The 144,179-nt window shown below is 37.8% G+C and overlaps 1 protein-coding gene and 3 pseudogenes across 4 annotated transcripts; 2 read left to right on the top strand and 2 right to left on the bottom strand.

Moving 5' to 3' along the window:
- Gm19190 (predicted gene, 19190) lies at positions 11,064–12,483 on the bottom strand (annotated as a pseudogene).
- On the top strand, positions 13,225–13,797 carry Gm5135 (predicted pseudogene 5135; annotated as a pseudogene).
- Positions 19,271–19,852, bottom strand: Gm19069 (predicted gene, 19069; annotated as a pseudogene).
- Thoc2 (THO complex 2) lies at positions 25,115–142,060 on the top strand. Of its 4 annotated transcripts, none has more exons than XR_001782751.2 (39): positions 25,115–25,251; positions 39,202–39,260; positions 55,052–55,143; positions 57,115–57,166; positions 63,100–63,170; positions 64,366–64,487; positions 64,629–64,762; positions 72,857–73,023; positions 76,835–76,927; positions 78,098–78,253; positions 78,816–78,988; positions 80,123–80,318; positions 92,247–92,288; positions 92,697–92,827; positions 92,924–93,025; positions 97,418–97,502; positions 98,375–98,468; positions 98,857–98,937; positions 100,455–100,551; positions 101,837–101,954; positions 103,564–103,743; positions 106,195–106,359; positions 109,594–109,869; positions 110,891–111,032; positions 111,459–111,616; positions 112,834–112,962; positions 113,287–113,418; positions 113,506–113,690; positions 114,181–114,359; positions 114,582–114,684; positions 122,424–122,854; positions 123,044–123,822; positions 124,558–124,593; positions 129,881–130,018; positions 130,338–130,407; positions 130,490–130,650; positions 133,520–133,596; positions 134,060–134,105; positions 139,273–142,060. XR_001782751.2 is itself a non-coding variant. In XM_006541503.4 (39 exons), exons 1-38 carry the CDS (start codon positions 25,181–25,183, stop codon positions 134,085–134,087), a joined length of 4,866 nt encoding a protein of 1,621 aa, XP_006541566.1. In that variant the 5' UTR covers positions 25,115–25,180; the 3' UTR covers positions 134,088–134,105; positions 139,273–142,060. The 4 variants fall into 4 exon arrangements, 2 of the variants coding, with proteins under 2 accessions (XP_006541566.1, NP_001028594.1); XM_006541503.4 differs by having other exon boundaries at positions 123,044–123,102; positions 124,477–124,593; NM_001033422.1 differs by having other exon boundaries at positions 25,151–25,251; positions 123,044–123,102; positions 139,273–142,058.
- The last annotated feature ends 2,119 nt before the right edge of the window (positions 142,061–144,179 follow it).

Here is a 144,179-nt window from a genome sequence, read left to right as displayed (position 1 = left end):
TTAGGAACTGAACTTGGGGCTTCTAGAAGAGCAGCCAAAGCTTTTTACCACTGTGCATCCTCCCCAGTTCCCCTTGTTTAAGTCTTTTAAATCAGGCTAATATGACTTTTTATCCTGCCTGTATCTAGAATATATGGGTCCAAGATTCAAGAGGGTAGAATGATCCTTTTCTAAAACAACTTAGGTTTTTTAGGTTCTGTATCTGTTTGGCTGTCCATCTGTGTGTCTGTATACGTGAGCCCTTGTACCCTGGAGGCCAGAAGAGGGTGTCATGTATCCTAGAACTGGAGTTGCAGAGATCTGTGAGCCACTGAACTTGGATCTTCTGCCAGAGCAATACCTGCTTATAACCACTGAGCCATCTCTTCAGCCCTTCAGTTGATCCTTCTCAGTAATATTTGCTTTCCATCTTTACAGCTAGGAATCAGTGAATCAGAAAGTTCTAGCAACAAAGAGAAAGATGCTTCTGCTTGGGAAACACTAGGAATGTAAGTATTTTCGGCACTGGCCTTTTATACTTCTCATGATGTTGCATTAACAGGCAGGCCTAAGTCACAGTACTGAGTTAGGATGTTTACAATGATTGTTGTTGTTGTTGTTGTTGTGGCAAGGTCTTATGTAGCTCAGGCTGGCCTAGAAGTCACCATGTAGTAGAGGATGAGTTTGAAATCCTGATCCTTCTTCATGACACAGGACAACAACAGGAAAACTGGGAGGAGTCTCAGTGTAGATCCAATATTGACCAATGACTAGTTGCCATGAACGTTTGCAAGTGAATGTGTGGACAGAGGGGATAGACTGTTGGGTACACTGTGACATACTATGACTTCCACAACAAGATGATTTTCTATGATTTTTTTTGCTTTGTTTTTTTTTTGTGTGTGTGTATATGTTTTTTATTTGGTGGTGGAAGGCTGCAAGAGCGAAGAGCAGATATGAGGGGGTGGGAAAATGAGTGGCACTGGGGTGCATGATGTGAAACTCACAAAATATGAATAGAAAGTTAAACAGACAGATAGGCAGAGAGAGAGAGAGAGAGAGAGAGAGAGAGAGAGAGAGAGAGAGAAATCCTGAGCTTTGGTTTCTACCTCCATGAGTACTAGAATCAGTCATACACGATATGCAACCATGCACAGTCTGAGCATTTTTAGAGACCGAATCTAGGGCCCTTTGGAAGCTAGGCATTCATTCTATAAACTGAACTACATCCTTAACCCTGGACCAACTATATATAAGTCACAGCAATTCTCTTTGAGAATCCTAAGATCTAGGATGACATCATGTTAGACTTTTGTGTTCGGGAACTTTGTAAGATGGATGCTTAGTTTTTCATTTCCAATCTCATTTTTCTTTAATAACAGTAATAACATTTAAACACAGTTTTATTTTCAAATCCCACTTTAGCTTTGAGGTTTTCATTAGTTATTGAGGTATAATATTTTCAGTAGTTCTGGTGTTATGTTTTTCTGTAGTATGTGTTTTTGTTGAGCTGTGGTTTATCACAAAGTTTGTTTTTGAAGTTGCCAAAGATGATCATTTTATTTATCATTTTATTGCTGGTTCCCAATTTAGTCATATCAATGTGTGAAGACTGTGATCTGAATGAGAGTGATTTTTTTGCAATGTGCTCACATGTGCTTTCTTGTGCCTAGTTTATGGTTTTACAATGTTTCCTGTGGTAGGTCAAAAACAGATGACACATTCCCTCTGTATATATTAGGAAAATGAGCTCTGCTTTTCAGGTAGATGAAGTACCACGCTTTATAGGTGATTTGGCAAGTAGAACACACCATCAGTGTGGCCCAATTGGTTCCTTTGGTTTGTTACTTTCACAAATGAATACATGTGACCTTATTCATGTGTTTTGCAAAGCATGTTTATTTTCTAGTTGCTAGGTATAGTGATATATATATATATATATATATATATATATATACTTACAATATAATATGTAATAATATATAACAGATACTGTGTTGTTTAATATGTTAATATATAAATAAATATAAACACAGAATATATAAATATTAAGTAAATATAAATATATAAGTATATATATATATACACAAATTCTTGTTCTATTTTTCTTTTTCTTTTTTAAAAAATATTTATTTATTTATTATATGTAAGTACACTGTAGCTGTCTTCAGACACCCTAGAAGAGGGCATCAGATCTCATTATGGATGGTTATGAGCCACCATGTGGTTGCTGGGATTTGAACTCACGACCTTCAGAAGAGCAGTCGGCGCTCTTAACTAACTGCTGAGCCATCTCTCCAGCCCTTGTTCTATTTTTCTACATCATCACTATTTTGTCTACTTTTATCTATCAATTTCTGAAAAAGTCTCTTAATATAGAAGTAGGTTTATCTATTTCTCCTTGTAGTACTGTTAGTTTTCTTCTTCACATGTTTCAGAGTTGTAACTGAGCACATTTAAGATTTGAATTATTTAAAAATTGAAATTTTTTGAGAGCAACTATTTTGTCAGAGGAATGTGAATTCTTATAGGACTTCTATTTTTTTTTTCTGGGTGCGGTGGTGCACACCTTTAAGCCCACTGCTTTGAGGCAGGGGGTGGGGGGAAATGCAGCGGTGGCAGAGGAACACAGATCCAGTTCGAGATCATCCTGATCTATGTAGTGAGTTTCAGGCTACTGAGGCTGAATAGAGAGACCCTGTCTCAAACAGCAACAACAGCAGCAGCAACAATAACAGAGTTTTACAGCACACAGCATTTATACTTCAAGTTCTTTTTATAACATGTGTGGGCCATTTGTGAAGAAATAGTATCAAGTTCATGATCTAAACTACCACTTAGAGTTTAAATAATATATATCAAAGCATGTTGGATGTCAAGATTTATCTAGACATAAAACAAACAAACAAACAAACAAACACGTTACATTTCAGCCAGGCGTGGTAGCGCAAGCCTTTAATCCCAGCACTTGGGAGGCAGAGGCAGGCCAGTCTCTGAGTTTGAGGCCAGCCTGGTCTACAGAGTGAGTTCCAGGACAGTCAGGACTACACAGAGAAACCCTGTCTCAAAAAAACAAACTAAAGCAAACCCAAACAATGCTATACTTAGAAAACTGCTAATTTTCAGTGGCTTGTCACTGATGGTCTCGTTGTGGCCTGTTTTTGTATAGAGTCATGTTTTAATGGGTTGTTTTAAAAACAACTAAGCAACAACAAAAAGAAAAATATGTGACAGAGACACATATGTGTTAAAATTATGTATCATCTGGTTTTATAGAGAAAATGGTTGTTGACCCCTATTCTGTAGGAAATCAGTTAGAAGAGAAAACCGCTGGCATATTAAAATAGAAACTGTGACAGTGGGCTGGGCCAGCAGGATGACTTACGCCTCAAAGGAGGCACTGTTGTTTGAATATGTACATTTCCAAAACAGTTTCATCTGGCAAAGCTGCACTGCTCCTTAACTCTACTGCCTGGTAATTAGGCCCCCATGTGAGACTTGTGTGAAGCAGCAGAGTGGTTTGCATGTCAGTAGTTAGTGGTTTGAGCCCACTGAAATGTTAAGAAGATCTGCACTATAGATGCTGTTGATAGGTGACATCAATGCATTATTTAAACACCATCTATAAAGGCATATATGAAGAACCTGATTTTTTTATTTGCAGAAGCCAGAATAACTAGTGTACTTTGTAGAGACTTATTGTAAACATGGGAAATTGAATATAACATGAATGCAGTAGGGGGACCATTTGGAGGGAGGAAAAGAGGCTTAGGGGTAGGAAGGGAACCAGTGGGGATAGATATTTGAAGGTAATGAGCAAATATGAGCAAAGTATGATGAGACATATATATGAAAATATCACAAAGAAATTCATTTTGTATGCTTATGAAAATTGATTTTTTAAAAAATAAAATGGATAAAAAGGAAAACAAAATTGAAAACTGTACTTTGAACCCTATGGAATGCAAAGACTAGGATCTCTCAATCATTGCTCCCTAGCTGGCCTGGGCTTCTATATTACTCCACAGTGACTTCAGAGGGAATCGTGTAGCTTGCCAGAAAGGCTTTTTAATAAATAGTGAGTAACAGGCCCTTGAACAAGTGCATTCAAAGTAAAATCAGCTCAGAGTTTTTCAACATACATGGTTTCAGTGTGTTGATTAGATAGCTCCTGGCCAGTGTGCACTATATTCACAGAAAAGTGTGGTTTCCTCTCTCTAAACCAAGATGGCTACAGTTCAAATTACATCCTTAGATTTTTGGATCTTTTGTCTAGCACGAGTAGGTATGTAGGAATGTGTGCGAGCAAGTGTGCTTGTGTATAAGCCTAGGGGCCAGAGATTGATAATCAGATAGTTTCCTCAATTACTCTCTACCATATTATTTGAGAGTGTCTCTCTTACTGATTCTAGAGTCCACCAAATAGGCTCTCTGGCCAGCAAGTCCCAAGGATCCATTTGTCTCTACCTTCATGGTGCTGGCAAGTATTGCCATACCTAGCTTTTTATGTGGGTGTCTGAATCCAAATTTAGGTTCTCAGGCTTGCATAGCAAGGTCTTTACTATGAATATGCATTTTAGAGTCTCAGTAAATGCTGAAGTTGTAGCCGCCTGCGGCCACATGAACTGGATTTCTGAGTGGGAGGCCGGAGCTGTAAAGGAGGGAACAGCGAGAGAAGAAAGGAGACCAGGACCAACTGCTGATCAAGGCCCAATGCTTACTAGCAGTCTGTGCTTATAAAGGGGGAAGGTCCATCTCCTGCCAATCCTTTTTTTGTTTGTTTGTTTGTGTTTTGTTTTTTGTTTTTTTTTTTTTCGAGACAGGGTTTCTCTGTTTAGTCCTGGCTGACCTGGAACTCACTTTGTAGACCAGGCTGGCCTTGAACTCAAAAATCTGCCTGCCTTTGCCTCCTGAGTGCTGGGATTAAAGGCGTGCTCCACCACTCCCGGCTCCACCGATCCACTCTTGATGCCTGTCTGCCAGCCTGCAAGCAATTAGGCTGACAGCACTACTTTGGCAGTAAGGTGTCAGTCGCCACTTTCTGGCTGTCTCAGGAATTTCTCAGGAAGGCAGGTTCAGCCTCTCAGCAGGCGGAGAAAAGCAGCAGCAGGTGACAGAACAATAAAGCCATCTAGGTCAGAAGGCTCCACCCCAGATGGTCTCATTCACAGTGGCAGCAAGGTCTGAATCAGCCTGCTCAAGGCTGGCGGAGGCTACACTGAGGTTTTGGATTTTTCTTAAAAAAAAAACTTCTAAAAATGTATACCTTTATTGTATGTATACTGTTGTATGTCTGGGTGAGACTGTCAGATCTTGCAGTTAGAGACAGTTGTGAACTGCCATGTAGGTGCTGGGATTTGAACTCAGGTCTTCTGAAAGAACAGTCAGTGCCTTTAACCAGTGAGCAATCTCTCCAGCTCCTCCCCTCTTTTAAGGAGGTTTTTTTTTTTTAATTTTTTTTTATGTGCAGTGGTGTTTTGCCTGCATGTATGTGTGAAGGTGTCAAATCTTGGAGTTACATGTAGGCATGTATGTATGTTGCCACATGGCAGTTGGGAGCTGCCATGTGGGTATTGAGATTTAAACTTTTTTATGAGATATTTTCTTTATTTACATTTCAAATGTTATCCTCTTTCCTAGTTTCCCCTCTGAAAATCCCCAATTCCCTCCTACCTCCCCCTGCTCCCCAACCCACCCACTCCCATTCATGTTCCTGGCATTCCCCTATACTTAGGCATAGAACCTTAACAGGACCTAGGGCCTCTCCTCCCATTGATGACCAACTAGGCCATCCTCTGCTACATATATAGCTAGAGCCACAAGTTCCACCATGTGTTTTCTTTGGTTGGTGGTTTCGTCCTAGGGAGCTCTGGGAGTACTGGTTAGTTCATATTGTTGTTCTTCCTATAGGGTTGCAGACCACTTCAGCTCCTTGGGTACTTTCTCTAGCTCCTCCATTGGGGGCCCTGTGTTCCATCCAATAGATGACTGTGAGCATCCACTTCTGTACTTGTCAGGTACTGGCAGAGTCTCTCAGGAGACAGCTATATCAGGCTCCTGTCAGCAAGCTCTTGTTGGCATCTGCCATAGTGTCTGGGTTTGGTGGTGGTTTATGGGATGGATCCCCGAGTGGAGCAGTCTCTGGGTGATCGTTCCTTCAGTCTCTGCTTCAAACTTTTTCTTTGTAACTCTTTCCATGGGTACTTTGTTCCCCCTTCGAGTCAGTGCTCTTAACTACTGAGCCATCTCTTCCAGTCTAGGATTTTCTTTTTTTTAAAAGGCTGTTGACAATCCCTAAATGTCAGATGTTTTGTTTGTGCACATGATGTTCAATTCAAAATGCCACTGTTATTTTCTTTTTGGCCCTCTTTTACATTTGAAGTCAGCATACAAAGTAATGAGTTTCAACATCCATTGTGGTATGTGTGCGTGTGTGCGTGCGTGTATATGATTATACTTTATTTTCATTCATTTCTCTTCTCTCTTGTCCTTTCCAGCGATCCATCTCACTCCAGCTATTCCTCCACTGCTGTTTTCTTTTTTAAATTGTATATAATTTATTTTTAAAATTTTTATTGGTTATTTTATTTATTTACATTTCGAATGTTATCTCCCTTCCCGGTTTCCCCTCTGCAATTCCCCTATACCATCCCCCCTCCCTGCTTCTATGAGGGTGCTTCCCCACCCGCCCACCCACTCCTGCCTCACAGCCCTAGCATTCCCCTATACTGGGGCATAGAACTTCCATAGGACCAAGGGCTTCTCCTCCCATTGATGACTGACAAGGCCATCCTCTGCTACATATGCAACTAGAGCCAAGGGTTCCTCCATGTGTACTCTTCTGTTTGTGGTTTAGTTCCTGGGAGCTCTGGTAGGTCTTATCACATCCATTCAATTACACTCTCTCATTTCCCAACTGTTGTGTGACAAAACTTTTCCTGGGGAGACACAACACACATCTACTCACCCAAGTTAGGGAAACCATGCCAGACCAAAGTATGCATACCACCACCAAAGTCTAATTTGGCGAACCAATAAGCTTTGGGGGGTTACGGGCAGGAGCAGAAATGACTCAATACAGCTGTATTGCCAAAGTCCACCCCGCAGGCATGCATAACAACTCAAAGCTCAGAACCTGGAGCTTACTGCCTGTAGGCAGCCCAACAAGTTACAGAGTGTCCTGTCCAGGTGTCTCATTTGATCTGAATCTCTTCCAGGAAGTTCAACTGTTTGCTGCTTTTTCCAGTCAGCTAGTCTGGTCTCAGAGATTTCTTTGCAATGCAGCTTGTCTTGAGTCTTTTTGGCAGTTTGGTTCTGAGGCATCTGAGGACGGAACTCTCAGCTTTTATTGCTTCCTCTGTCACAAGGGAGCTTAGAGAATCTGGTCAGTTTCAGGACTTCCTGAAGCTCTTTTTTTTACATTGTTTACCTTGCTGCTTAAAAGGTTTCCCTATAGAGTGGAATGTTTCAATTTTGAGAAAATGCTGCTGTCCTGGAACCCACTCTGTAGACCAGGCTGGTCTTGTGAGACCCCGACTTAGAGCGTTTCTCCCTGGAAGGTAAAGCCCCTGGATGTTCCCCAAGCTTGTTTTCCCTGATCTCTAAAGATACAGCCAGAAAGAAGCTCTTTGTTCTCTATAGCCAGCAAAAAGCCTTTTTGTTTCTATACTGTACAACCAGAGATGCCTGCCTTCCTGTGCCAAGGACACGGAGATAAAAATTCAGAAAGAACTCACTCCCCACTCCTGCCTTGTCAATTTCACCAAGGACACCCGGAAGAGAAGAACTCTCCTCCCAACTCCTCCCACCTCCTCCCAACTCTTCCCAACTCCTTCCAACTTTCCTCTCAACTCCTCCCAATTCCTCAGCTAGCTGTTAAAAGCCCCCTACTCTCACCTCTCGGGGTCAAACTCCCCTTCCCTCAACTAGGTGATAGTAAAACCTCTTGCAGTTTGCATCACGTGTGGTTTTCTCTCGGGTCATTGGGGTGCTGGCCAGCTCATCCCGGGACTTGAGCGGAGGCCCAGCTTCCGGGTCTTACAGTCTCAAACTCACAGAAATCCAGCAGCTTCTGCCTCCTGAGTGCTAGGATGAAAGGTGTGAGTCAACACCACACAGCCATCAGAACGAATAATTTAAAAAAAATTACAGCTGGTTATGGTGGCACATGCCTTTAAACAGAAGCAGGCAGATTTCTGTGAGTTCAGGGCTGGCCTGGTCTCCAGAGTGAATTGCAGTTCAACCCCGTCTGCAGAGTGAAATCTTGTATGTTTCTAGAAGCCATGTGTCTAAGTTAGGGTTTCATTGCTGTAAACAGACAACATGATCAAGACAACTCTTATAAGGACATTTATTTAGGGGTAGCTTACATGTCCAGTACATTATCATCAAGGCAGGAACATGGCAGTATCCAGGCAGGCATGGTTCAGGAGGAGCTGAGAGTTCGACATCTTTATCTGAAGGCTGCTAGGAGCAGACTGGCTTCCAGGCAGCTAGGACTTAAAGCACATGTCCACGGTGACACACCTACTCCAGCAAGGCCACATCTCCTAATAGTGCCACTGCCTGGACCTAGCATATACAACCCATCACACCATGAAATATCATTTAGCTGAGTTGTATTAGCTGGAAGCAGTTTTGAGCAATTTTTTAACATGTGCTCCAGAGTTGTCCAAACTAAGGCATGTCACGAATTCTGGTAGCCAGTGTTTAGATTTTCTGTCAGATGGATAGCAGCTTGGTTTGTATCAATTTCATTAAAGACGTGTGTCCTAGATAGTTTTGTATTAACTTGACTCAAGCTAGATTCATCTGGAAAGAGTGGCTTTAATTGTGAAACTGCCTCCATGAGATTTGCCCATAGAGCTTAGTGTGGTGGCACACATCCTGCTATCAGGTATGTGACTCTCAGGTGGCATAATTAGAGACACCTTTCTATTGATACACCCCAGCCTGCCACACTTTGGGTATTACTTTCTTTTTTTTTTTTTAGGTTTTATTTATTATTATTATATGTAAGTACCCTGTAGCTGTCTTCAGACACACCAGAGGAGGGCGTCAAATCTCATTATGGATGGTTGTGAGCCACCATGTGGTTGCTGGGATTTGAACTCAGGACCTTCTCCAGCCCCTGGGTCTTACTTTCTAATTTCAATTGGGCTTTGATTTCCAAAACCAATCGTAGATTCTGATCCTGGTTAGTGCTCATGTACCTTTTTTTCTGTTGTTTAATTTAATTTAATTTAATTTTTATGTACATTGGTGTTTTGCCTACATGTCTCTATGAGGGAGTCAGATCCACTGGAACTGGAGTTACAGACAGCTATGAGCTGCCATGTGGGTGCTGGGACCTGAACTCAGGTCCTCTGGAAGAGCAGCCTATGCGCTTAACTGCTGAGCCATCTCTGCAGCCCCCCCGCCCCCCCCCCCCCGTGCCCACACACTTATTTTTCCCTGCTAGGGATGCTAGCTTCTGTTACCTTTGAGAAGCTGCAACATTGCCTGAGTTTTGTGAACTGGTTTATCCAGTAGGGCCTCTAAGTTGTCATTTGCTTTGTCTGTCAGTAAGTCACGAATTTGTTTTTGTTTTTTTTTTTTGTTTTTTTTTTTTTTTTGACTTTAGTATCTTGTAAATTCACCAGGAATGACCTCCGGATAGCCTGACCTGTGTAGACTGTAACCCTTTAACCTGATTCCTCCATGTTTCAATTTCAAGTCCAAGTTGCCAAGAGACTCAATCATCTTTCAGAAGGAGTTAAACATTTACCTCGGGGGGAGGGGGGCTCACCTCCTCTGGGACTCTCCCGGATCACCTTAACACCACATCTCTTGACCTTTTTAAAGTGTTTTTCTCTGAGAACATCCTGAAAAGAGATTTTTGCCTCCAGAAGAACAGTGAAAAGGCTGACCAATGTTTTAAAACAAGGTTTCTGAGTTGTAGAATTTAGTTTTGGTGGCTCCCTGAACCCACCTCTACTGCTCTGTGGAGTTTGAACTCTTCATCATCTAGCTATACTTTGCAATGTAAACTGAAAATCCATAGTGGCTGCATTCATTCCACCGTAGACTTCGTGGCATGCAGCTCACCTCTTATTGGCAGAATCTTGCTAGATCACTGGGCTGACATAGAAGACAACTTCAGTTCTTTTTTTTGACTATTTGTGAAAAGCTGAAATAAGGGAAGACCTCGCCTTTGGAGTTACATAGTTAGTCTGGTTTGGGAGCTGAGTTTACTTTATGCAGTTCATGAAAATCTTCTTGCTCCAAGTCAAACCCACAGTGAACCAAGAATCAGCATATTCTTGCTTATGATAAGAAACACTAGAGCGGGGCATGGTGGTGCACGCCTTTAATCCCAGCACTTGTGAGGCAGAGGCAGGCGGATTTCTGAGTTTGAGGCCAGCCTGGTCTACAGAGTGAGTTCCAGGACAGCCAGGGCTACACAGAGAAACCCTGTCTCGAAAAACCAAAACAAAAAAGCAAAAAAAACCCAAAACAAACAAAAAGAAACACTATTTCTTCCTGAAACTGCCAAGTCTGTCTAATACCCATATTTCTAATAGCCCTGCCTCCTGAGATATAGGTGACTCCCTCCACTGCTACCAGAGTAATCACTACCATCCCAGATTTTCACAAACTTTATTTCACGAATCTTTTTAAAAAAGATTTGATTAATTAATTATTTTTATTTGTTTGCTTGTTTGTTTTTTGAGATAGAGTTTCTCGATATAGTCCTGGTAGTCTTCAGACTTACTATGTAGCTCAGGTTGGCTTGAAACTCACAGAAATCCTCTTACCTCTGCCTCCCGAGTGCTGTGATTAAAGGAGTTCAGCAATGAGCCCAGCTTATTTACTTCTTTTAAAATTTTTATGATTTTCTGGGTATGAGTGTTTTGCCTACATGGGTATGTGTGCACCAGGTGCATGCCTAGTGCTTACAGAAGCCAGAAGAAGGTGTCAGTCCCTGGTGTCACAGACAGTTGTAAGCTACATCATATGGGTACTTGGATTCCACAACTTGACTTCTCTGGAATAGCGGAGTCAGTTCTCCAGGTAATCTAGAAGTCCTGATAAACATTGGCCCAGTTTGGTATAGGTCATATCAAATACACCTGGCTTTGGAGTGACTAGAGAAATCATCTGGCCAAATGTCTTTCCCAAACACGACATATTCATTTAGGTAAATACATGTCTGTGACAGTGGTTAGATATGATGGGTGTGACCTTTGATAGCAGAGGAACTGAAAGTAGGCAAGTGGCTTAAATTTGGAAAAACAGGCTGGCATGTGTTACTGTTGCCACTCCAGGATCATCAACATTCATCCCAAATGGAATTTGCGTATAGGTGACAGTGAATATATCCTGGTGCGTATTTTAATGGATCACAGGGACTATCTCTATTCTTTATTATCTCCAAAGTGGATGGGAGAAATGATTTCCTCCTGTAACACATAAGTGGAACAATCAATTCTCTGTCAATGATGGTCCTTTTCTTCTCTGTTTATGCAGTATGCAGTTCTTAGGAATCCTTGGAGTTATTCCATTTATAAAGGCCACAGTGTCCTCTGACTGAATACAGCTACATCATTTTTGTTTTATTTTATTTTATTTTATTTTATTTTTTTACATTTATTCATTTAGTTGTGTGGGTGTGGGTACATATGCCCTGGCAGGTGTGTGGACGTCATGGGTCAGAGGTCAGAGGACAGTTTGCAGGAGTTGATTCTCTGATTTCATCATGTGGGGTCTTGGGATGCAGCTATGCTTGTTAGGCCTGGAGGTAGGCACTTTACCCGCTGAGCCAAAAGGAAAACCCCAGTTTTGTTTCAGAAAAAAAAAAAAAAGACTTTCTGGCAATTTTCCTTTCAATTGATTTGTTCCTGGTGGGCTGCTGAAAATATATCCAGGTAAATCAAATCTCCCATTAGCACTAACCTGGGGACTTCTTTCTTTGATATCAACTGAACTCCTCTGAACTGTCTGTCTTTACCTTTCAACAGTCCAGTGTGGGCATCTGCACCATCCTTGGTACTGCTGAAAAGAACAGAAACAATACGTGTCTGTCAGGATGCAAGGAAAAAAAAATAGGTGTCAGGTCCTTCGGGCTGTTTTGGCCGGCAAGGGTGTGTCCAGGACAAGCACTGGCAGCTTCATGTATTGCGTCAGCAGACATTCCAAGGGCTCCTTAACTCTTGGCTGGTTCTGTTATGTGTCTCACAAGCATTTCTCTCACTGCCTTCTGTTTCTCTGAACTGCTGAAGGAAAGTGTATGAGCTGAGTTGTTCACCAAGGTTGAAAACTAGTCAATTGGCTTGGCCAGACGGAGCCAATCCTAAAAGGGATTCCCAGCACATTATCTTTATAGGAACTAAATAAAACCTTCCAGGGCTACCTCTTGGAACAGGAATGTGGAAACTATGGTTATAATGATGCCCATAAAACAGAGGTAGTGTCCATGCCTGTGAGACAGAAAGATATAGATCTATGTAGTAGCTTGAGCAGCAGCATGGCCCAGTACCACTGCAGGAAGAATGAATGATGCGGATGGGCTATGTGTGGTTCTCGGAATTCCCAAGCCATGGGTGCACTGGAGGCTACAACACAGGCCAGCTCCAGGGCTGCTGGGCTCTCTGGTTGTTGGGGCAGAAGAGGTGGGAAAAGGTGCTGCTTCAAGTTTCTCAGTCTTCTAGTTATTTTCTCTTCTGTGTGTATGTGAGTGTGTATGTGTGTGTGTTTGTGTGTGTGTGGTGTGTTGTTCTGGGGATTGAAGTTAGGGCTTAACACTAGTTAGTTACCCTCTAGCCTCTAGTCTTTAATTTTTTTCTTTTTCCAATTTTTTATTAGGTATTTTCTTCATTTACATTTCAAATGCTATCCCGAAAGTTCCCTATACCCTCCCCTGACCCCTCTCCCCTACCCACTCACTCCCACTTCTTGGCCCTAGTGTTCCCCTGTACTGGGGTATATAAAGTTTGCAAGACCAAGGGGCCTCTCTTTCCACTGATGGCCGACTAGGCCATCTTCTGCTACATATGCAGCTAGAGACACGAGCTCTGGGGGTACTGGTTAGTTCATATTGTTGTTCCACCTATAGGGTTGCAGTCTTTAATTTAAAACCAATCTTTCGTTGGTCTTAGTATCTGACTGATGTATTTCCTCATTATTGTATTTTCAAACTTTTTGTGTCCTTGTGCTATAAAGCTTTCTCCTGCACTTTCTAAGCGGGCACTCTGTAAGGACGAAGCCATGTTTAGCTCGACCGCCAAGATTGTGAAGCCCAATGGCGAGAAGCCGGAGGAGTTCGAGTCTGACATCTCTCAGGCACTGCTCGAGCTGGAGATGAACTCAGATCTCAAGGTGCAGCTGGCAGAACTCAGCATCACTGCAGCCAAAGAAATTGAAGTTGGTGGTGGTCGGAAAGGTATCATAATTTTTGTACCAGGTCCTCCTTTCCAGAAAATCCAAGTCCGGGTAGTTCGTGAATTGGAGAAAAAGTTCAGGGGGAAGCATGAAGTCTTCATTGCTCAGAGGAGGATTCTGCCCCAGCCAATCCGGAAAAGCCAGATGAAAAATAAGCAAAAGCGCCCCAGAAGCCGTATCCTGACAGTGCATGGCGCCATCCTTGAAGACTTGGTTTTCTCAAGTGAACTTGTGGGTAAGAGGATCCGTGTGAAACTGGATGTCAGCCGGCTCATAGAAGCTTATTCAGACAAAGCACAGCAGAATAATGAGGAGAACAACATGGTCGGAACTTTTTCTGGTGTGTACAAGAAGCTCACAGGCAAGGATGTTAATTGGGAATTCCCAGAGTTTTATTTGTTAAGAAAATGACTGAATAAAGTGACATTCATAGTAAATAAATAAATAACGCTGTCTCTTAACATTTAGTATATTTACATTTCAAGAAATTACTGGGGGCTAGAGAGATGGCTCACTGACTGCTCTTCCAGAGGTCCCGAGTTCAATTCCTAGCAACCACATGGTGACTCACAGCCATCTGTAATGGGATCTGATGCCTTCTTCTGGTGTGTCACTGTCATCAGACCCCTTCAGCTCCTTGGGTACTTTCTCTAGCTCCTCCATTGGGGGCCCTGTGTTCCATCCAATAGCTGACTGTGAGCATCCACTTCTGTGTTTGCCAGGCACTGGCATAGCCTCACAAGAGACAACTATATCCCACTATAGTTTGAATTAATATCACTGGGACAGGAGATTTCAAGATAGCCTAGTATTGACTATGTTATGTGGTTGGTAGAAGTCACACTTCATGCAGAACAAAGAACATGAAAAGAAGCAAGATGAAGAAAGAGAAACACTAAATATACATTTTGAGGAGAACTGGAACACCAGGAACTATAATGGAACTAAGTCCAGTGCTGAAGAAGATTAAAAAAAAAACGATGAAAGAAAAGCCTGATGCAAAATGGAATAAAGTGAGCAGTGACCTCAGGGCAAGACCCCACCCAGCCGAGCTTCCAGCTTGTGAAAAGGAATCAAAGAAAAGTTTAAGCAGCAAGGAAACTATCAGCAACAGGAAGCAGATACAAATGTAACCCAATGGCAGGGCCAAGTTCCAGCCTTACCAAGCAGTAGAACTTGGCAGCTTCCCCCAAGGGCTTCTGGCTTTGTAGAATCAAAGCTACATGAATGAGAGTTGTGGAATCTTCCTTCCAGGCTCAGAAAAACCTGCTGAAGCCAGGAGTGTGTAGGGGTGTCCCTGCATGAAGGCCCAGGGAGATCATTGTCTGAAGCTGCGAAGGTGAAGCCTGAGCTGTACTGGAGGCCACAAGATTTCAGGGATGCCAGAGCCATGGGATGCCAACCAAGGAAAGCTGCAGACCTAGTGTGGAATCAACCCAAGAGAGAGACGTGTGTTGCAGTCAACAAAGCTGAAAGGAGCTGAAGATTTGAAGAGCTCTTTGACATCAGACATTAATTTGGAGTTTTCCCTGCTTTTTTAATTTTTTTTTTTGGTGGTCTTGCTTTGGTGTAGGCTTTCCTCACTATGCCCCCTTTCTCCATTTTGGAATGGTAACGTGTAGTCTGTGCCGTTGTGTATTGGGAGTATGTGATCTGCCTTTTTTACTTTTGCTTTTACTTGGAGTTACAGTTAAGCGATTGCCTTGAGTCTGAAAAGAAACTTTGGACTTGAACCAGTATAGAGACTGAAAGACTATGGGGACTTCAGAAGTTGGACTAAATGCATTTTGCATTATGACATGGCTACATGCCCATGGGGGCCAGGGTGTGGAATTGGCTCTTCACAGCAATAGAATAGTGCCTAAGACAAGGAGTGTGAGCCATTTGGCCCCTTCCAGTCCCAATAGATACTTTTAGCCTTAGTTGATAAAGCAAGATACAGAGTCAGAGAGAAAAAAGTATCTGGCCAAGTCTATGATGCCAAGTAGTGAAAAGTGAGTCCATATTCCAATGTTAAGACTAGGGGTTGGGGCTTAGCAAAGGAACACTCATTTGCCTAACATGTATGAGATTTCCTGGTTCCATGTGCACCATCACCAAAAAACCAAACCTAAACAGAACAACAACAAACCGACAAACAACAAGAAAACTGAAACAAATGGTCTTTCCTCTGAGTAATCTACAATGAAGAAGGTGGGCTCTGTTACCTGACTGAGTTGCAACAAAGTAGAGGAAAATTACATTGAAGGGAGACCAGCAATAAAATATTGACAGGAGACGAGACTGTAGTCTGGGTTCTGATAATGCCTGTGAGATACTGAGAGACACGGTAAAGGCAGTTATCACACTGCTTGTTTGACACTGCTGGAAAGTTGAGAACTTTCTCTTTTAGGATTCTGGGCCAACCTTTGCCCTGCTGTTTCTTCCTTCTCTGCCTCACCTGTGGGACTCCAGTTTCAAACTGGTGTTTTTTTTTTTTTTTTCTAACAGACAATGTAAAGATCTTTTTCACACCAAAGAAACAGCTTGGATAGGATGGAGCTAAGGAGACCAGCCTGGCATAAACAGCTCTAGCCTAAAATATGGAGGTTGTAAGGAACTTCATTTTGTTTGGTCTTAATGTGATTTTTTTCTTTGATTCTTGCTCCTAAACTCTCATATGCTGTCAAGATTGTTTGACTTTACAATTGCCTACAATCTACCTATCACTCCATGTATGAGGTTGTCCACATAGTAAGCACCCAGTTATAGTGTGTCTTCACAACTTTGTTGGTACCCATGAGTTGTTGATATCATCAAGGAACAATACAATCCACTGGGACAACAGCCAGATGTTGGTGGCAAAGAGCAAGCCATGATAGCTTTGCAGTCTTGGAGGGCAAGAAGCCAATTAGCTCTGAGAAGTTCCTAAGGGAGTCATCGTATCATATAAAAATAGTTCTGCTGGCTTGATGAAAAGGGAAAAACCAAGGCCCCAAAGGACATCATTGCACTTTAGTCATACTGCACTTGTGACACCCTGAGTTTGAGAGGACACATCACCACAATGTGTGGCAAGGTAAGTAATAATGTAGCAGAAGGGAACAATTTTGCCTTCTAGATGACACTGCTGTGTGTGTGTGTGTGTGTGTGTGTGTGTGTGTGTGTGTGTGTGTGTTTTACTGGTATCTAGTAGACTGAACCTACAGATGTTCAGCATCCTACAGTGCATAGGACCCACCTCCAACACACACACACACACACACACACACACACAGAATGATAGCACCTAAAATGTAGATGAAGCCCAAAGTTGGAAAGATCTCTAAGTTGGAGAGGAGAACCCTATAACAGACTATATAGAGAAATAACCATAAAAAAATTTAGTGCTTCCTGTCACATACAAACTACTCCATAATAATGACTTCAAAAATTAACAAGGAGAATAATGATACACGAAGATTCACAACCTCACAATCTTTTTAACTTTGTGTATATTTAGGTTTTTTTTTTCATGAAAATGAAATCTGAAGAGAGCCAAGGGTATTCATACTTGGACTCTCTTTGAAACATAGAAATTTTTCCTTCTAATGAGCCCAAGTTATGAAATTCAATGCTATATAGCTTGCTATTGAGCAGCTTTCCAACTTTTGAGTCAGATAAGACATTAAGAGATTAGTTACAGGTATAATCTAAAACTAGATAATAGTCTGAAATCTTTCCTCTTCTGTTAAAGTTCACTGCTCTCTAAAAAGATACAGCTAGTGGAAAAGAATATACATATTTTGATTTTCTTCAGACACCCTTTGAATGTAGACTGTTCTTCAGCTTATTAGCACTAATAAACATGGATCACTTAATAAAACCTGCTAAATTTAGAAGAAACAACTAGTTATAAATTTCCTATGTCAGAGGCTGGTGATATAGCACAGCAGTCAAGAAGTTAAGCCTTGGGGGCTGGTGAGATGGCTCAGTGGGTAAGAGCACCCGACTGCTCTTCCGAAGGTCAGGAGTTCAAATCCTACCAACCACATGGTGGCTCACAACCATCCGATCACGAGATCTGACTCCCTCTTCTGGAGTGTCTGAAGACAGCTACAGTGTACTTATATATAATAAATAAATAAATAACTCTTTAAAAAAAAAAGAAAAAAAAAAGAAGTTAAGCCTGGGGGGCTGATTGCAATCTGCAGGAGCCATGTGGTGGTTGGAGGGAACTGAACACATTGTTCTCTGACTTCCACATATGCACCCATGTACACACAATAAAACTATGTATAAAATAAAGTCCAGCTATTAATATGTCTAGTAAAATTTATTTTCTTCTGTGTATTAATAATCTTTCTGTCAAATGTGTGCTTTTTTTAACATCTTTATTTATGAACAGGTTATCAGTCTACCTCCCTGATCCCAAATATGTGTTTTTAAAACCCTCTATATTTTAAAAAGTTTCACAAACAGAAAGGTATCTCTGTATGTTTTTTTTTTTATCTTGAATAAGATGACTATCCTGTTCCTAATTGAACTGATAAAATCAAATTCAATGATTCAACTAAGTATGATCTGGAACCTTATATGCCCTCTTTATAAATTATTATTACTATTCGAACTGGGGCTATGCCCCTCCCCCACACCCCGAAGCCATGTAAAAAGCCAGCTGTGGTAGTATACCTTTGTAACCCAACTGCTGATGAAGTGAAGACAGGTGGCTTCAAGGGCTGCTGGTGAGCCAGTCTAAGTAATGGGTTTGGTGAGAGACCAGTTTTTAAAAATGAAGTGATGGGGGAATGGGATGAGGAAGTGTGGGAGGCGGGGTGGGGGGAAAGAATGGCTAAAAGGTAAATAACTAAAATAATTAATAAGAGAGGAAGTAGAAGAGGATAGTGACAGCTACTCAGTACCTACCTCTGATCTTTACCCCTAGCATGCGCGCGCGCACACACACACACACACACACACACACACACACACGCACACACACCCTCATTGGACAGGCAAGATGGCTCAGTAGGTAAAACCCTTGCCTTGCAAGTCTGAAAACCTAAAGGGGGTGGTGGAGAACAGACTCCCTGAAGTTGCCCTCTGACTTCTACATGCCTGAATTCACACTCACAGGTCAAACACAGGCTAAAGATTTTTTTTTTTTTGAGACACGGTTCCTCCACGTAGCCCTGGGTCTCCTGGAGCTCCCTATGTAGACCAGGCTGGCCTTGAAGTCACAGAGATTCACATGCCTTCTGTTTCCCAAATGCTAAAATGAATGGCATGTGCTACCACACCTGGTTAAATTTCTCATTTTGATTAATGTTTTAGCATATAAAAGAATGTTTCCTTGTGGCATTTTCATAATATACACATTGTAGTTTGGTAAGATTTACTCTCATTAGTGTCCCTGATATACCCTATTCCTACAGTCTCCTTTCTGCTTTCATGCTAAATATACATATGTGTGTGCATATAGATTCTCAGTGAGAGGAAAAACATACAAGATCTGTCTTGTTTTTTCTTTTTTACGTCTTATGTTTATTCATGTATTTGTCAACTGAAATCACAATGCTATTCTTCTCAGATAACGCCTAATGAGTCTGATGACGAGAATGGAGAAGTCTGTGATTTGCTCCTGATTATCGAGAAGATGAGCACCATTGGAGCCATTACTGTTTTAATTCTGAAATGTGCATTTGGTCGGATAGAAGGAGGCGTGAGAGCTTTGAGTGATGCAGCAGAGGCTAGGCTGCATTCTCAGGTAGAACATATACTTTTAGACATGTTATTTTTGTCCGTCGCTTTGTTGATTATTTACATCCATTTCTGCAAAACTCTGAGGCAGGTCATTCATTTTCTGTAATTTTCCTTGTCTGTGTCCCGTGTTCCTTCACACCATTAGTGATTCACATCCTTTGCGTGGTTTACTTGAGCCTTTCTCTGACTGGTATTTCATCAGTACTTTGTGAGACTTTTCCCATACATTTGGCCCTTTTCCTACAGTGACATTTTCCAGGACCGATTTTCTTTGCTTCTTTGCCTTGAATAAGTTTTTTTTTTTTTTTTCGTACATAGTGAGATCAGAAAATGAATACTTTCAGCCAGGACCAAAGTGTTTGACGCTATTATGAACGGGCTAATGGAGATAGCAGAGAGGGGGTAATATCTGTGTGCTATCTTCAGCAATGTGAAGGAAGTAGGCACTAACTTTGGCGTTGAGCTCAGACTCCTGCCTCTCACTTGTGTAGTGGCAATAGAGGAGCCCAATTAGGTCCTGCACCATGGCTGGCACTCATCATAGTTGTCATGGTTTTTGGCAGGCTGTTCCGGCTCAAATGTAGTGGGTAGATGTCTATTTTCTTGCTCGCAGGTGTTCTCAGTAACCCTTGCCATTAAATTTAGAATACCCATTAAACACATTATTCGGCTACAGAGGGCACTGCTCCTGGCATACAGATAATATAGACTGCTTTTGAGAACTCTCTTGAAGGTTCCCCCTCCCCCTTTAAGCATGCTTAATAAACTTAGTTTTTCTTATGTGAATAGCCTGTATGGCAACTCCAGATAAAGCCTGGATTCCCTGCACAGGGAATCTGATGGTTAAAGACTTCCTGATAGGGAGATTTGATGAATTTGGTTTCTTTCCTGAGGTCAAGGGTCAGATTGCTGTAGGTCTTGGAGATGGCCTTGGTGAAATTGTCTAGGGTAGCAGTGAAGCCATGGTGACATGTGGAAGTCATAAATACTAGCCATGAGCAGTAGTTTCTTGGGCACTGGAGCAGAGACAATGCTAGTGTGTCTAGGGGTAGACATGAGACTCACCAGCACAGAGCCATTACAGCCTGTCACCTTACATGGAATAGTGTGGGGCTTGCCAATCTTGTTTTCTCTGTAGCCTCTCTGCACAGGGACAATGATGAGCTTGGCCAATGATGATGGCCCCTGGAATGCCAGTGGCAACCTTCTTGGGGCTGTTAATACTCAGACAAACATGACATTGTAGTCCCCAGTGTTAACAAAACTCTTGAATCTGATTTGCTGGCTAGCCTGAGTCTGCTTCTGCACTGGCATGACCAATCTTTCGACCCTCATCCTTAAGGGATTTGTCCAGAAAAAAAGTTAATAATCTCAACTCTTTGATGGGCAGGGAGAATAGGTAGATCTCATTCGTGGACTTGATTCTTATGTCCTTGACTAGGCTGCCCAGCTTTAATGACAGAAATCCACTTCTCTCTGGCTTTGTCTCCATGAGCACTGTGGCCTTAGCCTGATCCTAGAAGAAAGTCCTTGGCTTCCCCAGCCTGGGTTACACAGGTCCTGAACTGGCATCACCCACTATTTGGTGTTTTCCTTGAGAAGCAAGGGAATTTAAACAAACACCCTACCCCCAAACCAGGGTCTTGTTGTAGCTCTAGCTAGCTTCGAACCCTGTGTTTTGTGCTGAGAATTGCAGGTATGTGACTCCATACTCATCACAACTGGTTCTATTCCTCATCCTCATAAATTGATTTGTTTTAAATTCCTGAGTTGATAACTTGTTATTCATTCCACTGAATACTTTCTGTTTTAAATCTGGCTTTGTCCGTTTTTTTTTTTTTTTTTTTTTTTTTAGAGTTGTTGCCTACCAACTTCTCAAGTTGATGTGATAGCAACTGGGTGTGTATATAGTTCTGAGTCTCATGACTGCATCCCTGAATTTCTAACCCACTGTCTTCAGGCCTGTGAGGAGGTTAGTCTTCTCTAGGTTAACATCATGATCATTGAGAGCCATCTTGCACATTTTCCTATCAGTTTTGGTTACTTGGGACTATTAAATATGACCCAGAAAGATAGGTTCTTGGATTATCCAAAGAAGGTCATCTTTTCTGGTGGCCAGTTGCCTTAAAGGGCTCATTTCTATTAGTCAAATGATTTCTCCACATCATCATCTTGAAGTTGCTTCTACATCATGCACCTGGGTGGCCAGGGGACAGATCTTTTAAATAGTGGTATGGGCCGCTTCATACACCCAGGTCCCTGCCTCTAACTACTCTCTTGGATTCTAAGGAACCAGTGTTCCTCTTGTCCAGATCCACTTAGTTTTCTTTTCCCAGACTCACCCTTGTACTCATTCCTGGCTGCTCTCTGCCTTTTGCTTTGTGACCTATAAGCAGATAAACCTGGTAAAGGCACCCAGGTGTACTGGAAGTCCCCTGCTGGGAAGGTGCCATTTTATCTACCTGCTGTATCGCCCTCATTCTTTTGTCTCCTCCTGTTCTATACAACTAGAAACCCTCACACAGTTTCCCATCTATTTTCATGTTATCTATCTATCTATCTATCTATCTATCTATCTATCTATCTATGTATCTATCTATGTATCCCTCTGTGTTTACACATGTACATAAATGTTTGACTAAAGCTTCTTCTTCTATGATAATAGAGGTATGTATTTTTGTTGTTGGCTTTACTAGGTTAATGAGTTTTCCATGCAGATGATCCTTGCCAATTGAACAATTGACAGTTTTTTTTTCAGCCAGGGTTATTCAAAGAGGGCTCCTCTCTGTTATAATTTCTCAAGCAGGGATAGTCCCCAGGGCCTGTAAACCCAGTGCTCAGGAGACCGAGGCAGGCTACTCATTGATGGTCTAGCTATTATGAAGTAACCTGAATATTAAAAGTATGATATCTTGCCGGGCAGTGGTGGTGCACACCTTTAATCCCAGCACTTGGGAGGCAGAGGCAGGCAGATTTCTGAGTTCAAGGCCAGCCTGGTCTACAGAGTGAGTTCCAGGACAGCCAGGGCTACACAGAGAAACCCTGTCTCAAAAACAAACAAATAAACAAAAGTACATATCTTAGGGGTAATATTTTCTAAATGCCTTCAATTAACATTCCTAAAGTGATGACTTTACATTTGCTTAGTCAAATTGAAATCCCCTTTAACCCCCTTCCCTCCAAGAAACATGTTTGAGAATAAGTTGAAAAATGTGTTATTATTTCAGAGAGATTTTTTGGGGGGGGAGGTTGGTTGCAGTTTTCTAGTAACTTTGGTCAAAGAAGAAACTACAGGGAAGAAATTAGATTTCAGTAATGTCTTTCTTCTTTTTCTTCCTCCCTTATTGTCTTAGTTAGGGTTTTACTGCTGTGAACAGACACCATGACCAAGGCAAGTCTTATAAAAAAACAACATTTAATTGGGGCTAGCTTACAGGTTCAGAGGTTCAGTCCATTGTCATCAAGGTGGGAGCACGGCAGCATCCAGGCTGTCATGGCGCAGGCAGAACTGAGAGTTCTATGTCTTCATCCAAAGGCTGCTAGTGGAAGACTGACTTCCAGGCAACTAGGGTGAGGATCTTATACCCACACCCACAGTGGCACACCCATTCCAACCAGGTCACACCTATTCCAACAAGGCCACACCTCCAGATGGTGCCACTCCCTGGTCCAAGGATATACAAACCATCACACCTATTTACTGTTAGGGTGAAAGGGGGGTGGTAAAGGATGGGAAAAATGAGAACCCACAAAGTTGCAAAGACCAGCTATGTATAGCCCTAAGATGGCTTCAGTTTGAGGAGCCTTCTGGCCTCGCCTCAGAGTACTGGAATTACAGGCTTCTGCCACCATGCTAGGCTGAGTCTTCTTTTTCATTATTTTAAATGTTTTTTAAATGTCTCCCTTCCATGAAGCCCCCACTCCATCCCCCTCTCCTTTGCTTCTAAAAGGGTGCTCCCCTACCCACCCACTCCCACCTCACCCCTCTAGCATTAATAGATGGAAGTAGAAAATATCATCCTGAGTGAGGTCTTGTTTCTTTTAAAAGATTTCTTTTTTTTTTTAAACATTTCTGTGTGTGTGTGTGTATGGATGCTTCATCCGCATGTATGTCTTATACAATATATGTGCACTGCCATCAGGGGTCAGAAGAGGGTATCAGATCCTTTGGGGTTGGAGTTACACATTGTTTCAAATCACCACTTGGCTGCTGGAATCCAACCTGTGTCCTCTGGAAGAGCAACCAATTCTTGTAACTGCTGAGTCATTGCTCCAGCCAAGTCTTGTTTCTTAAAACAGAATTGTATACATATTTCTGTAATAAGTAAGAACTCAGGAATATTGGAGGGGGGTGTGTTATGCACGTGGAGGTTTAGAAGTGACCCAACCATTGAGCTGTAAGGCCATATTAAAATAGGAGGCTTCACTTGTGTGTGAACCCAGAACATTGGGGGTTTGGGACGGGGTGGGTAGCAAGTGGTGCTGCTGCTACCACTGGGACGATTTGAGTAGAGTTATTTGGATTCAGTAACATGATACAATATTATTATTTAATTACAGATACCCCAATGAAGTCAATTGTGCCAGTAATGCCCTTTATAGCAAAAGAAAAATATGATTTTTGGAGGGGAGAAAATCCCTTGTATTTCTTGTTTCCATTAATCTTTTTAAAAAAGTCTGTATGTAATCATTTGGCAGGCTTGGAGCTTGCTATGTAGATAATACTGGCCTGTGACTCACAGAGATCCTTCTGCCTCTGCCTCCAGTCTTCAAAAATCTGGAAGAATTACTATCTTCTAAGAGCTTGGCAACTTTGAAAAGTACAGGGTAGTAATTTTGTAGATTCTCTCTCAATAATGGTTATGACTGCTGCCCTACAATATTGAATTAATATATAAAATTTGGGTATTAACAATTTTTAAAATTTGAGTAGTGTTTCTTCTAGCACTTCACAGGCATTTCACGGGCAGTCCCATGGTGTCCGTCTTTTCACTTGCTTGTCTACCTTGCATTAATTACATTCAGGCCAATGGGAAGTTGCTATGTTCCTGCCTCAGGTTCCCAAGTGTTGGAATTATATCTGTGGAACCCTGTGCCTGGTTCACTTGCTCTGTTTCTGAGATAATTTAGCTTTTTCCCCCCAGTAGTGAAGTACCAAAGCAGAGCCTGGTTCAAGGTAAGCAAGTGCTCTAGACCACAGCTACAGGGTTTTTTTTTTTTTTTTTTTTGTTTTTTTGTTTTTTTGTTTTTGGTTTTGGTTTTTCGAGACAGGGTTTCTCTGTGTAGCCCTGGCTGTCCTGGAACTCAAGCTGTAGACCAAGCTGGCCCGGAACTCAGAAATCTGCCTGCCTCTGCCTCCCCAGTGCTGGGATTAAAGGCGTGAGCCACCACTGAAGGTATAGCTCTAACCCTGGTGGAATTTATTTTCACCAACACAGGGAGATATCTTCCATATTTTCCTACAGTAACGTTTTCTCTTTGTAATAAGAAATATTTTTTGTAGAGAGATTATAACACCTTAAACATCGTTTCTCGGCATAGTAATACTCCCTAGTTTGACAGCTCAAGTAAGGAGTTAGGATTTGGCGGAGCATGCGGTTCCCAGCTTTTGTCCATTATGTGTGCCCTGTCCGTATTAATTTTCTATTTAGTCGTTAGTTGAGATATTTCTTATCTCATGTTCCTTTTTTTCCAGAAGCTCATGTCATGGCTTACAGTTCCAGCATCCACCAATGCCTAACAGACCGAGTGATTGAAAAATTACGAGTTTGAATTAGTGGCTTGGGGTAGAGATTACGGGAGATCATAAAGGCCACAGCGGCCTGGCGTTTTTGTTTTTTGTTTAATGTGTATATGTTCTAAAGGGAAGTAGGGGTGAGAGCTGTGGCACCCGCCACCTCTTTGTCGGCCTGGCCCAGGACTTCCGTTTGGTGGGGAAGTAGGTGGGGCGGGAAATCTAAACCCGAGTTCGCAGCTTCCGTCACTCCCCGTGGGCGGCGCTCCCCTTTGACCCCGCGCTCGGGAGCTACACATCCGGGCCACTGTTACTAGCGAGGGGAAGATGGCGGCCGCGGCTGTGGTGGTTCCCGCAGAGTGGATAAAGAACTGGGAGAAATCAGGGAGAGGCGAATTGTGAGTGTTTCTGACCGAGGGAAGGCGCCGGGCCGCCCTGAGGTCGGGGCGCTGGGCGCAGTCGGAAGTGGGGTACAGGGGCCGGGGGGCAGCGGCGCCCCCTCCCCCACCCGCACCCGGGCGGCGGATGAGGATGGTTGGTTGGTCCGGAGTTTCCACTTGGCTGAGGAGCGGAGCCGGGAGCCGCCACTATCGCCGCCGCCGCCGCTGAGCGTCTTGCCTTCCCTCCGACCTCCCCGAAAGCCCCGTGGTCCCCGGGAGCCCCGCTTCCTTTAGGTCTCTCCGCAGAACTTCCGTCTCGTCCCCTCAGGTCCCCCTGGGCTCCTGCCCTGTCGCTTTTTTGTCTGTCTGGCTCATCGTCTTAACTCAGCTCGCTGGGCTCGGCTCCTTTTCTCTCCGTGGCTTCGCAGCCGGAGCTGTGTGGGTCCGCCACTTGCCATGTCTCTCACTGTCCCGTTTTATCTTCTTATTTTTATTTGTCCCCCCCCCCCCCGGGATCTAAGACGACTCCCGCACTTTGGTTCCCGGCCTCTCCTGTGCCCGAAGTCTTAGGAGGGCGAACTGTCCCGAACTCTCTGCTCCTCGCCGCTGGTGGCAGAGGAGCCCGGGGCGTCGGGGACAGCCAGGCATGGCACCTCTGCTTTCTCAGGGAGCGGCAGCTTGCGCTGCCCTGGCCCTGCGGTACTCGGGAAAGTGTGGCAGGGATTGCCGCTTCTTTTTGCCAAGTCCCTGCCGGCGTGTCACCTCGCCGTGGTTTCGGGATGGGATTCAACTTTTCCTGGTAGAAGGTTTAGGGAACTCCATTTTGGCCTGGGACTGCAGCGAGTGCTCGCCCTCCTCGAGGCTTTTCTAGTACTTTAGGATGATCTCTGTGTCCTTTAAGTCATAAACTTACTTTGTACCGTCACCGGTAATTTCCTACAGTAGCGGCTTTCGCGCCTCCCAGTAGCCACCCCACCCCCGACTCCCCGTTTAAGTTGACAGAATTAATCACTGATTAAAAAAAAAAAAGTTGTAATTTCTTCTTCTGAGTCGCTCTGGAAGCTTAGCAGTCAATCCTATGTGAGATTAACTCTCTTTAGCTGCTTGAGTTGTCTCCCTCCACACTCCCACACTCATCCAGTATCAGGTTCCCAGTTGCTCACGGGAAGATAGGAATCTTTAAAACTTTGTTACTTCAAAGAAACCCGGTACACCAAGCTCTTGTGACTTGACTTACTCCCACATCCCTTTGCTGTTCTGTGAAACGTTAACAGCGTGAGTCCTAGAATTGGATTGTCTGAGTAAGTGGCTAGCTTAGCCCACTTAACCAGCTGAGTGACCTTGGATAAATTCGTAACCATTTGGGGCCGTTTCCCCTTGAGTAAATTGGGAATAAGAAGCGTTCTACTCGAAGGATTGTTGAGAAGAGTTAATGTCTATAAAGCACTTGGGTTATAGTAAGTGCGCAAGTGATAGCTATTAAAAGTAATATTATTCCAGCTTTTAGAAATTTAAAGTTCTCGGGACAGCTCTTTGCTTGGCGATTAGTTGGCCTCTGACATCCTGCATATTTACTTTTGTATGCTAATGAGTTGAGAGGCCCTTGGAGAACGGGGATGTCATCTCATTTTTTTTTTTTTTTTTGGTAGGACATGTCCTCCAGTATATACTTAGAGTTCCTTCGAGTTTTGTTAACTCAGAGGTCTGTCTCACATCTAAAAGAAGCATTCATGTTTACTTTTTATGTGCTGTTTAACCAGCTACCTGTTTGTCGAGTGCTGAGAAGGCAGGATGGGAAGCAGCTCGAGGGAACAGGGCCAGATTGGAGGGAGAGCCTCCGCAGACAGTTCAGTCCGTCCTTATTTAGCATCTAAAGCGGATTCATTTGTGAACTGTCGTGTTTGTGGGTTTCTCAGCTTCCTTCTTCTGGATGGATTTCACTGTGTGTATGGAGGGTAGCATGTGCTCCATCAGTGAGCTACATCCACAGGCCTAGCTGCTTTTGTTTTTGTTTTGTTTTGTTTTTTTTTAACAGTTTAATGTTTTTACTTCCACTTTAGAATAGGAGGAGGAGCCCTGCCTAACTTCTGACTGGCAATAGGTGGAGAAAAACTAAGTGGTGTATGAAGCCAAGAATATAAAGTGGGATTTTGAGTTTATATGTGTTTACATGATCCATGCTACCTAGTGTTAAAAGAGCTACTTAAAAACTGTACTTAGGATTTTCATGTATTTATTGTATAGCTTGTGGACTGTGGGTTTGAAGTACAGTAGATTCAAATTAGTGTGACAGTTTAATGATTATATAAATATAATTTCTGTAAGAGAACTTATCTTAAAAAAAAAAAGCCAGGAGGCAGAGGCAGGGGGATTTCTGAGTTCGAGGCCAGCCTGGTCTACAAAGTGAGTTCCAGGACAGCCAGGGCTATACAGAGAAACCCTGTCTTGAAAAACCAAAAAAAAAAAAAAAAAAAAAAAAAAAGAGAGAGAGAGAGAGAGAGAGAGAGAACGTATCTTTTTTTTGAGACAATTACCTTGTAGCTCATACTGAGAGAGAGAGAGAGAGAGAGAGAGAGAGAGAGAACGTATCTTTTTTTTGAGACAATTACCTTGTAGCTCATACTGACCTTGAATTTATTATCATCTTACGCATGTCCCACTACATTAGCTGAGAATTTAAAGTTGGATGGCACAGCTTGATGTGGTGTCTCACACTTGTAATCCTAGCACTTGGGAGGATAAGGAAGGAGTCCCGGGAGTTTGAGGTCAGCAGAGGCTACACAGTTAACTTTGTTGGAAACAAAACAATAAAAGGCAAAAGAAACAAGGCTTGAGAGCTGTCTGGGGTAAGGAGTTAGGAACCTTTACTTACTTCAGTTCTTAGGACCCACATCTGATGGCTTATGGTCTCCTGTAACTCTAGTTCCAAGGGATAAAACCTCTGGTCTCACAGGCACCTGTACACACACACACACACACACACACACACACACACACACACACCAAACACATACATACACACAGCTATACAACTAAAACATATCTAAATAACCAAAAAACTGAAGCTGTTTAATCTAACGAAATATTCTAAGGTTTGCCTTACTGGTGAATGAATCTAGAGGCTTTGTACATATTAAGCAACTACTACTACGAAACTATATCTTCAGCCCTTTACAAAATTATTATATTAGCATACAGAGTAATACATTTTATTATGGCATTTTCATACATGTGTCATAGTTTTAGTTTGCTGGTTTCCTCCCTACTGCTTTCCTCTGCCCACTTCTTGCTGGCCCTTTTTTCCTAACTAGACCTGCCATTTTCTTTTCGTCTTTTCTCTTTTTTTGTCTTCTCTTCTTCTTGTCTTGTCTCTTCTTTGACTCTGTAGCCATGGCTGGCCTGGGACTCACTTTGTAGAGCAGACTGGAAAATGCTGGGATTAAAGGCATACATACATACATACACCACCATGGCTGACCTTCATTACCTACTCTTTGTTAATTAATTAATTTATTTGGTTTTTCGAGACAGGAATTTTCTGTGTAGCCCTGGCTGCCCTGGAACTCACTCTAGACCAGGTTGGCCTCAAACTCAGAAATCCGCCTGCCTCTGCCTCCCAAGTGCTGGGATTAAAGGCGTGTGCCACCATTGCCACCTATTTTTAATCTACTCTTTTCTTTCACTTGAATTCTCTCCTCCTCTCTCATTGTACCTTTCTATTTTCATGACTTACACATACGTATATGTACACTTAGAAATGTGGTTTTTGGCATGCTTAAAATAATAATTTCCTGTTGTATCTGTAAATATATTGATTTTATTTTCCTTTATGCCTGGTCCATTTTGCTGTCACCTTCTTTTCTTCCTTGTCTTCTTCTTCCTCCTCCTCCTCTTCCTTCCCCTCCTTCCCCTCTTCTTTTATTCTTTTGGGTTTTCAAGTCAGGGTTGTCTCTGTGTAGCTCTAGCTGTCCTGGTCTGCCTCCCAAGTGCTGGGATTAAAGGTATGTCCCCACCACAGGCAGGCTTCCTTTTTTAAAGACGGTGTCTCTTGTATCCTAAGCTGGCTTTGAACTGTTGTATAACTGAGAATGACCTTAAATTTGTGATCTTCCCTCTATTTCCCAAGTGCTGGAAAGTTCTAGGAAGGCGAACCACACCCGGTTTATTCACTCCCGGGGATTGAACCCAGGGCATAAGATATGCTAAGGCAAGCACTGTACCAACTTTTTATTCAGTCCGGGGGATTGAACCCAGGGCATAAGATATGCTAAGGCAAGCACTGTTCCAACAGAATTACATCCTCAGACCTTTAATTTTCTGTTTTGAGATAGGGTCTTGTTCAGTTGTCTAGGCCAGCATTGAACATGAAACCATCCCATCCCCATTCCATTCTCTCAAGTTGCTGGGATTGCAGGACTGCACTGTCAGGTCCTGTCATAATGAACTATTTTAAACAATCACTATTTAGATATTGTAAACACATCATCATCCTCTACTCTGTTTTTATTCATTTGTCTTCTTTTCCTTATGTACAAACTTTGTTTAATAGAGCTTAATTTTAGAGGTTTTAAAAATCATGTTACATACATTAGCATTTTCATCTTGTTAAAACAAATAATATTGTTATTTGGAAAAAATGTCTTGAATATGAACTAGCAACTGGAAATGCTAAAATGAGGGGTAGAGTGAATACATTTGGTTTTTCGAGTATGCCATATGTAAAGTTATTTCTTAGGATTTTTTCCTTTTCATTTAATAATTTTAAATGTTTTTGGTTTTTAGAGATAAGGTCTTATGTAGCCCACCCAGGCTGATCTGGAACTTGCTCTGTACTCCAGGGTGACCTTGAATTCATTATCTTCCTGCTTTAGCCTCCTCACTATTGGGATCTCAGTGGCTAGCTGATTATTTCTTTATAAAACAGCAACAAGTGCTTTCCAGCCCTGAATTTTTTTAAGTATGTGTTGTGTTCCATGAGATTCCCAAGTTTGTATTGTTTGTAGCATCGTAGCAGTATATAGCTATTGTGAGAGTTACAGGGTCTGTAGTGATAGAGAAGCAACATGATGGTGAGAATAAGCTCAGTGATAAAGCAGTTTGCATAGTGTAGCTGGTCTTTGCTATTTTCTGGCTTCTTCTTTTTCTTACCCTTTAACCCCATGGTTTCACCCCCTAACACTAGTTAGTCGAGAATCAAGGAGAGATGGGAAGGGAAAGAGAAGGAGGAAGAGGAGGTGGAAGAGGAGATGGAAGAGGAGGTGGAAGAGGAGGAGGAGGAGGAGAAAGAGATCCCTGAATCCAGTTTCTTTCCGTTGTTTCTTTGACCAAACCCCATCGAACTTCTGGGTGGGGGTGTCCCTTGAATTTATGTACCCTTTGTAAAGTTCCCAGAATTCCAAATGTCACACAATGGCAGAAATTATCTGCAGCTGCCAAAGCTGTGTTTCTTCTAGAGCACAAGGCAAATATTGGTCACCTGCTGCAGACAGTCTGAAGCAGCCCCACATCCCTTCATGTGGGGTTAAGCCAAAAGCACATTCCTATAAAAAGAAACCAAAAGTCCAGAATTCTCAAAAATGTCACTATAGCATGCTCTGAGTTCCCCGTCTTCAGCACTTAAAAAAAAGAAAGAAAAGACAAGAAACAGAAAAAGAAAAAATGAAAGACAAAAACCACAAACTGTATAGGGCATTTTATAATTTTCAAGCAAGTAATTTTTTTTTTAGTGAAATATTCCTTAATTTTTTTATTCCTGGTACTACTACCACAATTTTCAGGGCAGTATATCTGATGTAATGAAAAGACAGTGCTAAGGCAGAGACATTAGGAATAAACATCTAATTAACATTCTACTGCATTAATCAATATTAATCAACAGTTTCTTTCCCCCCCTAAACTGTGCCTCTGGCAGTCTAAGCAAGAAAGGTTTCCTATTTAAGCTGCTACTAGGAACTTTTGGCTATAGATTATCATTGCTTCTGTCTCAGACTTTTACTTCCTGTCTCAAAGTAACCTGCAGTTCCCCTGACAACTCCTCATCAGTTAATAATTGTAGGCCTTTTCCTAGTGTCTTTAAAAAGAACAAAACAAAAGAAAAATAACCCCCCAAAACCTTCTTTTACTGTGTCCACCACAACAAGGACTTTAAAAATATGTTTCTTTTATTTTTTGAAATTATAATATTACATCATTATCCTTTCCCTTTTTCCCTTCAAACCCTTCCATATATCCTCTTGCCTTCTTTTAAATTTATGACTAACAGAGCTTTTAATGACAACTATGTACTGTGCTCCATGAAAACCAGTTGTCTATTATCAGATCATCTTAACTTTGAGGAATAAGCTTTGTTAGGTAATATTTCACCTATCAAAACAGTCCATCCCTCATATACCTCTACACTATTGGTTTCTAGAGTATATGTATAAATGTCACTTATGTTTTTAACATTTAAATGTGTGTGTGTACTTATGAATGCTAGGACGAAGGACAGAAGACAGTTCTTGATAATTGTTATCTTTTTTTTTTCCTTCCACCATGTGAGACCAGGGGATTGAATTTAGGTCATCAGGCCCAATTGGCAGCAAGCATCTTTACCCACTAATACACTTCTCTGGCCCACCAAATATATTTTTAGATGATAAATTATGTAATTGATAGGGCTGGAGAAATGGCTCAGGGTAAGAACATGTACTGCTTTTCCTTAGGAACAGAGTTTTATTCCCATTGTCTATGTTGGGGTGACTCCTAACCAGTTACAAAAAGTAATTCTTAACTGCCCAGGAATCCATCCCCTCTGGCATCCCCAGACACCTATACATGACATGTACACACTCAAAGACACACAAACACATAATTAAAGCTAATCAAAGTCAATCTTTAGGTGCTGGAGAGCTAGCTTAGCAGTTAAGAACACGTGCTGCTCTTAGACCTGGGTTTAACTGCCCCAAACTAGGTCTAGGAGATATGTCTCCCACCCTCTTTTAATTTTGTGTTCACATGGTGCATATACATACACTTTAAACACACATACATATACCAAAAAATTGAACAAATCTTTAAAAGGTTGTAAAACTTGTATCATGAGTTTTTTCCACAAGAGGTATAAAAACAGTAGAGGGCTCCTGAAGGTTTTAATTGTTTTATTGATTTATTCAGTAATTTGTAAGTATTGTTCAAGCTGGCCTAGAATGTCTGGTAATTCTCCTACTTCAGTGTGCTTGGTCTCCAGCCCCTGAACCTTGTTTTTTTGTTTTTTTTGTTTTTTTTTTTTGAGACAGGATGTCCAAGCTGGTCTTGAACTGGCTGTGTAGCTGAGGATGATCTTGAATTTCTAATCTCACGCCTTCACTTCTCAAGGACAAGGCTTCCATACAGACTGATGATATCACACCTAGTTTATGTGCCACTGGGGATTAAACATAAGGCACAGAATACATTGGCAAGCACTCTACCCACTGAACTACATCTCTGGTCCTGAAGCCTTGCCTAATTTGATTTCATATTTTAAGTTGTATTCATGAATTAAGTGCAAATCTTGGTCTGTTTTTCTGTTAAAAGAAATTCATTCTTCAGAACATGTTGATGCAATGTTAGGAAGTTATTAAGTTACTACTTTGTTTGCTAAGTTATTTTATAATGCCGAAATAGAGACTTTGCCATTAATGAAACTGCTTTTTCCTACTTAACAAGGGTAAAGCTTTTGTTATTTTGTTTTTTTGTGACCTTTCTTGTTTTCTTCATAAGTTCATGTTTCTACAAGATAAAATGGTTTTGTCCTCGTATTTATTTATTTATTTACTTATTCTTTTTGGTTTTCTGAGACAAGGTTTCTCTATGTATCCCTGGCTGTCCTGGAACTCACTGTAGACCAGGCTGGCCTCGAACTCAGAGATCTGCCTGTCGCTGCCTCCCGAGTGCTGGGATTAAAGGTGTGCGCCACCACGCCCGGCTCCCTCGTATTTATTTTTAAGGGTAGTATTTTTGTTATAACATTGAGAAAAGAGACAAGTAAGTACTTTGCTTAAACTATTTAACCTTTCTTGCTATTTTGTTTTTAAAGACAAGTAGAAGCACAGGTGAGTATCAGTCTTTTATATGTGAAACAAGCTTGCAGCTGTGAGCACAACTACTTAGGTCTTGTTTGTGTTTCCTTTTTGCTGAAAATAGGGATAAGTAAGATGGAAAGCTAAATATTCATGTTAAAAAGACTCATAACATCCTTCTGAAATCATTAAAAGAACATAACTCATTCATTCACATTTTCACAGATCTTTGATACTGGATTTCTGTGTTCTCAGGGAGTTGAGGCAGCATTTCCATAATAGCACAAAACTATTTGACAAGAGGAAAAACTGGTCAACTTAAATATTGAGGGAATAAATTAATACTGATGTTTGTGCTGAGACAGAATATTTAAATATTTTTAAGGCCATATTACAATGGGCAAGTATTTGAGGTCCTTTTGTCTGTTATCTTTCTGTAATGTAGGTTAGTTTATCAGAAGTGTTTGACAGATTGGATAGTGACCAATTACTTTTAAGGATACTTGTGGGCCTACTATTTGTGGACATAGTTAAACTGATACTTAAAAACAAAACAAAACAAAACAACTTTTTGAGACAGGGTACTCCTATATCCAGGTCTGCCTTAATATTTCCATCTTCCTGCCTCAGGTTGTAAGTGTTTATTTTTGTTTTAAGTACAAATATCTATTATGCAAGTGACTTGTCTGAATATGATAACCCATTAATGATTTTGTACACAATTTTAGCAAATCTTTGAGATGATGACAATATTTATTATCTGCAGGCTAATAAATGTGCTTATGGCTTAGTGACTCACAATATAAACTGACATTTCAGTTATTTCTTTTTTTTCTTTTTTTTAAAGATTTATTTATTATTATATGTAAGTACACTGTAGTTGTCTTCAGACACACCAGAAGAGGGAGTCAGATCTCATTACAGATGGTTGTGAGCCACCATGTGGTTGCTGGGATTTGAACTCAGGACCTTTGGAAGAGCAGTCTGGTGCTCTTACCTGCTGAGCCATCTCACCAGCCCCCCAGTTATTTCTTAGTTATGTAATGATGACTACCATAGGTAGGAGTTCAGAACACTGACACAGCCTCTCTTCAGTCATTGGAAGGCTTATTGAAAAAGACATGTGTTACCATTGCTGAAAGTAGTGGAAGATGAAGCTGGCAGAAATGCAAGGGAACAAAGGCATTTGTAATAATGAAGAATAAAAAGAAAATTCTACACTCTCTCCCTTTGAGACAGGATTTTATTCTGTATTCCATGTTGGTTTAGAACTTGTGGTAACCCTGCCTTAGTATTTCAAGAGTTTGGGATTTCAATTGCATGAATTTCGACAGTTCCTTCCAATTCCATTCTTTTTCTCCCTCCCTGCTACCCATCCTTCAAGGTATCATACATCCCAGGTACAAAGCTTGATATAGTTCAGGTTGATCTTGATTTCTGATCTTTCTGCTACTGTATCCCAAGCTTTGGAATTACAGTGTATGCCACCATATCAGGTTTGTGTGCTCCTAGGAATCAAATCCAAGGCTTATGTATGCTCGGTGATCACTGAGCCATATCCTGAACCCACAGTGAGTATTTAGTACATGTATACAAAGCTAAGTATACCCAATATGTGGAAGGTGGAGGCAGCAGGATCAGGAGTTCAGTGCCAGTTTGAACTGCATAGTGAGTTTGAGGTCATCTTTGGTTATGTGAACTTTGCTTCAAAAACCAAAACCTCAAACCCCTCCAACAATAATACATGTATACAGTGTGTAATCACTAGACCAGGGTAATTGCCATATCTATTACCTCACATTAGCCATGCGCAACCTTTCTAATGCTGTGACCCTTTAATGCAGTTCCTCTTGTTGTGGTGACCCCTAGCCATAACATTGTTTCATTACTATTTCATAACTAATTTTCCTGTTGTTATGAATTATAATATAAGTATCTGATATGCAGGATATCTAATATACTACCCCCAAAGGGGTTTCAGCCCACAGGTTAAGAATTGCTGCATCAAATATTTATCTTTTGTGCTGAGAATACTTGAAAATCTCTCTACTGGCAACTTTTTTGAGACAGGTCTTTTTCTACTGAACCATCTTGCTCGCCCTGTCTAGTAGAATACATTGTTTAATAGGTGGTGGGTGTTTAATAGTTTATAATGGAGATTTTCAATTTTTATATAGATTTAGTAACTGTTTTTACATTGGCCTTTTATTCTTAATTTGGAACATAATTGTGTAACTTGGTTAGGTGTAACTTGAGATAGTTTGTGGTTTGCCTGGGCTACAGAGTGAGTTCAAGGCTAGATTGAACTTGTCTAGACTGTCCAAAGGAAAACAATAGAAGAGGGATAAGGGTCTATCTTATTGATAGAGTGCTTGCCTAGCTTGTGCAAGGCTGTGGGTTCAACTGCAGGAGCAAAACAGCAAAGAAAATAATAATTTATAAATGAATTATGGACCAGAAGATGTTTATTATTTTTTTTGCCAACAAATGGAGTATCAAAATATGATACCGAGGCAAGGTGTAGGGATGTGGGTAACCTATAGCATAGATACTCTCTGTTAGTGATGATCTTGTGGCATCATATTAGCATAAGATAGAATAGAGAAACAAAATCTATAAGCTTTTTTCCCCCAGTGCTGAGGATTGAACTCTAGGCTTTGCATGTTCAACCCACTCAAAAGTTGGACAGGAGTGAAAGGTGCTGACAGGAGTTGGAGGTGAGAAAGGGTAGAGTGGAATTGATGTAAATTCAGTACTCATGAAATTGTCACCACGCCCAGCTTTTTTTTTTAATTGTTATTTTGGTTTTATGATTTTTTTGTTTTTTGTTTGTTTGCTTTTTGTTTTTGTTTTTTTTTTCGAGACAGGGTTTCTCTGTATAGCCCTGGCTGTCCTCCCGAGTGCTGGGATTAAAGGCGTGCACCACCACGCCCAGCTTCCACAGTTGTTTTACAACATATAGTGGCCATTTAGAAAAAGTCTTTCACTGAATTATGCAACTCTTCCAAATATTGAAAAACTTCATTGTATGGTATCAGATACACTTTCCTTAGTGTCTCCACCAAAGATGATCAGGGAAACCTCTATGACAGTAGTCATCCCCATAGTGGCAGAAACGAATTTTTCAAAATGATTTTATCAAATACTGTTTTCCTTGAAGTGACAAACTTGGTTCATTGTAGTCATAACTTGTTAGTTGTTTCTCAAGTGGAAAAATGGTGTTCTATAAAAGCAAGATAGTTAAGTCTACAGTTAAAAAACACTGTTATAGGCTTGTTGGTGACTACCTATAATCCCAGTACTTTGGGTGGTTGAGGTAAGAGAATTACATTGAATTAGAGGCTAGTCAAAGCTACAGAGTATATCCCAACCATAAATAAGAAGACCCTGTTTAAAAAATACAGATTTACAGGTAGTTTTCATGTAGGCAACTGTTAATAATTAAATATTGGGTAGGGATTGTTTATTCAAATTTCTCATTTTATGGGGCATTAAAATGACATTTTAAAAAAATGACAGCACTGGATATGGTGTTGCATACTTGGAATCTCAGTGCTTGTGGCACCGAGGTAGGAGGATCAAGTGTGCCAGGCTAGCCTGGGCTGCACAGAAAGATTCTGTGTCTGCCAAACCAAAAAGCCAGGCCAGTACTCTGGAGGCAAAATCTCTGGGATGTATAGTAAGACTGTCTCAAAAAGCCAAACCGAACCAAACCAAACCAAATGACAACAAAACCCCCAACCAACTAACCCCCCCCTCAACCCCAAATATTTCAGAGCTCAGACATTTTTTTTTTTTTTGGTTCTGGAGATTGAACCCAGAGCCTTATGCATGCTAAGAAGTGGATTACCACTAGGCTATACCCCAGCCCTGTGCTCTGGATTTACATATATTAATAATTAATACATTTTTTGGTGCTAGGGATTTTATTCATAAACAACATTTTTTAGACTCTGTTGCAGATGTGCTGAAAGATGATAACCTAGATATTAAGGTTGATTTTTTTTTTTTGTCTCACATGGCTACTAAGGATCTGAGTGAGAAAATCCAGTAGCAGTTATAAATACATTTGGTGTACAGGTAAAATTGGAGGTAGATAGACTTAGAAGTGGGTAAGATCACCCAGTGTGTGTGGGAATAAAGTGGTGCTGCTAAGAGCAAAAGCAATCACATATGAGGACAAATGCACTTGCAAGCATAAGAGATGATTCCACTGAAAAGGAAAGGGAGGGAGAGAAGAGGATTTGGACATCCCTAAGCTGAAACTGGAAATGCTCCAATGTCTGAAACTTCTTGAGTACTGAGATACCACTAGTAGAAACTTCCATTACTGACAGGCTGAAAGAACACAGCTTAGGAACATGGTTTATTTAGTGTGTCCAACGAAAACAAGGTCCTGTTAGTCCCTTTAAGCTACAATAACACTTTTTCTGAGCATGTCCAGGTTCTCACTTGCAAGTCTGCTTTCTAAGTAATAGAATGTATTGTCACTGTACAGTAAACTGTTGAGTGCATAAAGTTAAAAATATATAAGATTATTGGTAGGGGGTTGTAGAAATGGCTCAGCAGTTGATAGCACTTAACTGCTCTTTCAGAGGATCTGAGTTCAGGTCCTGGGACCTATGTTGGGCAGCTCACAGCTGCCTGCCTGTAAATCCAGCTCGAGGGAATCTGAAACCTTGTGCCCTCCACAGACACCTGAACATGGTATACACTAATACAAATATACACATATACATGAAAACAAATCTTATTATGTGTAAGGTATATGTGAAACAAAATACATTTTGTGTTATGTTTTAGTCCTCAGACATTTTAGGTACATACAAATATTTTGAACAGAAATACGAAAAAATTAAATTCTGGAGTAGTTTTCATTGTAAGCATTGTAGATAAGGGACATTCCTCCCTACAGTGTATTAATTTGCATCCTGTGGGCTGCCCCTTTTGGTATTTTGATTGTTTTGTTTTTATTTTGGGTTGCACAAACATTTTCTAGTTTGCAGTTTAGTAGTCACCAATTCTTTACCAATCTTGTTTCAACTATAGTTCCCTTTAATTATTTTATTGTTTTATATTACTTTGTAGCAGGTAGCATGTTATCTATAGTGTTATATTGAAGATGAGAATGTAGTATTTCTTTGACATTCTGATTTTATTTTCTCTGGGTGGTGTATTATTTCATCTGTAGCTGGGACATAATGCTTTTAGTCTGCTACCATGGTGTGAAAAGCCACTGACAGATGGTGGATTTTTTTTTATTAGGTATCTTAAAATGAAGATGTTCTAATTCTGTCATTTTATTGGCATATATTATTGTACAAAATAATGGGTCTCATTATGATCTTTTCATTTCTGTGTACAATTTACTGTGGTCATATCCAATCCTATTCATTCCCTCTTCTCTCTGCCTGCCCATCGCGGTGCTCCGTTTATGTTTTAGCCATTGTCAAAAAAAGAAAAAAAGAAAAAAAAGAGAAATCTAGATTTTTCATTCACCATTCCCTCTGTTGGCTGAAATAGTTCAAAATGGAGACATTTGATTTTATAGAGGGTATCAAATTCCTATGGTAGCAGAGGCTGCTGATTCTCCTTTCCTTACCTCTTAAGTCCTAGGATTACAGTCATTCACCACTATGTCAAGTAGTGATGAATTTCTTACTTACTTATTTCTTACTTACTATTGAGTTACTCAGTGTTTATAATGAGAGGCAGAAACATTTTATGTAAGAGATGAATCGCCAATATTTAGAAAGATGGGTCGATTGATCTCGTTCTGATGTGTTAGAAGGTTTTGTGTCATGATCATAGGTATTTAAATACATCTGGGGCATTTCTATATACTTTTTAGGAGATAAAACTTGTTCCTTAGGAATCAACTGTTTTTATGATTGAAAATTGATAGTGTTTTTGTTTTAAATTCTAGTTTACATTTATGCCGGATTCTCAGTGAAAATAAAAGCCATGACAGTTCGACCTACAGAGGTATGATTTTTTTTTTTAAAAAGTATCATAGCTATCATTTTTGGTTTGTTTAAAGTTATAAATCTTGATTTGATTTTATATAAGAGTGCATGTAATTAAGACCTTATAGTCAGTAGTAAAACTGTAGTTACAGTAAGACATCTTGGATATACACATTTTGTCTGTTTGACTTTTATAATAGTTGTATATTTGTTTAAATTTCTGTAGTTAGCTGTACCAATCATAAATGAGAGAGAAAGCTATCCTGGAAAAAAACCTATTTTGGTCATAGTTGCACTAGAAAATTTCCACCAACCAAGTTCAGTGTTTTTGCTCAAGCTGGTTGTGTTCAGGTGGTATCTGGGGAGCTTGTTAAAGGCAGTTGTCATGGAAAATATAAGCAAAGGAGTGTTTGCTGAATTCACAGATAGGATATACTAAGTAAAAATGCTCCATAATTAAGAAGGATGTAGATTTTACTTTTATAGGATTTTACCATTTAGCTTTCATTAATTTAAAACTAGGAACATGGATTTGGCAAAAGACAGGCCAGAAAGCAATTGTGTCTTTATTTATAATGTTTTTACTTATAGCTTTCATTGGAGATAATATTGTACGTTTTGGTATGAAATCAGTATTTTTATAATTAATAGTTTATTTTAACAAAATAAATATATAACAATTATTGTAGAGACATGGCATTGTGAATAGATGATTAAGAACAGTGTTTTTCCAGCCAGGCGTGGTGCCACACGCCTTTAATCCCGGCACTTGGGAGGCAGAGACAGGCGGATTTCTGAGTTCGAGGCCAGCCTGGTCTACAGAGTGAGTTCCAGGACAGCCAGAGAAACCCTGTCTTGAAAAACCAAAAAAAAAAAAAAAAAAAAAAAAAAAAAAAAAAGAAAAAGAAAAAGAAAAAGAAAAAAAAGTGTTTTTCCTATAGAAAAACTTATTTTGGTTTTACCAAAAGTTGAGTATTACCTTAATTTAAGAGAATATATTTATTAGATGGAACATTTGGAGGGTTAAGGGGAAAGTATTTTTAACAAATGAAATACCAAGTTTTGGTTTCTGTTATTTTAGGAAGCTCTGTTTTAAGACTTCACATCTCAGCTGGGTTTGGTGGCACATTCCTGTAATCCTAGAACTTTGGATGCTGAGATGAGGATTGTGATTTCAAAGCCAGCCTGGGCTATGAAGCGAGTTCTAGGCCAATCTGAGCTGTATAGTAGAACCCTGTCTCAAAAACAACCAATCAAATAGCAAACAGAAAATCAAAATGTCTTTTAATAGGTCTATCATGACACCCACAAATACTAGATTTTTACCTTGTTTATAAAGTAATATAATTGGGCTGTATAAATGTATAGCTCAGCAGTAGAGCACTGGCCAGGCAAATTGGAAGCCCTGTTTTTTGTTTCTAGTATTCTAGTAAAATCTGTATGGTCACTCATAATGACTTTCAAGTGTGTGTGTGTGTGTGTGTGTGTGTGTGTGTGTGTGTGTCACAAACACATATTTGTTTTGTTTTGCCTAAGTATAGTTGACTGCTGGAAATTTAGGAAAGTATAAAAGTGTATATGTGTATAAAATTCTTCTCTCATATTGTTAAGTTCCTCTGCCTCCGTTCCTCCCAATTCACCCTCCTACCTTCCCTCTCCCCGAGATCTACTCCTCCTCTGTCTCCTTTCAAGGAAAAATCAAAACAAAACAAAACTATCAGATTCCCAGGGATATCTACTGAACATGAACATGGCCTAACAAGTTACAGTAGGACTGTGTATAATGTATAAACCTTCATATCATAGTTGGAAGTGGCAGTCCAGTAGGAGGAAAAGGATCCTAAGCACAGGCAAAAGAGTCAGAGACATATTCTACTCCCACTGTTGGGAGTCCCATAAGAATACCAAGATACATAACCATAATGTATATGCAGCGGACCTAGCTCATCAGACCCATATAGGGTCTGTGTTGTTGCTTCAGTCTTTCTGTGAGCCCCTTATGAGCCCTGCTTAGGTGATTCTGTGGGTTGTGTTCTTGTATCCTCATTCCCTCTGGTTCCTACAATCCTTCTTCTGCAGGATTTCCTGAGCTCTGCCTAATATTTGTCTGGGGGTCTTTGTTTCTGTTCCCATGAGTTGCTGGATGACAGTTGGGCTAGGCATCAATCTATGAGTATAGCAAAATACCATTAGGAATCATTTCATTGATTTTTCTTTTTCTGTTTCTTCCAAGTTGTGCCAGTATCCCTGTCTAGTTGCTATCCTTAAAACTGCTTTTCCTAAAATGTTAGCACTAATGTGAAGTATTTACTAAAATTTTTTCATGTATGAGGGTTGAATGTTTCCCTGCACATTGTGAATGTAAGTGTAAAGTTTTCCGACTCTAGCTGGCTTGGTAGTTTTAAAGCATCATTTTCTTAGGGTTTCTGTTGCTGTAACAAAACTCCATGACTAAAAGTAATTTGGGGAGGAAAAGATTTATTTCATTTTATAGCTTGCAGTCTATCATTGATGGAAGTCAGAACAGGAACTCCAGACAGGAAGATGGAAGCAGAAGCTGATGTTGAAGTCGTGTAGGAGTGCTGCTTAGCTAGGCCTACCCCTCCCTCCCTGCATACCTGGGATCACCAGCTCAAGGGTCACAGTGCCCACAGCGAACTGGGCCCTTCTATAGCAGCCATCAAAAATCAGTCATGAAACTGTACCACAGGCTTGCCCACAGGCCAGTCTGTTAGGGGACTTTTTCTCAGTTGAGGTTTGGTCTTCACAAGTGATTCTAGTTCTTGTCAAATTAGCATAAAACTAGCTAGCACAATTGACCCCTTGTCAGGTTGACACACAAATGTTAGACCCTAACATTTCTTTTTGTTCATCCTCCTATTAATGTTAATATTACAATATAAAATATTCCAACTTTAAAAGTCTCAGTCTTTAAAGATTCAAACACTTTAAAAGTTCAGTCTCTTTAAAACAGCTAAAGTCTCAGAGTTTAAGCATCTGTAAAATATTCAAATTCTCCAAAATATCCAGTCTCCAAAATATCAAGTCCTTCTAAAAATTCCAGTCACTTTAAAAATTCAGTCTCTCAACTATGTGTTCCTGGTAAAACAAAAAAGTTCCATAGTTTTTGACTCCAAGAGGAAATAACCAGGGCACAGTCAAAGCAAGCAAAAGCAAAGTTCAGCAGTGGACAGTGTTCAGTGGTTGATGTCTGGGACCTACTCTTTATCATCTGGGCATCAAAGGGCTAGAATTAGCACTCCTTGCTCTGCCAGCCACAGCTAGTTTCCTAGGCTCTGGATGGCTCCACTCCATAGCTTCGCTGTCCTTGGCATTCATCTGGCTTCTCCAAAATGCTGGGGTCTCCTGCTATAACTAGGTTGCATCTTCACCACTGTCCTTTCTTGAGTTCTCTTCAGGGACTCTGATTCTGCCACAAGGCATGAAGCCTTCTTGTTTCCATGACTGCTTCATTCCTGGGGCTTCTGTTTCAGTTGAGGCTATACATTCACCCATGGCCTGTCTTGGTCTCGAATAATGTCAAGCCTCAGCTGCTCTCCATGTCCTCTTCAGTCCTGGGATTTACACTGCTGCGGAGGCCAGACTTTTACCAATGGCTTCTCCTGGCCTCTGAGTGTTGCTCTTCATAATTCTCTAATGCAGCGCTTCTCAAGCTGTGGGTCACCACCTCTTGGTGGCTCAAACAACCCTTTCACAGGGGTCACATATCAGGTATCCTACATATCAGATATTTTACATTATGATTCATAATAGTAGCAAAACTACAGTTATGAAGTAGCAATAAAAATAATGTTCTGATTGGGTCATCACAACATGAAGAACTGTTTTAAGGGGACTTAGTCTTAGCATTAGGAAGGTTGAGAACCACTACTCTAATGCCTATAAAATCATTAGTAAACTCTTCAAAATTACTTAGTTCTGCCAGCATGAGGTATAATCTTGACCCTTCCTGGACCACAGCTTTTGTTTGCTAACTCCAAGGAAATATTTCCCAGATTTTGCCTCACTGATGCTAGTCTCTTCCTCCTCTTCTTCCTCCTCTTCTTTTGAGGCTGCAACATTTTTTCCATTTTTTGTTAATTTTTAAAAATTATTTGTTTCACTTTTATTTTATGTGCATTGGTGTTTGAATATGTGTGAAGGTGTCAGATCTTCTGGAACTGGAAGTATAGACAGTTGTGAACTGTCGTGTGAGTGCTGGGATTGAATCCGGGGCCTTTTTGCCCTTTCTCACTTCTCCAGCTGCTGTGACAGTTTTCATTGAGAGCAATCAGGCTTTTTTATACCTTTATCAGAAAGAGAATATAATGGCAGTTGCCAGGATCAATACAGTTGTAGTTGCCAGGATATAATGTGTGCAAGCTATTCAGAGTACACAAGATTGTCTAAGACCAAGTCAAGCTTACATACTTCCTTGACTTCTGAGGGAATATACAGAGAACCATAAAGTGGCCTGAACCCTTCACTGTCTGAGGGAGTGTATTAGTCTTTCAGGAACTGCACAACATATTGTGCTCCATGAGCCATGGACTCTAACCTGAAAACCTGTGAGGCATATGCCTCAGGGCAGCTAGGCCAGTCAAAGTCTATGGTTTCCCTCCCTGCAAGTCAGCCCAATTAGAGTGGATAATAGTGGATCTTTGCTTTATTAAAGGAGTTGCAAAAAAGAAAAATGTCCATGGCTCCCACATCCCACTTGAAACCACTCAAGCCAGACTGTATTGTGTGCAGGAAGAAAGGGAGTCTCATGTCTCACATATTCTTAGCTTCAAGAGTATTTGATAGTATGAAAATAGTAGGCATCATAGAATTCTTAGATGTGGGTACTTATTTTTCTGTTGAAAGAGGAAATATATAAGAAGATAGGTGTATTAGTCAGGGTTCTCTAGAGTCACAGAACTTATGGATAATTTCTAAATAGTAAAGGAATTTATTGATGACTTACAGTCGGCAGCCCAATTCCCAACAATGGTTCAGTCGCAGCTGTGAATGGAAGTCCAAGGATCTAGCAGTTACTCAGTCTCACGCAGCAAGCAGGCGAAGGAGCAAGAGCAAGAGCTAGACTCCCTTCTTCCAATGTCCTTATATTGTCTCCAGCAGAAGGTGGAGCCCAGATTAAAGGTGTGTTCCACCACACCTTTAATCCCAGATGAAAGGCGTAGCCCAGATTAAGGGTGTGTTCCTTAAACTCGGAGATTCAATCTTCTGGAATCCATAGCCACTATGGCTCAAGATCTTCAAACCAAGATCCAGATAAGGATCTCCAAGCCTCCAGATAAGGGTCACTGGTGAGCCTTCCAATTCCGGATTGTAGTTCATTCCAAATATTGTCAAGTTGACAACCAGGAATAGCCACTACAATCCACCCCTTGTCAACTTGACACAAATAATATCTCATGTTCACATGAAACAATAACAAGGTTGTAAATATGCCTAACATGATATAACTATCCCTCGTACAATCGCTAACGCATTAGTAAATTTACAATGGGCATTCATATTACTTTATAATCCTCGTTTCTGCAACTGGTTACGTGGCCTTAATTGGTATTTATAACTACCTTCCTCTACTACCCATTCTGTATTTCCTTCTCCTTCAGCCAGCACCTCAGCAGGTCTTGGCTCTTTTCCTGGAGGATTGACCCATACCTTCATTCCTGATGGGTCTGCGTCCTTTGTCATCCTGCTTGGATTAGGCTGTTGTAGTTTCCCATTGACTTTAATCACAGGACATGGTAGTACTAAGAGACGCCCTAAGGGATCTCCTACACTCCAGACATAATCTTGCTTACCACCATTGTGAAGAGGTAATCCAATTTCCCCATGGTAATCTGGATCTATCACCCCTCCTAACACTGTTATTCCTTTTTTAGCCTGTTGGTTTAAGGGCATTAGAAGCCCAAAATGACCAGGGGGAAGTCTGAGCTTCCAGTTCAATGGAATGTTTGTTGTAGCTCCTGGTAGGAGCACTCCCTTCTCTGGAGCCAAAACTTCTAGGCCAGCAGAACCTAGAGTTATGGGGACAGGAAGCAAAAATTTTCCTAGAGGGTCACTAGGAGTGATAGTAAGTGGAACTATTCCGTTTTCCACCCCTTGATTCCTGGACCCATGAATCCTGGCTATGGGTGAAACTGTACCATATATCGAGCGCTGATTCAAAGCATATACTGCCTTCTGAAGAACTCTGCCCCAGCCTTCCAAGCTGTTACCACCTAATTGGCGCTGTAACTGCATCTTCAAAAGGCCATTCCATCTTTCTATCAGCCCAGCTGCTTCAGGATGGTGGGGAACGTGGTAAGACCAGTGAATTCCATGATCGTGGGCCCACTGTCGTACTTCTCTGGCTGTGAAATGAGTTCCTTGGTCAGAAGCAATACTGTGTGGAATACCATGACGATAGATAAGGCATTCTGTCAATCCATGAATGGTGGTTTTAGCAGAGGCATTACGTGCAGGAAAAGCAAATCCATAACCAGAATAAGTATCTACTCCAGTAAGAACAAAACGCTGTCCTTTCCATGAAGGAAGTGGTCCAATGTAGTCAACCTGCCACCAGGTTGCTGGCTGGTCACCTCGAGGAATGGTGCCATATCTGGGACTTAGTGTTGGTTTCTGCTGTTGGCAGATCTGGCAATCAGCAGCAGCTGTAGCCAGGTCAGCTTTGGTGAGTGGAAGCCCGTGTTGCTGAGCCCAAGCATAACCTCCATCTCGACCACCATGGCCACTTTGTTCATGTGCCCATTGAGCAATGACAGGGATGGCTGGGGAGAGAGGCTGACTGTCCACAGAACGGGTCATCTTATCCACTTGATTATTGAACTCCTCCTCGGCTGAAGTCACCTTTTGGTGAGCATTTACATGGGACACAAATATCTTCACATCCTTTGCCCATTTGGAGAGATCTATCCACATACTTCTTCCCCAGATGTCTTTCTCACCAATTTTCCAATTGTGATCTTTCCAAGTGCCTGACCATCCAGCCAATCCATTGGCTACAGCCCATGAGTCAGTGAATAATCGTACATCTGGCCATTTCTTCTTGCAAACAAACTGTAATACCATGTGTACTGCCCGAAGTTCTGCCCACTGTGAAGATTTCCCTTCACCTGTGTCTTTCAGGGTTGTCCCAGAAAGGGGTTGTAATGCTGCAGCTGTCCACTTCTGGGTGGTGCCTGCATAACGTGCAGAGCCATCAGTAAACCAGGCTCTAGTCTTCTCCTCTTCGGTCAGTTGATCATAGGGAACACCCCATGAGGCTATAGGTGCATGCTTGGCAGCAGATGGCATTGTAACAGGAGTAGAAACCATAGGCATTTGAGCAACTTCTTCATGTAACTTGCTTGTGCCTTCAGGACCTGCTCTGGCCCGATCACGTATATACCACTTCCATTTGATAATAGACTGCTGCTGTGCACGTCCCACTTTATGACTTGCAGGGTCTGATAGTACCCAGCTCATGATGGGTAGTTCAGGTCGCATAGTGACTTGGTGTCCTATTGTCAGACGTTCAGTTTCCACTAAGGCCCAATAGCAGGCCAAGAGCTGTTTTTCAAAGGGAGAATAGTTGTCTGCAGATGATGGTAGAGCTTTGCTCCAAAATCCCAAAGGCCTTTTCTGTGATTCACCTACAGGGGCCTGCCAGAGGCTCCAAACAGCATCTCTATCAGCCACAGACACCTCAAGTACCATCGGATCTGCTGGGTCATATGGTCCAAGTGGTAGAGCAGCCTGCACAGCAGCCTGGACCTGTTGAAGGGCCTTCTCCTGTTCCAGGCCCCACACAAAGCTAGCAGCTTTCCGAGTCACTTGGTAAATAGGCCTAAGTAACACACCCAAGTGAGGGATGTGTTGTCTCCAGAATCCAAATAGACCCACTAAACGTTGTGCTTCTTTCTTGGTTGTAGGAGGGGCCAGGTGCAATAACTTATCTTTCACCTTAGAAGGAATATCTCTGCATGCCCCACACCACTGGACTCCTAAGAATTTCACTGAGGTAGATGGTCCTTGAATTTTGGTTGGATTTATTTCCCATCCTCTGATACGCATATGTGTTACCAATGAGTCCAAAGTGGTTGCTACTTCCTGCTCACTTGGTCCAATCAGCATAATGTCATCAATATAGTGCACCAATGTGATATTTTGTGGAAGATCCAAACGATCAAGATCCCTTCTAACTAAATTATGACACAGGGCAGGAGAGTTAATATATCCTTGAGGCAAAACTGTGAAGGTATACTGTTGGCCTTGCCAACTGAAAGCAAATTGCTTCTGGTGGTCCTTATGGACAGGTACTGAGAAGAAGGCATTTGCCAGATCAATAGCCGCATACCAGGTGCCAGGAGATGTGTTAATTTGCTCAAGTAACGAAACTACATCTGGTACAGCAGCTGCAATTGGAGTTACTACCTGATTTAGTTTTCGATAATCAACTGTCATTCTCCATGATCCATCTGTTTTCTGCACTGGCCAGATAGGAGAGTTAAATGGAGATGTGGTGGGAACCACCACCCCTGCATCTTTCAAGTCCTTGATAGTGGCAGTAATTTCTGCAATTCCTCCAGGAATACGATACTGTTTTTGATTCACTATTTTCTTTGGCAGAGGCAACTCTAAAGGCTTCCATTTGGCCTTTCCCACCATAATAGCCCTCACTCTACAGTTCAGGGAACCAATATGAGAATTCTGCCAATTTCTGAGTATATCTATCCCAATTATACATTCTGGAACTGGGGAAATCACCACAGGATGTGTCCGGGGACCTACTGGACCTACTGTGAGTCGGACATCAGTCAAAACTCCATTAATCACCTGCCCTCCATAAGCCCCTACTTTAACTGGAGGGCCACAATGTTTCTTGGGATCCCCTGGGATCAGTGTCAACTCAGAACCAGTATCCAGCAGACCCCGAAAAGTCTGATTATTTCCTTTTCCCCAGTGTACAGTTACCCTTGTAAAAGGCCGTAGGTCCCTCTGGGGAAGAACTGGAGAAAGGGTAACAGCAAAACCTTTGAGTGTCTTATCAAGATCCTTCCTCAGAGGAACCTGGCCACCCCTTCATTCAAGGGGTTCCGGATCTGCAAACTGTCTCAAGTCTGGAAATTGATTCACTGGCCGAGATTGCTGTTTACCACGATCTAATGTAGCCTTTCTTTCATTTGTTTGAGAATTTTTCTGCTTATACAGATCAAACAAATATGCAGTAGGCTTCCTATGTATTTCATTCCTGGAAACACCATGATTGGTTAGCCAGTACCAAAGGTCCAACCGAGTCATGCCATTATAAATTTCACCTCTCCTGTGCTGACCATTACTGGGTATGTTATTATAAACATTCTTTTGTCTACGCTGTCCATTATAATAACTAGGATCACCTTGTCTCTGGCGATTCAATGCTGCCACCTGGCCCTTGTTACCTCGGGATCCAACTAAACCCAGTGAATTTAATTCATCTAATTGAGCAGAAGCATCTCCAATGCTAAGATCTGGCACAAGGAAAAGGGAAAGAACAAAACCCTTCAAATGTGCTGGTGCCCCTCTCACCAATTTGCGTCTTATAGAGCTGGTGAAAGGCATATCTTCTGGACCTTCCCATTGTGGACAATTATGCTTTACACAATATATCCACTCTAGCATTGCAATTTCCCTAAGTCTTAAAATCCCTTCATCAACACTAAGCCACGGAATATCAGGCATCTCCAAGTCATTTCCAGTAGGCCATCTTTTGATAAACACCTCAGCCAACCATTCAAACAAACTTTTGACACCTTTTTTAACTATGCGAGCTTCCGTATTAAACCTAGAATCTCTACTCAGAGGACCCATGTCAATAAACTCAGCCTGCTCTAGTTTTATGTTCCTTCCACCCTTATCCCACACCCTTAAAATCCATTCCCACACATATTCACCAGGTTTCTGCTTGAATGAATTAGCAAACTCATTAAGCTCCTTAGTAGTGTAGCGAATTTCCTCATGGACTATACTTTCTACCTCCCCTCTAGGAGCCTGTTTTGCTTTGAGTCTGGTTACAGGTCTAGAAGAAACTATTGGTGGGCCATGAGCAGACTCTGCAAAATTAATTTCCTCATGTGGGGAAGGCATTATTTCAAGAGGTGGGGCTGAGGGTACTACTTCCTCAGGTGGGGCAAACCCTTGAGAATCTGAGGATTCAAAATTCTCAGCTTCAACATGGTCTTCCCACACATCCCCGTCCCATGTTGTAGGATCCCATTCTTTGCCAATTAGAGCCCTTACTTTAACTGTCGACACACTCTGAGGCTGAGACTTGAATTTTCTCTGTAGTTCAGCCAACCTTACAATGAGAGTTTCTGTTTGATTTTCTGCAACTTGAGCTCTATTGCTACAAGAGAGAAGATTCTCCTCAAGGACACACTTAGCAACTTTTAGATCGTTTACTTGTGTCTGGAGCCTTTCGATTTTATCACACAACTCCTTCCTTTCATTCATCATTTTTTCCACAGATACTAAGAGCAGCCAGCCAGTAAAATCATTTTTCGATTTTTTCCCCATCTTGTAGAAAGCTTTGTGCACTGAATCACCTAATTCATTAAGAAAATCAAGGGCATTAGCTTCTTTAAGTTCGGAATATAGTTTCAACCATGGGTCTTCAAAATTCTCTGAGCTCCCAGGAGGGAGAGAATCTGGAGAGGTTTCAATATTTGAAAGTGCTGGTGGATCAACAAGCCAATTCCAGTATTTTAAAAGATTCATCCTTGTACTTCTGTTACTCTAGAACCACTCCTGGTACCAACTTCTGTATTAGTCAGGGTTCTCTAGAGTCACAGAACTTATGGATAATTTCTAAATAGTAAAGGAATTTATTGATGACTTACAGTCGGCAGCCCAATTCCCAACAATGGTTCAGTCGCAGCTGTGAATGGAAGTCCAAGGATCTAGCAGTTACTCAGTCTCACGCAGCAAGCAGGCGAAGGAGCAAGAGCAAGAGCTAGACTCCCTTCTTCCAATGTCCTTATATTGTCTCCAGCAGAAGGTGGAGCCCAGATTAAAGGTGTGTTCCACCACACCTTTAATCCCAGATGAAAGGCGTAGCCCAGATTAAGGGTGTGTTCCTTAAACTCGGAGATTCAATCTTCTGGAATCCATAGCCACTATGGCTCAAGATCTTCAAACCAAGATCCAGATAAGGATCTCCAAGCCTCCAGATAAGGGTCACTGGTGAGCCTTCCAATTCCGGATTGTAGTTCATTCCAAATATTGTCAAGTTGACAACCAGGAATAGCCACTACAATAGGGCTAACTAATTTCAACACTTAGCCCACAACAATCAATAAATCCATTTTTTTGTTTGAATTCCATTCATGTCTCTGTTCCTTACTTTTACTTTGCCTTTCTTACATTTAAAAAAAACTATTGATTCTTTGTGAATGACACATTGTATACCCTAATCCTATTCTCCCAGTCCCTCCATAGCTGGCCTCTACCCTTGCAACCTCCCCTCCAAAACAAAGCAAAAACTAAAAAATAAAAATTAAACGAACAAACTCCCAACATCTTAGTGTGAAAGGTGTGGTATGTCACACTGTGTCACACAGTATACCTTTTTGCCCAAACAGCTTTACTTGTAAACGTTCTTTGCAATGATTCATTCGTCTGGTTCAAGGCCTCTGGCTTCTGCTACCCCATCAATACTGGATTCTCACCAGGATTGTTGCCCTGAGTCATGGAGATTTTGTAGCTTTGCTTCTGTAGGACGGGCTCCTTCACATACTCCAGCAGCTCATAGATGGGATAGATGGTGGGCTGGGCCAACTCAAGGCTCTGGATCTGGGTCTGGCTGGTAGCTGAGTTGGTCAGCCCACTAGCTCTCATGTCCAAGCCACTAGGCCAGCTCTCCCGTGTTTGCCTAGATGAGGGGTGGAACTAGCTCTCCTGAGTGCCAGAGCTTGGTGAGGGGCAGAACTAGCTTTCCTATACTGGTCTCTTCTTCCTTCTCCTCCTCCTCCCCTTCCTCCTCCTCCTCCTCCTCCTCCTCCTCCTCCTCCTCCTCCTCCTCCTCCTCCTCCTCCTCCTCTTCTTCTTCTTCTTCTTCTTCTTCTTCTTCTTCTTCTTCTTCTTCTTTTGTGGTTTTTCGAGATAGGGTTTCTCTGTGTATCCCTGGCTGTCCTGGAACTCACTTTGTAGACCAGGCTGGCCTCGAACTCAGAAATCCACCTGCTTCTGTCTCCAGAGTGCTGGGATTAAAGGCGTGTGCCACCACTGCCCAGCTTACTGGTCTCTTTTTAATCACCACATATTTCTCTGCTCTAGCCAACAAGCATCAATTGCCATGGGCTCTGGGCTCTTGTTAATCACCAGTTATCTCTTCCACTCTAGCTGACCTACAGATGATTAACACAAAATATTACACAAATGGCCCTGGTCGAGTCTTTGCTTCCCTTTGAAACATCAAACACCCAACCACTATTATCTGCATTGCTTTCAGCATTCTTATCATCTAAGCTCCCTGATCTCTGAACTCTAAGTGTCTTTTTCAGCTCAGATTGTAAATGTCGAAACACATGGTCAAGTCTGTCATAGCAATACCTCATGATCTGATAACAATTTCTGTCTATTTCTGTCTTTAGGGTTTCTATTAATAAAATACCATGAAACCAAAGCAACTTGTGTTTACCATTTCCTTAAATATAATAGAGGTTCATGATCATTTATAAATATTTACTCAGAAAAGCTGCAAATTAGAATCTTTCTTGGCTACTCGGTGGTCTATAATTTGGCTCATTTTATATTTCATTTGTTCAACAAAATGACCTGGGTCACTTTTCTCTATTTTAATCTTTTGTGGTTAAGATTAGAATCCACAGAGTTCCAGTGAACAGTATATAACATACTCCAAGACCACAATTAATGAAAACCAGCTGTTTTGTTCTTGTAAGTGATTGCTTAAAAAAGTCATGTGGATAATTTAAAATAAATAATATTGTGTATTTTGTAAGAAATTTTGTTAACGTAAGTGAAAAATAAAATTGACCTCATTTCTATTGTAGCAACAAATGTTTTTCTTTGTTTATATGGCTTATTTACTTTTAAACACAGTGAGGGCATAGCAGAATACTTAAAATAATAAGTTCTTCATGAAGAATTGATGTCATATTTGTTTAGAAAATGAATTTATGGACACATTTATTTCACTGCTAAATAATATCTTTATTGTTTAAAAGAAGATAGACAGTATATTTTGATTTTATTTTGTTTCTGCTTTATGATTAGTACTTACATCGGGATTTTTTTTTTCTTTTTCCAATTTTTTTTATTAGATATTTTTTCATTTACATTTCAAATGCTATCCCAAAAGTCCCCTATACCCTCCCCCCCACCCTGCTTCCTCTACCCACCCACTCCCACTTCTTGGCCCTGGCTTTCCCCTGTACTGGGACATATAAAATTTGCTAGACCAAGGGGCCTCTCTTCCCAATGATGGCCGACTAGGCCATCCTAGAGACACGAGTTCTAGGGGTACTGATTAGTTCATATTGTTGTTCCACCTATAGGGTTGCAGACCCCTTCAGCTCTTGGGTACTTTCTCTAGCTCCTACATCGGGGGGCCCTGTGTTCCATCCTATAGATGACTGTGAGAATCCACTTCTGTGTTTGCCTGGCAAAAACACTGGCAAAGCCTCACAGGATGTTCCAACTGGTAATAAGGACACATGATCCACTATGTTCATAGGAGCCCTATTTATAATAGCCAGAAGCTGGAAAGAACCCAGATGTCCCTCAACAGAGGAATGGATACAGAAAATGTGGTACATTTACACAATGGAGTACTACTCAGCTATTACAAACAGTGAATTTATGAAATTCTTGGGCAAATGGATGTATCTGGAGGATATCATCCTGAGTGAGGTAACCTAGTCACAATAGAAGTCACTTGATATGCACTCACTGATAAGTGGACATTAGCCCAGAAACCTAGAATACCCAAGATACAACTTCTAAAACACAAGAGAATCAAGAAGGAAGACCAACGCTTGGATACTTCATTCCTCCCTAGAATAGGGAATAAAATATCCATGGAAGGAGTTGCAGAGACAAAGTTTAGAGCTAAGATGAAAGGATGGACCATTCAGAGACTGCTCCACCCGGGGGTCCATGTCATAATGAGCCACCAAACGCAGACACTATTGCATATGACAGCAAGATTTTGCTGAAAGGAACCTGATATAGCTGTTTCCAGTGAGGATTTTTTTTTTAATTTTATTTTCCATAAAAGGGGATTATAACTAGGCTTTATTTTAGTTTCTTTGAGGGTGAAATGGTGTGGGGCAGGATCTCATGTAGTCAGGTTGGCCTGCAATTTGCTGTGTAGATGAGATGGCTTTAAACTCCTGCTCTTCCTGCCCCTGCTTTCTGAATTCGTGCTGGGACTATGGACTGGCTGTACACCACCATACGTGGTATTTCTATGTTTTAGAGGAAGTTTCCTTTGAGTACTTTTCTATTTCGTCATCCTGGGGATTGAACTCAGGATCTCAGCAATGCTAGGGAATCACTCTATGTTGAGCTACATTTCTCTAGCTCCTAGGCTTTATTTTATATTTGTGTTTTAGGTTTTTTTTGAGAATGTGTCATGTAGCCCATGCTGATCTGGAACTTGATATCTGGAATTTGAGATTGACTGCAGATCTGTCTACCTCTATCTCCTAAGTGCTTGGTTTACAGGCTACTATGCCCAGTTTTATGTCATGTAGGAAATAGAATACAGAGCTTTTTGCATGGTAGGCAAGACCTTGACAAACTGATTCATGTCAGTAACCCTCTATTAATGGTTTTTAGCACTCCTTGTTTTTCAACTTTAGTGATTGGAAGGAGAAAAATTATTATACAGAAATAAAAAATGACTCGAAGGTGTTCAGTCAACTTCTAACTCCCCAGTCAATAAAAGACTTTTTGTTGAGGAAATGAGGCGGTGATAATAGCATGGTTACTTGTAGTTGACAATTCTTATAAAATAGCAATTTTTGTTTGTACATATATATATTTATATATATCTTTATTTTTTTGAATTCTGATATAAATTGAAGAGAAAAAGAAGTTTAGATTTTGGGAGAAATTTCCTACCATATTTAACTCTACTCCTTAGGTCTTATTGTAGCCTCAGGATTGAATTGAGTGTACTCTGAATACATTTAGGCAAATCTGTGAAGGTGGCTAGTGGGGAGATGGTTAATTTTGTTTATATCTTGTTGGGGTACAGTGTACTCATTTAAAATATTTCTGAAAAGACACTGGCAAAATGCCCTAAAATGTGTTAGTGGGTCAGGTGTGCTAGTACATGTCCTGTAAATTCAGTACCTGGGATCTTGAGGCAGGATTGTCCTTCACAAGTTAATGAGACATTGTCTAACATTAAAAGTGGCTGGTGATGTAGCTTATTGATAGAGCACTTGCTTAGCACACATTAAGCTCCAGCACTACCAGAAGAAAAGGAAGTATTGAAGAGGAATAAAAAATATTAAATGATGTCCATAGTAAATGTGTGAATATGTGAAATTTGTAGCCATGGAAAAAAGAGAAGGGAATGCTTAACCTCTAGTTGTATTACAGTGGAGAACGAATGGTTAACTTTTCCCAAACCCATTAATGTTGTTTTTTGTAGAAGTAAAAAGATATGCTCCTACAGTAAACTTATATTAGATATATATATCTTGTTACCGATGTTTTGTAATTATGAGAAATAAAGAATAGATTTTTCAGAGTTTGCCTTTCTTGTTAAAGATACTATCTTTACACTGTGTCTTTTATGTTCAACAGATTTTCAACAAGCTCTGTATGAGTTGTCATACCATGTCATTAAAGGGAATTTAAAGCACGAACAGGCATCTAGTGTTCTTAATGACATTAGCGTAAGTATATCTATTTCAAACAGTAATTGTTTCGTATCTCCTCATTTTTGCTACAAAGCTCTTTGACGTGTATAACATGTACTTTGTCAAAATAATAGTTTTAAAGGTAATATTGGTAAGCCATTTTTGCTCTACAAAAATCGACATTTTAGTCTTTCCTTCTGTTTGTAAGGAAGAAAAGGTTATAAAAACTGGCTTGAGCAAAACAAAAGTACTGGAATGACGTCAAAGCCTTAACTAATATTTTGACTCTAGAAATAAAGTATTTTCTTCAAATAATGATACTTTTTGGTAATTATGACTATAATTTTATTTTATGAATTAAATTATTTTAAATTGCAGTTGCATAATCCTGACATTAATTTGTTTGTATCTACTTCCTACTTACTTTTAGAAAATAACAGCTAGATTTTTTTTTTAAACCTTCAAGTGGCCAGTTTGGTTTTACTTACATTTATTGGAGGATTTAGGCTAGATTCAGAGCAAATACTTTCGAATGTAGATTCAATGTAGATTGCTAATGACTCAGGCTGTTTGATAATTTGAACTGGAAGAGGGACTGTTAATTGTTAGGGTGTTTATTGTAAACTCATAATTTCAAGTGGTGTGCTAGTCTGTTGTGAGACTGGTCTTTAGATTTGTGTAAATTATTTGTCCAACTTTTCTAATAACTATTGAGATGGTATTCGGGAACTTATGTGAATTTTCTGTATGTTTATGTTTCTGTAGTTCTTTCCTGTGGGAGTTTGGAATGTGCTTCATATGATTTTTGTGCTTTTCTTGGGTAGTTTTAATGGAAGTTTTAAGTTTAGCTGTTGTGATACTCCACCCCTCCCGAAGTACATTTGAGCAGGACGAATTTTAATATATATTTCTCTTCCTTCCTGAAACTGTCTCCAGTTAACATAAAGTGGTATATTTCTTTGGAAAAAACCCTTGCATCTTTCTACTTCTGTTCTTTAATTAATCTGAGTATTTGCATTCATAACCCTTGAACAACTGAGAGCCACTAAGATAATTTCATTCTGTAAATTGAGAGTTGATATAATTTTAGTCTGTATGCAGAATTGACTACAATTATTTTTCCATTTATGAAAATAGTCTAAATAAACATTATCTATACTGTGTTTTTAGAAGTTAGTGTGTCCTATATTTTGAATACTTTATTATATGTATATACTTCTACCCTGCATTGCCTTTGTCATGGCTTTTCCATACTAATATATATTTGTCCAGTATCTTAATCACACATATGGATTTATATGACTCCTAGCAGCTGCCAGCTTTTTTTCTTTGAATTTCTTTCTTATAGTCTCTGAAAATAGATGAATTTTAGGGTTGCTATAGTACCAGAAAACTACTAATTACAGTAACTGAACTGTGATCCTTACTAATGGGAAATGGCTCTAAAATTGATCATGGAAGTAGCAAGCCAAGAAATAATTGTGGACTAATGCTGGTGCTTTCATCCAGAAACAAGATTTTGGGTCAGCCCCCCCCCCAAAACTATAAACAAAGAGTGAATAAACAAAATAAAAAGAAAAATTGATAATTATGTCATCTTCACAGAATCTTGAATTATAGAATAATTGCTTTTAATTGATATAAATTTTAGATTTCTGATCTTCTGACATATGATTTTTTTTTTGAGATAGGGTCTTACTATGTATATGTAGCCCTGGCTAACAAGGGGTTTGCAGACATACTGACATACTGCAGACATGACTGACAGAAGCCTGCTTGCCTGCCTGCCTCTGCCTGTCTGTACTGGGATTAAAGGCCTGTACACATGCAGCCCAAGTCCTTTCTTCTAACTGATCGACATTCTTATACTTATGAACCTTACCTTGGAGAATTCTAATGTAGACATGCTGGACTTTAGTTGACTTCTACTTGATTGATGAGAATTGTTTTGAAATAATAACACTTTTTCCGTGCTATTCTGGAACTGATTGTAAATCTTTAATGTAGGAATTCCGTGAGGATATGCCTTCTATCCTTGCTGACGTGTTCTGCATATTAGGTAGGTGGGAAATGTTTATTTTGCATGTAACAATTTTGTGATAAGATCAGGTTAAATGCTTTTTTTTTTTTACAAACGTGCAGATTTTCTGCAAATCTTCAATCATTTTTAACTTTACACAGAATATAGTTTTGTAAATCAAATATAATTACTTTATAAATTTTATAATTTAATTTAACAGTATACTTTTTTGATTGATAATGTATATTTATGTAAGTTTGAGCTAAATGGGCTAATTTCAAGTAAAAAAAAAGTCAAGTTTTCTCACATTTGCCTGCATTTCTGCAATTATAGTAACTACATCATGTCATTCAATGAGATTTCTCTGAATCTCAAACGTTCCCTTTTAAGTCTTAATTTTAAAATGAGTAAGATTAGTCAAAGTCATTAAAAGTACATTGGTTTTGAGGATAAAAAGTTTGTGTTGTATTTATCCAGAATTCATATAAGAATTCATATAAGACTTTTTTCTCAAAAAGGAATAATTCTTTGATTTCCAATTAAAGGTAGTGTCTCTGAGGAAAACATGGATTTACAAATAATATGTTTTGAAAATTTATTTGTCTAATCTTAGCTATTGATTAAATAACTGAGCATGGCTTCCCCATCAGTTTTGTTCTTTCTGTAATTTTGAGTCCAAACATATAACATTGCTAGACATATATTACCTTTAAAGCAAGCCTTATCTTCAAGGGTTTGCCAAGTTGGAGTTACTTCAGTTTATTACTTTTAATTCCCAGGATTTGGTGAGTTAATTAAATGGCTCACTGAGTATTTAGAGTTTGTTCTTAGCTAATATGAATTCCTTTGGTTTTTGAGAATGTTTCAAGTTTCAGAACAGTGGCAATTTTAGGAACAGGTTAAAATATATTTGAGCGAGTGATAAATGTGAAAGAAAGGTCACTAATGAGTCAGCCATGTGTCCTGTTTTTTCCCCCTCCTGGAAAAATCATTAATAGGTAAATAAAATTAATAATGAAATAAATAAATAAATAAAATCAGTAATAATTTTTTACACCCAACTGTCCTGGTTTGAATGATAAAGTACATCTTCACTGTATTTAACTGATTGGTTTATACAAAATGAAAAAAGATACTTAATATTTGAAAATGATGCTAACAAATATTTAATACACAACAAATTCCAATGTAAACACAATTGTCTTTTTCCACAAATTATATATTTAGGAAACCAATTTCTAGGAGCTATTTTTTTATTTTATTTTTATTAGGTATTTTCCTCATTTACATTTCCAGTGCTATCCCAAAAGTCCCCCATACCCCCTCCCCCACTCCCACTTTTTGGCCCTGGCGTTAGGAGCTATTTTTGAAAGATGTTGTCCTTAGTAGTGTTGTCTTTCTTTAGTACTCATCAGTTACTAGCCTTTTCGCTCTCTTCGATTCTTCAAATCTAGTAGTTTTTAAAAAGTTGACTTATTTTATTAAAATAATACCTTTCCTTCATTTTTTTAGCCAAGTGACTCTTTCTACAGGTCATTGCATATTATTGTAACATAGATTCATGATGGTGATATATAGTTACTTTGGGGGAAATTTATTCCATACTACCCAACCCATTTTTACAGGCATGATTTGAATCCCATACTTGATTAAGAATATCCTTCATCTGCCCCCTCGTGCACACTCACTCTAGGCAGGAAAAAATGATACAAGGATGACTCCAGAACAAGTAGAGAAATTAGGATTAAGAATGTGATCTAGGGCTCTAGAGATGGCCTAGAGCTTAAAAGAGTAGATAGAGGCTGCTCTTTCAGAGGTCTAAGTTCAAATTCCCAGCAACCAAAGGGTGGCTTGCAATCATCTACAATGAGATCTGATGCCCTCTTCTGATGTGCAGGCATCCCTCCAGACAGAACACTGTAGACATACTAAAAAAATAAATCCTAAAAAAACAAAAAGGAATGTGATCTAGCTGGCTGGGAAGGCTCAGTAGTTAGTAACACTTGTTGCTCTTACAGAGAACAGAGATTTAGTTCCCAGCACCCACATGGCAGCTCCTCATCCTTAGGTCCAGTTGTAGAGGATCTTAACCTCCATAGGTACCATGCTTAACTGTGTATTTGTACATATACATACACACAGTTAAAACTCGTGCATATAACGTTTGCAAGACCAGTGGGCCTCTCTTCCCAATGATGGCTGACTAGGCCATCTTTTGATACATATGCAGCTAGAGACACAAGCTCTGGGGGGTACTGGTTAGTTCATATTGTTGTTTCACCTATAGGGTTGCAGACCCCTTCAGCTCCTTGAGTGCTTTCTCTAGCTTTTCCATTGAGTGCCCTGTGTTCCATCCTATAGATGATGGTGAGCATCCACTCCTGTATTTGCCAGGCACTGGCATAGCCTCACACGGGACAGCTATATCAGGGTCCCTTCAGCAAAATCTTGCTGGCATATGCAATAGTGTCTGCGTTTGGTGGCTGATTATGGGATGGATCCCTGAGTGGGGCAGTCTCTGGATGGTCCATCCTTTTGTCTCAGCTCGAAACTTTGTCTCTGCAACTCCTTCCATAGGTGTTTTGTTCCCAATTCTAAGAAGGGGCAAAGTGTCCACACTTTGGTCTTCATTCTTCTTGAGTTTCATGTGTTTTGCAAATTATATCTTGTATCTTGGGTATTCTAAGTTTCTGGGCTAATGTCCACTTATCAGTGAGTACATATCAAAGGGGAACGCCAGGGCCAAGAAGTGGGAGTGGGTGGGTAGGGGAGTGGGGGGGAGGGTATGGGGGACTTTTGGAATAGCATTGGAAATGTAAATGAAGAAAATACCTAATTAAAAAAATTGAATCTATAAAAAAACTCATGCACATAAAATTAATCTTTAAAAAGAATGAGAGTTATGTGTAATAATGATGATGATACTAATAATAATATGGCATAGGTGCTATTTTTGGAACACCTTTCATATTTTAGGCATCATGTTAAAGTTTTTCATCTTATAACATCTTATATCTTAATCTTATAACAACTATATGGTAGGTATGCAGATAGGCAAAATGAGGTTTAGTGAGAGGGAGCCTGAGTAACTTGAGAGGCTGATTCTGAAGTAACATGATGCACTGATGAGACCTTGGAGGTGGGCCAGTTGGCTGATGATGTAGAAGACAGGAGGAGGAGGAAGCTGAGGGCTTTTTAGATAATCATAGGGGAAATTAAAAAAGAACGTACTAAGTGCTAATTAAGGATACTGGACGGAATAAGGTATGATGAAACATTTATTTGAATGCTGTTTTGAGTAAGAAGGAAAATAATAATGAAAATAGAGGAAGTATAATTGGGATAACTACTAAACTGTGTGTTGAGACAGGTTAACTAACAGATTTCCTGAGGTCCTGTTCAGTATTACTACCATAATCACAAGCTGAGAGAATAGTACCTTAATCAGGTCAGGTAGCTACGAGGACTTGAGCACCATGTGCCTGAACTTAAGGACCTTAGTGATGTCATCTTAACAACTAACTCAGAGATAACTGGGAACCCCTGGAAAAATTAATGAGATCAGTTAAGTCTTTGAGAAAACACCGCTAAACGTAGAGATTAACTGGGCTTGGGGGTATATGCTTCTAGTCCCAGCACTCTGGAGGCAGATGTAGGTAGATCTTTATGAGCTTGAGGTCATCGGCCTGGTCCACATAGCAAGGTCCAGACTTGCCAGGGATGCATTATGAAGCCCCATGCCAGGAAAAAAAAAAGTTGAGATTGTATTGTAAGTTACATTGCATAAATCATACCCTAAATTTTCTGTTTAAGTCTTTCCTGTGTGCTGTAGTGTATAGAACCCATGATCTCACAGATTCTAAGCAAGTACTTGTACCACTAAGCCACACCCTTATCCCCTAAAATTTTCTTAATGTACTTGTGCTAACTTTGTGCTACAGTTGCTAGGATATGGGTAAATGGCAGTTGTCAAGAAGGAATAGTGAAGGGTCAGGAAAACATTTGATGTTATAAATTTCCTTCTCTTTTGATTTTTCATGTTGACAGTAGAATGTAAACTAAAGTAAAACTATGGTAAAGTTGCATTATTTCGGAAGATCTACTTAGAGGTACTAGTTATTACTTCAATAAGACTAATGACATTTATTGTACAGTCTAAATTACCAGTTGACTTTAAAAATAAGTAATTCTAAGCACTTGGTAGGTAGAAGCAAGAGGATCAGAAATTTAAGGTCATCTTGGCTATTTAGTGATTTGACTGCAAGAGACTCTGTCTCAGGGAAAAAAATCAGTTAAAGCAACAATCTGAGGTCAACCTTTGTGTAATTCTGCTTATCTTATTTGAAAATTTTGATGTTTGGCATTTTGCATTAATTGTTTTATTTTATCCACACCTCAGATCTAAGCTTGGATACGTTTTCTGAACAATTTTTAAAACGGAGGGAAGTCTGTATTTTTACACATTTCAGTAGAAATAAAATGCCAGTGTTGAGTATTTTTATTTAGTGACTAGAATTAGTCAAAACAGGATTTTAAATATACCTTTTAATACTGACTTTTCATAGACTTGGTGACATTAGACTTCTCAACTTCATTGATAAGTGACTCTTAAGGTTAGGAAACATTTTTTTTTTGGTGCCAGCCCTGGGGAAACTGAGAAAAGAGAATTGCTGTTGATTTAAAGGTCAGCCTGAAGTTCATTGCAGGTTGAAGACAAGCCTGTGCTACATAATGAGACCGTTTTGTTAAAAACAACAACAACAACAACAACCCTCCCCAACAACAACAACAACAATACCCCCCTCCCCAAGACAGAGAGCTGACTTAGTGGATAAAGCCTTTTGCTAAGGCATGAGGATCAGAGTTTGAATCCTCAGCACACACAAGAAAGCAGGGTAAGGGCCATGTGGCTGTACACATACAGCTCTAGTCCCAGCACTAGGGAGGTAGAGGCAGGTGGATCTTTGAGTTAGAGGTCATTTGTATTACGTAGTGAGACTTTGTCTTAAAAGGGGGAAGGGGTCACTATGGTGGCTTGCCTGTGTGAGAAACGGACATAATCTTTGGCAAGCTGGCTAGTTATGTTAGCTAAATTGGCAAACTTTGAGTTCAGTGAGAGAGACTCTTCCTCAATAAAGTGGAGAACAATTGAGGTAGACACTCGACATCAATCATCCTATGGCCTCCATACACGCCAATGTTAACACCACACTCCTGAGTATGCACAGAGCACATATATACCCACTCAAAAAGGGGTTGGGAGACAAAACAACCAACCATCAGAATGGCCCTTTTTGCTGTTGTTGTTACAATACAGAATCTTCCTATTTAGTCCAGGCTGGTCTTGAACTCATGATCCTTCTGCTTCAGCCTTCTGAGGGCTGTGATTACATTTGTGTACCACAAAGCCCAACTAATGTGGAAGAGGTTTTTTCTTGTTTCCTAGTTCAACTTGGCCATTATGGAATGAGTCTCTATTTGGCACCTCTGACGAGTGGTCATTTAAACTTTGTTAGAATTTTTTCCTTTTTGAAAATAGTATTTTTATTTCTGAAATTGTTTTCAGTGTTTCTTGTGATACAAACTTATTTATGGATGCATGCTATAGGCTACAGGGTCAGTCATCAGTATTAAGAGAAATTAAGGTTTTATGAGTGTATGAAAGATATATTATTACAGTTTATATTTTTTCCAGATTCAGTAAGAGTTATTTTTAATCAATTATATTTATTTTTGAGACAAGGTATTTCTTTGTTCCTGGTCTGACCTGGAGCTCATACTGTAGACTAGGTTGGTCTGTAGCTTCGGAGCCTTACGCCCCCTGCTCCTGGGTGCTGAGACTGCTTACAGGTGTGTACTACCGTACCTGACACAGAAAGCGGCATTTTTAACTAAGTTTTAAAGAAGACGAATCTTTTAGTAGGGGAGAGTATAGAAAAATGAAATTTGTATCTCTTTCCTTCCCATTCTAGATATTGAAACAAATTGTTTAGAAGAAAAAAGCAAGAGAGACTATTTTACACAGTTGGTATTAGCATGTTTGGTAAGTTTTCAGATGTATTTCCCCTTCTCAAATTTGCATTGAATAAGTATAATCATAGTTGATAATTTTAAATGAAGGATGATACTGACATTCATTTGACTTAATGATAAGGTGAGATTTAGATCTTGAAATGGAATGTTTTGTGAAATTAGGTATTCAATTTCTGTAAAATAATCATAATTTTAAATTATTTAATCTATTACCTATAAAAACCCTTAGTGATATTTCTGACCCAGTCAGTTCCTAATGTAGAAATTTTAAGCAACTATGAACTAAGTAGAATTTGTTGTAGTTTGTTCTTAAACTGATTTTTTTGTAAACTTTATTTGTTAGGGATAAAATGATGGAGGCAGTTTAAGAAGAATAACTATAAGTTGTGCTGTGGATGCGGTTTAGTTGATAAACTTGCATACACGAAACCCTGGTTCTACCCCTAGTACCCTATAAACCCGGCATGGGGACACTTGCTTGTAGTTGGAGGTGGAAACAGGATCAGAAGTTCAAGATCATTCTTAACTACAATGAGTTCAAAGACAGCCTGGGGTTCATGAGACACTGTCTTTAAACAAACAGCAACAACCCTTCCCCATAAAAATAGAAGTCACAATTGTCTAGTAAGCCACTTCATGTTCGTAAAATTAGAGCCAAGGAAAAGTACCATTACTAGGATGTAGAAGAACGTCCTTGTCTTTGTTATATTACAGTTTGGTTTACTGTAGAAAATGTAGAATGCTGAAGTACTTTGTTAAGTGAAAACTGAGTTAAGATAGGCTCAATGTAAGGAAATTTTTTTTTCTCGAGGCAGGGTTTCTCTGTGTAGCCCTGGCTGTGCTGAAACTCAACTCACTCTGTAGATCAGGCTGGCCTCAAACTCAGAAATCCACCTGCCTCTGCCTCCCAAGTGCTGGGATTAAAGGCGTGTGCCACCACTGCGCTCAATGTAAGGAAATTTAATCTGTAGTTTTACTCTAAGCTGTGTATAGCAAACATGTAATTTTAAAGTAATTTTTGAAAGAGCTATATAATTTACTTTTCAGTATTTGGAGGGTCATTTTGTTGAATTGAAATTTTAGGCTTATAAAGAGACACAGTTTTATATTCTTACATTGGAAAGATTATTTTGAATATATTTAAGAGTGTGTGTACATAGTTGGAATGCTAAAGAATAAATGGTCTTTAATATTTTTTAATGCAGTATTTAGTTTCAGACACAGTTTTGAAGGAACGATTGGATCCAGAAACTTTGGAATCATTAGGGCTTATCAAACAGTCACAGCAGTTCAACCAAAAGTCAGTTAAAATCAAGACAAAACTCTTGTAAGTATATGTGGCTTATGTTACAGATCAAGTAGCTGAATGTATAGTTCTCATTTTAAATCATAGCAGTTTCTAAAGGCTCCTTGAAGGTTTTTTTTTTTGAAATTAACTTTATCCTTTTAATGATATTTCTGATTTCAGTTATAAGCAGCAAAAATTCAATTTATTAAGAGAAGAAAATGAAGGTTATGCCAAGCTGATTGCTGAACTGGGACAAGATTTATCTGGAAATATTACTAGTGATTTAATATTAGAAAATATCAAATCTTTAATCGGTAAGCCATACCTGTGTCTATATAATATGTGTTATTAAGACAAGCTTTAATTTTAACTTTTAGAAGATATCCATAAAGAAAAAATAAATCACCCTCAGTTGTATGGTGAGTTTGTGGACAACAGGAAAAAAACCAAAGAACTCTACACCTGGGATTATATAACTTTTAATTTGAGTATTTTATAAATATTTATAAAATTTATCATGATCTTTATGAAAAATGGTTTTGTCATTGTTGCCTGTATGATTATTCTAATGTTCTCTCTAATTCTTCTGTCTGTAAATTTTAACTATATCTCAGACATTTTCATAGAGGGTAAAAATAAAACTTTAATAAATGTTTACAGAAACTTGATAAATAGTTTTTTTGAACTTGATTTTATAAATACAGTTTGTGACTTTGATAACACATTTTACCTTTATTTCTGAAAGTAGCAGAAGTTGCAAAAATATAGCAGAAAATATTTTCTCTTTAGTTTTAAAATAGCATTTCTGTCACATTACTTTTGTCTTGAGCATTTGAAGAGAGTAGCTGACAATGGACAGGAGGAATGAATAGGGCAAGCCTGGTTTTCTAAGATTGGCAAGAATTCCTGGTATTATATAGTAGGTAGTGTTCTAATGAGGGAATATTTTGGAGTTGTGTAAAGTCATAGTTTTTGTGATTTCCAGGAGAAATATTATTTCCTACCTCATTGATTACAATGTAGCTGCCATTTACCCTCAATTGCTTCTTGTTGTTGTTTTTCTTTCTTAATCATTCCATTTGTTTACATCTCAAATGATATCAGGGGATATCCCTTCCTGGTTGCTTTATTTGAATGCCTACACAAAGCATTAGGAGAAGGGAATAAGGAACATAAGTTTGGCTGAATCCTTATTCCCTTCTCCTAATGCTTTGTGTAGGCATTCAAATAAAGCTGGGTTTACTTCATTCTTCCTTATTTGGCTTGGCATTTGGTGACTGCAAGTGCACAAGCTAAGGCTACATTCAGTTTAAATTTACCTTTTTCTTTGAAGTCAGGTTTTGGTAGCTGATCTAGTTTCTTTTGTACTTTTGTCCTATGGTGATTGAACATCAGGTGAGTGAGCCTCTAGCCCTGAAGGAGTCTTGCTGTCTTCTATGGCCTTGACTATGTCAGTGACCTGTTTTTAAAACTCCTCTAGTACAGATTTCTTTTCTTTCCAGAACAGGCTGTGCATTTTTCCCTGCAGATTTTACCCTCTTTTATCTAGCTTGTGAAGCTTGTCAGTACTGTCATACTGTACTGTTTTTTCTTCCTTGTACTGTGTCATGTCCTTACTTAAGATAGTGTTCTCTCGCTCTTGAGATCTCATGTTATGGAGAGCCTCCCAGCATTTGCTTTCATTTTGTCTCCTTTTATGTGCACAACTCCTTTTTCTCTTTTTCTTTTCTTCTTCTTCTTTTTTTTTTTAATTCCTTTCTGGATTCTTACCTTTTTTATGCCTTTGTTATTTTAGGAGCATTACAAAGACTTTTCTTAAAGGTATGCTTTGATGTAACAGGAAATTGTATACTCCTCTCTCCTTCAACTTTGCTCTCCTAGAAAAGTTTATTATCTCTGTTGACCAACGTGATGGCATCTTCACTTTAGGCTCATGATCCACGTGGATGATCTATAATTAAAACAACTTGATTTCTTGGTCTGCGTTTATTTTAACCCATCTGGCATCCTGTAAAGTGTGGTAGACCAGATAGACTCAGATTGCATCTTCTTAAGGCTTTCCTGGCTATCATTTTCAGCACTCCTTAGTTTTCTCAGGTTATTTTTCTTGTTAACACTTAATGCTGTATTGAGTATAGTTGATTCTCTGTTTCTACAAGGTTGAAAATATTCATGGAAGAATCTGTTATGAGTATGTTGTATTAGTTATAATAACTAATCTTTCTGTGTTATGAAGTATGCAAGATCATATATATCAATTATATGCACATCTTGTTCCATTTTATATAAGAGGCTGTAGCATCTGTTGATTTTGGCATCCTTAAGGCAGTCTTGGAACAAACTTAGACACTGAGTTTTATGTCTCTACCATCAGCTCAGTGAGGACAATGTTTTTTGTTTGCTTTGTTTAGTACCCAATTCTTAAGGGTTGGTTGGTGCTAAATAAATAACTAAATGGAAAGTTAATGAATATTCTGCCCATTTCTAGTGTCTGTAGTGATTTTTAGTCTCTCTTTTCTGACATGGAGGCATTTAGAAAGCTTAACTCCCTGACTCTGTTTCTTTCTGGCTAAGTAACCTTTTGTTCCCTCTGGTTGGTTGAGAAAGGAACATTTTATGTTGAAATTGAGGATAAGAATTTAATTTCATTTAATGTTTTTTAACATTCAAATTAATTGTGTGCACTATGAGTACAACTCCATTTAGGTCTGACCAAATGCTTCAGCTTTACAGCATCCTGGTTTCTACGACATCTTTGGCTAGGTTTCTTCATGTTCATTTCCACTATTGTCTCTTAATGTGTAATCTAGGGAGGTAATACTTCATATAAAACTATCTTAGCTCTGATGTTCATTAGCCGTTGTGAGAAACTGATTCCTAGTTTGGAAGGTTTGCAGGCTGGGTACAGTTATATTCAGATGCACTGATCTGGAGAAATCCTCACTTACACCCTTTAAGATTCTGGCAGATGAAAGTCTATGTAACTGTTTAGCCTGTGTTGTGTATTAGTATGCAAGTAAGTACAGAAGCAGAGTTGCTAGGATTATGTGGTGATGGTTGCTAGCTAAAGTGTGACAGTAAATGGGAATAACTTACTAAGTAGGGATGAAAAATGATTACTAGACTACTAAGAAATAGGTCCTTTCAAGGGAATTTTAAATCAAGGTGGCAGATATAATGTATATTTTAAACATCAAAGAAAAATAGAGGTGGGCTCGTTTTTTCTGAACTAAACTATTAACGTATACCCGTCTGTCCTAAAAAAACAAAAAACAAAAAAACATTTTCAATACCTTAAATATGTACAATAAAATATGATTGCAATAGTTTCATCTAAGTTAGTATTCAACAACATTTCTTCTTTCATTTTTCTTTCTGTTTTGTTTTATCTTTGAGACAGGGTCTTGCACATCATTCAATCTTGCCTGAAACGTTGATTCTCTTGCCTCAAATTCTTGATTTTTTTTGCAGTCTTTTTAATTGTTGTAGTTCATACATATTTTACTTTACTAATCTCTCATTTGATACTTAGTTGGCAAAGCCCTCCCACCCCCCTCCCCCACCCCGTTCCCTGTTCTGTAGACTGTCTTTTCACTCTGGTGATCATTTAATTTGCTGTGCAGAATCTTCTAAATTTCATGTAATTTTGTCTGTCAATTCTAGGAATCATTTCCTGTTCCATTGGAGTCCTTTACAGAAAGTCCTTGTTTATGCCTAAATCATGAGGTATTTTCCTGTAGCATTTCAAGTTTCAGGCCTTATGTTAAAGTTATTGATCCATTGGAATTATTTTTGTGGAGGAGAGAGATGTGGGTCTACATTCTTTTCCACATTGATATATACTGTTTCCCAGGCACTATTTGTTGGAAAGGCTATCTCTTTTTCAATATATGTTTCTGGCTACCTTGTCAAAAATTACATAGCTGTTTTTTTATTTCTGGATCATCTAGTTTATTTGTTTGTATACAGTATTTGTCAATGTGGTTCTATGGTGTAATTTGAGATCAGGTACTATGTTGTCACCAGCATTAGTTTTTATGCTAAGGATTGGTTTGTACTTGAGACCTTTTGTGCTTTTATAATGAAGTTTTAATTTTTGTTGTGAGACAGAGTCTTCCTATGTCTTCCTGCTGCTTATTACTTGCTCTGTAGATCAGGCCAGCCTCAGTCTCAAAGAGATTGGCTTGCCTCTGCCTCCTGTGTGCTGGGATTAATGGTGTGTATCACTATGCCTGGTCATGTGTGGTCTTACTCTAATGTGTTCTTGAATTTGGTTTGTATATGTGTCTTGTTGGACAGATTTTCCACCTATGTTTTTCAGGGAAATTGATCTGTTCCTTTCATTTGTTGTTGGGATCTGACCTGGCATTTCTATTAGGTTAGTGTTGATTTTGTAGGATGACTTGGCTATCTTTTCTTCCCTTTAGGTTTTGTGGAACAGTTTCAGGAGTATCAGTATTAGTGTTTCTTTAAATAATTGGTAATGTCTGGGAGTTATTTTTTTCAGTTGTGGCTTTTCTTTTCTGGGAGGTGCTCTTTTGTTTCTTGCTCATTGCTGTTACGGATCTATTTAAATTGTTTTTAGCTTCTTGATTTAATTTTGATGGATCTTATGTGTTTAGGAATTTTTCTTTTAGAATTTCAAGTGTTAAATATAAGTTTTGAGAGTATTCTATAATGCTCATCTGAATTTTACTGGAATTTGCTGTAAAATTCTCCTTTTCCTTTCTATTTTACTGATCTGGGCCTTTTCTTTCTTCGGCTTGTTTTATTAGGGTGTTAATCATACTCATTTCAAAACACTATTTTCTTGTTTTGTTGATTCTGTATTTATCTCCATTTGATTAATTTCTGCCCCCATCTTTAGTTTTTTTTTTTTTCCACCTACTGTGTTTGGGGGTTGTCTTGTTCTTGTTTTTTTTTTTTTTCTCCCTACAGCATTGGGAGTATATCATAAGGGTATTTATTTGAAAGCTCACTGATTTAAAAAATGTAAATATCTAGTTACAATCTTTTCTCTTAAAACTGCTTGAGGTATAGCTCATAGCTTCTGATAAAGTTGTGCTTCTACTTTTCACTTTGAAATTTTTATTGAACTTTTTATTTTTTTCTTATTTCTTCAGCGGCTCATTTTAGTTATACAAGAGTATATTGTTCATTTTCCAATCCAAGTATTTGTGATTTGTGTAATTTCTTTTGCTATCAGGTGCTTGTTTTGTTCCACTATGATCTGAATAAAGAACTTACTTCAGTTCTTTTGTGTGTGTGAAGACTTGTTTTATGTTGTATTTCTAGCAGGCTTCATTGATTGCTTATAAGAATGTGTATTCTGTTTGATAGAATATTTTGCAGATACCTGCTAACTCCACTTGATCTATGGTGTAGTTTAACTGACATATTTCTATTAGAGAAAACAGAACAAAAAGAAGCAACCAAACAATGGCACCTGCCTTGGTTGTTTATTGCTCTAGTTCTGTGGCACCTAGCATTTGCATTCCCATTCTTGTGGTCCCCTATTTTCAGGCACCCAGTATAGCCCAGTTTTAAGCAAAAGGTAAATTCTGAAGATGATGCTGGGTCACTGCACTCTTGAGTCACTTCTGCCTATTGCTGTGGAGGAATCTGCTATTTTGTGGAGGAATCACTTTCTTCAAAAATCTGCATCCGGATTTGAGGCTTTTGAGGTCTGTAGGCTTGTCTCAAAGTATGCCTGCCAGTCTCTTTTGAGCAGGGTAGCCTATCTCACCTTTTTAATGGGGCTTCTGCTTTCCTTAACTTCACCAGGGAACCATGTGGCTGTATCTGTGTGTGTTTGACTTGGCTTCTTTTCAATGTGTTACCTGTTTTTTCCTTGATAGTTTGTAGCTGTTTAGTGAGAGCTGTTGAATTTCCAAAGCTTTCTACTTTGTTGTTTTGGAGCAGTGTATTCTTTTTACACTTCTCATCTCTTTACCTGGGTCATCAGATGCTGCTTTCAGTCTGGTGTCTTACCACAGTTTTGTTTGTTGTTATCTAAGCTTGAAGATTTGGTGTGGAAAGTAGGATGAGAGTCTTTTCCAATCTCATGGGTTCTTTTAGTCACATTACAGTGTGACCAGAGAAATACTAAAAAGAAAATTAAGTGTCAAGCCGAACAATTCTTTGAAAGATTTGAGGACATTCAACTCCTTAGATTACATTATTTTGAGAGTGCTTAGTATAACCTGAATATAAAATTTATTCATTCCAGATTCATATTGTCACTATATCAGCTTTTTAGAAAAATCTCTTTAAAAGGGAAGTCAGTTGGCTTTTTTCTGTCCCCTAAACCTTTTCTTATTATAGTCACAGTACTACAAACCACCACCACCACTAATTAATAACAACAACAACAACAACAACAACAATGAATGTTTTCTCTGTGTATCCCTGACTGTCCTGGAACTAGCTCTGTAGACTAGGCTGGCCTTGAACTTAGAGATCCACCTGCCTCTGCCTCCCAAGTGATGGGATTAAAGGTGTGTGCAACATTATCCTACACACAGGTTTTAATTCATTGGTTCATTCATTCATTCATTTTTTTCACACAAAGCATCCCATATCTATCCATTTATTCAACCATTATTTCAGAAAATATATACCCACTGGAGCCACCCCTCCCTCCACTCCTCCCAGTCCCCATACTACCCCCGCTCTCTCCCAGATACACTGCTCATTTGTTTCCCTTCGGAAAAGGGCAGGCTTCCCAATGGCATCAACTAAACATGGCATAATAAGTTGCAAGAAGACTAGTTAAAGTCCACATATCAAGGCTGGACTACTCAGAGACATATGCAGTTGACTATAATTTGAAGTTTCCACCCCCTACTATGCAAAAGAAGATAGTTATTAGTGTTCTCAAGCATACCTTTTAAATTTTTTTCAGAATAATGATACTTTTAAGTATATCTTCTGAATCTTGATCCAGTGATTCTTGCTTCAAGATGTGCTTTATCATGTTTTTTTCTTTTTATATAAGTGATATTTCTGAGACATTGTCTACTGTAGATTATTTAGCTTGTTTCTTTCTTTGTCAGTATTTTGGAGAGGTGTGTTGATGTGTGTGTACCTTCATGTGTTTTCATTTCTAGAGGTTGAACTCAGGACCTTATGCATCCTAATTAGACACTATTAAACTGTGTCTTCAGCCTTATTAACCTTTTTAAAAAGTAATTCTTCCTGGTTTTTATTTTTACATTAAAACCACAATTTCCTCTGTGTTCTAAGGTCTATCCTGCCAGCAACATGATTATTGAATCTGTAATCTTGTTTACACATGGACACCTCTCCTAGTATTCATTACAGTATTACCTTGGTTTGTTATTTCCATGGTAAGAATTTCAGTTTGGGCTCTAGAGAGATGGCTCAGCGGTTAAGACTGACTGATCTTCTAGAGGTCCTGAGTTTAATTCTCAGCTCATTACTATCTGTAATGGGATTTGATGCCCTCTTATGGTGTACCTGAAGACAGCGACAGTGCACTCAGATATAAATGAATAAATAAATCTTAAAAAAATGTTTGGCTTCATTTTTACAACAATCATTGTAAACTTAATCATATTTTTGCTTGTAACTGGTTGCATTTGCTGTACTATACTATCTGTCCATCTTTTGATAAACTCCAGTTACTTTCAGTACAATTTCTTCAATGAAAGGCATGGACTCTCTTTAAGGATAGAAGAGGTAGTGTATTAATTGTGCATCACAAGGTCATGGCATTTAGTGCATTGGATAGCTATGTACACATTAGATGGAGGAATAAGTTCATGGCTATTTCATGTCTGTCACTTGCTTTTCCACATGTTCTATTCCAGAATGATTTTCTCTTTCTCCAAAGGCATAAAGAGCTCTCTCTCTCTCTCTCTCTCTCTCTCTCTCTCTCTCTCTCTCTCTCTCTCTCCCCTCCCTTTCTTTCTCCTTCTCCCTCTCCTTCCTCGCTCCATCTCTATTTCTTGCTTGCTTAATTTTACTGGTAGTTGAGAGCTAGGATAAACAAAAGCATTTCAGGATACTTAAACACAAGAGTGCCTAAGTTCCACACAGCAATCATTTGGAAAAGAATAACTTTGAATATTGAAGCTTGCTGATTGTTTAGAGTTTTACTATTATATAGAAATCTAAAGTTAAAATGTTTCAACCCTTCAGTGTGACGTCTTTAAACTATTACAAATGCTAAAGGTACTTTCTTTCTCTGGTTATTTCTATTTTCATGTATAAAGTATGTAGCTTTAAAAAAGCTTCTTGAGAAGATTGTCCTCTGAAGGAGGGGATATAAACTTTGAAAATAAGTTATTAAAATATTTTTATCTTGCCATATATTATCATTGTTGATGACTTTATCAGAGATGATGTGATTTCTTTTGAACTTATATGTACCTCTTCTGTTCCAGGATGCTTTAATCTGGATCCTAATAGAGTTTTGGATGTCATTTTAGAAGTGTTTGAATGCAGGCCAGAACATGATGACTTCTTTATATCTTTATTAGAATCTTACATGAGTATGTGTGAGCCACAAACACTGTGTCATATTCTTGGATTCAAATTCAAGTTTTACCAGGTAAAAATGTGTGTGTGTGTGTATATATATTATATATATATAATATATATATATATTATATATGTGTGTGTGTGTGTGTGTTTGGATCAGTGTCATAATTTTGTATGTATAGTTTGTTTTAATTTGTGTTGTATTATTTACTAGGTTCATCAGATGAGATAGAGAAATGAAAAGTTAATGATATGTTGTGATGAGCGCTATGTTAAAAGTATAAATGATTTGATGAGACAGTAGAGGAAAGCAGAATTAAATTTTGCCTCAGGAGACAGGGTCTAGTAATACTTGGAGGAGTAGGGATGTGTTGAAAATTTTCTATGCAGAAATAAACTGCAAGACTAAATATTGGTGGTGTGGGAATATATAACTGATTGAAGAAATAGCTGGTTGTCACTTGCCTGTTTTGTAACGTGAGGAAGGAGTGGTAGAAAATTGTCTCTAGATGGAGAGCTGTGTATTAGATTGCCATAGACCTTTGACTGCATGTTATTTTAGGATTTGATTGTACATATGAAGGGCATTAGAATGTTTTGGGGATGTTAAGTACTTCAAGAATATTTCACTATTAAATCAGTATAGTAGCTGAAGACACCCTATTTCTGTGTTTCTCTTTTAGTCTGCCATATTGCTACTGTTGTTTTCTAAAAGATTTGGTGGGGATGCCTGACTACTGAAAAGTCATTTCTGGTGGTGTTAAGCTTTTATTAAAACATTAGCCACAGCTGCTTCTCATTTTCCTACCAGGAACCTGAGACCCCATTCTTATTATAGGGAAGTAAGTCAAAGTGTCTTATCAAGAAACCAATGGCTGAAATGGAAAGGTAGAGAAAATTTAACTTGGTCCAAGATTAATACTTTCAGATCGGATAACATTGAAGATTGATGACATTCTGAGTAACATTAAGTTAATTGTTAGTTTTAGAATTAAAAGTAGTTTTACATGAACATACAGTTAGTGATATAACCAGTGTAAATTTGGGACTATCTTATAATATTTGAATAATACTTTTTGGATATTTTAAAATATATATTTAATATATATTTTTGGATTTTTTTTAAGTATAAGAAATACTTAAGTGTTAGAAACAACTTGTTCTTGTAAGAAATACCTCTATACTGCTCTGTGTGACAATCTTTCTTTTTTACTCTTGCCAAATCTATCTAGTTATTGTGAGAGTGTAGTCTTATGACTGCTGAAAGAAAGAGGAAATTGTCAGAGATTTTAAATAATTTGTGGTCATGTGAGGGAAAGTAAGGAAAGCTGTGTAAACCAAGTCTTATTTAGGAGATGTAACCACGGGTGTAGGCTCTTAGGAATGTGTAGGCAGCATGTATATTGGTCTCTTCCCTAATGCTTTTGTTCTCTCCAACCACCACCTGAAAATGCTAACTCCCTCTTTTTATAACTCACATATGACAAAACCACTTAAAGTGGAAGGACACAAATGTGTAGGTACAAGACAGTTTTATTCTATTGTAGCTAAGCTGTTAATTAAATCAAAGTAACTTTTTCCTAAGTCTAAAATTTTAATTGTAATGCTGAAAGTACTCACTAAGAAACAGAAAAGGACAAGAAAGAAATCCAAATGGCACACAGACCAAAGAAGCTATTGGGAATGAGGAGCAAAAATCACAGCAAAAGGCCCAGAAAGTCTATCCTTCATATTAATTCTTCTAACTGTAAAATTGATCTCTCTAATTAAAAGTCAGGTTTTGGCAGAGTACACTTAACACAAAACACAAACAAAAACCAAATAAAAACATGATCCAGTATTATGCTAGGTAAAAGAAAACAATATTCAAAGGTACAAATAATTAGAAAATAACAATCTAGAAGCCGGTATTATATTTGCATGTGGGAGAAAGCTCTGGTGCCCATATCAACAGCAGATAGGGTAGAATTCAGGTCAGAAATTGTTATGAAATGATGATAAATGGCCTGTAAAGACTGACAGTCCATGTAATGATTTTTAAATAGTTTATACTAGTTATAAACACAAATCAGCTAAGCAGCATAACCTCTAAATTTATGAAGTAGAGGAACAGTTTATATTTGACCCGAGAGTATAAAAGTTGTTGAGATGAACTGTTTAGAATAGGATTAAGGGAACAGTGCAAGTGGTCATAATATATTCTATTCAGGAATCTCAGAAGAGATTAGAAGTTAAAGAAGCTTTTGTATATTTGCTCTTTAACCAGCTATTGCCAATAGACTAGACTGATATGAAATTTATCCTGTGATAATTATTCACCTTTTGTGTACCCTGATCTTAATCAATGATCAAATTAACTAGACATGTTAAAAATGATGAGTTTCACCTGTAATCCAGGTACTTGGGAGGTTGATGCAAAAACATGATGAGTCTTACTTGGGCTACATATTGAAACCTCTCAAAATACAACAAAACATTAAAGTGAACTGGGTCTAATACACACATGTGGAAAACTCCACCCAACAATACCAATATATTTTTCTTTATACACCTGGAACATTCTCCAGCGTAGGCCATATATTTAGAATTTAGACCACAGAACATCTTGAATTACAAAATACTTTGTGATCATATGCTATGGTATTTGATTATAGCTATAGTGATGGACAATGATGTGAAATTTTTTGACATCAGTTATCTAAATTGAGGTTATGAGACTAGTGAATGTGGTTTTAGTATATTCAAGTCATGTATCTCAGGACAGATTATCAATAAGTTCAGTAAGCTTTGTTTTGGTATCAAACTTGGACCAATATTTGTTTTTACTGAAAATACTTTAATTCAAAATATCCATTTATGTGCAAATGTTTAGAATCAAGAACCTATTGCTAAGTTGAAGACTTATCTATTGTTAAAAAATACAACAAAACAGTATCTTCTTTAAACAACACAACGTAGTTTGGTTATGGTTATATTACACATACCAAGTGTGGCTACCTGTACTTACAGACGTTTTATTTCAGTGTTGTAGGAAATCTGTACCTTTTTTTTTCTCTGATATCCACTTATTTTTTTTCCATTTTTTATTAGGTATTTAGCTCATTTACATTTCCAATGCTATACCAAAAGTCCCCCATACCCACCCACCCCCATGATATCCACTTACTAGTGAGTATATACCATGCATATCCTTTTGGGTCAGAGTTACCTCAGTCAGGATGGTATTTTCTAGTTCCATCCATTTGCCTGCAAAACTCAGGATGTCATCCCAGGGATGCAAGGTTGGTTTAATATATGAAAATCCATTAACATTTTCATAGTTTATATAGTGGATATAATCCACTATATAAACAAACTAAAAAAAAAAATCACATGATCATCTCCTTAGATGCGGAAAAAGCATTTGACAAAATACAACACCCCTTGAAATTAAAAGTGTTGGAGAGATCAGGAATTCAAGGCCCATACCTAAACATAATAAAAGCAATTTACTGCAAACCAATAGCCAATATCAAATTAAATGGAGACATACTTGAAGCAATCCCACTGAGATCAGGGACAAGACAAGAATGTCCACTCTCCTATATCTATTCAATACAGTACTCGAAGTGCTAGCTAGTACAATATCACAACAAAAAGATGAAGGGGATGCAAATGGAATATTCTTATGCATTGTAAAAGATGCTTAGTCTCAAAACTGTTTTCTTGTACTTATCTGAAGATGTTTTGGGATGCTGGCAAAAGTCTTTGTCCCACTGTTCAGATCTTTGATTTTATAATGAAGAATATTGAAGTGTATTACTTAATTTTATTGATGAATGGTAGAGAAAAGGTAAGATTTTAATTTTACTCTATACCTTAAGGAATTCTTCCTCTTTTAGGAACCAAGTGGTGAGACGCCATCGTCTTTATACAGAGTTGCAGCAGTCCTCCTGCAATTTAATCTCATTGATCTAGATGATCTTTATGTGCATGTAAGTCAAGTGCTTTGTTAAGAGTTTTTCTTATGCATCCCAGGGGTAAGGAAGAGGGTAAGCACCTCACTGCTGGCTCTAGACTTCCAGGTATTATTTTTGAAGGCATTATATATTATTGCCTTGTCTAAATCAAAAATAGAGTAGATTTTCTTCTTTGATAAACAATGGAAGGTAACTTCCTCTTAGTCACCCTTACAGGTTTCAAGATTGGATATATAGCTCTTTTTTAAATCATTGCCAGTGCTTAGCTCATGGGGAGAAAGGTCAAGCACTAAACAATGTCGTTTTAGGCTTTTTTATTTTTATATGAAACTTGTAGGAAATAGGGGACTGTCTAGAAACTTCTAGGTAGGTAATCATTGCTGTACAGCTTTTACCTCTAATGTTTACTGGTTGTTTATATTAGCCTTAGCTATTTGAATAGATTGTGCATTTTACAGGGGTTAAAACATTCCTATTATAGCTCACTGTGGTGCCTAAGTCACTTAAAAATCTTTTTGGCTGTGTTTTTGTTTGTGTCAGGTTTATTATTTTGAAATGCTTATAGTAACAATCCTCCACTTGGACAAGGTAGCTAGATCTGAGATAATCAACCCTCAACGATGGAATTGATACTGATTAGAAATTAGTTTGTGATTTATGAGATACCAACTTATTAATAGTTTTTATAATTGAAAATTAGAACATTTAAATCTATTCTTTTGACATATATGCAGTACTTTGTTTCGTTTGAAGTTTGGCTTTTAAAGGTAAAATATGTACTTTTTATTTTGGTGGTATTAGAGGTCAAATATGGGGTGTAGTTTGCTGGACAAACTTTGCTTTACTGCAGAGCACCCCTCCTCCTGGTGTTTTCAATGGAGTAGGTATATATTTTAGGTATATTTATAAATTCAATGGTAAACAACTCTGTAGTATGAATTTAGAGCTTTTAAAATACTAAAGATAAAAAAATATTTGTTGCTATGTGACTTTAAAATGTATGTAAAACTCAGGTATTCACCTTTTAAAATTATTGGGCAATAAGGCAAACTTATTTAGAAAGAATTCATATATATGAATAAACTAGCCTTCTTATTTATAGATGTACTAATTGAGCAATATTCTGCATTTTATATATGCAAGCTTCTTGTATTAACTTATGAAATTTTAATGATCTATTTTTAGCTCCTTCCTGCTGATAATTGTATTATGGATGAATACAAACGAGAAATTGTGGAAGCTAAGCAAATTGTAAGAAAACTCACAATGGTTGTGCTGTCTTCTGAAAAACTTGATGAACGAGACAAAGAAAAGGACAAAGATGATGAGAAAGTTGAGAAGGTACATCCCTCAGGCCAGCAAGACTTACCTTGTTTAGAATTATGACCTTTCATTTCTCATGGTTAATCACCTTATGGAGTATGTTCTCTTAATTTTGATTATGTGCAATTTGATTTAGGTATTATTCATTTGAACTTTAATATGAATGATACCTTCATAAAGAAAACTCTTTTTCTTATGAATTTCAAAATAAAAGAAAAAAAAAATCACAAAATATTGATTTTATTTTTCTGTTTATATACTTTCTTTTTAATCCTAAAGGGATTCTCAAAGATGAATGAATTCTAGTGTCTCTTGTATGGTATAGCATTAAGTCCAACTTAATTTCATATTTATAAATTATAATGCATATGTATGTTCTAAATGGGAAAATGCAACAACAACAAGACAATAAAACAAATGCCCAAAAGATCATATTTTGTTTTTCAAGTCACTGAAATTTCAGGCAATTACTGTTAAGTTTCCTAACTTTTTTTGATGTACAGTATTATGATACTTAGGTCAAGTTTTAAAGAGAAATATCTGTATTCCAAACATCATTGTCATGTTTGTTCATTTTTAGCCACCGGACAACCAAAAGCTGGGTTTGTTGGAAGCTTTGTTAAAAGTTGGTGATTGGCAGCATGCACAGAACATCATGGATCAGATGCCTCCATACTATGCAGCTTCACATAAACTAATAGCTCTTGCTATTTGCAAGCTCATTCACATAACCGTTGAGCCTCTCTACCGAAGGTTTGTTATTCTACACTAAGCATTAAGATACAAATAGTTTCAGGTTACTAAAAAGAGTTGTGTATTACTATCTTTGATCTTTAAATCTAGTATCTGTTACTATATTTTTTCAAAACATAAGAACTATTCACAGGGTATGTCAGTCATGTGTGCATGACTTCTGTCCTAATTTCCCAGTCTTCTAGAATGTGTGCTGCAAAATATGAAAACTCCAAGTTAAGTTTCTGGAGCCTGTTTGCATTATTGAGAGTGAAAATACCTTTCTTCTGATTTTGCCTTTCTTCTTGGGAAGCAGAAAGTTTCCCCTTTAAAAATTAGCCTTAGTTCCCTATTCCCATTTTTCTATTCTGGTGTTAATGGTTCTGACTGAAGACATTACCATTCTGACAGGCTGCCTTTTGGGGGAAATTACTAGTTTAATTCCTTTTATCCTGAATGTGTCAACTAGTCCTGTTGACATCAGCCTATTTGTAGAGTGCTTAGGAGCAGCATTAGCAGCAGCTGTGGCTTGAACTTCATAGATTAGAGCCTGCTTCAAAAGCCACAACCTTCTTGACTTGTGTGTAGCTGCTGCTTTCATTGTAACCTAGGGTGTAGACAGTGCAGGCCTCTTCTCAAAGATAGAGCCCTGAGACTTAAAGTAAGACCTCTACTTACTCTACATGAGAAACCTCTGGGCATGCTGTCCTTTCTACTAGGACAACTTGGATTGGATGGTTAGCTTGCCTGCTACTGCTTCCTCATACTCAGTATAGGAAAACAGTAGATCCTAGATTGAGACATGTTTGATTTCATCTTGTCATACATCTGATGTCCATGCCGTATTCTCCATTCCTATAACCGCAGGCTCTGTGTTGGTCAAGCTTAACTTAAACTCATATTCAATGTTACTTGAGATCTACACCAAGAGTTCCTTTATGTTGCTAGTTTGAACCATTGTCTTTTTGAGTTTTGCTTTCATGCTTACTGAATTTATTTTTGTGTTTTGCCAGCTGAGAATTATTTACTGTAATAAAGTGAGTGATGATTAGAATAGTTAAAGCAAATATGAACAAGAAAATGATTGTGTCTTATATTGGAGACTTATATATATATAGTGCATAGATTTCTAAATCTTGCTTTTTTTTTAAATAGAGTTGGTGTTCCTAAAGGTGCTAAGGGCTCACCGGTTAGCGCTTTGCAAAACAAGAGAGCACCGAAGCAAGTAGAGAGCTTTGAAGATTTGAGGAGGGATGTATTCAATATGTTCTGTTACCTTGGTCCTCACCTCTCACATGATCCCATTTTATTTGCAAAAGTCGTGCGCATAGGCAAGTCATTTATGAAGGAGGTCAGTAAGGTTTTTCTTCCTAGTAGAAAATTAAAAATTGAAATGAAATGTTGTGAATATGTTTTCCTGAGTATTTCTAGAAACAAACAAGCAAAAAGTAAACATGAGTTAAGGAAAGTTGTGTTGAGTAAACTCATTTATGGAAAGCCCTTTGTGTCTCAATGGTGATTATGTCTATGTATCAAAACCCCAGATCTAGGTATACGATTCAAGTACCTCCCTTGAGAAACTCTTTGCTTGATTTCCATTGTAACTTGCACTTGTGCTTACTCTTCTTTTCCCTTACCTGTCTTCTATGGATTTTCTTTCATGCAGTTTTGAGTCATTATTAAATGTTTGGATGCTTTCCAACTTCAAACAGTGCAGGATTATTATTGTATTCTTTACGTATTTTGGGAATAAGGATTGAGCTTGGGGCATTGTGTGTTTGTATGTGCTCTACTTTGGAGCTATGATTCCAGCTCATTTTTCTTTATAAGTAAAGTTTTTATTGGAATTAATTATGTGACAGAAAAATATATAAATGCTGAATATACAGTTCAGTGACCTTTTTAAAACTAAACACTCATGTGTCTACCACCTAAATTAAACCAAGAAATTGAATAGTACCAGTAGTGGTGCTACCTCATTTGTAACCACTTAGACTATTTCAAAAGTCTGTGGTGTAGAATGTTCATTTGCTAGAACATCTCCAGCCTTAGATGCTTAATTTTCAACTTCTGATAAATTGTCTGTCTGTCTGTCTATCTGTCTGTCTGTCTGTCTGTCTGTCTCTCTCTCTCTAGTTTATACCCATTGCCATAATCACCATAAATAATTACTAGACTATTTTCATCATACTTGCTGTTAACTTCTGCCACTTCTGTCACTTTCCCCTGTGTTGCTGCTTTCTGTCACTATAATTTTGCTTTTTCTATGATCTCATATAAATAGAATTATATGTTCACTCTTCTGATTTCTTTCACTTCATGGTTTTAGACTCATTCAAGTTATTGCATGTGTTAGTAGTCCTTTGCTGAGTAATAATATCGCACTATATGGAAACATAGAGTCCTTGATACATTTGTCAGGTGATGAATATTTAGGTTATTTCTGTGAGTAGCTAGCTATACTTTTGGGAGGCATGTTTTTGTGTTGTCAGAAGTGGGATTGATTAGTGAAATACATAAGTATAACTGCAAAATTGTTGGATGTTGTGATACATACTTTTAAGCTCAGGACTCAGGAGGCAGATGCAGTCAGGTCTCTAATGCGAGTTATGAGTTTGTGGTCAGGCCAGCCAAGCCTACATAGTTAAACACTCTCTTAAAACAGAAAAAAAGATTGTAAAAACTGTTTGACAGTGTTGGCAATGTTTATAGTATTTTATATTTTTGAGAACAATTATTTGAGACTTCTAGATGCTCTACACCCTCACTGACACATGGTATTGTAATACTTAAATTTTTGTTATCTTAATGAGTTGTGGTATCTTATTGTGGGTCTATTTCTTGTCATGCTAATGACTAATGATGTTGAGTATCTTTTCATATGTTTATTTGCTACTTATAATTATTTTTAGTGACGTTTGTTCATATCTTGTCCATTTTTGATATGACTATCTTTTTTATATGTCTTTGTATATTGTTATTTCTAAGGCCTTGACCATATAGTTAGTTTTTGAAAAAGTCTTTCAGTCTGGTTTGATGTTTCAGTTTTAAACTGTCTTTTATAAAATTACGTGTATGTGTGTGTGTGGGGGGGTGGGGGGTGGGGTAGTAGGAGGTTTGTGCAAGTGGGCACAGGTGCCAGGAGAGATCCCTTGGAGCTGTAGTTACAGGTGGTTGTGAACCAAACTCCTCTCCTCTGGAAGAGTAGAGACTATTGAACTATCTCTGTGACATCTTAAACATCCCTTATATGCACATACCCCCACACAGACTCATACAACTAAAGATAATAAACAAACACCTTTTTAAAAGGAAAAATTACATCTTAATAATTTCAGTTTATTAATATTTACTTTGAAATTTTTCGTTTTGTACTCCCATGAAAATTTTCCTCAACCCAATGCTTTCAAGCTGCAAAGAATTCATAATTTCTTTTTAGTTATAAAACAGAACTACAAAACAATATTTAGAAACATGTATGAGCACCTATATACATATATTGTTTGGTGATTACATTTTTAATCTTAGACAATACTAGCTGTATGGAAAAACTAAAAACAGCTCTTGTTATGAATCTTATATGATACCTGAAATATTTGACTTGGCTTTCAATACTTATTAGCTGGTAGATTATTTTCTCTTTTTTTCAATTTTTATTAGATATTTTCTTCATTTACATTTCAAATACTATCCTGAAAGTCCCCTATACCCTCCCCTCACCCTGCTCCCTTACCCAGCCACTCCCACTTCTTGGCCCTGGCGTTCCCTTGTACTGGGGCATATAAAGTTTGCAAGACCTAGGGGCCTCTCTTCCCACCATCTTCTGCTACATATGCAGCTAGAGACACGAGCTCTGGGGCCACTGGTTAGTTCATATTGTTGTTCCACCTATAGGGTTGCAGGCCCCTTCAGCTCCTTGGGTACTTTCTCTAGCTCCTCCATTGGGGGCCCTGAGATCCATCCAATAGCTGACAATGAGCATCCACTTCTGTATTTGCCAGTCAGGGTCCTTTCATCAAAATCTTTCTGGCATATGCAATAGTGTCTGCGTTTGGTGGCTGATTATGGGATAGATCCCCGAGTGGGGCAGTCTCTGGATGGTCCATCCTTTCGTCTCCGCTCCAAACTTTGTCTCTGTAACTCCTTCCATGGGTATTTTGTTCGCTGTTCTAAGGAGGAATGAAGTATCCACATGTTGGTCTTCCTTCTTGAATTTCTTGTGTTTTGCAAATTGTATCTTGGGTATTCTAAGTTTCTGGGCTAATATCCACTTATCAGTGAGTGCATATCATGTGTGTTCTTTTGTGATTGGGTTACATACTCAGGATGATATCCTCCAGATCCATCCATTTGCCTAAGAATTTCATAAATCCATTGTTTTTAATAGCTGAGTAGTACTCCATTGTGTACATGTACCACATTTTCTGTATCCATTCTTCTGTTGAGGGACATCTGTTTTTTTCCCAGCTTCTGGCTATTATAAATAAGGCTGCTATGAACATAGTGGAGCATGTGTCCTTATTATCAGTTGGGGGCTTACTAAAATGCAGATTGTGACCCCTAACTTCAGTTTCTGATCAATTGGCCTGGGCTAGAAGGTGAAAATTTGCATTTCTAACATGTTCCCTGGTAATATTGATGCTGCTGGTCCAAAGACCAGATTGTTCTTCTAATATAGTAAGTATATTTGATCCTCCTTTTTGTGATTAGAGGGGGTGGCAGTGACTATTAATCTAAAATATGTACCAAGAGCCACTACTATACTTTCTGCTCCAGCATCCTGGGCATTTCTGTCCTTAACATACTGTGTGAAGACAAAACCTCTATGAACAGAGAAACCCCCGAGTGTACCGTACTTCATGAAAGGTTCCTCGGTATCAGGCTTCTTGAGTGAGAATGCTGAGATTCCCAAAGAATGCACGGCAGTTCATGGAGTGCTGATGGCTCTTTTCCTGTTAGCAGCATATGTTTCTATTGCCTTTCATGATAAGCTTCCTTAGGAAGCCAAAAAAAAAAAAAAAAAAGCTGAAAAACACCTGTAGCACATATATCCACTCAGTCTTGTTTATTTCCAAAATTCAAGGGCAGAAAATAGTTCTAATTGGACATTGCGTGTGAACCGGTCAGAGGAGTTATTCATATAGAAGCAAATATTTATGTATTCATTTTTATTAGCATACAAAGAAGGAGGTTTATTATAGTATTTTAAAAACAATTTGTTTCTGTTTTTTTTCCTGTTCATTGAAATTATAGATTTTTTCCCTCACACAATATATCGTGATTGGGGTTTCCCTGATTCTCCTCCTAATCCCCCCTCAGCCCCCTCCCATTCACATCTGCCTCTTTCTCTCATTAGAAAACAAAAGGCTTCTACGGGACACTAGTAATACAGAATAAAATGTGATAAAACAAAAACTACACATAAGTATTAGACCAAACAAACAGAAGGAAAGAGCCCAAGAGAAGGCACATGAAAGAGACACACTCACTTGTACTCTCAGGAATCTCATAAAACACTAAAGTAGAAGTGATAATATATCTGCAAAGGACTTGGAGCAGACCCATACATGCTGTTTCAGTCTCTCTGAGTTCATATGAGCATTGATATGTTGATTTAGAGGGCCTTGTTTTCATGGTGTCTTGCATCCCCTCTGTGTCTTACACTCCTTTTGCCTCTTCTTCTGCAGGGTTTCCTGAGCCTTGAGGGGAGGGATTTGTTATAGGCATTGCTTTTAGCACTGAGTATTCTAAGCTCTCCCACTCTGTGTATAATGTGTGACTGTGGGACTCTGTCTCTGTTCCCATCCATTGCAGGAAGAAGCATCTCTGATGATGGCCGAAAAGGCCGTTGAGGATAGCAGAGTATAGCTATTAGGAGTCATTTTTATTGCTTTTTTTTTTTTTTTAATAAAAGCCCAGTAGTATTTGGTTTTCCCCCAAGTCTCTGAACTATCTATCTAGTCTCTGGTTCTTCATCACCCAAGCAGTGTTGGGTATGGGTTCCATTGTACTAGCGTATCTTACATGCAGGACACTGTTGTATACCCAAAGTTTTGTGACTGGGATGGTGGTTGTTTTTCTTTTGGTAGTGTACAGATTATATTCTTGTACTAAAGACACTAAAATGTAGAGGTGAAGGCTCTATTTAGGTACTAGTTTGACTTCTCCATGTTGAGTGAGTTGTGTAGATATTTCTTTTAGCAGTGAGGGCTTACTGTCGATTTGTGGAGAACAACCTATATTCTTTGACAACAGCCTGGGTCATTTGGGGATTTTTATGGGACCCTAAAGGACAATTGGATGTAACCCAGTCCCAGCACTGGAAGTTCATTTGGCAAGAAATGGCCGTTTGTGACTCTGTCTACTTCATTATTTGGCTATTTCATTTAGATTACCCCCAAATATGTACATATTTTACAAAGCTTCTACTGTATTAGGGTTCTATACTGCCTCTCAAATGACCCTTAATTTTAGCTGTTTCTCCCCATATTCCTTCCCTCATTCCCCCTCCCATCCTGAGTTGATCCTTTTTTTTTTTAGCTCCCCCCATTCATCCATAATTATCTGTTCTATTTCTATTTCCTAGTGAGAGCTGTCTGTCCCAAATCCGTTCCTCTATACCCAACCTCTGTGGTTCTATAGATTGCAGCTTGGTTACCATTGACTTAACAGCTAATAGCCACATATAAGTGGATACATACCATATTTGTCTTTCTGGGTGTGGGATACCTCCCTCAGGATGACTCTTTTCTACCCATTTACCTCTAGAATTTATTATTTTATTTTTAATGGCTGATTAATACTCCATTGTGTAAGTGTACCATATATTCTTTGTCTACTAATTTGTTGAAGGAAATGGAAGTTGTTTCTGTTTTTTTTTTTGCTATTATGAATAGAGCAACAGTGAACATGGTTGAGCAAATGTCTCTGCAGTAGGATGAAGAGTCCTTTGAGTATGTGCCTAAAGGTGGTATAGCTGGATCTTGAGGTAGATACCCTTCTTCCTGTTTGCCCCCTGCCCCATGTTCTTTACTTCCTTTCTGAAGAAACAGACTTTTTATGACATTTATTTTGTGTTTGTGTGTGCATAAGCGTGTATGCCACAGGACTGTATGGAGGTCAGAGGAAAACTCGTGGGAGTTAGTTCTCTCCTTCCACTATGTAGGTTAAACCATGGATTAAACCAAGATTATCAGCTTTGATGACAAACACCTCTACCTAATAAGCCACTTCACCAGCCCAAGAATATTTTAAAAACAACTAAACCTTTCATTATAGTTATTTCCAAGTTGATACTTATCTTCAAATAGATGCTTGTTGTTGATACCATTTGTTGTACCTCCTACTGTATTTTTGCTGTTGTAATAATTTTATACAAACTCAGAGTTAGAGACCAAGTTCTGTTTGTTTTTTTTTTGTCATTTTGAGATTTTATTTTTGTATACTTTTGGGTGTTTTGCCTGCATGCATCTCTATGCATCATGTTTATGCAGTGCTCACAGAGGCCAGAAGAAGAGATTGGATCTCTTGCTACCAGTATTAAAGATGTTTGTGAGGTACCATATGTCCTGGGATTTGAACCCAGGTCCTTTGTTAGAGCAGCTAATACTCTTAACTACTGAGTCATCTCTCCCCAAGTTTTTTGTTTGTTTGTTCTCTTTTTTCCTTTTTTGTTTATGTTTTATTTATTTTGGTGAGGCAGCATTTCACTGTATATCCCTGGCTGTCCTGGAGCTTAGAGACCAGGTTGGTCTTGAACTCATGGAGATGTGAATCCTTTGCCTCAAAAGTGCTGAAATGTACACAACTACACATGAAGAGAGCAAATTTAATGTAAAACAGTTCCGCTTTTCAATGATCCTGATCAGGGAGAACTACTGAAATATTTATATTTACATTGTCATTTATAATAGTTGGTTTGAAGCTCACCTCATTTCCTTCATGTGACAGTGTTCAGATATATTTAGAGACTGGATTACAAACCAAACTTTATGTACCATTTTTGTTCAGCATTAAGGTTATTGAGGAGGGGAGCAGGGTGGGGGCATCAGTCCTTCTTGGCTACAACCAAGTATGTCTTCATGGCTGCCAGCAAGTAGTTCAGCTCTTCTTCCTTTCCCTTGGTGCAGATGTGCTAGCCCACCCTTTTCTTGATGAACTTGAGGTAGTGCTTGTTCTTGAACACCTTGAACATCTCCTTGAGCCACTTGTCAGTTGTGAAGCCGTACACTTCCTGGATCATGTCCCACATGAACTTGGTGTGCTGTACCTCGATTTGCTGATGTTCTTCAGTATGTTGTGGCCGTTGTTGAAGCAATGGGCTTGCTAGAGGGATGGGATAGGGAATGGGTTCGGGGGAGGGCTTTGGCTGCTGCTCTCTGATGGCAACCAGGATAGGAAGCTTATGTAGCAGGTTTTTTTTTAAATCTATTAATTTTTTATTAGGTATTTTCTTCATTTACATTTCAAATGCTATCCCAAAAGTCCCCCATACTTTCGACCCACCCACTCCCACTTCTTGGCCCTGGTATTCCCCTGTACTGAGGCATATAAAGTTTGCAAGACCAAGGGGCCTCTCTTCCCAGTAATGGCCGAGTAGGCTATCTTCTGCTATTATGTAGCAGTTTTAACCTTAGCTATACTTCCTAGGTTCAGATACTAAGTACCAATAGGCAAATGGCAATTCTATATGAATGGTGTGTAACTTAGTTTTTAGGAGACTTGTTTTACTAAGAGTGGGACTTCAGGTACAAAGTCAATTATATCCTTCCTAAACGTACATTTCCATATAAGAAAAAGGTAGATAATATTTTTAACCCTTGCTACATCTTCCAATAAATAAGTTTGTAGATTTGAGTATGGGTGCTTGCATGTGTGTGCATGTGTGCCTGTGTATGTGCGTACGTGCTGGCACTGCGTGTGCTCAGGTGCCCGAAAAGCCAGAGATGATATCAGATCCCCTGGAACTGGAGTTCTAATGAATTGTGAGCCACTGTGTAGATGCTAGAAATTGAACCTAGACCCTCTGCAAGAGCAGCAAGTGCTCTTAACTGCTGAGCCATTGCTCCAGCCTTCAAGTACTTGTTTTGGGACAACAATCTTTGAAGTTAATTTCAAGAAAGAACAATTCCAAATGTAAAGAACTGAAGTAACATTTGAAAATATTTGTGATACTGCTGACCTGTGAGAAGCTGTGTTTTGTTTGTTTGTTTGTTTGTTTTTGTTGTTTTTTAAAGCTCAGGACATAGCAAATGCTGTCATATACTATTTTGTTCCATCAAGTAGTTATAGTTAGCATGAGATCTGATTTCCTCACTGATTATTCCTGGGATCCAGTGCTATACACATAAGGTAGGAATTGCCAGGGAACTATTATCATAGTCCATTTCCTCAGCTTTTTAAAAAATATACTTATGCTGTGTGTATGCCTGTGCATGTATGTATACATTTACATACCACAGAGCACATGTGTAGATCAGAGAATACCTGATCTCGGGGTCTGTTCTTTCCTTCCACTCTGCGGGTTCTGGGGAATCAATGTCAAGTCATTAGCTCTGTTTGCAGGCGTTTTCACAATACGCCATCTCATAGGACCTCTGCTCAGATTTCAGCCAATGAAAGACAAGAATCGATTGTCTTAAACACATTTCTAGAGACTCGGAACCTGTTGTGGTATTGAACCTTTTTAATCCACATGGCCAGTTTTCTATTGCTGCTTCTTAGGATTACATGCCTAGGAAATCCAAACGAAAATGTAAGAGTGCGTTTCTTTAAATAGATTTAATGGTTAAGCCATAATTTGTTCAAAAGTTATATGCACATGTTATTTTTTGTTTATGATGGAAACTATTTAAATGTAGCCATATCTAGTGCTGGAAAAATGTGAAAGAATTTCCCGGTGTCATCACCATTCCTGTAACTCTCTTTCTATATGAGTTAGTTTTTTTTTTTTTTTTTTTGTCTCCACCCCCATCGAGTTAGGTATATCTTTTAGTATAGAATAAAATTTATTTAGGAGCATGGGAAGGGGCGTTGAGAAGGGAGTAGAGGCAAGAAAGAGAAGGGACAGTGAAGGATGGGGGAGGGGGGCCTGCCAGGAACATATGGAGTGGGGGAGAGGAAGTGGAGGAGGGAGAAAGGGCTCGGAGAGAAGAGAGTCAGAGAGATGGGGAAGGGACAGAGCAAGTTAGATTTTTAAACTCCAAATTATTCTTATTTTATCTTGATAATTAGCCTGGGCTTGTTTTGAACTCAAAATTCTCGTTCCTCTAGATCACTGGATTCCAGACATATGCCACTTCCCTCAGAATTTCTAAATTATTTTATTTTACTTTTACTTGATTATTTTAAAAAGTCTGGATTTATGTGTGTGGGTGTTTTGGCTCCACTTATGTCTATGTAGCATATGTGTGCAATGTCTGCAGAGGCCAGAAGTAGGCGTTGGATTCCCTGGAATTGAAGTTATAGATAGTAACTGTAACAGGAGTTATAGCTAGCTGCCTCATGGATGCTGGGAATCAGACCTGGGGTCCTCTAGAAGAACAGTCAGTACTTTTTTAACTGTTATACCATCTCTCTAGGTCAGTGCAGAAGGATTTTAATGGGACCTGCTTTGGATCCTCTCTAGCAAAAATGTTTTTCATAGAATAGTTTTGAGGCATATTTGAGGTAGTTTTAAATCTAATATACCATACCTACGAAATACTTAATAATTTGGTACTTAGTATAAAGAATATGCAAGTAAAAATAGTACCATAATTTTTTACAGACATTTTAGTCAAAAATCTTAAGTGTTTTTTTCCTCAGAGGTACTGTATAGTCTTAAGCAGCATTTGAAATATTCGTGGGTTAAAGGCACTGAATTAGTTCATTAGTCATAAGAAGCTGTTTGTTTAGTATTGTCTATAATTCCTTCTTTATTTCCCAACTCTCTCAAGACTGTCTTGATGAAATACCTATCACTATTAATTTTTGGTGCTGAATATTGTTGTATAGTGCCATCATCCGCACTGCCTTTCTAGAGTGATATTGGAACCTCTTAGTTCATTTTGATGATGGCCTTTGTAAACATAGCTAAGTGCTGTTTTACTTAAATTTAAAATTCAAATGCTGAAAGTACTTCAGAGTTGTCACCTCAAAGATGGGAGGGAACTGTGTCTTCTTTCTGTTCAAAAGGTCAGTGCATGGCACTTGGTAAACAACGACCCCTTGGACCTACTTCCATGTGTCTCTCTCCTTTTTGAGTGTGGTGTTCATGGTGGCATTGAGCAGTCTATGTTACCCCTGACCTAAAAATGAAGTAAACTAAAAGAAAAAGAAGCTATAAATGCTGCAGAATATGTTTATCTTTAAAAATTTGCTTTTTGATTGGCATGCCCCCCTGATTATTTCTGTTTAATCCTTGTTGTCGTCAGTGTTTGATAGTAAGGTTTACTGTTCTTCTAGGGAGCTTTGTTTTCTTTTCCATATTAAAACAAATCTCTTTTGCTTATGAAATATTATGGACATTTGCAACTCACTTGAGTTACTCAGGAAAGCAAAACAGCTAAGTAAGTTACTGTGAAAATTTGGCTCGTTTAAATCCTGGTATAGTAGGAAAAGGGGTAGCCTAACTGCCTTAAATGGTAATACACAACAAAGCCTAGTTTGTCCCATTTCTGCCCCCTGTTATACATTATATGTTACCTGAATTACCAGTTCTTTATCACAAAGAAAACAGCAACAAACAATAGCTGTTACATTTTTTTTTCTTCCAGGCCACTCTTCTATAATTGAATTCCTTATTTGCTGTCAGAATACATGTTGACTCAGCTGTAGCTGTAAAAGAACCATATTTTCTTGAACCTGCCAATTAGAAAAAGAAAATATGTTGTTATGCATCTCGAATTAATTGTTAGGTAAAATGAAGCACTTAGATGCCTTAATAACCTACTCAGAAGCATACAGAATGTGTGTGGTTGCGTCCTAGCTGTCTCCTTCCCATGCATGAGTATTGAACTAGGCCTTTCCTTCATGTCTAGATTGTCCTTAGATATCAGTTCTTTGTACTTTTGGTTTTCTACCTTTATACACATATACACGTATAGGCACCACTAACTTTGTTTGTTTGTTTGAGACAAAGATCCTCTGTGTAGCTCTAGCTGCCTTGGAACTCACTATGTACAGACAAGGCTGATGTCAGTCTATCAGAGGTCTGCCTTCCAAGTGCTGAGATTAAAGGAGTGAGCCACTTTGCTTACCTTTCAGAGTATTGTTGTTAAGTGACTACACAGTGTTGTCAAACAAGTCACTTCAAGGTTCAGCCTGCATTGGGATAGTACAGACCCAGGATGTGATTTTTCTTTGTCAGCAGTGTCCTGAATATTTTGGACTTACTTTTTGTTGAGTGCTTTGGTAAGGTTGAATTATAATGCAACTAAAGTTCATTTCCATAGTTTTGACTTTTGGTTACATTAGTATTTTATTTTATTTTATTGATTTTTTGCAAAACATCAGTTATCTGGGCCATGGCCATTGGAAAATACATATTTCCAATGGTCTTAGGAACTTTGATACCACTTAGTAGCAAAATTACAGTTATGGAGTAGCAACAAAAATCATTTTATGGTTGGGGGTCACTACAATCCAAGGAAGAGTTGCAGCATTAAGGAGGTTGAGAAGGACTTGGATTGAAAATACATTAGAACTAAATGACCAGGATGGTTACAGTTTCATTAAGTTTATTTATTAATAGGAGTTTTAGGAAGCTTTGGTTTATAAGGAGAAAAAAATTGGCACTTAAAATTGATAACTTAGGGTTAGAGATGTAGATCAGCTGACAGAATGCTTGCCTAGTGAATCAAGCCCCCGGCTTGACTTTCAGTGGTGGCACACATTTGTAATCCAAGACTAAGTTCAAGGTCAACCTGGACTAGATTTGGAAACCAGCCAGGACTACATGAGATACCCTTCCCGCCCCCCTGTGTTTGTGTGTGTGTCTCTGTCTCTCTCTCCTCCCTTCCCTTCTCCCTCCCCCCTCTCTTTCTCAAACAAATACACACACGCGCACACACACATGCAGGAATAACACCCTTCCCTGGATTTATACTTGAAATTTATGGAATTTTAAATTTAGAGGTTAAAAATATACATGGAAATTTGAAATACTTATATTTAGTGATAAGTTATTTGAAATATACATGTCTGTAAAAGGCAAACAACTAAGTAATATATAACTTTTTTCAGATTATAAACTAAGGCAGTGATCAACTTTCTAACATATTATTGTTTTAAATTTTAGTTTCAGTCTGATGGAAGCAAACAGGAAGATAAAGAGAAAACGGTAAGAGACTGAAAAAAATTAAATAATGGGTGTGTTTGTCAGGATATAGCATGCCAAATATTTTACTGTGAACAAGACTTAGCTACCCTTAGAAATAGTTATTTTATACTTTACATGCTCAGTACAGCATTTGGCAACTCATTGAACATTTTCTTTGAAGATTAATATCCTCTTTTTGAAAATTCCATGTGTAAAAAGGTTAAGCCTCTCATTGCCTAGTTACCTTCTCTGCTTCTTTTACTTCATTTGCTATCTTAGGTAAAGAAAAGGCAATGATAGGGTGAGGAGTGTGTGTGTGTGTGTGTGTGTGTGTGTGTATGATTTAAAAATGATAATTCTTTTAAGGCATCTCTATTTTGGGTGTATTGAAATAAACCTAATGAAATAATTTTTTTGTTTTCTTTTTAGGAAGTTATCCTTAGCTGTTTGCTTAGCATTACTGACCAGGTATTACTTCCATCTCTTTCTTTGATGGACTGCAATGCTTGCATGTCTGAGGAGCTGTGGGGAATGTTTAAGACATTTCCCTATCAGCATAGGTAAATACTTATTCAGATTGTTCACTCCAATTAATTCTAGTATATTAACTTCTAAGCATTTAATATTTTCTAAATTTTCATCTCATTTTCTTAAAGATATCGACTATATGGTCAGTGGAAGAATGAAACTTATAATGGTCACCCACTTTTAGTAAAAGTTAAAGCTCAAACAATAGACAGAGCCAAGTATATCATGAAGTAAGTTTAATTTTTTTCATACTTACCTCAAATATGTCTGGATATAATTTACTGTCTTTCAGCTATTTTGTTTAGACTGCCAGTTTTGAGAAAGATTATAAATACTTAGAGGTATAGTTGATTACATATTGCAGTTAGAATGAGTTTTTTATGTTTTATTTTTATAATTTTTAGGTTTATATAAGTGTATGGGGGATAGGAGTAGGTGTGTGCACGCTATAGTATGCGCATGGAGGTCAGAGTGGTGGGGATGGGCTCTCTCTACTTCATGTTTGTCCCAGGAATCAAACTCTGCTCACAAGATTGATAGTCATGCCGCTTTCTTATAAAGTTATTTGAAGCTTATGAAAATTGTATATTTCATGCAATTATTAGTCTAGATACTAAAAACTCTTCTATTTGTTTTCAACAAGGATTTTGTCAGTTGTCCAACATTTTATAAATCCATTTACAGTTATTCTAATTAAAGTTACATTTTCTTTGGTTTCACTAAGTATAATAGTTTGAAGTGATACTGTGTTTGCCCAGTGACATTGTCTTTGGACATTGGCTATTGGGAAAACAGGCATGAACATGGTCATAGTTTGGCTTATAATGAGGTGTGACAATAGACAGAATGAAATATCTAATTAAGTTAATAGGGGAAGAAATTATTGCTGGAGAGGCTATTCAGTTTGATGAACCCAAGAAAGTTTTAGCTTCAGAAGCCTATAGATACAGTATCGTTTTTTTTTTTTTTTTTTTTTTTTTAAAGCACACTGGACGATCATAGTTAGCACTTGGCAGACTTCTTATTTATTTACTTAGATTTATTTATTAATTTTATGTTATGTGAGTAAACTGTTGCTCTCTTCAGACACACCAGAAGAGGGTATCAGATCCCATTACAGATGGTTGTGAGCCACCATGTGGTTGCTGGGATTTGAACTCAGAATCTCTGGAAGAGCAGTCAGTGCTTTTAACTGCTGAACCATCTCTCCAGCCCTGAATTTACAGCCATCCCTCTGACTTGTGGAAGTCAGATCAGGTTTTGTCTATATATCTGCATATACATATGATCAGGTCATTCATATATGCACACATACACTATTTGTGCTAGGCGCTGAGTTGAATGCTTTTTAAAAATAATACTTAATACTAATTTTCTTGATTCTCTTTACTCTGTAAGCACAACCTTAATTCTTTTATCTGGAATAGTATAGTAACTTGAATTATTTTCTTATTTCAAAATCTCCCCACCTTTTGTTTTTTGTTTTGGCTTTATGGCATGGTGCTGTGAGAGATACTCCTTGATCTTTCCTACTGTATAGCCTACCTCATTTCCTTCCTAATGATGACACTTTAAGCTCTACTGAACTTACTTGTTTCCTGAAATACACCATGCTCTCCTTAGCCTTACTTCCTTTGTATGTGTTTTTTGCTTCCTTTATTTGTACAAATTTTCCCTTATCTTGCCTTTCCTTCTCCATCTGGTGATTCATCTTAGAAAGTGTGCATGAGTGCCAGCTCTCCGAAGCCTCCACAGGACATACTGACAAACAAAGTTGATTTGTGCCACCAGTACACTTTAGGCAAATTATGCTAGCATTCCACTTGTGCACATTACTATGATAGTGTTCCTTTTTGTAAGTATATAAAATCAGCAGATGAATGAATATACTGATTCTACATATAAATGTCATTATATAGCAGTTCTTTCTATTCCCAGCTTAGTTCAGGTACCACGGTGTTCTCCAGTTTTGTCCATGTTGTGAATGACAGAATTTCCTTTTTTGTTTGTTTGTTTTTATTTTTATTTTTTATTTTTATTTTTTTGGTTTTTCGACACAGGGTTTCTCTGTGTATCCCTGGTTGTCCTGGAACTCACTCTGTAGACCAGGCTGGCCTCAAACTCAGAAATCCGCCTGCCTCTGCCTCCCAAGTACTGGGATTAAAGGCATGCACCACTAACACCCAGCTCTTGTTTTATTTTTTATTGTCCGGTTTTTCAAGACAGGGTTTCTCTGTGTAGCCCTGGCTGTCCTGGAACTCACTCTGTAGACCAGGCTGGCCTCAAACTCAGAAATCCGCCTGCCTCTGCCTCCCAAGTACTGGGATTAAAGGCATGCACCACTAACACCCAGCTCTTGTTTTATTTTTTATTGTCCGGTTTTTCAAGACAGGGTTTCTCTGTGTAGCCCTGGCTGTCCTGGAACTCACTCTGTAGACCAGGTTGGCCTAATTTGCTTTTTTTAAAGTGAAAAAGGACACTAGTAGGAGAATTATTGGGGAAAAGAGGGATTTGAAGGAAAGGAGAAATGTTGATCAAAGGATGCAAGATTTTACTTAGATTTAAGAAATAAATTTTACTTACATATTATACTTTGTGGTGACCATAGTCAACAATAATAATGCCTATTGCAAAATTTCCTGAAGACTACCTTTTAAAGATTCATATTACAATAAAAAGTAAGTATTGAGATGAAAAAGTCATAATTTGCTTGACAGATTTATTCTATAATGCCTATATAGATTAAAAACATCACATTGTGCTCTTATAAAGTATACACGTTTTTAAAAAGGTGTATGTCCCGTTCTTCACACACTCAGTTCTCTCCCAGAGAAGAAAAGTAAAGTAACCAGTATTTACATTCTTATTTATCCTCCCAAGGGTGTATATAAGGCAATGTAGATATATTATTTATACTTTTTAAAAAAAAGATTTATTTATTATTATACATAAATTCACTGTAGCTGTCTTCAGATGCACCAGAAGAGGGCGTCAGATCTCATTACAGATGGTTGTGAGCCACCATGTGGTTTCTGGGAATTGAACTCAGGACCTTTGGAAGAGCAGTCAGTGCTCTTAACCTCTGAGCCATCTCTCCAGCCCTATTTATACTTTGAATGTTATTGATTAAATATAAGTGCTGTTCTGAAACTTGATACCTTTTTAGAAAGCAAATTTGTCAGGAATGGTAAGGTACTTCTGTAGTCCTTGTACTTGGGAAGCTGAGGCAGGCGGTGATGACTCTGGCCCTGTCTTTACTACCTGAGACGAGACTGGGTCAGAAAAAGCAACAGACAGACAAACAGACAAGGTAAAAACAGAAATTCTAAAAATACGGTTTTAAATTTGTGTCTTTAGTTAGGCCAGGCTTGAGAGCAAGAACTGCTCTTCATTTTTATGTTCTTAATGCCTAGTGTTTTGTCATAGTAAGCATTAATATGAATGAATGCGTACATGAATGCATATTTTTATTTAGTGTAGAATAATATGTGTAGAATTTTTTTTAATATACTTGGGTTTTTGTTACATTTTAGCTGTAGCTCAGCTGTTGCACCAAACTTCATGAATTTACTACAACTTTTTACATTGACAGTGGAATATTTTAGGATATTATTTGTATAATTTTATAATTTTTCAAGTCATTCATTCTTCAAATGCTCACTGATTGTGTTTTATATGTCTGACATTCTGGTAGCTTGAAGGTAGGACACTGTCTGGAGAATATTTGTTTAATTTTGCTTATTCTCGCTTCAGGGTAGTGAAGAGAAATGGAATAGAATAAAACGTGTACAGTTTTGTGTGACTGAGGCGAGTAGGAGAGCCACCTGGTGCACGCTTCGAAATAGGGAAGGGTGGTGCTAAGTTGAAGGCCGAGGTGGCTATGGTTTCCGATGTAAAACCAATGGTCTCTTTTCTCCATCAGCAGGGAACAGGAGAAACTGAGCTCTAGGAAACCAGAAGGGGAAGCAGCTGATGATTACACCATTTTAATTCTCACAAGACGCTTCGGAACATAGTTATATTATTACTTTACAAATGGTTGCAGTCCTTGAATTACAAATGGAACTTCATTATTTATTTCTAATGTTTAGTGCTGTTAGATGTATATTCCTTTTAGAAATGTTCTTTCCTTTGTTCACTTGCTGCTGTTTAGAGTCTCTGTTATGTAACCATCCCCAAAACACTTACGTTAATCTTTAGCAGTTCACTGTTACAGAGTTTTAGAATCTTAGAAAACATATGCTGATCACAGAAGAAATAAAAAAAATGAAAGAAATGTAATTTATTGATTTTAAAAATTGTGTATCTTGAATAAGAAAATGAGAGAACTAATTTCTGAACTGATAAATGAAACCTTGTAAATCTAAAATACGTATGAATCTTTTTAAAAAGTTTTCATGTATTTATACAGTAAAATAAGTTTTACTCTTAGTAGATAACTAGCATTTAAACTCTGAAATTCCCTAAGAGAGTCCACCTTTTGCTACAGAGTGGATGAAAATGCAGTTGTTTGCATGGATCCATTTGATGTATTTGAGTTTTCCACATAGTACAGCAAAGCTTATCAGCATCCTGAGTAATTGTACTTAATACTGAGCCTTGGCATTTCTCTCCCTTTGTAGGCGTCTAACCAAGGAAAATGTGAAGCCTTCAGGAAGACAAATTGGCAAGCTGAGCCACAGCAATCCAACAATTTTGTTTGATTATGTATGTTTTGAAGTTAATATTATTTTAAGAGATTTCCCTTTTGATTGTCTTTATATCAGTACAGGTGGAAATGAAGTAAAATTTAAAATGTTAGAAAACAGCAGATGAAATACCACTTTATAGTAAAAACAAAACTTTTCATATACAGTATTTCACAAATTGATCTGTTTTCTAGTAATGTACAACAGAACTATTGTTAAACATTTGAATACCATTTCACTTTGATTCCCTTTTAGCAGTGTTACCTTCTTTTTAACATTATCATTGTTGAAATTTTCATACAGTATATTTTGATCATATTTCCCCTCCCACAAGTCTTCCCATATCCTATCTACTTTCCTAGTTACCAAACCCCATGTTTTCTCTTTCACTTGGAAAAGCAAACAAACAACAAAGACAGAAATTAGGTACCCAGGGGCTGGGGTGGGGGAAAGCACAGAGTCCATTTTAGAAAGACTCTAAATAACATTTAAAACAGGACTAGCCATTACTATTACAAAATACAAGTTTAGACCTCTTGGAATCGTTTCCTAGGTAGAAAATGTAGCCTTGGGAAAATACTCTATATAGCAATGATAATGTAATTTTTTTTTTGTAAAATGTTTTATATAGATGCAAACCAGAGAAACTTTGTTTTCAAGACAGGGTTTCTCTGTATATCCCTGGTTGATCTTGAACTCGCTCTATAGACCAGGCTGGCCTCAAACTCACAGAAATTCTCCTGCTTCTGCTTCCCAAGTGCTGGAGCTGAAGTCTGCCTGGCTGGAACCACTTTAATTTTATTATTTCTAATTTTAGAGAAGTATGAACCTTACTTAGCATAGAAGTTTTTTTATTTATTTAATGCAACTTACTCTTTCTTGATCTTCCAGATCTTGTCACAAATCCAGAAATACGATAACTTAATAACACCTGTAGTAGATTCATTGAAATACCTCACTTCGTTGAATTATGATGTCTTGGCCTGTATCCTTTCATGTGGAGCAAAATATAGATTTCATGTGTCCCTTTATTTAATTGCTGAATGATTAATTTTTCTCTGACTTTCTTTAGTAATGATCTAAAGTTGGTCTAATTGGCTGATCTGTTGTCAGCCCAAAGTATTGAAAAGGAAATTGTGTATGTGTGCATGTGTATGCATGCACATATGTTAGTGCTTTGTGTTGTATAAAGGGAGAGACACTCACTTTATCAAGCATGTTGATACAGGTGGAATGTTACTTGTTAGGAGATGGGAAAGAGGGTTGATAAATAATGAGTATATGGTAGCTATTTTCATTCCTCTCTGAAGATGTGGGGGTTTAAGGGTCTTTATTACTGATGTTCTGGTATTTTTTTTCTTAATGTATGAAAGATTGTATCATTGAAGCTTTAGCTAATCCAGAAAAGGAAAGAATGAAACATGATGACACAACCATCTCAAGCTGGCTTCAGAGTAAGTACTTTCACTTTTCTCAGGATGGTAGTACTAGTAGAGACTAAGGAGGTGGCAACTGCCAGGCTTTCTTTACCTGCCTATGCTTTCAGGCTTGTAAGTGCTTATTTCTCAAGAGCTCTTGACAGTATCTAGCCACTAAGCTTGTTCTGCAAAGTGTCAGAGACCTTGGGTCTGTATGGAGATTTTATTAAGTACTTACTAATTTTCTTTACTGAAGAGACTATTTTATTTTACTATGATAGAATTTGAGGAAGTTGTCTCTGGCCATACCACCCTGGACTTGTTGAGTATCATCTGATCTGGGAAGTTTAGTGCAATTGGTCTGGGTTAGTATGTAAATAGGAGAATTTGGGGAAACATTTGGAAGCTGACATTCACTTTCTTTCTAACTTACTGTTATTTAGAAATTACACTCTTTCCTTGTCTAATGTATATGAATCTGAATTTCCCACTGTACTTAAGGTCCTTAAGTCAGAACTTAAAGTTTGGTCTAATTATTTACATAATTAGCAAATAACTTAAGTATTATAGATGATTAGATAATCTTCCTCTAGTCTTCACTTCCTTTCCAGGAAATAATAGGGACTATTGGTTAAAATTGGTCTTCTAAGGTTGGCAAGAGGGCTCAATATTTAAAAGCGTTGACTGGTCTTCTAGAGGACTCTGGTTTTAGTCCCAGAACTTATGTGGTCACTCAACCCTTTTTAACCCCAGTTCTGGGGAATCTGACACCCTTTTCTGATCTTGGTGGGCACTAGGCATATACAAGCTACATAAATGTTCATATAGGCAAGACACCCATACATACTACAAAAAAGCATTCTGCTTCTAGCAAAATTACCTGTTTCTTTTGCTTTGTACAACTGTAGTATGTTCCTAGATATAAATAATAATTTATGACTCAAAACTTTTTAGGGGTGGGCATTTAGTTGTTTGAGTTTACTTGGTATTCTGTGTGGTTGAGTCCTAATTGGTCAGGGTGCATAGTTTGAATCACTGCTTTAGTTTATATTGTGCCTTGGAGCAAGTCATGCGACCCTTTTTTCCCCCAATTTACCTCATCAGTAGGTTTATACTAACCTAAGTCAGTTATTGATATAATTAATCAATGTAATGTGCTTGCTTATGTATGCTTAATAAGTATTACCTATTACTGTGGTAAAAGTCCATTCAATTGTACAGTCAAATGTACAGGGCTGGAGAGACGGCTCTGGTTAAGAGCACTGGCTGCTCTTCAAGAAGACCCAGTTTCCCAGCACTCACATGGCAGCTCATGGTCATGTGCAGCACCTGTTCAGGGGATCTAATACCCTTTTCTAGCTCTTCCTTAGGCACTTGGTAATGAACATGGTACACATATGTCCATGTAGGCAAAAATGTATACACATGAAATAAAAATAAAAATGTTTTAAGAAATTATTCATACCTCATTTTGCTTTAGAAATTGAATTTAATGAAATTATACTTACTATATTTTTGTCTGATAAACTATTTTTGTTTTTGATTTCATGTAGGTCTGGCTAGTTTCTGTGGTGCAGTATTCCGTAAATACCCGATTGATCTTGCTGGTCTTCTTCAGTATGTAGCCAATCAATTAAAGGCAGGCAAAAGGTAAATTATATGGAAATGAACTTCAATAACTCAAGCACTTCTGGTGGTTTTGAAATGTTGAGATTACTGTTATTTTGAAAGACACATAGATTCAACTTAAAGACTCACACACACGGGGGGGGGGGAGGGAGAGAGAGAGAGAGAGAGAGAGAGAGAGAGAGAGAGAGAGAGAGAGAGAGAGAGAGAGAGAGAGAGAGAGAGAGCCATGTGCCATCCTGGAACTCACAATGAGATCCAGGCTGGCCTTGAACTCAAGGAGACCCACCTGCCTGCCTCTGTCTCCTGAGTGCCACCATGCCCATATACAGGAAAAATACTTTTTGAATATGAATTTGATATGTAAGATTTATGTACATCTTTGTAAATGCTGAAGTTTATTCTGGGCCAGTGGCAGTGCTTAGGTTTTGGATAAATAGATTTGTTAAACATTAGTACTAGTAGATTGATTATAATCAAATATTTTAGGTGTGCTGTGAGGTAGATCATCAAGGCTTAAGGGTGTGTGGGGCAACAGATTTTTCAGCAAGAAACGAAGAGGATGCCTGCCTGCCTGCCTGCCTGCCTGCCTGCCTGCCTGCCTGCCTGCCTGCCTCCCTCCCTCCCTCCCTCCCTCCCTCCCTCCCTCCCTCCCTCCCTCCCTCCCTCCTTGTCTGTGTGTTTGTCTGTGTTTGTGTGAGATACAGGTGCGGGAAGGAGGGTGTGGAGGGAGTGATGAGAGAGAAAGCAAAAGAGACACAGAGACAGACAGACAACGTTCTGTGACCTGCCTCCTTCAGCTAGACTTCACCTAAAGTTTCAAGAACCTTCCAAAATAGTGCCATCAGATTGGGATCAAGTCCTTAACTCATGAACTCTTAGAGAACATTTCTTACTAACAATCAAAACAGGAGAGAGGTAGAGGTGGGGTGTGTGGAGGAAGTGAAGGGAAGTACAAATGAAAACTGAGGAAAAATACATGAAGCTTGGGTAAGGGAGAAGGAAGATGTTTTCAATAATTTTTATTTTTGTATCTTATTCCAAGCTTCAAATTAATCCAGGTAAAAATAAATCAAAGAGAAACATGAAATATTTTTATTGTAGGTCTAGAATTTATGTAACATTTATTTTGAAAATAAGATAAAAAAAAACAAGCCCTGCTGTTGTCTCTCATTCCTTCGTCTAAGTAAAGATTCTCAGGAGACTACTTATTATGTATTATTATTTTCATACTTAAAGTTTTAACTTCAAATACTTTTCTTTTGATTTTATAGTTTAATTTTTGTATTTCTTTAAAATCTTGTATTAGTTTTGACCTACTAATATTGAAAGAAGTGGTACAAAAAATGGCAGGAATTGAAATTACAGAGGAGATGACGATGGAGCAGTTAGAAGCCATGACTGGTGGGGAGCAGCTAAAGGCTGAGGTAAGTAAGGACTTATTATTTGTGGCTTTGTCTTTCAAGATGTCAATTACTCCTGCTTAGCCACAATTCAAAATTAAAGAGAAACATATCCATAAGTAGATGAATTATAATATTTTACTTTGAGACTCATTTTATATAGAATGATAAAAATTTTTGCCCTTCTTGCTCACTTTTGGCACATAAGTTATCTTTTTGGCCATCGTATCCACAGTGTATAAGCTACTCTTAAGTCGTAGAATAGCCATCTTTGTTTCCATATTGGCTATGTGGAGAGTAGTCCTGGTTCTCAGTTGGCTATATTGCAAAATGTTTATATCAAAGTAACCTTTGCTCAAATTTCCCAATTCTTCATCACTCTGCCTGTGTTGTTTCATATCATTAAGAATGTCAATGCAGTGCAGTAATATATTTGGGGAGTGACCATATTTATGTAACTTTTATTGTATCGTTGAGATTGTTGTATTAATTGCTGTTGCTAATTTTTTTCTCTTTACTTTTTTAATTGGTTATTTTATTTATTTACGTTTCAAATGTTATCCGCCTCCCCAGTTTGCCCTCCACAAGCCTCCCACCCCACTCCCCGTGCCGCTGCTTTTATGAGTGTTCCCCGACTTTCCTACCCATTCCTGCCTCCCCGCCCTAGCATTCTCCTACGCTGGGGCATTGAGCCTCCCCTCCCATTGAGCCTGACAAGGCCATCCTCTGCTACATATGTGGCTGGAGCCATGGGTCCCTCCATGTGTACTCTTTGGTTGGTGGTTTAGTCCCCGAGAGCTCTGGGGGTGAGGTCTAGTTGGTTGCTAATTTCTTACTGTGCTTAATTAAGCTTTGTCATGGATCTACAAAATATCGTTTGTGTAGAGTTTCGTTCCGTCTACAGTTTTCATTTATCCACTGTGAGTTGTAGAACATAACTGCCACAGATAAGTGTGTGATGATAGTATAGAACCTAAACAGTATCTAATTACCCAAAGCTAAATGTCAAAGTCATACATGTTCTCCTCTTAAAACCACTGCTACCTTCTTTTGTAAGAGCTGTGAAACACTAGTAATTGGAACTTGAAAACACGCAAAAGTATAAAAGACAATAACTTATTTGTACTGAAAAGATTTTCCTTGATATTTCCACTGGAATAAATCTCTATCACAGTCTACTAAATCTTTTCACTGAATAAAAAAATAATCCTTTGTGAGATTTTACCAAGTAGAAAATGGAAACAATGAGTTGCACAATTGAGCTACCATTAGCCAGATTATAGTAAACAGTAGTATCATTAAAACTAATTTGTTAAGGAGAATGTTTATAGGTTATAGAAGTGCTTTATTTTATTTGGTGTTGCTTTATATTAAGCCAGGCATGTCTTCTTCTTATTCTGTTTTTTAAAGACAGAGTCCTTTCTACTCATTTCAAGCTGGACTCAAACATGTGTAGTTGAGGATGGTCCTGAACATGCAATCACCTTGACTCTCTTGCCCATGTGAATGGATGATAACTTCTAGCTCCGAAATATTTTAAAGATTATGCCTCAATTTTCTTGTGTGTCTTTTCCCAGTAAGACAGCATGGAATACATTGCATATAGCAATAATTTTTGTCTTCTTTTATGCAGGGTGGTTATTTCGGCCAGATCAGAAACACTAAAAAATCTTCTCAGAGATTAAAGGATGCACTACTGGACCATGATCTTGCTCTTCCTCTCTGTTTGCTTATGGCACAACAGAGAAATGGGGTAATTTTTCAGGAGGGTGGAGAGAAACACTTGAAACTTGTGGGGAAACTCTATGACCAGGTAAGTGAAAGAAGCTTGGGTGTTGAGGAAAACTTTTTTTTAAATCTCAATAAAATAGAAATTGTGATGTCATTTGAAACATACCATTTGTACACATAATGTGAATGTCTGGCACCTCTAATGTCAAATAGGCTTTCCTTAAATAGAGCCCCTATTTCTGTGCATACTATTCTATTTACAAGATGGGTGTAGGGGATGTTATATATAAGGTCTTCAGTTAATGAGACATTCCATCATGAAAGGCCATCATCAGATTGTTTGCCTTCTTTTTGATCTTTGGAAATTTGTAATTTTCATTGCACCACAGTAGATACTATATCTTATTTCTTAGTAATAATATTGCTAATACGCAAACCCATTTTGTTGGCTAGTAATGTTTTTGTGGTTAATATTTTTTATCCTTTAAACAATGACAGTCACTGACTTCTCATTGCATGCATACACACACACACACACACACACACACACACACACACACACACACACAGTTTTATAGGATTTTAGGCGAGTGTTCTGAGAGGCTCTTGTTGAACTGTCCTTGACTAGCAACTCAAAAGGTGGCTTTTCAACCTAGTGTTAAGTTTCTGTTTCATAGTCTATGGCTTTTAGGAGACTCTTATCAACTCAGAGGGGAAATTTTCATTTACACTATGTTTTAAGCACTGACATGTATTAAGAGCATCTTTATGTAAATAATTGATAGTGTGATTCCTTGACTCTTTTGACATCTTCACTGTTATTTGACCCTCCTCCCCTCTTCTGTATTTCCCTTCCTCCCCACTCCTGTAATAAAGATTACCTTGTTTTCTCCATTGTTCCCTTCAAGTCAGCTGTCTCCTGTTATTTCCCTTTCCATTGCCTCCCTCACCATAGTGTTCCCTTTGCACTTTTCTGGTTTCTATAGTTACTACAGTTTTTATACTCACAGCTGAAGATGTAGTAGTAGGTTATAGATATGTATCACTGTTCTTAGAGCTCACATGTTCTCTCTCTTCTTTTGGAGTCCATAAAGAAAAATATATTTGACCGATTACAACTATGTGAATATATAATATTTGTTTTAATTTAGAATTTTTATTTGATACGTAGTAATTGTGTATGTTTATAGGGTACATTGTCATAATTCAGTGCATGTATATAATGTGTAAATTATAAAATTGATAATTTCTATCTTCATCTTTTGAAACATTTATTATTCCTGTTGACACAAATTGCTTTAAGCCATAGGCAGTCTATGTTGGCTGTCTATCACTTGAGCTTATGTCTCCTATAGAAATGCACTGTGTTACCCCAGCTCCTGCATCTCTCTGCCCTTTCCAGCGACGCTCGTCGCCTCTCAGAGCTACTCTTCTTTTTACTTTTGTGATGGCAACATTTTTTTAGACTTTATGTACAAGTGGGAATATGTGAAAATTATCTTTCTACCCTTGTTTATTTCACTGAACATAGTGTTCTTCATTTCTGTCCCTGCCTAAACTATTGAAATTTGGATTCTTTTTTTTTTTTTCATTTTTTATTAGGTATTTAGCTCATTTACATTTCCAATGCTATACCAAAAGTCCCCCATACCCACACACCCCCAATCCCCTACACAATATGTACTCACTGATAAGTGGATATTAGCCCAAAACCTAGGATACACAAGATATAAGATACAATTTCCTAAACACATGAAACTCAAGAAAAATGAAGACTGAAGTGTGGACACTATGCCCCTCCTTAGAAGTGGGAACAAAACACCCTTGGAAGGAGTTACAGAGACAAAGTTTGGAGCTGAGATGAAAGGATGGACCATGTAGAGACTTCCATATCCAGGGATCCACCCCATATTCAGCATCCAAACGCTGACACCATTGCATACACTAGCAAGATTTTATCGAAAGGACCCAGATGTAGCTGTCTCTTGTGAGACTATGCCGGGGCCTAGCAAACACAGAAGTGGATGCTCACAGTCAGCTAATGGATGGATCACAGGGCTCCCAATGGAGGAGCTAGAGAAAGTAGCCAAGGAGCTAAAGGGATCTGCAACCCTATAGGCGGAACAACATTATGAACTAACCAGTACCCCGGAGCTCTTGACTCTAGCTGCATATGTATCAAAAGATGGCCTAGTCGGCCATCACTGGAAAGAGAGGCCCATTGGACACGCAAACTTTATATGCCCCAGTACAGGGGAACGCCAGGGCCAAAAAGGGGGAGTGGGTGGGTAGGAGATTGGGGGTGGGTGGGTATGGGGGACTTTTGGTATAGCATTGGAAATGTAAATGAGCTAAATACCTAATAAAAAATGGAAAAAAATATAGCATTGGAAATTTGGATTCTTAATTGTCAATTAAAATTCTGTTAAAATAACATATATCTTAATCATTTGAGAAAGGTTTATGTTGGTTTTGGAAAATGTTAACATCTGTTTTTTGTGTTTGTTTGTTTTTTGTCTTATTTTTTCTTTAGTGTCATGACACCCTAGTACAGTTTGGTGGATTTTTAGCATCAAATCTAAGTACAGAAGATTATATAAAACGAGTGCCTTCAATTGATGTGCTCTGTAATGAGTTTCATACACCACACGATGCAGCATTTTTTCTGTCTAGGCCAATGTATGCACACCATATTTCGGTAAGTATGAATGTCTTCATTGGTGTTCAAGAGTAATTCTGAATGATTTACACAAATATTTGATTTTTTAAATACACGCTAATTTGATAAATACAGATTACTCTAATTTTCTATTACTATTCTTGTCTCAGCAGTAAACAGTGAAATGTTGTTTTACAGGACAGGTCTTCCTATTACTTTCTCCATAGTCAATTCATAGAGACAGACCCAGCATATCCTCCGGTTTGTTAATTTGGAGTCTAGCCCTTCAGTTCTTCTTTTTCTTTTTTATTCTATAGTTTGTGGCTTCCAGTCCAATTTGTGGAGTGAAATCATTTAATTCTATACTGTGTGTGGTATTTACTCCAGTCATTGGTCCCGTCTCTTAAACTAAGTTTTCCTTTTTATTTCCTATAAAATTTCTGTTATATAGTGTGTAGCAGAAGTATTTAGAAAGACACTAGGGGAGAAATTTGACATTCATTTGATCATGTAATTGAGAATACTGTTAGTGTTTACATATGAACAACTGCTTCAGTCTTACTTGATTTAATGACCACTTCACTGGCGTTATGCAGCAATTCCTTTCCTGAATATTCTAGAGGGTTAATAGGAACAAAAATGGATTTTAAACTCCTTTAATGTCTCCCATTCCAGAGAATTCACTGCTGTATGTAGTTAATGTTTTACATTCTCACCCTAACCACATCAAAAAATCTCATCCATAGAAACATAGGACCTGATTTTTTCAAGAACCTAGGTAGAAGAAATGCTTTATCTAAGGGATTTCATATCATATTTTAGTAATTTGAAACTGGACACCCTAATCAGTAATGAGTCCTAGCAAATGAATACCTGATTGTCTGAAATATTCCTGGTCAAAAAAATGACATATCTTTTGTGGGATGAAAGTGTTTTCTTTTAAGAGATATACAATCTAATCAAAGAAATGGCATTTTCTTCTCAGGGTTTAAGAATAAAGAAATATATCGTGGCATTTATATACTCTAGGCAATAATAAAGTGCTCCCAACCCACTTCCTATAGGGCACATGCCTCTTTGGAAAGGGAATTCCTCAGCAGCCTAGGATGCAATTGAATGGGCATCCACACTGCTCTAACTTTGTCTCTTAGGTGAGGTCTTTAGTGAGCTTTTGATGAATGAGAGAGAATGTATAAGAAAGTGATGAGAGGGCTGGAGGTATGGTTTACACAGAATGCTATTCTCTGGCTTCCACAGGTAGTCATATACATGTGTCACACACACACACACACACACACACACACACACACACACACACACACACACACACACGGTGGGGGGGGCGGGGAGAGAGAGAGACAGAGAGAGAGAGAGAGAGAGAGAGAGAGAGAGAGAGAGAGAGAGAGAGAGAGAGAGAGAAAGAATATGAGAATGAATGAATCATTTTTTAAAGAATGAGAGAGGAAATGGGATAACTGCAGATTCCCCTCAGGAAATTGGCTACTACAGGCCTTCAATGAAACACTGCTCAGATTCTTGGCCTGACAGAAAGCTTTTTGGACATAAATCAGTGGTACTATATTATTCTCTGTTTGTTGGAAGATGTAAACTTAAGGGCTGGAGAGATGGTTCAGAGGTTAAGAGCACTGACTGCTCTTCCAGAAGTCCTGAGTTCAATTCCCAGCAACTGCATGGTGGCTCACAATCATCTTTGATGGGATCTGATGCCCTCTTCTGGTGTGTCTGAAGATAGCTACAGTGTATTCATGTAGAATAAATAAATAAATAAATCTTTTAAAAATTAAAAAAAGATATAAACTTAGGTATTAGTTTAATTTAAGAGAAGGAAAATTAGCATTGTAGATGAAGTATAACCATCTTTTTGATTAAGCTTAGTTTTCTGACTAGATACTAGTAGCAGGCCTACAAACTAGATTCATAGATTCAAGACCAGAGAGTTGGGAAGATTTCGTATTATTGGTGCTATTTAGTTTTCTCATAACTATAAGGTAATTTTCACTTTTAATTATTGATACTCAAATCTTGAAACAGATCTAAAAGGAAGGTTTTCCTTGTTCTAGCTATTCTAGACTTTTCCCATTCAGGAGTCAGCTTGTCATATGCAGGTAATTCCAGCACTGTTTTATCTCATGCCTGGTAGAGCATTAGCAGATGTCATTTCACTCATCTAGATTCATATTAGTTACCTTCAGCAAAATCTATTTTTTAAATTTAAAATCCTTTTCACCCCCATTCTTAGTCTCTGATAGAATTGTTATACTTTCCTGTAGCTAACGTTTTTGTAGCTTTATCAATTCTATAGTTTGAGTAGTTATCAGCCTGCTCTCTAGCATGGCTATCAAAATAAATAAAGAGTTCTACTTCTAGAATAATTGCAAGATTCCTGGATTTTGCTTGACATAACATTGAATGTAGTAGATTGTACACTTTCAGTTGAGTCAGCTTGGATGAAGCCCAGTCAGTCTCAAGGCAGCTGAGACTATTACCAGTGTAGAACTCAGAACCTTTGACTGATGATCATCTTGGTATATACTTAGGATAAACTGAAGTATTTCAATGCTTTTTCTAATACGAAGAAGCAGCTGGTTGCAAGACTTCTCTTAGATTCAACTTAAGGATCATGCCTGTTTTCTTGGCAAGAGGTCTTTCATCATAAAATGGCTGAAAGACATGAGATAGTGTATTAATTTTCTTTGTTGCATTTAGAAATAATTATGTCAGTATCTCTGTACTAATAGATTCATTTTTACCTTATGTAACTGAAAATATAGTCTTCCTCCCAATTCTCTTTCTATTAGGACAAGGCAGTCAGGACAAAGAAACTGTAGCATCACTTCTCACATGGTTTCAATTTAATTTACTTCAGGTACTTATGGAAATTTTCATTTGGCTTGGCAGTAGGCTACAGTAGCTGATTGCTATGTCTGGAATGTTGTCATTTTCAGCATTGAAGTGTTCATTCTGGGACCTCTAAGTCTGTGGCAAAACTGTACATTTAGTTTCTGAGGTAGTCATCTCAGCGCCTTTTTATAACCTTTCTTAGTGGCAGTCCAACTTACTGACTGACACATGCCCTATTGGAGATAGTAGGTCAACTTTTATTGACAAAAACTAGTTAAGAACATAAAATTAAGAATTGGAACAGATTTCAAAGGTAATTTATCTTAAAATAAGTGCTTTTGGTAAGAAACTAGAATTGCCATGATCATTTTGTACAAATATATATGATATGTTTTAACTTTTTATCTACAGTCAAAATACGATGAACTTAAAAAATCAGAAAAGGGAAGTAAACAGCAACATAAAGTCCATAAATACATTACATCATGTGAGATGGTGATGGCTCCTGTCCATGAAGCAGTGGTCTCCTTACATGTTTCCAAAGTCTGGGATGACATCAGTCCTCAGTTCTATGCTACATTTTGGTCATTGACAATGTATGACCTTGCAGTTCCACATACCAGCTATGAAAGAGAAGTCAATAAACTTAAAGTCCAGATGAAAGCGATTGATGACAATCAGGAAATGGTAAGTTTTGATGTAGCGATGCAAGTATAGTTGCGTCATTTATGCAGTATTATCCATATTTTGTAATTATTTTAGTTTAAGATTCTTCCATCTTGTTCCTCTATAATATTTTAAAGTTATTTGATGGTAACATCTCAATGGTTGGGGCAGGATCTTAGGAAATGGTTAGAAATCATGATTAAGGAATAAAAGACATGCATGTCTTTTCTACTGAATACTGCCATTGCAGCGTAATGTTTTTTGTGTGGTTTTTGTTTCAAGAGGAGTAGGAATTCCCAAAGTATTATTATTATCATCATCCACAATATGTATATGTATGTGTATGTGTATGTGTATGTGTATGTGTATGTGTATGTGTATATGTATATGTATATGTATATGTATATGTATGCATAATCCAGCAAACACAGGGAGTAGTATGGGGTTTAAGGAGACTTCCTTTACTCTACTTGATGATGTATTTAAAAAGTCAGGTTGGTAAAAAATTAGGCAGGTATTGAAAGTTGGATAGAATAATAAATATGATATAATTAAAGAACTAATTTAGATACCTTAGCTGTGAAATAACAGGTGTAAAAATGGAACTTTAAAGAGATTATGAGAGTAATATGAAGAGTGATTTTGCTAGGGGGGTGTTATTTAGTCTGAGGTTAGAGACCAGCTAGCTGCGTGTCATTTAGAGTACTTTGTTATGAGATACTGAGAATATAGGCTATGCTAGAGACAGTGGCAGTCCATATGGCTTTTAAACAAGTAGGCTGTAGGAATGAAGGAAAGCTAAAGATAACTTGATTTTTGCCTCAGATGTATACTACCAGGGTTAGGAAGGTAACCTGTTCCGAAGGTGTGTGAGGACTCTGTGATACTGATTTGGATGTGCTGAATGGGAAGAGAAGTATACACTCAGGCATATCTACTGGACAATCATGCCTCAATAATCATAGAGTATAAGCACTTTTCTCTTGACAATTTTATACATGAAAGGAGATAATACAGTTAGAAAACTGACTTTACTTTGTAGCCTCCAAATAAAAAGAAAAAAGAAAAGGAGCGTTGCACTGCCCTTCAGGACAAGCTCCTTGAAGAAGAAAAGAAGCAGATGGAACATGTTCAAAGAGTACTTCAGAGACTGAAACTAGAAAAGGACAACTGGCTTTTAGCAAGTAAGTTCTTGGGATTGACTATTCCTGCTGCTGCTGCTAAATTGCAAAAGCAAACATTTCTAACTTTGGCAGTGTTCAAGTGATTATGCACATATTCTGCTTTAGTTACTCATTACCACAGAATCAACCTCATGTATTCACTGAAGTGACTGATGACAGTTTGCTAACGAAATAAAATTAGTTTGTGTAAAGATAATACTAATAGCTTAGGATTTAAATTTTCTGTACAGGGTCATAGTATAGATACTATATATCTATAATATGAACATTATAGATAAATGTCCACAGAGTAGTAATAGGAATCTTTATCACCTCATTTGTGGTTTTATAACATTGTGTACACTACAGTTAAAATGTTGTCATGTTTGGTAGCCTTCAGGCACTTTAGGGAGAAGATAACTGCTTAATATGTTCTTTTATTTTTAGAGTCTACCAAAAATGAGACCATCACAAAATTTTTACAGCTGTGTATATTTCCTCGATGCATTTTTTCAGCAATTGATGCTGTTTATTGTGCTCGTTTTGTTGAATTGGTACATCAACAGAAAACTCCAAATTTTTCCACACTTCTTTGCTATGATCGAGTAAGTTCTTATCACAACCTTAAAAAAAATCCACATAAACACAGCTAAGTACTATAAACTCTAGAGGCATTATGTATACAGTGAATAACATGATCTTAAAAGCCAAGTTTGTGACCTTGAATCCTAACTCTACTTCTTTAAAACTATATGTCTTAGGGTTCTCATTGCTGTAAAGAGACACCATGACCAAGGCAACTCTTATGAGGACAACATTTCATTGGTGCTGGCTTAGAGGTTCAGAGGTTCAGTCCATTATCATCATGGCAGGAGCATGGCAGCATCCAGGCAGTCATGGTATAGGGACTAGGGAAAACTGAGTTCTATATCTTGATGTGAAGACTCCTAGGGGAAGACTGACTTCCAGGAAGCTAGGAGGAGGGTCTCAAAGCCCACTCCCACAGTAACACACCTACTTCAACAGGGCGACACCTCCTATTAGTACCACTTCCTGGGCCAAACATATTCAAATCACCACACTATATCTTTCACAAGGTATTTAACTTCTCTGTGCCTCAGTTTTCTTATCTATAGAAAGGGACTTGCTTTGTAAGATTGATCTGAGGGTTAAATGTGTTACTATATATAAGAACTCCCTGAAATGGTATCTTTGCACTCAAGGTTAACCTATTCACTCAGGCTTTGAATTTAATAAACTTGTAACTTCATTAGTGGGGCCTTTCTCTATTCTTTAATTTTTGCTCCTCAAAATAAAACTAAAACAATCTTCTACCCAAATAAAAGCCTTTATACATTTACACCACATGAAAGCAGGGAAATTCTTTAGTTTCATATTCATGAATTTTCCATCTTGCATTTTTTCTTATATTACCATTATTTGTGGGTTTAAAATGTGTATTATAGTTTGTTTGCTGCATATTTCTAAATTTTATCACCTTTACCTTTGCCTACTATCTATTCAGTCTCAGTCATGAATGACTAAGTCTCCAAGAAGCATTATGTAATAAAATGATAATAATAGCCTTTTCTTTTATCATTATAAATTAGATTTCTTCAAAAAATATACTTGGATTCTTTATGATTGCTATTTTTTTTTTTTTACAGAATCTAGAGTTGCCAAAAAATAAAATCTCTGCAGGTGTGAATATAATAGGAGAAAGTACTTTTTTTTACTAAATTTATCTGTATATTGTGATATGCTTTAATATAGTTTTTAATATTTTCAGTTAGTTTGATTTTTTCGAACGTTTCTTCTCTAGGTTTTTTCTGACATAATTTACACGGTTGCAAGCTGCACTGAAAATGAAGCTAGTCGGTATGGGAGATTTCTTTGCTGTATGTTAGAGACGGTGACCAGGTGGCATAGTGATAGAGCCACATATGAAAAGGTATATAATTAACAAATATGTTTATATTTTACTTGTATATGTATTGTATTACTTGTATTACTTGTATATGTATTGTATATGTATATATATTGCTTCAGATTGGTCAGTTTTAAAAGAATTTAAGACTCAGCTATAAAGTGATACTTAAAATCATAATATATCATAAAAAGTATGTTTTTTATTCTATTTCAACTTGATATTTCAAGTTATTATCATTGGGTAAGCTGAACCATTCTTTTACATAAAGAGTCACTGATCTGGTCTTATTCTCCTATTTTGTGGGATGAATTTTACCTCTAAAAATGAGAAACTTATTTTTCTTAGGAATGTGGAAACTATCCAGGATTCCTTACCATATTACGGGCAACTGGATTTGATGGTGGAAATAAAGCTGATCAGTTAGATTATGAAAATTTTCGACACGTTGTCCACAAATGGCATTACAAACTAACCAAGGTAAAATATAGTAGATATTTTTCAAAGATTTTTTTTCCTCTTCAAACCTGTATTTTATGATAATCGTTCTTTCAACATCTGTTATAGGCATCAGTACATTGCCTTGAGACGGGCGAATATACTCACATCAGGAATATATTGATTGTACTAACAAAAATACTTCCTTGGTACCCAAAAGTTTTGAATCTGGGTCAGGCTTTGGAGAGAAGAGTGAATAAAATATGCCAAGAAGAAAAAGAGAAGAGGCCAGATCTTTATGCATTGGCTATGGGGTAACACAATTATATTTTAATGTAACTTATAACACTAGATTACAGAAGGATTCTGAAGATGTGAAAATGTTTTACAATGTTGAAGTCTTATCTTCTGCTTTACTTCAGGAGATTATGGGAGATTATGCGATCATGTTCCCACAGGCTGGTGAGAGTTGTCACTTCTGATTATCAACTTCCGGTCTATACTGGATGATAGTTTCAAAGAAATATATTTCTTGATGGGGGGAGATATAATTTTTAATAGTTCTCACATCTTGAGTAACAAAAAGAAAAAGGCTCTCTAGTTAAAGAATTAGTTTAATTTGAAAGAATGACTAAGTTTTTAGAACACTCTAAAGACCTTGAGGAATATACTGAAAAGTGGTACTTTATTTTCTAGAACCAAGTGGCAGAGTGAATAATTTGTAAAATTTTATTTGATTAAACTCCATATTTATGTTTTTTTTTATTTGTGTACGTGTATTTAAACACTTTGTGCGACTTTCAGCTACTCGGGGCAGTTGAAAAGTAGAAAGTCACACATGATACCTGAAAATGAATTTCATCATAAGGATCCTCCTCCAAGGAATGCTGTTGCCAGTGTACAAAATGGGCCTGGTGGTGGGACTTCTTCATCATCTATAGGAAATGCATCTAAATCAGATGAAAGCGGTGCTGAGGAGACTGGTACGCTTGTTTGTAGACACTTCTAAATAATGTATCGAAATATTTTATTACATGATAATTACAATGCTAACCCCATATTGCATTTTATTCCCTAGTTATGAGTATGTAACTATTAAGAATTAATCAGCCTCCTGGGCCTTCCTAATTATCCACAAATCATTTTGCTGTGAAGTCAGAATTTGTATTTAGAGTTAGCTAACAAAAACCTTGTTTTTATTTCAGATAAATCAAGGGAGAGATCTCAGTGTGGTACAAAAGCTGTTAATAAGGCTTCTAGTACCACACCAAAGGGGAATTCAAGCAATGGAAATAGTGGCTCTAACAGGTATGAACACTGTGCCATATGTTACAATTCTAAACCCTCGTGTGTGTGTGTGTGTGTGTGTGTGTGTGTGTGTGTGTGTGTGTACACCATGGGTGTGTATACCATTCATGTATATGTAAGTAAGTAGTTGTGCATGGTTGCCACAATGTGTGTGGAGGTCTAACATCAGATGTTACTCCACACCTTGTACCTTGTTTGAAATTGGATCCCCTTTGCTGCATATCCTAGGATAGCTAGCCTGTAGACTTTGAAAGGTTCTCTTTTCTCTGCCTTCCATTCTACCGTAGGAGCACTGGGATTACAGATGAGGTCTATTGTGCTTGTTTTTAGGTGGGTTCTGAGTTAGGTGGGTTTTAGGTGGGTTCTGAGGAGTTGACCTTGCGTTATTATACTTGCATGGCAAGTACTTTACAAACATAGCCATCTTCCTAACTCCAGAGTTCTCTCCTTTAAAAAATTATCTTATAAGTGAGCATACAGAGTAATTGTGGCATTTCCATATGTATGTCTCATTATACTTCATTCTAATTTGCCCTTACCCCCGTGACCTCCCTTGCTCTCATTGTCTCTTGCTAGTCTCCGCCTTCTTTCCAAATAATCTCTTTTCTGTTCTTAAATGACACATGTATTCTATTATCTTCCTTTCTGCCTCTTGTTCCTCTTTTATGAGAACTGTTTTTCTTTCTTGGTTCCTTTTCTACTTTCATAATGTATATGGTATTTACATACTTACATATAGGTTCTGCACATGGTATTTTCCTATTTGAGCCTTTCTAATTTCAAGTACTGTAAAGATTTCCCGGTGAATCCATTTCCATCAAATGCCATCATTTCAGTTTTCAGTTTGGTTGCATTTCATTTTGTATAAATCCCATACTTTCTTTATCCATGAATCTGTCAATAGATAAATAGGCTGGCTCAATTTCTTTTTTTTTTTCCCCACAGAAAATTCCATGATTTTATTATTCGTGCAATCCTTTCAGTTTCCCCCCCCCCTTTTTTTCCATTTTTTATTAGGTATTTAGCTCATTTACATTTCCAATGCTATACCAAAAGCCCCCCATACCCACCCCCCCACTCCCCTACCCATCCACTCCCCCTTTTTGGCCCTGGCATTTCCCTGTACTGGGACATATAAAGTTTGCAAGTCCAATGGATCTCTCTTTCAAGTGATGGCCTATTAGGCCATTTCTTGTGAATAGTAAAACAATTAACAAAAATGTAAGTATCTCCATGTTATGTTGAATTAGAGACTTTTGGGTGTACCCCCAGGAGTGGAACAGCTGAGATATTCTATTAGTTTTTGAGACACTTGTATATATACTGACTGCTATAGTGGTTGTATGAGTTAACATTTCCACTAGCAAGTTATAAGTATAACGTTTTACCCACATTCTCACCAACTTTTTTTCTTGTTTATTCTCTTGATGAGAGCCATTCTGACTGGTTAAGAGCGGTTTTATTTTTTATTTCTATGGCTAAGATGTTGAACACTTTTAAAAGTATCTATTGGACATTTAATTTTATGACCTGTTTATGAGTTCATTACTAGCCTGTTTATTAGGTGAATTTTGGAGAATTATTTGCAATTCTTTTTTTATTCTTTTTTTATTAGATATTTTCTTCATTTACATTTCAAATGCTATCCCGAAAGTCACCTATACCCTTCCCCCGCCCTGCTCCCCTACCCACCCACTCCCACTTCTTGGCCCTGGCATTCCTCTGTACTGTGGCATATAAAGTTTGCAAGACCAAGGGGCCTCTCTTCCCAGTGATGGCCGACTAGGCCATCTTTTGATACATATGCAGCTAGAGTCAAGAGCTCCGGGGTACTGGTTAGTTCATAATGTTGTTCCACATATAGGGTTGCAGATCTCTTTAGCTCCTTGGGAGCTTTCTCTAGCTTCTCCATTGAGGGCCCTGTGTTCCATCCTATAGATGACTGTGAGCATCCACTTCTGTGTTTGCCAGGCCCCAGCATAACCTCACATGGGACAGTTAGATCAGGGTCCCTTCAGCAAAATCTTGCTGGCATATGCAATAGTGTCTGCGTTTGATGGCTGATTATGGGATGGATCCCTGAGTGGGGCAGTCTCTGGATGGTCTATCCTTTTGTCTCAGCTCCAAACTTTGTCTCTTAACTCCTTCCATGGATATTTTGTTCGCTATTCTAAGGAGGAATGAAGTATCCACATGTTGGTCTTCCTTCTTGAGTTTCATATGTTTTGCAAATTGTATCTTGGGTATTCTAAGTCTTTGGGCTAATAGCCGCCTATCAGTGAGTGCATATCATGTGAGTTCTTTTGTGATTGGGTTACCTCACTCAGGATGATATCCTCCAGATCCATCCATTTGCCTAAGAATTTCATAAATCCATTCTTTTTAATAGCTGAGTAGTACTCCATCGTGTAAATGTACCACATTTTTTGTATCCATTCCTCTGTTGAGGGACATCTGGGTTCTTTCCAGCTTCTGGCTATTATAAATAAGGCTGCTATGAACATAGTGGAACATGTGTCCTTATTACATGTTAGAGCATCTTCTGGATATATGCCCAGGAGAGGGATTGCTTGAATTTTGGAGAATTATTTGCAATCCTTGTCACTCTCCTGTCTGAGACATAATTTGCCAAGCTTTCCCTCAGTTTGCATGCTGTCTATTCACTCTGATGATTGTTTCCTTAGCTGTGTAGAAACTTAATATCAACTCTAACATCGAGGTATTTGATCTTTGAATTGATTTTGAGCAGAATGAGTACTAGAGATCTAGTTTCATTCTTTTACATAGCAGTATTCAGGTTTCCCAATGCTGTCTGTTGTATATACTGCCCTTTTTCCAATCTATGTTTTGATACTTCTGTTGAAATTTAGGTGAGTGTAGCTGTGCACATTTATTTCTTGCTTCAATATTCTATTCCAATGATCTCCACTTATCCATGTTTGTTCCTGTTCCACTACCATGCTGTTTTTGTCCCTATGAATCGCTAGTATAATTTGGGATCAGTTATTGAGATACCTCCTAGCATTACCTTTTCTGCTGAGTATTGCTTTGGCCATTCCAGGTCTTTTGTATTTTTTTTTCAGTTTTAGGTGTGTGCATGTGTACTTATTTGTGTGTGTGCATGCATGGCCTCCTCTCTTTCTGTGTGTGTGTGTGTGTGTCTGTCTGTCTGTCTGTCTGTCTGTCTGTCTGTCTCTCTGTGTGTGTATGTAATTCTGTAATGAAGAATTTCCTTTGAATATTATAGGGATTATGTTGAATATATAGATTACATTGGGTAATAGAACTATTTTCACAGTCATGATTCTCCTAACTCATAAGCATGGGATTTCATTTTTTTTTTTAAATTTTATTTTCATGGTCCAGTCAGTTTTGCTGTTTAAAATTTGGTCATTATTGAAAATATTTTTTTCCATACAGTATATTCTGATTCTGATTTCCCCTCCCCATCTCTTCCTAGTTCTTCTTCACCTCCCTACTCACCCAAATCTATGTCCTTTCTTACTCATTAGAAAACAAATAGGCATCTAAAAATTAATAATGCTGAAATAAGATAAAATTAAAGCAATATAAGTTGAATAGGACAGTATCTTCTTCAGTTAGTCTCTTTTTAATTCTCTACTCTCTTATTTCCTCAGGACAATTCCTAAGTATTTTGCTTTTTGTAAAGTTATTGTGGATGATTTCTTCCTCAACAATTTAATCTTTAGTAAATAGAGCTTTTAATTTTCATGTTACTTTGTAGCCTGTTAATTTGTTTAATGTGTTTATTAGAAATAAGGACTTTCTGGTGTATTCTTCTGGACCTTTTTAAGGATAGGCTCATGTTACATTTTAAATAGATATGGTTTGAAGTTTTTCTTTCCTATTATCTCTTTCAGTTCATTTTCTTGTTTACTGCTCTAGCTAAGATTTTGAGTACTATAATAAATGGGTTGAGTCTGATTTTGCCTAAAGTGCTTTTGAAGGTTTGTTATATGGTCCCTGTATTTCTAGTTCCCTTAGGGTTTTGTTTTTTTTTTAATTCATGGAAGGATGTTGTTATCAGTGTTTCTCTGCAGTTATTGGCATAAAATTGTGATTTCTAATCCTGAGTGTGTCTATCTACTGTATTATATTTCTTGAACCATTCTTTCATGCCTGAAATGAATTGAGTTTGGTTATGGTGCATGATTTTAATGTGTTCTTGAGTTCTGTTTACAAGATTTTAAGAAGTTTTGCATCTTGAACTAGAGAGACTGCTCTGCAAGGTTAAGAACACTGACTGCTTTTCCACAGGACCCAGGTTTAGTTCCCAAAACCCATGTGGCAGCTAACAGTCATTTGTAACTCTAGTTCTAGGGGATCTGATACCTTCTTCTGGCCTCTGGGCATCAGGCATTTATGTCATACACAGACATACATACATACATACATGCAAGGAAACATACATTCGCATAAAATAAATGAAACATGAAAGGTTTTTTCAAGGATTTATTTATTTATTTTATGTATACGAATGCACCATTGCTCTCTTCAGACACACCAGAAGAGGGCATCAAATCACATTACAGATGGCTGTGAGCCTCCATGTGGTTGTTGGGAATTGAATTCAGGACCTCTGGAAGAGCACTCGCTACTCTTAAGTGCTGAGCCATCTCTCCAGCCCAAAAGTTTTTTTTTTCTTTTTCTTTTTTTAGTTTATTAGGCGAATTGTCCATAGTTTTGTTCTTTTACTGTGTATTTATTCAATTTGGATGTATGGGTAATTACTGCCGTGAACAGACACCATGACCAAGGCAAGTCTTAAAAGGACAGCATTTAATTGGGGCTGGCTTACAGGTTCAGAGGTTCAGTCCATTATCATCAAGGGGGAAACAGGGCAGCATCCAGGTAGGCACAGTGCAGGAGGAACTGAGAGTTCTACATCTTCATTTGAAGGCTGCTTGTTGAATACTCTTTTCCAGGCAGCTAAGATGAGGATCTTAAAGCCCATGCCCACAGGTGACACACTTTTTCTAACAAGGCCACAGCCACTCCAACAAGGCCACACCTCCATATAGTTTCACTCCCTGGGCTGAACATACTCAAACTACTGCAGTAGTGTTACTTTACTTTCTATTTTATGAAACACTGAGGATCTTTGGCATTGGCACTTTTAGTTGATCTGAATGGTTCTGGCTTTCTCTTCTGTCTTGTTGCTTGTTATGGATCTATTTAAATTGATTGTATTCCCTTGACTTAATTCTGATTGATCGTGTGTGTGTGTGTGTCTGTGTGTGTGTATGAAAAAATTTTACTCATTTTTTCTAGATTTTTCGAGTTTTCTTCCTTGATGATACTGGATATCATTGGAATTAACAGTAAATTTATCCTTTTCATCTCTAATGTGTATTAACTTGAGTCTTCTGTTTTGACTAGTTTGCTTAGACCGTTACAATTTTTTATTTAATTTTTTCAAAGAAGTAAGTCTCTAATTGGTTGATTTTCAATATTGTCCTTTTAGTCCCTGTTTCAGTAATTTCTTCCCTGACCTCAATTATTTCTTGTTATTAGCTGCTTTGTGATTTTCTTTGTTCTTGTTTTTTTAAGATATCATTAGACTATTTCAGACTTTTGATTTTTTTATGTAAGTTTTTATAGTTAGAATTGCCTTAGTTGTATTTGAAGTAGTATCGTATGTTGTGCTTTAATTTTCATTTGATTCTTGGAATTTTAAAAGTTTCTCCTTTATTTCAACTACCCAGTAGTCAGTCATGAGTGTATTTTTCAGTCTCCAAGTACTTGTGTAATTTCTCTTGCTATTGATTTCTCTTATAGTCTACTATGATTTAATGAGATAGAAAAAATCATTTCAGTTCTGTATTTCTTAAGACGTAGTTGTGGTCAGAATCAAGTCTCTTTTAGAAAGCAGCAGCCTATGGGCTGCTGGGAAGGATGTGCATTCAGTTTCTGATGGATAAAATATTCTCCAGATTATCTGTAAAGTCCATTTGCTCTTTGGTGTAGTTTAACTTTGCAGTTTCTTTGTTGATTTTTAGTCTGAATGGATATCTAAAGTTGACATTGGAATGTCAAAATGATCACTGTTACTATATCAACACCTGTGTGACTCTATATGAACATTAATGTTTGTTTTTATGAAATTCACAGGTCTAACATTCAGTGCATATGTTTTTTGATTGTTACATATTCTTTTTTTAAGATTCATTTTATTTTATGTATATGAGTACACTATAGCTGTCTTCAGACACATCAAAAGAGGGCATCAGATTCTAATACAGATGGTTGCAAACCACCATGCGGTTGCTGGGACTTGAACTCAGGACCTCCAGAAGAGCAGTCAGTGCTCTTAACCGCTGAGCCAATTCTCCAGCCTAACTATTACATATTTTTAAAGCATTCATATATAGCTATATTATTAAACTGTTATCAAAAAGTTGGATTCTACTTTGTTAGCTACTGGAAGAGCTATGGCAGCTTGATTTTGGCTGATACTCACTTGGTAGATTGACCTCTATCTCTTGAGGCTCACTCTGTGGTATCTCTAGCAGTGATAGATGTTTCTTGGAAACAACAAAATAATTGTATCTAATCCAGTCAGCCACATTGCCTTTCCTTATTGGTAAGTTGAGGTCCCTACTTCTAAGGCTACATCTCCCTCATTTAGTCATACAGACTGACAGAATGGGATTCCTGTCTATTTTTCACCCACCTGCTATTGGTGTCATTTTTTTTCCACTGAAATCTGTAAGTAGATTTGATGGTAATGAGTGTTATCACTGGAGTAAAACTTATTCCCCTTCCCTTTTTCTATCCCTCTTCCCCTCCCCCCTCCCCGTGTGTGTGTGTGTGTGTGTGTGTGTGTGTGTGTGTGTGTGTGTGTTAGTGTTAGTTAAACTGTGAATGGAGTTTACTTTTTCCTTGGGCTCATCACCTACCATTTTACCTGGAAGTTCCCTGGATTCTTCTTTGTTTATCCGTGAGTGGAATGGTAAATGGTAGTAATTTAGCAGTACAATAGTCATGTATGCTAGACTTTGAAGTTTTGCTTACTCCCATTTTTATTTATTTATAACTAATTATAGTTTACATAATTATGTTTTGTTTTTAACAGCCTTATTTGTCCTGCAGAGAGATTGGATGTTCAGGGAGATATAAATGGGGAAGTTTTCGGATACAGTTCTTGTTGTAGGCAGTTTGAGTAAGGCTGGTTAGTATAAGAAAAGCTCATAGTAATTTTGAAAGTAGTCAGTACAGCTGAATAGTCTGTTTACTGATAGTGCCTTTAATTGGTTTGCGCCATTATTTTATTATCCTCAAAGTTTATATATAAGATAATCTAAAATTACTTATTATTAATCATTGTTTTAATTACATATTCATGAATTAGTGTTGTTTGTTTCACATGAAGAATTACTGACTTATCCTAAAGCCCTTATTTATCTTTCTGAGGATTCCTCTTAGTTTCATGGAATTTTTTAAGTCATTGGAAGCCCTTTCTGATATTTTATTTGCTAATTTGTTTGTCTGTCTGTTTGCTTGCTTGCACGTCAACATAGGATTTCTTTGTGTATAGGCCTGGCTGTCTTGGAGCTTACTCCGTAGGCCAGGCTGCCTTCAAATTCACAGAGGTCCATCCACCTGCTTCTACCTCCCAAGTGCTGGGATTAAAGGCGTGCACCACTACTCACTTATGATTTTAGATATGGGATATATTTGATGATTATTTTTTAAAAAATATTTTTTTTATTCTTAAGCAACAAAGCTGTTAAGGAAAATGACAAAGAAAAAGTAAAAGAGAAAGAAAAAGAGAAAAAGGAGAAGACTCCAGCTACAACTCCAGAGGCCAGGGCACTTGGTAAAGATAGTAAAGAAAAACCGAAGGAAGAGCGGCCAAATAAAGAAGACAAAGCAAGAGAGACAAAGGAAAGAACACCTAAATCTGACAAAGAGAAAGAGAAGTTCAAGAAGGAAGAAAAAGCTAAAGATGAGAAATTCAAGACTACCGTCCCCATCGTAGAATCAAAATCGACTCAAGAAAGGGAAAGAGAGAAGGAGCCATCCAGAGAAAGAGATGTAGCAAAGGAAATGAAGTCAAAGGAAAATGTTAAAGGAGGAGAAAAAACACCAGTTTCAGGGTCCTTGAAGTCACCTGTTCCCCGATCAGATATCTCGGAGCCTGACAGGGGCAAGTGTACCTTTTTATATTTGGTTACTTTTTGGACCTAATTATGCTTGTTGGTTATCTCTGTGTCTTGTTATGGTAGTGATTTTGTTACTGCAACAAATACTTGGTCTTAAAAGTTGTTAATTTTTTGAAGTGTTTGGAATGACTAGACATATACCTTATTCTGACTATTTCTTTTTGTCCAAACAGAACAAAAACGCCGCAAAATTGATAGTCATCCTTCTCCATCACATTCCTCCACAGTAAAGGTTAGTATAGCCTGAGGAAGGCAGCGTCCGTATTAGGCTCACCTGTTTGGAATACCAATGTCCTGACTTCCTTCAAGTCTTGTGCCAAGTTTTCACTGGAGCCACTGGAGGTTTTATATTGCATTAGAAAATGAAATTTTTCTGTATTGGTGGACTGATTTTTCCTATTGAATATTTTTCTTATAAAAATGTTAAAACTTCAAGGACCTAGCACTAATTTTATTGTGTTTCAAAGTGCAAGAGAAATTTTACCCAGAAGTGCCTCACTGCTTTAAGCAGTCCTTTTTGGAGTGCAATGGTAGCTACAAGCAAATGAATCTTTTCAGCAGAATGAAGCTATTTTTCGGCATAAATGTTGAAGATTATATAGCACTGAAGACTTCCTGAATGATACAGGATAAACAAGATACCTCTGAATTTATCAAGCTTCTTGATGAGCATCATACCGATGTGCCTTCTAAGAAGGAATCTTGAAAGGAGTTCCATTTTAAAGTCTCCTTGGTGATCAGTTCTCCTGTAGTTGTGTTTATTCAGTGAGCATGCAGCTTCTGTTGTATCTTCCCTTGGAGGTTTGTTTATACCCATTGGGTTCCCAACAAGTTGAACCTTGCGTTACGATAAGAGCAGATGTGGCATCCAGTCCTACCACCCAGCAAAGAGAAACCCCAGGCATTCAACTGCAGCACAATATCGTGGGTGTAGCCTTCTTGAAGACTCAGGGTAGCCATTCCTTGCTCCATATTTAATTTTAATTCTAAAGTCATCTAATTTCATGGAATCTTTGAATTTGCAGTACGTTGAACTTTTAAAACTGTAAGTTAATTAATTCTTCATCCAGAGCACTGTGGTGGAATACTATAGTTGGTTTCTTTTTCTTTTAAAATTTTTTTTCCTTGTGAGAGGCATAAGATTGAATAATCATGGTACTTTTGCAGCAAAATATTGATTACTGTTTTATAGAATATTTTTTCTTCTAATGCCACTGAATTTTCTAGCCAGAATAAAATGTTTATATTTATTGGAGTTGTAAATGAATAAAATTTGAACTCTTTTAATTAGAGGGTAACTATAAAAATATTAGTTATTTTTTTCCCATGGTAACCTCTACTGTTCTCAACTTTTGGTAGAGAAAAATGTTTTGCCTTTTTATAGCCTCTTAATTATTTAAAGCATAATATGAAATATGTGGCATCAACTTTTATTTTTTTTTAATTTTCAATCAGAACAAAATTTTAATTTTTTTAAAATTTAATACTTATTTTTAACTTTACAATTCCATTATATGGTTTTGATTTTTGTTTTGATTGCTGATATTCATATTGATAGTGATTTCCTGGAATTTATCCTCACAAGAAATAGCTGGTTTGTTTCCAGGTTACAGATATACTTCCCAAAGTTCCTCTGGGTTCTGAGAACTATGCCAGCTCACCTGTCATCTCCATTCATTTTCTACAGGACAGTCTCATCGATCTCAAGGACTCTTCAGCAAAGGTTTGAGTCTTTTAAAATCATGCCTAAGTACACCAGAAATTGCTAAGTTCCTTTATTTAGTAGGGGCCACCATCCTAGTAAACTTTGCATGCTAGGATTGGTGAGAGAAAGCACTCCGTTTATATAGAATTACCTTTAAAGATTTTGACCACAAACAAACACAGATGACAACCGGCCACATAGACAGACACATTGTTATATGTGTGATATGGCAGTATTTTTATATATTTTTCTTGCTGTACGACGTATTTTTCTTTTATGATTTAGATTTAGGAAAAGGAGAGTTTTGCTGGTTTATTTGGGATGGGTGGTAGATAGACTTTCATAGTTCCACAGAGCAAACTTTCCAGTTTTATTGCTTTGTTTATAGATAACTCAGAAGAACAAAAAAGTAATTTGCTGCATTCATAGAACTTTTAAAAACTCAATCCATAAATTTCTTTATATCTCCCTCTGCTGAAGTATCCTTTAGTAGGTATGGCATAATACCAAGAGATAGAGTAAATATAGAATAATAATTCTCCTGGAAGGACCCAACTTGTTGGTTATGTTTATATGTCAGTAATAATTCTCACCTTTTTACACTATTCTCCTGGGTATTCTGATTCTTAAAAACAGTGTGCAGTTTGTGTATTTTCTTATGGAGTTCATTTCAGTATTATACTTGAATTGTCTATTGACATTTTGTCTTACTATGAAATCTGTACCCTCTTTACTTTGGTTTTTCTACTTTATGTTTTCTACTTATGCTAATTATGATTCTTATAGATTAAATGGAATTTTGAAATGTCTGGATTCTGGGCAAACATTTACTAATTATTAGTGGTTAAAATAGCCTTAGTGCCTGTGTCTTAAAAATATGACATTGTTTTTAAGATAAACTCTTATCCGAAAGTTTATATACTTTAAAAAATTGTACTTTTTTTCTTTTTACTATGCTAAACTACTAGTAGTTTATTTTAAAGTAAAACCTTTTTATTGGCTATTATAAAGATGTACTGCAGTATAGTAGGTCTTTGCAGCCAGTTTAGGATTGCATTTGGTAGTCTTAACCAGTAGCTTGTGTGGGTTATTTTTTATCCATGGGCTTGTAATAGTTTTAATTTGTTAGTATTTATTTATTAAGGCATATGTTGAAATGGTTTGAAACCTGATGTTAAGGTTAACTAGATTTTCTTGTTAGTGATGAAGATTACGATTTCTTGCATTTGTTGTGAAGATTGTTTTGTCAGTTTTCCATGTCTAGATGATATATATTTGTCTCACCTCATGTTTATAACAGTATTATGAATTAAATAGGGCAGATGATAGTGTCTTTTTGACAAATGAAAGACTGAGCTATCCCCAGTGGCATACAATTTGTCATTACTGAAAATGTGAGTTAAATCTTGCTGGCATATGCAATAGTGTCTGGGTTTGGATATAGCTGGCAAATACAGAAGTGGATGCTCACAGTCATCTATAGGATGGAACACAGGGCCCCCAACGGAGGAGCTAGAGAAAGCACCCGAGGAGCTGAAGGGGTCTACAACCCTATAGGTGGAACAACAATATGAACTAACCAGTACCCCCAGAGCTCTTCTCTAGCTGCATATGTATCAGAAGATGGCCTAGTTGGCCATCATTGGGAAGAGAGGCCCCTAGGTCTTGCAAACTTTATATGCCCCAGTACAGGGGAACACCAGGGCCAAGAAGTGGGAGTGGGTGGGTAGGGGAGCAGGGCTGGGGGAGGGCATAGGGGACTTTCGGGATAGCATTTGAAATGTAAATAAAGAAAATATCTAATTTAAAAAAGAGAGAAAGAAAACACCTCCATAAAATCTGGCTATAAGGCATTTTTTAAAATTAGTGATTGATGGGGGAAGGCCCAGCCCATTGTGGGTAGGGCCATCAAAAAAAAAAAAAAAAGAAAAAAAAAAAGAAAATGTGAGTTAAAATTAAGGTTTGTTGGTTCTTAACATTCAATTTAATAATAGTTGCTAAAGTTTTCTTAGCTCCTTTAGTGTGCTTGTATTACTTTTTAAATGTGGTGTTTCAGGTCAATTTTCCAACATTTTTGTACAAGTTTTTTTGTGGGCACTTGAAATTCAATAGATTAATCCACATGGAATCAGAAAGTTTAAAAATCTCTTTTCTCTTCTCTTTTCTTCTCTTCTCTTCTCTCTCTTCTCTCTCTCTCATACATAAACACACAATTAAAGACTATGAGATTCATTTCATTTTTCAGATCCTTACCTTGGCATGGGATCTTAGAGTAAGGTTTAGCCACTCAAATACCTTTAATGATCCAAAGTAGTATTTTTCTATAGTAGCTGATTTTATAATTTTAAATATATAGAAAATCTACTAGCATTTGAATGACTTGGGTTAAAGTTTCTTGGACCTTGAGCAAGTTATATAGCCTAACTGTTTCTGGGGCAGCTTTTACTTCCTAGAGGTTTTATTGTAAGATATGTGTCTGTCTGTCTTTTATGTTACCTTGTTTCTTATACATACAAAATTGTTTCCTTGATTTTAGTTTGATTTTTTTAAAAAAGTTATGCTTTGCTCCCCCAATTTTCTTTCTTAATAATTCTTGGATATATTTTACTTTCCAATTCATAGTAAAGTAATGCATATTTTAATTTTTAATGAGATTAAAAGATGACTAACCTAACATAGGATTCATATATTTTGTCAGTTCCCTTTCCACACCCATTTCTGCCTCACATAGTTCTACTTCTGGTCAGTTGTGTTTGGGATAGCAGTACTAGCTATATATGATGAAGAGAGTACTAAAGACATGCTACTATGCCAACTAAGGCTTGATTTGGAGAGTTGGCTAGATTCCTTTATTAGATATTAATGGTCTCAATCTAAAGAAATAAAATCAAGCCAGTAACAAAAATCCTACAGTGTTATATATAGATTGTCCTGTCATATCATTAACCTTATTTGGCCAGTAATGTGTTAAACATTTATTATAGACGTATATAAAAATGGAAAAGGCATCTAGTTGGAGATGTACTAGAAATGATTGTGGGCAGAAATAAATAGGTTGAGATTACTAAGCAAACCCCGTTAAGGAGTGGCATATGAATAACAATAGAATACGAGTATACTGGAAAGTGAATCGCAGAGCTGAGAGATAGTTTAGGGTGCTGATGGCTCTCAAGCTATTTTTTTTAAACCTGAGAATTTTAAGATAAAATAATTATTCTAGTAAGGTAAAAAAGATGGTGGCCACAGAACTTTAGGTTGCGGTATGCTAGGATATAATTGTGATGATTATGCAGCATGCTTAGAATGCTTAAACAAAGAAGTATGAATTCTACTCAGTAGGTGATGCGGTAAAAGGTGCTGTCACAATTATTAGAAAGACAGGGAGGAGGAAATAAATTGCTTTATTTCTAAACCTAGAATTGGATTGTGTATCAGTTAACTATTTGACATTGAATGCCAATAGTGAAATATTTCAGTATTAATGCCAGAAATCCTAGAGAAGTTTCTTAATTCCTTACAGTACAGAATTCAAGTAGACATGGAAAAATGTCTTTTTTGGTGTGTGTGTGTGGGTACTCTAGTAATAGGAGAAGTGAAACAGTACTTTACGGGTATTGTTGAGTGTTAAATAAATTATTGAATTTATCTTATCTAGTCCATAAATATTAAAATATGGGAAAAGATGTAATAAATTTCACAATTAGAAAAATTTTAAGTCATTTAAGTCACAATTAGAAAAATTTTAAGTCATTTAAGTCACACCCAGTAAAAGTATCTTTTAGTTAGTACTTAGACTATAGATTATTCTCTCTTTTTCTTTTTTGGTTTTTCGAGACAGGGTTTCTCTGTACAGCCCTGGCTGTCTTGGAATTCACTTTGTAGACCAGGATGGCCTCAAACTCAGAAATCCAACTGCCTCTGCCTCCCGAGTGCTGGGATTAAAGGTGTGCGCCACCACGCCCAGCTCATTCTTCAGCTTTTAAACATAGATTATTTTAAAGCCTCCCCCCCCAAAAGAATCCACTCTGTTGCTTTGATAACATTTCTTAAGCAATCGAATTGAAAATGTTTGGTGGCGTTTAAAAATAAGTGTTTAAACTTCAAATTGATGGTTCTTTTTCTTCCATTTCTTAGATTATCATAGGATTCCTTACTGTAAACTTATTTTACCTTGCATTCACTGTTCTGTTTCTTCCTAGGGTATATCTAGAATTAGGTAGCTACATAATGAATTCTGTCCATTATTCTTTTAATGTATCAAATGAAACATAGACTTACTTGTATCACAGTTCTTTTTTTTTCCATTTTTTATTAGGTATTTAGCTCATTTACATTTCCAATGCTATACCAAAAGTCCCCCATACCCACCCACCCCCACTCCCCTACCCACCCACTCTCCCTTTTTGGCCCTGGCGTTCCCCTGTACTGGGGCATATAAAATTTGCGTGTCCAATGGGCCTCTCTTTCCAGTGATGGCCGACTAGGCCATCTTTTGTGTATCACAGTTCTAAATGCCATAAAGTTAGGCATCTGATTATTTTCTGACTCCTTTCTAAACATTCTCTTTTATAGTGGATTTCTATATTTCCAACTTTCAGAAGCAGGATTTTTCTCTCATGGAATTAGAATAGCCTTAATGTTTGGCTATTTTATCACTAATAGACCTTCTTACAGAGAGTATTTGTTCTGTCACTTTTCAGTCTTCCAAGTCTAGTCGCCATCAGGAGATGGTGTCCTGGGCTGTTTAGAAGCAGTGAGATAGAATTCACAGTTGTGATTATTTGATAGAGCTGTGAAAGCCGAGAGTATGCATCAGTTTTTATATTGTCAAACTGTTTGAGATAATCACTGCCTGCTTTATACCTATGCAAAATGGATGTAGTAGCAAAATCATGGCTAGGTTTTATTTATAACTTTTTTGTCCATTGTCACTGACTGCTTGTGAGACTTTTAAATAATCTTGACTGCATAGGATTTGTCTTTTTCAGCAGAGGCAGTGTAGTCTTTTACATATGAACTCCTATATACTGGAGTGACAAGGAGAATGATAGTTTGTGAATTTACTGGAAATGTTACTTGAGGCAGTAATGAACTGAGTTAAAATGGGAATCCTTATAAGGCCTAGGATTAAAACCTTTGTAAATGTGTTATATTCTTTTACTTTAGCTTCTATAAAACAAGTAGATAACTAGTTTTGACTTTATATATAATTACCTGTTATCTTTTGTTTAGTAAACAAAAATACCAAAGGCTGTCAATACTGGAAAACTAATAATCTTTAGTAATATTGCCTTAATTTTAACAGCTCTACATTAACCATAACCCTCCACCACTGTCCAAGAGTAAGGAGAGAGAAATGGACAAGAAAGATTTGGACAAGTCAAGGGAAAGATCCAGAGAAAGAGAGAAAAAAGATGAAAAGGACAGGAAAGAACGGAAAAGGGTTTGTAATTTTTAAAAATTAGCTTGGAAAGCTTTATTTTGTGTATAGTAATATGTTTTTCTGCTTTTAGAAAATACTGCTTTATTCCACAGCAGTCTGTTTCAAGTTTTAGCTGGTATTTTCTTCTTAAAGTGTATTCGTATCTTCTACAGTAAATAAAGAACTTCAGTGTAGTAATCATGCCATTTTACCAAGTACGTGGTACTGCAAATATCCTCCAGTGCTAGTTAGTGATGTCTTTCTTATATGAAAGTAATACTTCAAAACAAAATAAAAACTATAACCCTTGATCAATGTAGTTCACAATTCTTGGTTCTAGGATCATTCAAACAATGACCGCGAAGTGCCACCGGACATAACAAAGAGGCGGAAAGAGGAGAATGGAACAAGTAGGTAGACTTACTAATACCTTGGAAACAGTCATCAGAGTGAACTGGAAAAACCTTTCATTATTCTCTTTTGTAATTTTAGTGGGGGTTTCAAAACACAAAAGTGAGAGTCCATGTGAGTCTCAATATCCAAATGAGAAAGACAAAGAGAAAAATAAGTCAAAATCTTCAGGCAAAGAAAAAAGCAGTAGTGATTCGTTTAAGTCTGAGAAGATGGATAAAATCTCATCTGGTGGCAAAAAGGTAAATTAGGAATGCAAAGGAACTGTATACTTTTCAGAAAAGATGTATTTTATTATTCTTGGAGGCTGTCATAGATGAGTACTTTATTTACATCATTTCCACCTCAAACTCCGGATTCTGTTTTCCTGTGTCTTCCCCCAACTTCCTCTAAACTTCATGACCTCGTTATGATTATTACTATTACACCTATCTATGTGTCTGGAAGTATCACCTGCTGAGTCCATTTAGTGCTGCTCATGTGTATATGTGTTAGGACTGACAATTTGGGATTGGAGAACCATTCAGAGGGCTTGTCCTTAGAGAAGGCTGGCTCTCTTCCTTTCAAAGCAGCCATTAATTGCATGTGGCTCCTCATCTTGGGGTAGGGCCTTGTGAGGAAAATACTTACCCCTATAAATTTAGTGCTTCATTGTGTATGTGTGTATATTCTTGCCAGATAATAATTTGTTAATTTTGGAATGGCAACAGGAGGATTGGGAGGGAACAGGTTCCCTGGTTAGAAAATTTGAGCTAGATGTGCTCTAAATTACTGTGAAGTTAGAATTAGTATACTTTTGAAAGTCCTTTTCTCTCCCTTTCACTCATAGTGCTTCAGTTCCTTTTTCTTTCCTTTTCACTCATAGCACTTCAGTTCCTTTTTCTCTCCTTTTCACTCATAGCACTTCAGTTCCTTTTTTTTGGGGGGGGGGGTTGTGGGGAGGTTGTTTCTCAGTGTAGCCTTGGCTGTCCTGGAACTCTCTCTGTAGACCAGGCTGGTCTTGAACTCAGAGATCCTCCTAGCTCTGCCTTCCCAAGTGCTGGGATTAAAGGTGTGCACTACCACCACCACCACCACCACCACCACCACCACCACCACCACCACCACCACCACCACCACTACCACCACTACCACCATCCGGCTCACCACTTTAGTTCTTTATGTTAACCTCTATCCACAGTTCTTTGTTTTTAGTTTCTTTTATTCTTGAAGTATATCTATATATGTATAAAGTACATTCTGTTATATACTTAGGATTGATATTCAAACCTCAAGCATGCTCCATTAAAATAGTTGATAAGCCACTAAGTTGTAAACTGTTTATAAAGCATTATTATAAATGTTACAAATTTGTAGTGTGTTCATAAGTTTTAAAAAGCAGTTTTAGAAAAGTAAATGGTAGATAATTTAATTTTGTATGCTTCCAAAGATAGGCTGTTCCTTTTTCAGTTGAGATAAGTTTACACAGGATAACAGAATCATGCAATTAAATCAATGGTGCTTAACTTGTGGGTTGCAGAGGCCCTTTTGCAAACCCTTATCTCCAAAAATATGTAATTTTTAAAGATTTACTTATTTTATGTATATGAGTACACTGTAGTTGTCTTCAGACACACCAGAAGAAGGCATCAGATCAGATGGCTGCAAGCCACAATGTGGTTACTGGGAATTGACCTCAGGACCTCCGTAAGAGCAATCAGTGCTCTTAACTATTGAGCCATCTCTCCAGCCCCTCCAAAAATATTTATATTACTACGTATAATAGTAGCAAAGTTATAATTATAAAATAACAAAAATCATCTTATAGTTGGGGTCACCACAACATGAAGAACTATATTAAAGGGTCACAACATTAGGAAGGTTGACAACCACTGAATTAAGTGGTATGCATATTTGCAATATTGTACATTTGGTGTTTGCTTCCAAAACATTTTAATTGTCCCAAAGGGGAAGTGTAGACTCATGATACATTTATTCCTTACTTTGCCTTCCCCAGTCCTTGGCAACCACTAATCTTTCTGTCTCTGTGGATTTACCTATTTTTAGTGTTTCATATAAGTAGAATTATAAAATAATACAGTCTTTTGTTTCTGCCTTCTTAGAATGATTTTGAGACTGTTCTTCCATATTATAGTATCTACCATTACTTAATATCTTATGACCAAAGAATACTCCATTATATGAAGCTATCACATTTGTTTAATCATTTGTTAGTTGGTGGATTTTTTGTTATGTTTTGAGACAGCGCCTCCCTTAGTAGCCCAAGCTGGCTTGGAGCTTCCTCAGTACTTCAGCCTACCCTCAAACTTGCAGTCTGTCTTCCTGCCCCAGCGTCTCTAGTGCTAAGATTACAGGGGTAAGCCACCACAACCAGCCAATTGTTGGATTTTTAGATTGTTTCCGATTTTTGGTTATTATGAATAATATTATGACTGTACTGATATGAAGTAATTCCTTTGACTACCTTCAATTTTCTTGGATGTACCTAGGAATAGAATTTTTAGGTTATTAGATAATTTTGTTTAGCCTTTTTGAATTGCTGCTAAACTTTTCACAGTGGCTATATAGTTTGCATTTCCACTAGCAATACATCAGGGTGTGCAATTTCTATACATCGTTGTCAACACTGGCTCCTTTGCATGTTAGTTTATTCATAGCTATCCTACTGGATATACGTGGTAACTCATTGTGGTTTTAATTTGTATTTCTTCAGTGACTAATGGTACCAGATGTCTGTCGTTCCATGTCTTTATATATCTTCTTTGGAGAAATCTCTTCACATCGTTTTCAAAATGAGTCTTTTATGACATTCACTTTTAAGATTTCTTTAGATATTTTGGATATGTGACTGCTATACATTTTTTGCAAATATCATTTCCTGTTTCATAAGCTGTCACACTTCCCTATGGTTTATGTGTGTTTTCACTTTTGGAGGAGTGAGTTGAATATTCTTTTCTTTTTTTTTTTTTTGTTACATGTGGTTTTGAAGTCATATTAAGCAAGTTTTTGAAGAAAAATTATAGCTGGTGGTTGATAAAAGGGAATTTCAAGCTGCTATTTAAAAATGTATTTGATTTTTCCTTTCCCAACTAATTTCATCATTCCTCATAGGAATCCAGGCATGATAAAGAAAAGATAGAAAAGAAAGAAAAACGGGATAGTTCAGGAGGAAAGGAAGAGAAGAAACAATATCCTTTTCATTTTTATATTTCACTCGCTGTAGTAGAAGAATTTGGTACTATTCATGTTTAGAATGAAACCTTTCTTCTGTGTGATCTAAATATGCAGGGGCTTATTAGCTTTAAAGTGATATCTGTAGTTAACTGTCAGTTTATAATCTGAAAACAGGAGGTTTGATCTTCATGACTTTTAAAAAAAATGATTCTGTAGTGATGGAGATGTTTTATGACAAAAGTTGTATAGGCTCCCTTTTGTATTGTTACCAAGAGGAAAAAGAGAAACAGAGAATCCCTTGGTTGGGGGAGGATGGTGAGAAGTGCAGAATGATGGGACACATAAGCAGAGCTCTCAGTTCTTGAGCTTAGTAGGTTGATCAGAGCCAATTAGGCTTAGAAACTTAAGGGGTCGTAGCAAAAGAGAGGACACTATTCTTCCTGCCCCAAGCTTGTTTTCCCTTAATTTGTTATCTACTCATAAGTCCTCTGACAAGCACAGATAATGATCAATTTCAACCAAGGTGAGTATATTCTCCCCTCCTTTTCATTTAGAGATACACCTAAAGGAGATCTGGAAATGGTAAAGGGACGCGATCCATTTTGCAGGATATAGCTACTCCAATTTTTACCTGACTATAACACAGTGACGTTTTGTGTATAGATATAAAATTTGCAGTTATTTTAAAGCTCTTTTCACTCTAAGCTTGCTGATTAGTTAATCTTAAACCATCAAGATGTATTTAAGGAAACCTGGCTTTCTCATTGCCACCTAGTCCCATCGTTTCTGGAAAATTAATTATGTTTTAAAAGCACCTGTAGCCCAAGAAGTGGTGGTGGTATTTATACTTTACAGGAAAAGAAAGGAAAATTCTCAAAGGTTGAAGCAGGTCACAGAGGCATTAGAAAACAGAGTTGACACTAAGGGCAGAATTTCAGTGGTTTTTGTTCTTTGTGCCTTTCTGCCACTGCTCACATTTATTTATAAAGTCAGAAATTACGTTCTGTACTTTTAGCTAGATTTTAAATAGGCAAACTTGTTTTCAAGGTAATGTATTTGTTTTCTGTGATGCATAAAATGCTTTAAATATCTTATATAAATCATATGACCACCATAGTGGACAGACTATGCATATTCTAATATAGCCTCTTCTTTTTGAGGACTTAATGCCAGCATCTGAGTAGTTACTTTTGGATGGTTTAGAATTATTGAAGTATATAGGATGATTTTTTTCCTCCATTAATGATTCCAGGTAGACATATTTGAAGTTGACTTTCCTTTATTGCTCATTTTTTTTGCTTTCATTGCAATTGTTCCTTCTTAATACTAATACAGAGACACCCACTATTTATACTTTATCTCCAACCTGAGCTGCTTCTAATAATTTATAGAACCTGATACATAGCAAACTCTACTTAATGCTACTTAGGGGTGAATAATGTCTGGGAGCTATTTCAGTATATGCTTTACGATGTTGGTTGTGTCATCTTTAGTTGGTTGCAATGCAGGAATTTGAGGTTGGCAGATAGGTGACCTACTGAAAGGCGTGCTTGGTTCAGTGTTTCTCCCTGCCGATTTCTGAATAGTAGAGTGGGATAAGCAAGAGTATTAAGGAACAATTAACATTTAACATTTTTTCTTCTTATTTTGAGATATCTCACTATATAGCCCTGACTGATCTTGAACTTGCTATGTAGATCAGGCTAGCCTTGAACTCACAGAAATTTCCCTGCCTCTGACCTCTGAGTGATAGGATTAAAGGTATGGACTACCTCGCCTGACTAAGTCTTTTTTTATTTCTTAAGAAGGAAAATTATAAAAGAAATAGTATTATTCAGTCTTCTAGGCATCCTTCCAATTAATTGTCTTCCCTGGGGAACCATTATTTATATACATGTATTATATATAGTATATATTTTTACATATATAATATATACTGAGTACTATGCATAATATATATATTTTTTATTCTAATCCTAGCTTTTTAATTTGTTTTTATTTAACATCCTTTCTATCAAATTTTCATTTGGAACATATCAACCATGGACACTGACAACTTTCACTATGATCTTATGCATCTATTTTCTCTCAGAGCCCAAGTTTGCTTTTTTACACATGAAGGTTTTGATACAGATTTCTGTGAGTTATATTTACATTGGCCATGGAGTATCCATTGGGAACAAAAGGTGAGGGGCAGTAGGATTGGAAAGGACTAGCTGTTTGGCTACTGGTCTTATAGTAAATCTAGAAGCAGATGAGTTTTTACATGTATATTTAGCTTGCTGACAGTTAAGTGTGTCCCATTTACTTCCTTCTGGAACAGACTCTTACTCTTGCAAGGCTATGATTTATTTTTTTCTCCTGGTTATTTTCTGGTTGCCTCTGTATTTGAGCTCATTCTGTGGTTGGGGAAGCATTTCCATTTTTCTTTCTTTTCATCAAAAACCTTATCATTTCCTATGGTACCATTGTCTGTCTCCAGAGTGTGTCAAAATCTGCTTCTCTTGTTCCCCTGTTAACTTGTTTCCTAATCTGTAGAAAGAAGAGCTGCTAACATATTACATTGCCATGATTTTATGTGCTCACTAATTTTAAGTTAGTTTAGGGAGTCAGCAGAGAAATTACATTGATTTGTTGTACCTGTCACCCAAGTGCAGACATATTAAAGTGGGTACATTAGGATCAAGAGACTACCGTACATAAATGTGATTTAGATTACTTTCCTTTTAGAGTCTTTTGTCCTTTCTCCTATTTGTTAGTTCCCAAACTCCTGTGCTTTATTTTTACCTGCAAAATCTTTTTTCAAATTCTACCTCTCCTTGAACATCACTAGCTGCTTTTGCCTTTAACATTTCCTTTTACTTTAATCTTTAAACAATCCATGCCTGAAGCTCAAGATGTAGCTCAGTGGTAGATTGCCTAGTATGTACAAGGCCCCGAGTTCAATCCCCAACACCAAAGGGGGAAAAACAAAAACTCATGCTAATTAAATCGTTATCTAACAACCATTCTGTGACTTATTTCTTATTACCTGGTATATGTGGCCCACAACTCATACCCTATTCTGTCCATACTTTTAGTTCATTGTATTTCTAGCCTGCCATTCCCACAAGCCCCAATTTCTTTTTTTACTTTTAGTCTCATATATGTAACCTAATTCTTTTATCCTGTAAGTCTGATACCAAAAGTATCTAGTCCTTGAAAAGAAATTGCCTTGTTAGGTAAGGCCTTAGTCTTATCCAAGGTTTAGATCTAGAAAGCATTGTTTTATTTATTTGTTGGTTGGTTTGAAGTAGACTCTTACTCTGTATTCCAAGCTGGTCCATAATTCACTGTGTAGCCTAGGTTGATATCAAATCAATGGTACCCTCAGCACACATACCAGTTCAGCCTCAGTTATATATACATGTACCGTTCTGCAAAAATTCTATATCTTAATATCCTTTAGCAATTCAGAAGAATTGACTACTCAGAATTTCAGTTTCATTTGAGGAATTGAAACATTTGACATTGTGTTTTGATTTCTGCATGGTAGCAGTCAAACTTTGACCTACATGCTTTCCCCATAGAACAAAGTTTTTGTGGAGAAGGTGGTTAGGGGAGGAGGAGGCAGGCTGTTTACTCCAGAATTCCATACATGGTTAATTTTGTTTGGTTCCATTATATCTTAGCCCTCGTAGACATTGATTTTATAATTCTTATTCTAGCCTTTTCCCCCTCCTGTTTTATACTTGGGAGCATGGCCTCCTAAGCTCTCACACATTCTTAACTTGAGGAATGCATTGGCATTCCAAGGCTTGTCTGAATATGGTAGTAACTCCTCTTAGGAAATAGAGTATTTGATGAATTTACTCTCCAGAACTAGTTATTGCTCACATGTGAGCTTGTCTTAGTTCCTGGTTCCCACATTTGTATGAGTGTGCTTCATAGCCACATGCTTCGCTTGTGATTTGTGTTGAACAAATGATCTTACCCATTCTTTTAATCAAATAAGCAATTATTTTTTATTATCTGTGATGTTTAGGTAGTATGTTAACTGTACATGGAAATCTGTATACAGAAGTAGTAACTGCAATGTGAAGTGATTTAATCAATAAAAACTTTGGTGAGGAACAATGCTAGAAGAAAAAAGTTTTTTCCCCCCTGCTATCAAACAAGCTCAGTTTACTTATACTGTTTGCTAGAGGGGAAACCATACTAACTAACCATTGCTTTATATCCTTGAGGATATTTATAGTTTTTTATTTTGGTTTACATATAGCAATCATTTAATATCTATAAAGCTTTTGTTAGGAAATTGAGGTGATAGTCACAACTATTTTTTCTTCATTACCATTTATACTCATTGGAGTACTAGTTGTGGGTTCTGTAAACCAATAGTCATAAGGCACTAAGTAGTTGAAGCTAGAAAGAATTCTGTACTTCCTTGCTTTTCCTCTTCAGGTAGACACATTCACTAAAGTGCTATTTTCTTTTGCAGTTTCAAGGTCTTGATATTGGGATAGGACTTATAAAAGGTTCTTCTCTCACAATTGCCCATGTGTGTGACTATCCTCATTGTACATTTTTCATTCTGACAGGCAACCCCGTATGCAATTAAGTTTCAGCTTAAAAGATTCTCAACTTTAACTTTGTGTTACATTTCACTGACACAGAACATCCCAGAGACTGTGTTTGCTGTAAAAGTTTGTAAGGGTGCCTGCAGATGGAATGCTAGATCAGGATGCCTGTCCCTGTTTTTCTCCTTGTAACTTCTTCCTTGTGAATATTCCTTTGATATTCTAAATGTCAACTTCACCCTTATGTGCTTCAGCTTTGGAGAGGGAGAGGGATAAACATTGAAGGGGTGAGTCATGAAATCTTCAAATGACACTTAACCAGGAGTTAGCTACTTTTGGGGCAGGTTTGTATTTTAAAGTTTCTCTTAATTTTTTTTAATATCACCAAAAAGGCTATTTTTAGAGACATCTGAACTATTCAATCAGATAAAAAGAATTGAGAACATTGAGATAGTTACTAATATAATATAAAATGATGTTTATACACGTAATCTTCTTAGAAGAATAGAAGGACCCCTTTGTTTGACTGTTCTATGTGATATTAAGAATACAGTTGATAGCTTCAAAAGAGTATATGTGTGAGAGGGATAGCAGACTGAACTGAGCAAAATCAACAAAATCCTAACTGGGAAAAAGATAGGGTTCTGTGACACCTTAGATTTATAAGTTAATCTTGCTTATTTATGATTGTTAACATGATGTACATTTTAAAATTAGCATTTAAAATAAAATGTAAAAGAATGTTGCATATGATTGGTATAAGTTCAGTGTTAATGACAATAAAATTGTAAATGTATGGAGGACAAAATTCAAACTGTGAGTTCTGTACTATTTTGTTACTATGCCTTCTTAGTGTTTTGGGGATTTTAGAGACAGCGACTCACTTTGGAGCTGTCCTGGAATTCTATATAGTACAGGATGGCATCTAACACATTGCAATCCTCCTGTCTCATGCTCTCAAAGTTCTAGGGTTATAAGTATGTTTGGTACATTGAGCTTTGGAATGGATTTCCAGTTGTAACCCCAAACCTCAGTATTATTGAATAAGACTGTGTGGACACTATTGAGATGGTGTGGATAACACTGAGTATCTTTCCACTTGCTCTTGTACTTGTTGATTTGTCATTCCAGGGTGTGGACAGACCCCTAAGCTGAACGTTTCCCGAGGAGGATGCCAAAGCTCCATGAGTCACTCTCAGAATGACATCTCCCATATTTAAGAGCTTCTGGTGCTGTCCATTTTATGGGAATCTGCTTTAAGTCAGAAGATGCATACATACCACCATCCTTTTGACAAGACATTCCAAAGTCACTGATTTTCAGAACATTATTTTCACCTGCAGGCAGTTTCTTGGAACAAGGTCCCCGTGCATACAATTTTATGTGGGACACACCATCCAGAAGCAGCATCTAAAGGAAAATTCACTAACTGACTTTTAGTTCATCTTTCTTTCTCAGAAAGGAGAGGAAATTGCCTCCTGGAAGCAATTCCTTAATGATGTAGATAGGTTGCCTTTGTGTGTGAATTCTGTAAGTGTGAAAACATTGGGGTGATTATGTTGCTTGGAGGGTTTTGGCTTCTTATAAAATTTTAATTCCAATTCATGGGAAAGATCTTTGTGTTTTAACAGCAAAAACATTTTTATTATTTAATATGTACCCTTAAATATGTCATCAAAAGTTTTCTTGTCCTTAAGGAATTCTCATAGTATGACATGATCATAATTGAGACCCCATTTCTTATTCTGGTTATTGTCATATAGATACCATGATGTTCTTTTTCTTTCCCATTTCTTATTTTCATCAGCATGGTCATGTGAATACCATGAAGTTCTTTATTGAAACATCATTCATTTTCAGTCTAAAATCCTGAGATATAGTCAACATTTTAAAGTGGATAATTCAGTGGTCTTTAGTACATTGACTGTGTGGTGCAGTCTAATCTCAGAACGTGCAGGTTAGCAGTCATTCTTATTTCTCTTCTTTCTTCAGCCACTGGAAGCTACTGACACATTTTCTGCCTATGAATTTGCCTGTTTTGGGACATTTCATATAAATGGAATTGTGCAATATCATGTCCTGGGGGCCAGGGTTCTTTCAACTACCATCTTGTTATCAAGAGTCATCCATGGTATAGCATGTGTCAATAATCCATTCCTTCTTAAAGGTTAAATATTCCATAGAATGAATGTGTACCATATTTTGTTTACCCATTTATTCATTGAGGGACAGAAACAATTACACTTTTTAAGTAATAAAATTAGAAGGTCAACATCAGTGTATCCAAAATTATAATTGATGATGTCAAGATTATACATGGTATGCACAGAATGCTGTGTAGAAATGATGTGTAAATTATTTGTCAGCATTTCATGCAAGTGTAATTACTTTCTAAGGCCCTTCTAGCTATGATTTTTTTGGAACTGTGTGAATGTAGTATATTCATTAGTAAAGTTTAATGCATTAAGCATTAATTTAAAATTTGAGAACAATGTTAGGCAGATAAATTATTTGCCACATGCTGTAATGGTCATGTTTTGAATTTATTTCGTTATGCAGTATTTGAAAAATGTCTACATAAAGGAAAGGAAATGAGTATAATTGAGTCAATATATTTTTAAAGCAATTTTTATAATTTAGCAGACATTGCATCTTAATATAATTCACTATTAAAATGTGTCCTTGTGGAAATATCGATGTCATTTTCTTTCTATTTCTTTTGATTGATCTTGTAAAATAGGTTCCTTTCCTTTGTTAAATGTTCTGTTTATTTTTGATACATTATTCTTTGCACCTGTAGAATGTACCTGTTACTCTTTAACCTTTTTCTCTACCCCAGAATCCTTCCATCCTCTCACACATAGAAAATGTTTCAATGTTTCTTAAAATTCATAGTGTCTGAATGGTTTCTAAGAATAGACAGAGACACAGAAATATTTCCTCATTTTCTGGGAACATCCTCCAGGTCTTTGTTATTGATAGAATTCACTGAAGTTTCTTCCCCCTTTCTTTCCCCTCCATCACTCCCTGGCCTTTTCTCTCTGGCCTGTTCTTGCCTTGCTTTGGCCTTCCTCCTCATTTTCCCTCAGCCACTCCTTCTTTTGTCTATCTGTATAACCAGTTTGTTTCTTTTAGGTGGAAAAAATGAAATGAAATCATACAGCTGTGACCTGAATTGTATTTTCCTGAGTAGATTTCTGAGAATTGTGAATGAAGCGGGCCCATTTTCAGTTACCTGCTTTATTGCTCCATGCAGAAAACCTAAAACTGTTGTGTTGTATGTTATTGTACTTTAACTTGTTGCTTAATTTCTACATGTTTATTTTCAGTAATGGCTGAAAGTGTTAATTATTCCATATTTTAGCACAATGTGCTGCATATACTTCCCAATAAGCAAATAAGGTTACATTTGTACAGAATTTCACTTTTGATTAAATACTGCCTGGGTTTCAAGTCCCTTCCCCCATTTGAAATGCTTCCTTTTTAATGTTGAAACTGAAAATAAACAGTTACTGAATGATTTTGAATTTACCTCATCTTAGAACTCAGTTTTAATTTATTTGGCCTGTTTTTAATATTAGTCACTAAAAATAAAGTGGAGCACTGTCTTATGCAACGCCTAAGAATCGTTTTATATAGTATGTGTACAACATTAAAATATGTTCTACAAAGAAAAATATACCAGCGCTCACTTGTCCCTTGCCATTTTTTTCTTGTAATTAGGAAATCTTGGGGGGGGGGGGTAGAAGGGAATAAAAAATTAATTGTGTTTTAATTTTACAGCTACCAGAGCTTTGTATTGCTAAACTTACATCTGGAAAAGTTTCACGTGACATTTTTAAGAGAATTTTTTATCTACTGAATTCTACCAGTGTAACCATTTTTTCTAAATAAACAATAGTTTTCTCAAATGACTATATCATTGTGTATATTGTTACTTATTTAGCATAACTTAAAAGTTAATTATCTTTTGGCTCTTTTTTTTTTCCTGCATAGGCTATGTTGTCAAATAATACCTAGTTATATGCTACCATTGTTAATTTTTGTACTTGGGGTAACCTCTTGACTGAAAACACACCTAATATCTATTTTCCTAATGTCTTGAAGACTATATCTATACAAATCAGAATTTTCAGAGTTGGAAAAGGATATAGTTTTTTAAAAGAGGATTATAAAATGATGGCCCTATCTTAGAATTGACAGAAGAATATATGTTCCAATGTTCCTTTTTGGGTAATTGTAATTTTCAGAAGATGAGCAGAAAAGTTATTTGTGGGAGTGGAGTTTGCATATTGGCTTTTGAATGCCTATAACATAACCCACCCCCCACCCCCCAAAAAAAAACATATTTCAAGGGAAAACATCTTGAGTAAAGTGATTTGTGACTGGGAGAAAACAACTATGATTTACTTTAAAATCATGTGTGAAATGTGTTAAAGAACAGCTGTTTCTTTTATCTTTAATCTAGCATCAAGGGTTTATTTTTTATTTTTTTTAAAAATACTTTAGTTACATCTCAAATGTTGCCCCGCTCCCAGTACCCTCTTGCAGAGTTCTTCCCCCCACCATCCCTTTCACCTCTGAGAGGGTGCCACTCTCCCCCCCACCCCCCATATCTTCCACCCTGGTCCATTAAGTCTCTGCAAGCTTAGGTGCATCTTCTCTCACTGAAGCCAGACAAGCAGACAAGGCAACCCTCCGCTAAATAGGCGTCTTAGGGGTGGGGGTGGCTGGGATGTTCTATGGTTGGTGGTTCAGTCTCTGGGAGCTCCCAGGGGTTCAGGTTAGTTAACACTGTTGGTCTTTCTGTGGAGTTGCAGTCTCCTTGAGGGCCTTCTATCCTCCCTGTAACTCTTCCATAGGCATCCCCAACCTCTGTTCAAAGTTTGTCTTCGAGTATCTGCAACTGTCTTAGTCAGCTGCTGGGTAGAGCCTCTCAGATGGCTGCTGTGCTAAGACTCCTGTTTGCAAGCACAACATGGCATCATTTGGTGTGCAGGCTCTAGTTAACTCAGGCATGATCTAGAGTATTTCTCCATTTGGAGATTCCTTCAGGATGTTTTAAGTGCCTCTTCTAGAAGTAGAACGGAAGTTTCTGTCCTTATGAACCATCCCATTTTTATTAGCAGATTCAAACAACAATTCATAATGTTAGTAGAGGAAGATGCTCTGAGGAGGCTCGGTGAGGCAGGGCTCACTCCTTACTACCTTTCATACAGCATAATTATCGAGTGAAGGTGAATAAAACAGGACATTTTGTGGTAGTTAGCATGATGTATTTTTTTTCTGAGGTTGGCCTCACACCATTTAGCTGAGGGAGGCCTTATATTTCTGACTCACCTGCCCAGTGCTGACATTTTATGTGTGTGCCACCACTCCTGGTCATAAAACGATCTTTATGCTCTGCTGCCCTTTGTACACTTTTGATAGCCTTCCTGCGGTGTCCTTTCTAGCCTTGACAAACCTGCCTGCCTCTGCCTCATGAGCACCGAGATTACAGTGTGTGCCACCACACTCAGTTTTAATCAATTATTTACAAGTGATGTAGGATGACATACTAGTGATATCCACGAAAGTCATGCAATATGCAGAATCTGAGTTTTAACGAGTGGCTTTTGAGGTTTGTCACTTATATGTAAAGGTCTTAATTGGGCTTGGATATGTTTATATTACAGATGAGGTCCCTTCTTGTCACTGAAGATAGAAAGAAATTTATTTGCATTCACCAAAAAGTCAAGTTTTTTTTTTCCCCAGGAAATAAAACAGCAGGAAGTATCAGGCTTGGTGGCACACACCTTTAGTGCAACACTTGGGAGACAGAGACAGGTGGATCTCTGTGACTTCAAAGTCTTGATCTACTTATTCCAGGTCAGTCAGAACTATGTAGTGTAACATCTCAAAAGCAAAACAAAATGGAAGTAATTTTGAATGTCCCCAAATGTTAGTGGCTGGGCGATTATGATTGCCCTTCCCCCAACTCATTTCATAGGAAAAGTGGTCCAGACATAGAGACTTTTGATGATTTTATTTGGTCCAGG

The sequence above is a fragment of the Mus musculus genome, chromosome X (assembly GCF_000001635.26).
Source record: "Mus musculus strain C57BL/6J chromosome X, GRCm38.p6 C57BL/6J".
Classification (NCBI taxonomy): Eukaryota; Metazoa; Chordata; class Mammalia; order Rodentia; family Muridae; genus Mus; species Mus musculus.
This window is presented reverse-complemented; position numbering and strand designations above follow the sequence as displayed.

Bases quoted from the DNA above. Each gene is read 5' to 3' on its own strand.
- Thoc2 (XM_006541503.4), top strand. From the start codon at position 25,181: ATGGCGGCCGCGGCTGTGGTGGTTCCCGCAGAGTGGATAAAGAACTGG. The intron at 76,928-78,097 runs GTAAGTCAAGTG...ATCTATTTTTAG, and splicing joins TAGATGATCTTTATGTGCAT to CTCCTTCCTGCTGATAATTG. The intron at 101,955-103,563 runs GTAAGTAAGGAC...TCTTTTATGCAG, and splicing joins GGGAGCAGCTAAAGGCTGAG to GGTGGTTATTTCGGCCAGAT.